This window comes from Budorcas taxicolor, chromosome 8, assembly GCF_023091745.1.
Source record: "Budorcas taxicolor isolate Tak-1 chromosome 8, Takin1.1, whole genome shotgun sequence".
Lineage (NCBI taxonomy): Eukaryota > Metazoa > Chordata > Mammalia > Artiodactyla > Bovidae > Budorcas > Budorcas taxicolor.
Window position 1 is genome coordinate 107,500,380 of NC_068917.1, and position 144,179 is coordinate 107,644,558.

The 144,179-nt window shown below is 45.6% G+C and overlaps 1 protein-coding gene across 5 annotated transcripts; it reads right to left on the minus strand.

Annotated features, from left to right (window-relative positions):
* Positions 1-11,973: 11,973 nt before the first annotated feature.
* Positions 11,974-113,166, minus strand: TNC (tenascin C). 5 transcript variants are annotated; one of them, XM_052644655.1, is made up of 28 exons: positions 112,987-113,166; positions 82,551-83,144; positions 77,864-79,273; positions 76,330-76,593; positions 75,085-75,200; positions 73,875-74,031; positions 70,204-70,473; positions 69,271-69,456; positions 68,940-69,029; positions 67,138-67,401; positions 58,488-58,760; positions 57,657-57,929; positions 56,820-57,092; positions 53,637-53,909; positions 51,107-51,379; positions 42,730-43,002; positions 40,925-41,197; positions 34,996-35,118; positions 33,759-33,902; positions 31,495-31,614; positions 29,268-29,411; positions 28,149-28,279; positions 24,559-24,691; positions 22,830-22,981; positions 21,755-21,851; positions 20,739-20,900; positions 16,786-16,949; positions 11,974-12,661 (listed from the first exon to the last, which is right to left on the minus strand). In XM_052644655.1, exons 2-28 carry the CDS (start codon positions 83,005-83,007, stop codon positions 12,551-12,553), a joined length of 6,606 nt encoding a protein of 2,201 aa, XP_052500615.1. In that variant the 5' UTR covers positions 83,008-83,144; positions 112,987-113,166; the 3' UTR covers positions 11,974-12,550. The 5 variants fall into 5 exon arrangements, with proteins under 5 accessions (XP_052500615.1, XP_052500616.1, XP_052500617.1 ...); XM_052644656.1 differs by lacking the exon at positions 56,820-57,092 and having other exon boundaries at positions 11,975-12,661; XM_052644657.1 differs by lacking the exon at positions 42,730-43,002 and having other exon boundaries at positions 11,975-12,661.
* Positions 113,167-144,179: the final 31,013 nt, after the last annotated feature.

Genomic DNA, 144,179 nt, shown 5'->3' on the forward strand with positions numbered 1-144,179 from the left:
ATGTAGATACAGAGGGCAGCCATCGTCATGATTCCTGGGTGATGAGGTTCTAAGTTAAAGTGTTCCATTTTAATCCTAATTGCTTTAAGGAAACCACCACCTCAAGAGTGTGGTTTTGAAGTTACCTAGTGTCTCTGTTTCCTCCTCTGGATAATGGACATACTAGCTTATTTACCTCCTAGGATTTGTGCGTGCGTGTGTGTGTGTGAAAGTTACGCATGTTTCTGCCCGAGAAACACTTACAGTAGTACTTGGCATATATCCAGAGCTGTTTCAAGTGTTTGATGATATTATTTTTGGCATCATCACTCATTTAAAGACGGTGAATTTGAGGGAGAGAAATCAGGTATTATTTTCAAACTAGAGAAGCCCACGTTGGGAGCTGGTGTGCACTTTTTCGTTTTAGTTATCTTCTGTCTTACTTTTCTGCAGAGAGATTTGTGGGGGTTTATACTTCCCCGGTGGCTCCATCGGTAAAGAATCTGCCTGCTGTGCAGGACCCCTAAGTTCAATCCCTAACTCGGGAAGATCCCTTGGAGAGGGAAATGGCAACCCACTCCAGTCTTCTTGCCTGGGAAACCCCATGGACGGGGGAGCCTGCCAGGTTACAGCCCATGGGGTCGCAAGAGTCGGACACAACTTAGCAACTAAGCCTGCCTACCTATGGGTTAAACAGAAGCAAGATTGAGTCACTGGGAAGCGAAAGGAAACAGGAAGGATCTAGAAGGATTAGATTATGGCTCAGACCTGAGCGGTGACGATTTGAATAGTGGCCAATGCACTTGCCTTTAATTTACTCGCAGTTTAGACAGTGAGGGAACACGCCAGATGACATGTGTTTCCCTTCCTGATCACAACCTCCGGTACACATTCATTTGCAGAAATGAACTCATTGGGGGCAGGGAGGGGGGTGGGGTCAGACAATACGAATCTATTCTGTGGTTCCTTTACATATAAATGACTCTGAGTGGAGTTTACTATGGCTGTGTATCCAATTTTAGTAACGAAAAGCTGTCAAATTTGTGAATCTTACGTGACTTCTCTGGAAGATCCAGGGACTTTGCTTTTTGGAGCTGAAATACTAAATTAAAAATCATCCTGTAAATGAAAAACACATTACGAGTGTTAGCTGCCTCTCACCTAGCAGACATATACTTAAATTTTAGGTTTCCTTCTCCCCCTCTGCCCCAAACTCTTCCATGGAGCAGCTGCCTGAACCTAGGGCCCGTGAATGTGCCTGTCTGCTATTCCGGAGTTAACTGCAAGAATCCACATCAGTCCCATCTGTACACCAGCCAGGCAGATGCTCAGTAGCCAGTCACCATGTATGTACAGTGTGGTCCTAGGGAGCAGAAGGACCGAGTCTATGCCAGACACTTTCTGGGACACTTTATACATATTGTTACATTAGTCATAGTCATTTGAGGTAGCTATTATTATTTCTGATTTATGGATAAAAGCGTTCGAGGCTTAGAGAAGTTATGTAGCTTAACCAAGATCACATACCTGGTTCTGTAGCAGAACTAGAGCTTGAAACCATCCATCAATCATTCATCAGTTTAGCGTATCTCTGTCTTCCGTGCCTGATTCTGCTAAGAAGTGATTCCTGCCCTCACCACATCTGCAGTCTGGTTGGGGAGGCAGTTTTTTTAATTCCTTGCCTAGTGGTCTTGTTATAATCAATCTCAAGCCTTAGTATTAAAAACATGTATTATATTCTGTCCATGAAGCCATTTACATTCCATTTGAATGCTCTTGGTGTTTAGGTTAAGTGGAGAAGAAAGAATGAAGTGTAACTGCAAAAGGGAGCTGAATGATAATATTAAATACTTTTTACATTGACGATCTCCTTTATGGAGACTGTGTCTCTGAACAAGCCTCCAGTAATTTCCCAAGAGAAGTTTAGAAAGTGAAATCTGGCCTGGAGCAATCCCTTGTAGCAAAGTCCTGGCCCGGGGAGGCAGTGAGCTTCTCTGGTGACAAGTCGGAGTTGGGGCTGCAGGTTTCTCTTCCTATAAGGAGCTGGCTTCGGAGAAACTAATTAAACCCAGAATTCTTAGGAGGTTTGTAGTGTTGCCAGCTTGCAAATATAGCTTCCCCACCATGGTGTTCCCTGGAGGAAGGGCCAGTCAACCCTATTTTTCTTTTCTTTTACCCCTCTGTCTCCCCAAGGGGCCACCTTCTTCATAAGACCAACATCTGTGTTTCGTGGTATCCTCACTCTTTCTTGATAGCCCTTCCTTTTGTTGTATTAGAGCCTCAGGATGGAGCCTGAAAGCCTGAAGTAGAAATATTCTAGATGACTTGTCTCTGAACCAGAGGTGCAAAGTCCATTTGGGGGCTAAAAGGACCTTACACTAACTACTCTGTTTAATGTCTGGCCACTACCAAGACCTAGGATGCCTCCACTATCAGGGGCTCACTGCTTCTGTGACTGCCTGTTCTTTGGGTGGCTTTGATCACTAGAATCTGTTTCCTGACGTGAGGGCTACTTGTCCCCATGCAGATTTCACTGCTGGACTCTCATCCTTCTTCTGTCACCTAGCAGAGTAGGTCTGCTCTGTCCTTTCCTTGACAGACCTTTAGAGAGCTGGAAACAGAGGGTCTCTCCCCTGTTGCAGTGAGCAGGGGCTATTCCAATTTTCTTTGTCTAAAGAGCTGGGGATTCTAGAATTCTCAGGATCCCGATTGTCTCAATATGCAGCATTCAAAAACTGAAAGATTGATTGGGGTTTCCCTGGTGGTTCGGTGGTTCAGAGTTTTGCAATCCACCTTGCAATACAGGGGACGCACGTTCCGATCCCTGGTCCTGGAAGATCCCACAGGCCGAGGGGCACGAAAGCCCAGGCACCATGACGGCTGAGCCCACGCCCTGGAACCTGTGCTCCACAAGATGCAGTGAGAAGCCTGGCCACTGCAACTAGAGAGTAGCCTGAGCAGCAGTGAAGACCCAGAACAGCCGAAAGTAAATTAAAAAAAAAAAAAAAGACAAATATATTAATGGAACATCTATTAATTGAGTGCAACCTTTTCGAATGGGCCTGTTTGTGACCTCACAGTTCTTGCCAATAACGTCCAGGCAGCTATTATAAATTTGCTGTTGTTCACTCATTTGTGCCTGACTCTTTACAACCCATGGACTGTAGCCCACCAGGCTCCTCTGTCCATGGAGGTTTCCAGGCAGGAGTACTGGAGTGGGTTGCCGTTTCCTTCTCTAAGGAATCTTCCCAACACAGGGATTGAACCCGCATCCCCTGCAAGTCTCCTGCATTGCAGGCAGATTCTTTACCCCTGAACCACTGGGGAAGCCCTTATTATAAATTGATTCCTTAATAAACAAACCTTAATTGTGCAGCTGCTGTGTTGAAGCTCTGTTTCCTACAGATGTGAACACAGAAGAACAGTCCATGCCCTCACAGAATTCTCAGCTTGCTCTGAAGCCAACCCTGTGAGCTAAGTGAGTTTGAAGCCCTTTGCTGCCTTGCACTGGGATTTGGGGTGGAGGTAGATGCCTTTGCAAAGCTGATTCTAATGCTCATCTGAAGGGCGTCCAGGTGGAGTGGAGTCTTTTGCCTCCACTGAGCTGGGTCTGCTGTGTCCTTGTCTCTCAAATTCTGTTTCCACACCATTCTGCCTTCTGCCAACGGCTTAGAAGTCCTTGCTTGTGGGAAAGTACAGCTATGGAGACGCTCAGTGCCCTGGGGGCATTGCGGTAATTGGGGTAATCCAGGCCTCATTTTGCTCTGGAAAGCAGAGGCACTTTTGGATGAGCTTTTGTACTCACACCTAGGTCAATTCAATTCAGTGACGTTCCAGCCGTACCTGGAAATTTCCCTGTCTTTCTTTCTTTCTTTCTATTTCAGTAACCCTTCAAAGTTAATGCTTGTAAATAAAAAAAACTTGAGAGATCAGCTGCTTTTGCTCACTTCCCATCAGCCCTTGAGAAAGGAAGGTTCTCAGTGTGGTGCGGTGGTGGGGCCTCTGTCTAAAACTGGAGGATGCTCTCCAGGAGGCCCGTGTGGGGAAAGTCCCTGGAGAAGTCATTTTCACGGGGCATGTGTAGTACTCTGACTTTGAAATGACTGATATTTATGGTGGTTTTTTCCTCTGAATGTCCTGATGGATTTCTCCCTCCCTGGCTGTGAGTCAGTCTCATCCCATAATCACACGAGAGGCTGCTGTCTGGGGCTCCTGATAGAGCAGTTCCTTTCCTGTTTCTTAAAATCCCACCATTAGATTCTGACCCAGTGAGATAAAGAGGTGGGTGAATGGGAACTGAGTTCAAATCCATGTTGACTATCTGGCCACTTGGGAGAAATTACTTCTTTTCTGAGTTTGTTTCCACTTATAATGATGATCTGGAAACAAAGTCAGTGAACTGAATAGCAAAATAAGATGAGGCTTAAAGACCTCTCCTCCTAGGTCTGATCAAATGTATTCCATTAACATGTAATGATTGAGAAAGAACGGAACAGGCTCCATTCTAGGTGCTGAAATACAGTAGAGGGGAAATGCATCTGAAGTCCCTGTTGTCATGAGGCTTGATTTCTGGAAACATGCATACAAGTAAGTAGACCAGTAGCATGTTCAGTGGAAATATACGCTATGGAGAAAAATAGAGTCCTGGGGATGGGAGAGCACATGTGTGTTTATGTAGGAGACGAGGGAAAGACTCATCGAGATGACATTGGGAGGACACTTGAAGGATGTGCGCCAGTGGGCCATGCCTGGGTGGGTGGGGAACATTCCAGGCCAAGGGTCTACAGTGAGAGCGATCGCTGATTGCTGGATTCACAGAGCAGCAGGAGGCCAGTGTGTCAGAACATCTTGTGACCAGGATAAAAGAGTTGAGGCTGGGGAAGCATCAGGACACAGATCACTCAGGCTTCGAAGGCCACTGTGACACCTTGGCTCTGCTCTAGGCCAGAAGGTGAGCTCTGGAGGGTTTTAAGCAGAGGAACGCAACCCAGCATTTCAGGAAGATGGCCCTGGGGAGCCAGGCCTTGGGACAGAGGGTCCTTGGCTTCCTTTTCAACACTGCCCAAGCTGCTCAGGATTATTTGGAGGGATTGCTGTCTAAACCAGGCTTTAGAGGCGAAGAGAAAGTAAAGCAATAGCGACTAAGGGCAGCAGGTGTTAGGCTGCAGTCTAGATGAGCCTCCCTCTGTCTGCAGGGAGAAGTGGTCAGGAAGGAGGAGAGGTGTTGTAGCTGCAAGGCCTGGGACAAACCAAAGGCATGCTGCTGCTGCTGCTGCTGCTGCTAAGTCGCTTCAGTTGTGTCCGTCTTTGTGCGACCCCATAGACGGCAGCCCACCAGGCACAGGGAAGTAGAAAACACGAGCCTGGCCTTCACAAGCAGCAATCGGGGATTAGCACGCCAAAGGTAATTAGTGATGGGACATCCACACATATGGATGCATGCTGGGAAAGTGGGGTCCTCGCCAGGGGTCCTGGCAGAATCTGAGTGGGGACTGGACACATGGGACATAACCTTCCCTCCCTGTCCCCACCCTGTTCTGCCCATCTCCCCACACAGTGTACTTTGCAAGAGGTGATGAGCAAGAGGGTTTGTAGTTGTTGATGGGAGGCTCTGTGTAGCAGAGGGGGAGGCGAGGGCAGAAGGGGTGCCTGCCGTGCCTTGCTGCTTTGGACTGGGTGTGAACCCCTCCTGGAAAGAGGGACTAGAGTAATAGTAGAGAAGGAGCTTTCCTGAGGGTGTCCTGTGAGTCTGGAGGCCCCTAGCCCCATCAACACATCTACAAGGAAGCGCTCTCCTAAAGCCGGGGGAGGCTGCCATCTGCTGGTTGACTGCAGTATTTCACCCACGTGCTCGGCTTTGGACAAAAATCTTTCAATGTTAAAGAATCATCTGCGTGGGCATTTTCTCCAGGTCAGGCGCTGGCCATAAAACATTGTAGGCAGATTCTTTACCATCTGAGCCATCAGGGAAGCCCTTTAAATAGTCACCAATTCTTATCAGCATATGTCCTCTTTATTTTCGTTTTTAGGGATGCTCAAAAAAATGAAGTACCTAGATCCAGGTCATTCAGGAACTGGAAAACTTGGAATTCAAGCTCAGCCCTGACTACAAACATGACTACTTGAAGAAGCTGTTATGTTCACATCAGCTCTGCAAGCTGTGAGTGTTGTGAGGGGCCTGGCAAATGGCAGGTGTTCTGTGTGTGCTGAGCAGAAAAGTGGAGACAGGATAGATCTGCGGATGGATGGATGGATAGATGGATGGATGTGCCTCAAGGTGCTGCATCCCAGGGGCCCACGGACTCAGGTTTCAGTCCCAGCTCTGGCCTTTCAGGTCTGGTGACTTTGGAGAGGTCATCTCAGAGCTCTGACACACAACTTTATCTGTAACTGCAAATGTACGGGGCTAATTGTGGGAGCTACTTGTTTTGACTGTGTGTATGTGTCTCTGTGTGTGTTTTCTTTCTGTAACATCTTGCAATCTATTTTCCATTCTTGGTGAGGCTGGAGCGATTCTCAAGAGGACAGCTTCTCCCTGTTCCCCTTCCCAGCTCTATCTACATTCTTCTGCTCAGACGGTAAAGAATCTGCCTATAATTCAGGAGACCCAGGTTGATCCCTGGGTTGGGAAGATCCCCTGGAGAAGGGAATGGCTACCCACTCCAGTATTCTTGCCTGAAGAATCTGATGGACAGAGGACCCTGGCGGGCTGCTCTGGGGTCGCAAAGAGCTGGACACAACTGAGCGACTGACGCTTTCTGGGCAGGGAGGAGGACGAGGGAGTGAGCCCTCTGCTGGCTCCTGATGTACCGCAGCACCCAAATCCTGGCCAGGTGCAGGCGGCAGCAGTCCAGGGCCCCAGTGGACAAAAGCGGACAGACAGATGCCTTTCTAGTGCAGGAGTGAGCTTTCTCAAGGGTGACGCTGGCTATGTATCTCTTGGCCTAAACACCTTCGGCACTCTCAGCTCTGCCCAGAAGATGCAAACCCTTCAAGGTGAGGCCCTGTACGCTTTCACCCGTGGTGTCTAGCCTCAGCTTGCCCTGGCATCACCACAGTCCCCATGCTAGCCACAGCAACCTCGAGGGGCCTCCCTGATTCTTCTACCTAAATGCTGAAGAGCAATGCCCTAGCGCTCCCAGGCCCTGCAGCCCTCCCTGTACCAGGAGCTAATGGAACCTTGACCCCAGCTCGCCACATCCTTAATTAGTCTGGCTTCACTGAGACCACAGGGAAAATCCCCTGTAGGAATTGAAGGCACCTCAAAATCAGGGGTGTAGACATGAATAACACGCCTGTTTTTGAGCTGCCCTCAATTCCTACAGGGGATTTCCCTTGTTGTCTCAGTGAAGCAGAGTTTCTCTGGTGGCTCAGTGGTAAAGAATCTACCTCCCAAGCAGGAGACACAAGTTGCCTGGGTTGGGAAGATTCCCCTGAAGAAGGAAATGGCAACCCACTCCACTCTTCTTGCCTGGGAAATTCTATTTACAGAGGAGCCTGGCAGGCTACAGTCCATGGGGGCTGCAAAGAGTCAGACAGGACTTAGTGACTAAACAGCAGCAGCAGCAGACATGGATAAACTTGCTGAGACGTCAAGCCCTATGGATTTTCCCTTCTAAACATCTCTCAGGACCATATGCTTCGTGTCTATTAATAGGAACACACTTAGGCAAACTCCATCACCTTTAACCTGGCCTCCTGCAGTGACCTTCTTACAGCTCTCTCCCATCTGTACTTCCAGCCCAAATACAAACTGCAGCAAAAAGATTTTTTTCTTTAATTGAAGAATAATTGATTTACAGCATTGTGTTAATTTTAGGTGCACAGCATGGCGATTCACACATTTACTCATTCATTTACACATGTGTGTTCTCTTTCATATTCTTTTCCCTTATAGGTCATCACAGAATATTGAGGAGAGTTCCCTGTGCTATACAGTAGGCCCTGTTGTTTATCTGTTTTGTACAGAGCTGTGTGCTTGTGTTAATCCCAACCTCTTAATTTATCCCTCCCTCCACTCCTGTTGCCCCTTTGATAACCATACATGTGTTTTCTATGTCTGTGAGTCTCTTTCTGTTTTGGAAAAAAGTTCTTTCTTTTCTTTGCTTCCACATATAAGTGACATCATGTGATCTTTGTCGTTGTCTAATTTACTTCCTGCAGTATGATAATCTCTAAGTCCATCCAGGTTGCTGCACCTGGCACTATTTTATTCTTGAAAAGATATTTTTTAAAAAAAGGCATGAAGATTATACTCCCCTGCTTAAAATTCCTTGTTGGCTTCCCATTGCATTCAGGGAAAAGAGCGAAATCCTTCTTCTGGACCCAAAGAACCTGTGGAATTGGGTTCTTGTCGCTGCCGCAGCCTCCCTTGCTCCCGGGCCTCTGGCTTCCTTTCTGAGCAGCCTGGCAACCTCGGGGCCTCTAGAAATCCGCTGCCCTCTGCCTCCGCCCCCTCTCTCACTGGTCAACTCCTGCTCATCCTGTAGGTTGTGATTCACGGGCCCTTCCTCAGGGAAGCCATCCTAGTCCCTTCCCGGTTAGATGTTCTGCTAGTCTCTTGTATTTGCTTCCAAAGCGTGCCTTCCGTCTGCAGTAACACATTTGCTTGTCTGATGTGAATGTATAACCCATAACGCCAGCCTCTTCCTGGCATGAATGTTGCATGCAGACTGCATGAGGGCGGGACGCGTGCGGGTTTGTTCATTTAGCGCCGGGCACATGTGGGTTACTCAGCATGGACTTTTAAATAAAAAGGGAAACAAGAATCTCTGGAGACGAGAGCCCATCAGCCCCTGGATACTCTGGGGCCAGCCGGGTGTGCTGGGAAGGAGAGTGGCAGGGGCGGGGCAAGCCGAGAAGGGGAGAAGGTGGGCTGGATCGTCGTCCCAAAGGATGGGGCTCTGTGGGCAGATGCTGAAGGTGGTTGTGGGGAAGCAGCTCAGAGGCTCCTGGCCTGCATTCCTTGCTGAAGGGCAGGTGTCCCTCCGCAGGTGTCCGGGGGGCCGTGCTCAGGTTGCGTGCCCAAACCCTGCTCCCACGGGGAGGAGGGCAGAGTATTTCCCCCTGTGGTTTCCATGGTGGGAGGTAGGGTTCGCATCCAGTGGGAGATTCTCCAAAACTAGAAAGGAGCTGAGATTCTGGGAAGTCATTAAATGATCGGCGTCCACTACAGGGAGAGAGACATGAGTAGAAATGGCCGGGCGACTGTAGTGGTGGTGCAGGGTGTCCATGTGACCCCAGAGTGGGCGTGCCTGTCACGGCACCCCAGAAAGGTTGAAGCAGGGGGACTATTTCCAATGGCCGGCTGGAGGAGAACCACAGGGGCCAGCACGACTCCCCAGGTCTAGTAGCAGCTGATAGGCAGAGACCATCGCTGCCGGAAGGGACAAGAAGGGGGAGCAGTTATCTGAAACTCGTAGAGGGATTTGTGTGGAGATAGTTGACGCGGGGCTGAGACTCCTCTAGGGGAAACTCGCATCCATCTTGATGGCCAGCCCTCCACGATGGCCTAGAGATGGCTCTGGAAAAGGAATTCCCTGACTCATCCCCCACCCCATCTCCACCAGTCTCCTTCCGTGTCCCTGTGCTGCCTGCCGGAAGCCTGGGGGCATGGGAGTCCACTGGTCTCCTTCTTGAAGGGTGGTCTTTAGGATGCAGAGCAGGAAGCAGGGAGCAGAGCAGATGGGGAAGGGCAAAGAGAAGACCAAACACCCTGGAAATGCGTTTTTGATGGAGAGCTACAGAGTGCATCATGGGAGTGGAAGCAGGCTTGCTCTTTGAGAGGGGAATAGGATTTCACAGGACCTTTCAAGATGGAGGTGGGTGCTTGAACAAAGCCACCGAGCCAGTCATTGAAAGATGTGTTTAAGAAATACTGAACTCACACTTTGGACCAGTACTTGTGAAGTGCACAGACCCACTGCAGAGGTTTTGAATGCCATGGCCTCAGGCCTTCTGCCCACCTAGTCCCCGTGTGGACACGACTGCAATCTTCAGAAGGCCATGAATAAGGACTCGTTTGATGTGGCCTCTTCACCAAGAGACTTTGACTCTTGTGTAGCTTCTGGGGAACACCTTATCAACTTACTGTATCTATCTTTCTTGGGAGGGGTAGGCTGAGGCTCAGGGACTTCCGAGTCGGCAGTCAGTAGAGGGTTAAACCCCCCACGTAAGGCTTGGTTGTTCCAGGGAGCCGGTTTATTTGGGTTTACACAGCAAGGCTAGTGTTGCTATGGCTGGCTTGCAGGCAACAAGTCTTATGATCTGGAAGAGCAAACTGTGTATATAACATGACAGCATTTATTAAAGCAAGATAAACTCAGCAGCAAAGGATCTGGCTGGAGCCATAAATTCCTCTGATTCTCCTTTCTGAGCCATCACATTCCATTTGAGTGAGGCCTATCAGCCCAAACATTTCCATTAAATAAAGTCGATTTGTTGAAAATCCCTAAGAGAATGAACGGAGAATCGCCCCCTCCCTCCACCCCCAATCCCTGTTTGAAAAGAGAAATGTGTAATGTGTGGTTCTGACTCACACTGTCTGAGTACAAACAGGTCTGCTGTTCTGGGCAGTGAGTCCCCTCCATCACTAGAAGTATTCAGACCAAACTGGGTGACGCAGGGCTCTCTTCCTTTTAGGGGGCGTCGAGCGGGGGAGAAGGGGGCATTCCTAGGAGACATTGTCCCTAAGACTTCTGGTCACATGAGCCTAATGACGGATCCTGGTGACTCCCCGACACCCCTCATTCTGTACCGCGGCATGTGTATCCCAGGGAAGGAGGGAGTGTCATCAGGGACTTGGGGGAGAGAGAGGACATGGGGACCAGAAAACCTGAGTTTAAATCCTAGTTCTACTATTAACTGGGCTGGTAGCCACTGAAATCAACACTGAATCTTTACAGGAAGGATTGATGCTGAAGCTGAAGCTCCAATACTTTGGCTGCCTGATGCAAAGAACTCACCTGACCCAAAGACTCATTGGAAAAGACCCTGATGCACAAAAGACCCTGATGCTGGAAAAGACTGAAGGCAGGAAGAGAAGGGGACGACAGAGGGTGAGATGGTTGGATGGCATCACCGACTCAATGAACATGAGTTCGAGCAAACTGGGAGATGGTGAGGGATAGGGAAGCCTGGCGTGCTGCTGTCCATGGGGTCACAAAGAGTTGGACACAACTGAAAGCCGAACAGTAACAATAGAGTCGCCACAGGTCATTCCATCCTACGACCCCTGAAGTCCACCATACATCGAGTGATAGGAGCCATCACCCACGCTTCTGCTGGGCACCTTGCAAAGGGCCTCATGGGATGATGTCTTTTATTTTCCACAGAAATGCTGTGAAATTAAGAAGTCTGTGTATACCCACTTTATTGATCAGAAAACTGAGGCCTGGAGAGGTTAAGGAACTAAGGAATGGTGGAGCCAAGGTTAGAACTTAAGCCTCCGGGGACTTTCACCCTTGCTCGATCACAGTTGCTACCTCATCTGTGGCATGTCGGAGATTACTTTAGAAAACGGGTATAAAGGTATCTTTTACAATAATAAACTGCTAGGAGGTTTGGAAGTGTTGAGCAGGAAGCTGAATCTTTTATTTTTTGATATTAATTTATTTGGCTGCTCCAGGTCTTAGTTGCAGCTCATAGGATTTTTAATTGAGGCATGGGGGTTCTGGTTCCCTGGGCAGGAACTGAACCCAGGTTCCCTGCACTGGAAGTGTGCCGTCCCAGCCACGGGACCACCAGGGAAGTCCCTGAATCTTAAGTTACAAGCATTTTCCAAACTTGTTCAAATTCAAAAATATTTTCCTCTCTCCCAGCCCGCAGGCTCCCTTTCCTTCTTCCGCTCCTTCTTGGCCACCACCCGTCCTTTCTTCTCCCTTCCCTCCTCTCCCACTTTGTTCAGATATGTTGTCTTTGGTGGAATTCAGGCTTGACAATCAGTGAAAGGAAAACCAACAGTCAAGTTTAAAAGTACTTGTGCTTTTATTAAAAAAAAAAAAAATACAATCAGGTACTGTCCAGATGTGTTTTGGAAAGGAAGATCTCTTTAAAAATCCTTAGTTTACATCATCATCATCATATTATTATATTAATAATATTAATCGTATCCTTAAAATTGAAACAGCATTGCTTTTCTGAACGTAAAAAAAAAGGGACGGCTTCAAGACACACATTGAATCACTGCTAACAAAAATAATGACAATTAATTATACAGCTTTGTGTAAAATCCAACTGGTTCTAAGACAAACTACCACTGTACAGCCTACCCCGCTCCCATCCCCAGAGCCGCCCGAGAGAAGGAAAATCACTGTGATGCTGTCACTGCAAGACTTTTGCTGAATCAAACAACAGAATGGAAACCTGCTGGACGCTGTGGTCTTTGGTGTGAAGGAAGTCATAGTGGAGTGGCGGAGGCCAGCTGCTGCAGGCCCCGATGATCTGTGGTCAACTTTAGCTCCCGCCAGACGCCCAGGTGTGGCTTAACGGTAGGACTGCTCGCATTGATGCTTTGGTAAAATTATCTTCGATCTCTGGGCCCTTCTCCTCTCCCCCAGTTGTCCCCGGAAACTTATGCCCTTTTGCGCCTGCCTTCGAGGTTTCGGAAGTTGCTGGGTCTCAGCTTCATCTCAGCAAACTGGATTGAATGCTCGTGGCCCTTCCAGTGGAACCAGTTAACACCCTGAGAAGGAGAGAAGACCTTCAGATTGGTTTCCATCAAATAAGGTATCCACTGACCATTGCTATTTAGCTAGGGGGACAAAATGAGCCCCATTTCAAACATATGGATCCCAAGGGGAAAGGGGAGGATGAATTGGGAGACTGGGATTGTCATATATACACTATTGACAACTATGTATAAAATAGGTAACTGTTTATCTAGTTAATAGTAGGTTCTATTAACTAGAACCTACTGTAGAGCACAGGGAACTCTTCTCAATGCTCTGTGATGATGTAAATGGGGAGGAAATCCAAAAATGAGTGGAGATATATATACGTGGGGCTTCCCTGGTGGCTCAGCAGTGAAGAATCCACCTGCCAATGCAGGAGATGTGGGTTTGATCCCTGGGTCAGGAAGATCCCCTGGAGAAGGAGATGGCAACCCACTCCAGAATTCTTGCCTGGGAAATCCCATGGACAGAGGAGCCTGGCTGGCTACAGTTCGTGGGGTGGCAAAGAGTCAGATATGACTTAGCAACTAAATAACAACAGCAGCATATATGTGTGTGTGTGTGTGTGTGTGCACACGTGCGCGTGTGCGTGTGCCTGTGGGCGCATGTGCACATGTAGCTGATTCACTTTGTTGTACAGTAGAAACACAACGTTCTAAAACAACTATACGCCAATAAAAATTAATTTAAAGGAAGAAGATCAGCTCTGTTTCAGCTTGACCATTTGGAAGCTCACGGCTATATCCTGCTGATCTGATTATTGATTTGTATAATGAAAACTTTCAAAAGACCTGGCTGAATCAGTTGTTTTTTTTTTTTTTTAACTTTAGGCAGAAGTCACCTGAGTTTGCACTGAACTTTAATCTGCCACCTTGAGATAAAGTGGTGGCTGATGCAACCGGCCATCAATAGGATTACGTGCTGCAGGAATTTGGGTCATGATCTGATCAGAGATTAGGGAATGGGTGGCTATATGGAGGGTGGTGGGGGTGTCTATACTTCACAGGATTCCTACGACGTGTTTTATTAATAACAGGTTGGTATGGTACAGCACAAAGAACACAGGTGGACACAAGTTTTGCAGCCTGACACATACAGTTGAATCTTTGTGTTCTTACTCGAGAGATAAACGTCTTGAACAAGTTATCAAAAGGTTCTGGGCCTCGGTTTTACTATTTTTCTTCTTTAGGGCTATTAATGCTAACCTTGGAAGGATACTGTGAAGATTAAATGAGTCTGCAGAGGAGCTGCCATGGTGCTGGGCCCATCATAGGCGCTCAGTAAATATTACTCCCCTATCTCAAGTATGGAGGCATAGCCTCAGAACTCTGGCCAAAGATTTTCCTCAAGAAAAGACTGTACTTGGCTCAGGGCCTCCTGATTCTGGGTTTGGCTCTTCAGCAAAGTTAGCAGGTGGTCGGCTCTGCTTGCTGAGTCCCACAGACCCCTTGTCCTAGGGTGGGGGTCAGCTTCAGAAAGTCCTATGTGGTCTCCCCTACCCCATCCCACCCCACTCCGTGCACTGAGCCCTCTTCTCTTCAGGGTTCGTGGGGCTGGGATGGAACATGTCCATAGAGAAGATAGTGGCTGGTGAAATGGGGGAAAATATAGCTGCTTTGTTTAATGCTATTTTTTGGCATTGATTGATACTGGACAGCCTCTGAAACTGACAGGGGGTTGGGGTCTGAGAATACCCGACTCAGTTTAGGGGCAGATGTGTTTGTAATGAACTCAGCTTGGTCCTGTGCTCCCTTCCTCTGCCCTCGTCCTCTCCTCCAGCTGAGGTTCAGAGCTGGAAGTGAGTCCTCCTCATGCTACAGTGGAGACTGAAGCCAGAGACGGCAAGTGACTTCACGGAGGCCACACGGCTGCCAGAGCAGAGCCAGCGCTGGGACTGAGCTCCTGTGACTGTTCTGCGGCCTTTTACGTCAGCTCCTTCTTCTAAAGCTGGATGGAAGGGTGGAAGAAGAAGTTTCCTTCCGGCATGTAGCTATTTTTTCCCTCCCAAAGGACCTTGTCTTACACTGATGTGGGCGCATTATTGAGGCCACATATAGGGTGGGGAAAATACAAGACTGGTGTTCAGATGTGTCCTTCAAGCCTTGCCTCCTCCATAAAATAGGCACAAAAAGCCACGTTCTGGTCCCCTCACAGAGCCAAGGTGATGCACACGGGAGAGAGAAGGCGATAATGCTTTGAAAAGTGTCAGAAATTGTCAAGATAAGGTGTGCATTTAAGGTCACAGCAATCACTTGCAGGCAGTTAACTCAACATAAACACATCTATCGAAACCATTAATAACAGAGCTGTTGTTCTTGTTTAGTCACTAAGTCGTGTCTGACTCTTGAAACCCTGTGGACTCTAGCCCGCCAGGCTCCTTTGTCCATGCAGCTGGTAAAAACAAAACAAAAAAACTCCCCAAAAAACAACCCAACAGCTGCCAAAAAAAAGCCCAAGAACAAAAGTATAAGTAAGCAAGATGATGAGATGCTGCATCCTGCCTAGGACACCCGATCGGAATCCCTGGGGCCATTTGGTGTGATTCGGACCTTTGCCTTCTTACAAAGGGATCCCAGATTTCTGGGAGAAATACCAGCAACCTCAGATATGCAGATGATTTGACTCTACTGGCAGAAAGTGAAGAGGAACTAGAGTCTCTTGATGAGAGTGAAAGAGGAGAGTGAAAAAGCTGGCTTAAAACTTCACATTAAAAGCTAAGATCATGGCATCAGGTCCCATCACTTCATGGCAAATAGAAGGGGGAATAGTGGAAACAATGGCAGATTTTATCTTTTGGGTCTCTAAAATCACTGCTGATGGTGACTGCAGCCATGAAATTAAGACACTTGTTCCTTGGAAGGAAAGTTATGACAAATCAAGACAGTGGATTAAAAAGCAGAGACATCACTTTGCCGACAAAGGCCAAAGCTGTGGTTTTGCAGTAGTCAGGTACGGATGTGAGAGTTGGACCATAAGAAGACTGAGTGCTGAGGATTGAAACTTTCAAACTGTGGTGTTGGAGAAGATTCTTGAGAGTCCCTTGGACTGCATGGAGATCAAACCAGTCCATCCTAAAGGAAATCAACCCTGCATCTACATTGGAAGGATTATTGCTAAAGTTGAATCTCCTATACTTTGGCTACCTGGTGCAAAGAGCTGACTTATTGGAAAAGACCCTAATTCTGGGAAAGACTGAAGATGAAAGGAGAAGGGGATAGCAGGGGATGACATGGTTAGTTAGCATCAGCAGCTCAGTGGACATGAACTTGAGCAAACTCCAGGAGAGAGTGGAGGACAGAGGACCCTGGCATGCTGCAGTCCAGGGGGTCACACAGAGTCAGACATGACCTAGTGACTGAACACCCACCAGCTCCCAGGTTGCAGGCTGGGTGAGGCTCCCTGAGACCCAGCCCAGGGATCAGTCTGGAAGGCTCTGTGTGAATACTGTTCCCTCCTGTGTGGTGCAGGGACAGCTGTGAGAAGGGGCCATCATGGTTAAGTAGCTGGGCCCACTTGACTCTGTCCACTTTTCAAACGCCTGCTCACGTAGGCAGGGCTCAGTGTGGAAAAATGGTTGCATTTGGTTTTGTTTACCCATTTCCATAGAAACTGTAAAAAAAAAAAAAATCTGTCTCTATGATTGCAGGAATTCTGTCACCGCATCCCGTATGGTGCAAGGAAATCCGGGGGCGGGATGTGGCCTGGAGGATTTCTGTCTGTCCCCGGCTTTGGTCCATGACCTCAGCAAAGTCACCTTTTTCTGGACCTCAGTCTTATGATTCATAAGAGGAAGGAACTTAAAATCTGGGATCTTCATTCTAAGATGTTCTTGGGGCTCTGGAGGTGCCTCCAGGCCAGGGCCTGCCTCACCCCTGCTTTACCCAAACAGCCTCCACTGCCGTCTGTTTCCCTGTGGGGTTCAGACACAGATAATCCGGTGAAAGCTCTGTATGCCTGGCATCCCCTTGGCCAGTGGCTCTCCTTGGGGTCTTCGTGGGCTGATACACACTGTCTCTGTGGTTTACCTGGCCCAGGCTGCCATGGACTTCTCCCTGATGTGAAGACACCTGAGGTCTTGCCCCTGAGGTCCCTGCCTCCCCGTCTCAGCCCTGCTCGGGCCCTTGCAGGTGCTCACCTGACTGTGGCTGTTGTCCCCGTATCTCCCCATCAGATTGACGCGGTGGCAGTTCTTGTACCAGAAAGCCCCCTTGTAGGACAGGGCACAGTTGGTGATGGCCGAGTCTGTGTCCTTGTCGAAGGTGGAGAAGGATCTGCCATTGTGGTAAGCCATGGAGTCACCTGGGAGAGAGAACATGCTGACTGAGAGCTGGAGCTGCTGGCGGGCTGTGGAAGCACCAGGGCGACAACCCAAGGGCCTTGGGGTGGGCCGGTCTCGAACGATAGGCTCAGAATTAGGATCCAGCAGGGGTCTGGATAGAACATGAGTGCCACCGGGAGCCTCATTTCTGATAGAAGCAGCACAAGGTGGTAGAAAGAGGGCTGCAGGTATGTTTGGAGGGTCTCACTCCAATCCCACCTCTTTCATACCCTAGTTGTGTCCTTGTACAAGTCAAGCCACTTGTGGAACCTCAGTTTTCCCATCTGTAGAATGGAACTAGCATAGCACATTGATTTGATTCACCTCAGGGGGCTGTTGGAACAACTGATACGAAAGTGTACGCTGAACAGGTGGTGTGGTGTGCAAACAGCTATGATTGTTGTTACTTTCATGACTCTTTCTGCATTCACTTGATGTAAAGGAACTCAGAGAGTAAGGTGGGAAATCTGTATTTAATAATGATGTGCTTTTCCCCCAACTGCAAGTATTTAGACTTCACTTTTTTTTTTCATGTATTTATTTATGCTTAGTTGCTCAGTCGTGTCCGACTCTTGGAGACCCATGGACTGCAGCCCACCAGGCTCCTCTGTCCATGGGATTCTCCAGGCAAGAGTACGGGAGTGGGTTGCCATGCCCTCCTCCAGGGATGTATTCATTTATTACCTATTTGTTCCTAGGTAGCACTAGGGGGTAAAGGACTTGACTGCCAATGCAGGAGACATCGGAGATACAGGTTCAGTCCCTGGGTGAGGAAGATCCGCTGAAGGAGGAAATGGCAAGCCACTCCAGTATTCTTGCCTGGAGAATCCCATGGACAGAGGAGCCTGGTGGGCTACAGCTGGACATGGTGAAGTGACTTAGCACACACACACTTATTCATTAACTCACACTCACTCACTCATTCATTTACACATCTAATATTTAGCAAGTTCTAATGAGTTTAGTTTACCACTCTCTCATGCTGTTTTTCCAGAGCTAGCCAGTCTCCCTTAAGTCTCAGCCTACAGAGCCATACTTACAAACAAACCTTTCAGGTTTTAGATATTACTAAATAGCTTATATATTGTACATTTATTTTTCAAAGCGTTGATGGGACCAATTTCCCCTGATTCTTAGACAAAAAGCCTGTTTACATGTAGTGCTACATGGGAATCTAGCTTGTAATTTAATATATTGAATTTTAGGAGTATTTAAGTGCCATTTCTGTGTTCTCTCACTTCCAACCCTGGCCAATGCTGGGCAGAAAAGTTTCAAGACACTGAGGCATTCTATCCTGATATATGGGAGCAAGTTATCATAGGGACTTGATAGGGATCTTCCCAACCTAGGGATTGGACCTGGGTCTCCTGCATTGCAGGCAGGTTCTTTATCCATAGGGACTTGAGTGCCTTGTTAACTGAAGAAGCCCCCAAGAGCAAGAGGCTGGAAGCTAGATATGATGAAACAAGATGCTCTCCTGGGGAGGGGCTGGCTGCCCTCAGTACACACAGGAGGAGGCGGTTCCAAGGGTGAGCTTCTGAAATGAAGGGGCAGATTATGGCTCAACTTCTGTTGGAAATACAGAGAGATGGGTGGAGGCCGCATTCCTGCGGCCTTCTTGCCCAAGGTGCCTTTGTTTGCCCTGTAACAAGATCTTCCTTGCCTGAGGTCATCTCAACAAAAGAGGTATTTGTTGCTAGGTAAGAAAAAGTCAGAATTCCCTGATGGATGCAAGAATGAAAACAATGCTCCAGGTCTCTCTCTTCATTACCACCAGCCTGATCGCTAAAGAGCTCTGACTCTCCTTAGGTTGAGACCTGCTTCTGACAAATCATACCTGGAGACTTTTCCCATTATGGGTGTGTTCTTTCAGGGCCCAGAGGTTGGGAATGTGCATAGCATCTGTCTCCTCTGTTCTCATAAATGTAATGGGGAGCCACCCCAAAGCAGGCAGGGCTTGGCATGGGGTGGTCACGCTCTTACACTTGATCTCCCTTGTTACCAAAACCACCTGTGAGCAGCCAGGCTTGTCCCCTGGGCCCACCTTCCTCAAGCTGTTACATCTTGGGCAAATCGCCAAACTTCTCTGAGCCTCAGTTTCCTCACCTGTATATTAGCAATATCTCCCTGGATATATATATATGTATGTATATATATATATATATATATATATATATATATGATATGTATCATATATGTATCATTTATAATATAATATATAAGGCAAATGAAATGAGGTTTCCTGGTGGCTCAAATGGTAAAGAATCTGCTTGCAATGCAGGAGACCCAGGTTTGATCCCTGGGTCGGGAAGATCCCCTGGAGAAGGAAATAGCACCCCACTCCAGTGTTCTTGCCTGGAGAATTCCATGGACGGAGGAGCCTGGTGGGCTACAGTCCATGGTGTCACGAAGAGTTGGACACGACTGAGCGAGGAACACTTTCACTTTCACAATGCATATGAAACATCAGCAAAAAGAGGCTGCCACCTCATTTGCCTGAATGCCTATGGTTTCCTCGTTTGTTTCTCTTGTAACGTGGTGCCAGAAAACCACACAAAGATCATTTCAAGTCAAAGACATCTTCGAAACCTGAGCTAGGTTCTGTACTGGTCAAAGAGTGAAGGAGAGAGGTAGGGAGCGTCTCTGGTCACGGGGATGTGCCAGCTGAGGCTGGAGGGCCGTCTGGCAGGAAGGCCTTAGAAAAGATTCAGCCGGGTGGGTAATGGAGTGGACTGTTTGCCACTCAAGGTGCAGGCCGAGGACCAGCAGTGCCACCAACACTGGTATCATGAGGGCCCTTATCAGAAATGGGGCGTCTCCGTTTCACCCCAGACACACTGTGTCAGCTCACCAGCAGGATCCCCCAGGGGTCATATGTGTATAATAAACAGAGAGGCACGGGAGTGCATGAGTATTAAGGCTCCCAAGACACTGCTTGCCTCTCTGTCTAAAACTGGTATCTAAACACGGAGTAGGGCTTCCCTGGTGGTTCAGAGGGTAAAGCGTCTCCCTGCAATGCAGGAGACCTGGGTTCGATCCCTGGGTCGGGAAGATCCCCTGGAGAAGGGAATGGCAACCCACTCCAGTACTCTTGCCTGGAGAATCCCATGGACGGAGGAGCCTGGTGGGCTTCAGTCCACGGGGTCGCAAAGAGTCAGACAGGACTGAGCGACTTCACTTTCACTTTTAGGTAGCTATAAATACATCTTCAATGTCCTATTTCCCAACTTACCCTAGGTTTTGGTGACCAAGTATCTACCTGCTGCTGCTGTTAAGTTGCTTCAGTCGTGTCCCACCCAGCGCGACCCCATAGATGGCAGCCCACCAGGCCCCCTGTCCCTGGGATTCTCTAGGCAAGAACACTGGAGTGGGGTGCCATTTCCTTCGCCAACGCATGAGTGAAAAGTGAAAGTGAAGTCACTCAGTCATATCCGACTCTTTCTGACCGCATGGACTGTTGCCTTACCAGGCTTCTCCATCCATGGGAGTTTCCAGGCAAAAGTACTGGAGTGGGTTGCCATTCCCTTCTCCCAAGTACGTAGCCTTCTTTACCATTGAGTTAAATTGTAGTTCTGCCAGATTAGCACCTATCAAATGTTTGTGGTAAGTGGATGGGCCGATGCAGGAAGGACTGCTGAGTGGGGGAACTAGCTGAAAGCCTGAGATGTGTTCGACGCCCTGTGGGCTCCGCGAGTGGCTGTGCGTACCCGCCACGCCGCTGTACCCACCTGCCGCGCCGCTGTACCCACCTGCCGTGCCGCTGTACCCACCTGCCGTGCCGCTGTACCCCTCCACCTTCAGCCGGTAGCGCGTCCGGGCGTCTCCCACGCTGAACTTGTCGTAGACGGCGTAGGCCGACTGCCCGTGGTCCCGCAGGTCCACCCGGAGCTCGTACAGCCCCTGGGCTGTGATTTTGCTCAAAGTGTCCAGCCCTGTGGATGACAGGCGAGGGTTATCGAAGAAGCACAGTGACCGAGGCGTTCATTCCTCCTCACCGCGTGAGAGCGGCGGCTCCGTGTGTACTAAAGAGCTTTGCATGATGCACCTGCTCGGCTCCTTGCTGTTGCAACACCAGGTGATACATATGCAGTGTCTGAGCCTCAGCTAAGATTGGGTTGAGCTCTTCGCCCTGCCCGTCTCCTAGTGTGTTGTGAATATCAAAGGAAATAAGGTGGAGAGGGTACCTTTTCCACTCTAAGGCTCGTTACCTGGGAAAGGCAATGTGGCAGATATTCCCAGGCTCAGATGCTGCAATGTATGATGGTGCGCTGTGCCAGGGGCAGGTTATGGCAAAGTGTGAGTCACAGCAGGGGATGGGTGATGCCACTGTAGTGGTGGCTGAGAGGATTCAAGAGCCGCTCACGTCTTTATTGGCTAGATCCCTACGGCCAGCAGCTTAATCTCTTTGGGGCTATTTTCCCAGGTGCAAGATGGGAACTTTGTACACTGTGGGGCTGCTGGGAGGCTTGGAGGGTGTGGCTCTGAGGGACCCAGTCAGCACAGGTGGAGGACATCAGTGAGGATAATGCTCTGAGTGGCTCAGGGGTTGACTTAAGGCTAGGCTTGTTCTTAGGGTCAGGCTGTTGGCTCTCCTCTGATCAGATTTGAATTTTTAATGACCCAGAGAATCTCAAGTTTTTTCCATTGAGAATCTGGTATTCTGTGTTGACCACCAGAGCTATCGTTTCCTCCTAATCCGTTTCTCTCCCACGTTTCGCTGTGGGTTAGGACAGACGACAGGGGGTCCGAATGGGCATTTGGGGCATGAACACGCAGGCTGTATTACCAAGCCAGAACTCTTCTTTTAAGTCCCCAAATCCAGCAGCGTAGGCCTTCCAGTTGCGATAGAAGTCCTCACGTCCATTTTTGCGTCTCAGGAACACCTATAAACACAAGCAGTGAATCCGGGTGAGCTGAAGCAACTGAGGGAATGAGAAGGCAACTTTCTGAGAGGAGGCAATGCTCACTGTGGGAAAGACACCTGACCCCATCTCTGTCCTCACTGATCTGGCATGCAATTCAGTGCACACACGCCGCCTCCCCTCTTGGAGTCTCAGCGTTCTCCCCCGAGAAACAGGGATGAATAAGACCACCACCCAGCTTTGGGTGATTGTGATGTGTCTGGGTAGGCCATACATGTGGGGACTCAGTGAACCTCCTGCTCAATTCTGCTGCCAATCTAAAACTTCTCTAAAAAATAAAGTTTAATAATTAAATATTCATTGGAAGGACTGATGCTGAAACTGAAGCTCCAATACTTTGGGCACATGATGTGAAGAGCCGACTCACTGGAAAAGACCCTGCTGCTGGGAAAGACTAAAGGCAGGAGGAGAAGTGGGCAGCAGAGGATGAGATGGTTGGATGGCTTCACCGACTCCATGGACATGAGTTTATGCACACTCTGGAAGACGGTGAAGGACAGGGAAGCCTGGCGTGCTGCAGTCCATGGGGTCGCAGAGAACGACTGAATGACAGCAATAATTTTAAAAAGTACTACTTAGCTTACATGGCAATGGCACTGAAATCACTCTTGGAAAACTCCTAGCACGGCAGTGCCTGGCAGATAGCCAGTGTCAATCAGTAAACTTAGTGGGCGCAAGGACCACTGCCATTTATATATCACAGAGCTGTTTGAGGCTTTAACTAAGATAAATGATGAGAAAATGAGGAAGAGCTTTTTATCCTCAGCTTCTTTCCCATTACTTTAAGAGAGAATTCCTGAGTGTTTCCATGTGACAGGCACTGTCTTGCAAACCCTCAGGCACATTAGGGTCAGAGGGCATGGAGGGGACCTCCCCGCCTCTCCTCTGCCCCCACCCCTCCTGTCTGAGAGGCCTGGAGCCTGTCTCCATGATACTCACGATCCATCCACCCCCGTCAGAGGTCATGTCGCAGAAGACTTCCTGCTTCTGGGTCTTGTCGTTGTTCAGATAAATGGTGTAGACGCCAGAGGTCGTGTCTCCATTCAGCATTGCCTGGGAGCAGTCCCTGGGGAATCGGTACAGGACTCCAGCTGCAGGATGAGAAGGAGGAGTGATTCTCGGAGCAGCAGCTTTGAAGTCACAGGCTAAGTGCTTGTTGGCTAGACGCCTAAGGACAAGCAGCTTCACCTCTCGTGTGCAAGGGGGAGGATAAAAACTATTTTGTGGGAGTGCAGCGAGGCGCAGAGGTTATGGATAAAAGGGACCCATTTCAGCCTTTTATACTGATGGAAGCCACATGATATCACTGGCAGGAGCCCTGCCCTGCTTGAGGGCTCTGTGTCAGGTTGATTGTGATCAGTCAGGAGCATGCAGGTAGCACCTGATGGACACCTGATGGACACCCCGGTGTTGGCCAGGATGACTGGGTCTCTAGCACCCAGGGCGTGGCTCACTGTGGGTCAGGACACTCTGGCAGGCTGCATGCATCTCAGACTCTTCAGAGGATTCTGAGGCCAAAGACGAGGGAGGGTTCTAGTCCTGAACTTGCTGCTTCCTTGCCTTCGGACACTGGAGAAGTCATATAACTACTCTGAGCCTGGGAATCTTAGAAGGCTAACATAGGAATGTCTAGGGAATTTCCATTTGTGGTAACGTGGTGCAAAAAATTCAACACTGGATAGAAATGGATGATCTTGGGACTGTGCTTATTAGCAGGTAGGCTGGAGAAGTGATGGTCATAGCAGCTCTTTTTTGTTGTTGTTCTGACCTCCTCAATGTATGTTACCTTCCCCTGAGGTTGTCTCATTAGGTATTTTCTTGTCTGTTTCACAACCTGGTCTGAGAGCATCTTTAGGGCACATTTGCACCTGGCATGAGATCTGGAAGACAGGTGCTTAAGCATCGCCCCTCCTTCAGCAGGTGTGTGCGGAGTGACCAGAGTGAGGTGTGAAGGGCAGGAGGCAGTGCTGGGATACAGTCCGTATACCCAGTTCAAGGCTCTCCAAAGCCCCCCTCCTCCCTTCCTCTTCTCCATTGGCTGGGTTTGGGTGTGGTTCCCTGCTCCTGGAACACCGGAGCCCAGACCAGACTCTAACTCATGGTATAACCCTGAGCAGGTCATTTAGTCTCTGGGGGCCTCTGTTCCCCACCAGAAAACTGGGCAGGATAATCCTGGCCCACATGGGAGGCCTGTTTGTGATTTTAGAGGATGAGCAGGCTTTATAAATGCCCACATGCTGAAGGAGAACACTGAGCTTATAAGGAGCCCCAACAATGGCTACCCACTGGGCTAGGAGTTCAATGCAGAGATTCTCCCAAGGTCCTTATGAAGAAGGGCTCATTACTAATCCCATTATATGGATAAAGAAACGGAGACTTGCAGAATGGCAGTAACTCTCCTCCGCCACACAGAGCAGGTGGAGATGGGGTGTGAATCCAGCTGTTCCCCCTGCTGGCCCTCCTTCCCTCCCACCACGAGTCCAGTAGCCTGCTACATCCACATTCTTCTAGCTTTTCAGGTAATTGCAGGTAATGGATTTTTATCAAAATGTGATAGAAGCATTTAAAGTAGCAGTCAGAGGAGAAGTGGAGGGTTGGTTCAGTCTCACAGAGTGTGATCTCAAGGCCTGGCTGCCCCCCGCTCCCCCAGCCCCCCAGAGCCCCTTACTCGTGGTGAAGGTGGTCTTGACTGTCTTGCTCCTTAGGGTCCCATTCAGTGCCTGAATCCTGGCTGTGTAGTAGGTGGATGGGCTCAGATCCGTCAGGCTGTAAGAGGTGGTGTCTGGATCCACAACGACTTCCTAAGGGCAGAAGAAGGATAAAATAGCCTTTGGCCACATAAATCCACAGGGTATGGATGATGTATTCCTTTATTCACCCATCCATTCATTTGTTCATTCAGCAAGAATCCACTGAGCCCCACTCTGTGCCAGGCTCCATGCTCATGTCAGGGACTTAGACACGAGGAGAGTGCCCTGTGAGCAAAGCTCCTGGGGCCGGAAGGGGCAGAGCAAATTCAAGTCATAGGAGGAGGCAATGAGCTGCCTCAACCATACTTTACTGAGGGGAGAAGCACAAGAGGTGGGCAGACACCAGATTATAAAAGACCTTCAGTGTCAACCTACGGACTTTGAAGTTTATCATGATAAGGAATGGAGGTTCCTAGAAAGTTCTTTGAAAAAGTGAATGTCGTGCTCTCAGCTTAATCTGGTAGGAATAATCACACAAAGGGCAAAGGTTTAGACTTTGAGACCAGCTAAGTCAGTCATTGCTAACATGGCTCTTTTTCACAGCCCTCTGGGAAGCTTTAAAATCACGCAGTGCCTGGGCCCCATCCTAGCGTGACTGAATCATCAGAGCCTGATGCGGGCGTGGCGATGGCGTGAGCTGACCCAGCAGGCCTCTTGTCTGGAATGGACGTATCCAGGAGAGGCCTCAGGCCCGCTGCAACTCCACGTGCAGTCTGTGACGCGCCACCGTGCTGCTGTCCAGAGGAGGGGATCACTTTCAGCTCTGCAGGAGACCCTCGTTCTTTTCAGGTCCCCCTTTTCAAAACATCTAGTGCCTGGGAAATCACCTTTTAGGAGATGACCCTGGTGTCAGGCATTGGAATTCCACCTGCAATCCTAGCAAACCAAATACAACAATGCTCTCTACAACCTGCAAACACAGCTGCTCGGATTTAGGCAGTAAGGAGTCAGTGTGGAGGCCGCTGGAAGGTAATACGATATTATTTTGATTTTTCCAATATGGGAGTGGGTGGTGGGTGTGGAGGGCTGAGCAGTTTCAGAGAAGCTAAGAGACCTGCACTCACTCCCTAATGTGTCAGTGGCGGGGTGGGCTTGCATCTGTCTCCTAACTCCCTGTCCAGGACTCTTTCCTCCTCTACCAGGCTGATTTTCTTGAGTGAAATAGATAAAGCTGGGGATAGGACATGCAGGGAAATAGACCCAGGTGAGAGCCCATTTGATGTCAGTGACCCGGTGTAGCTCCCAGGTCTGGTCCTTACGGAAGGATAAGGTACAAAGCTGGCTTCCTTCAATTACCTGGGGATACAATTACCTATCAGCTTTCTAAGCTGCTGCACAAAGTCTGTTGCTAAGCAATTAGGGTAGATTGAAATGAGACTCATGGCTTCAGGCAAACAGGATGCCTGACCAGGAAGGGCCCTCACAGACTGGGGAGCACAACGCACTCATTTTACAGATGTGAACACTGACAGCCAGAGAAGGCAAGGGACTTGTCTCTGCTCACGCAGTGAACTGGTTTACTGTTACACCGACTCCTAGAAGGGCCATGACGATAACCAGAGATGTGTGTCCACTTCTGGTTAACCATATTGAATTCACCAGTTTATTTCTACTTGCTTCTGATACCCACTGAAATGAGAGGGAGAGATATAAAGTATAAACCCACAGGATGAGGGGAATGGCAGAGGAGACAGCAACAAGCATGTGACGTCACCAGAATCTTGATCGGCGAGAAGTGTGGGGTGGTGGACAGAACAGAGGAAGCCTCAGTGGATGGAGTCGTTCAGAGGCTGCTTGATGAACGCTGCAGAGCCCAGCAAAAGCTCAGGAATGGAATGCACGCAAAAGCAAAGATGCCTTTGAAGGCCAATGTGGGGTGTGGTTGAACAAAGGTTTGTTTAAAACTTTGTACAATAAACAGATTCCCAGTTCCCTCCATTCCCCAGCAGTCTGGACGACTGTCCTTCCCAGCCCAGGTGAAAGGCTGAGGTTTCCTCTCTGGACAGGCTGAGCTAGAGAGGAGACTCTGGATTCAAATCCATCATGCCCAGCTGCAGGGGAGCCTCAGGTGCCACACTGGCTAGAGGAGAACTGAAGGTGTACACACAGTGGAGCCCAGGCCTCTTTTCCAGCGAGGCTTCTGGCAGCCTGGTGTGAAGTTTTGTGGAGGATCCTCCAAGGAGAGTGATGAGCTTGAGAAATAGAGCTTACAGTCCTGATGCTTGGGAATCCTCCCATGAAAATTTCTGGGTATGAGCTGAAGAACTGATGTTTTTGCACTGTGGTGTTGGAGTAGACTCTTGAGAGTCCCTTGGCCTGCTAGGAGATCCAACCAGTCCATCCTAAAGGAAATCAGTCCTGAATATTCTTTGGAAGGACTGATGCTGAAGCTGAAACTCTAATACTTTGGCCACCTGATGCAAAGAACTGACTCATTTGAAAAGACCCTGATGCTGGGAGAGATTGAGGGCAGGAGGAGAAGGGGACGACAGAGGATGAGATGGCTGGATGGCATCACTGACTCGATAGACGTGAGTCTGAGTGAACTCCAGGAGATGGTGATGGACAGGGAAGCCTGGCGTGCTGCAGTCCATGGGGTCGCAAAGAGTCAGACACGAGTGAACTGAACTGACTGTGCCCAATTGCTCTATAGCGAGCTCCAAAGTTGACAAGCCCTTTCTGTGCTCTTAGACCTCCCAATCAGCTGTTTCATTCTTGGCTCCAGTACAAAAAAGGTCAACTGACATTAGGGGCAAGTCTCCAACATGAAACATGGTGACCCAAATCAAACCAAACAGCAGCAAACCAGAAAAGAGACCTTGGAGGAAACACTCTGTAGGTGGAGGAAGAAAATCCCAAGAACATATATTCTTAGAAGCAAAGAGAAGATACAGGATATAGAAACAATGTGCTAGAAAAAGGTCAACGTGCAGAAAATAAGGAAAAGATCTTGGAAATTTAACGGATGGTGACCAACATTAAGACATCAATAACATGTTTAGAAGGTAAAGGTCAGAAAACTTTTTTCACTTTTTAAAGTTATTTCAAGTTAAAAAGTAGAAGGACAAAAATTCATGGGTAGAGAATATAAATAAAAACTGCTGTAAACAGTTGATGTCATAATGCACATGGTGATATATATATCATTATATAACGGAACGATGCCATCTGTGAGATACATGGCAAAGATGCAGAAGAAGCTTTTGGCCTTTGCTCAATAAAACACTAAAGGACAAAGAGTCCAGCTCCTAAAATGCCCTCAAGTCTTGTGAGCTGTAGTTCTTGACCTTGGCTGGCTATCAAAACTGGAGTCTGGTTAAAATGAGACCGGAGGCTACAACTTACAATTCAGAAAGTCTGGCATGGTGTCCAGTTCCTACTAATTTCTTTCCAGCTCCCCAGTCACACTAGCATAGGAGGGACAGACTTCAGATAATTCTTCCTGACTTTGAGACTCATGTAACTGTTTCATTCAGTCACAGGGATTTGTTTATATACATCAAGATACCTTGATTGTACCATCCACGGATTCATACACCAATAGGTAACCAGTGACAGACGCCCGGGGAGGTCTCCAGGTGAGGAGGGCAGATTCCGACTGAACCTCCGTAGCAGTGAAGTCTCTTGGAGAATCAAGGTCTGGAGAAGAGAAGACATTTAATATCAAATAAGTCAGCAGGTGTGGGCTTCCCTGTGGCTCAGACAGTAAATAATCCGCCTGCAATGTGGGAGACCTGGGTTTGATTCCTGGGTTGGGAAGATCCCCTCGAGGAGGGCATGGCAACTCACTTCAGTATTCTTGCCTGGAGAATCCCCATGGGCAGAGGAGCCTGGCGGGCTAGTCCATGGGGTCACAAAGAGTTGGACATGACTGAGTGACTGAGAACAGGTCATCAGGTGTGGGATAAAGTCCCTGGCTGGGTACCAGGAGGCCTGAGTTCAAGTCCTTTCCCTAGCATTGACCCATATGACCTCAGGTGAAGCCTTCCCCATCTGTAAATGAAGAGCTTGAGCCACGTGACCTCTAAAGACACATGTTCTCTGTGTTTCAGCTCGTCCGAAGGGCCATGTTTTCCTGAGCCCAAGAGGATCGTAACTGGCTTTAGCTGAATTGGGAGAGAAAGACACAGCCATGAACGTAATTAGAATGCCTCCCTTTGTTTCTAAAGAGGACAGATGAATGCTGGTATTGCCCTCCCCCCCTACTCAGTGGACACCGCTTCCATTCCTTTGCCTGTTGCAGTCTGAAAAAAAGATCTCAATGTATATAAAAAACCCAGCGGACATCTAGGAAAATTTGCCTTTAAAATCTTTCTCTTAAAAATATTTCCCTGCCTAGAACATGGATCATTAACTACTGGGTTTAGGGCCAGTGGGGACTGGTTTTCCACTTAAAAAGCCCTCCTCTTAAAATCATTTCCTAGTCTGTGGGGAGAGCAAGGTCATTTCAGTTCAAAAGGAAATGGTGTGTTTCTTAAGGTCTTGATTGAGGGGGCACTGGTGGATTGAGTTGCTGCTGATGTCATCACATTGCAGGGAGCTGACTTGAGAAATAAGAGATGGAGAGGGATACTGTTAAAGATAGAGGCAGTGGGTAGGCTTTTTCCAGCCCCTGGTGTCTTTGTACCTGTGGTGAACTTGGTGGTGATGGTTGAGCTCTTCTGGGGCCCTTTCTCAGCAAAGATCCTCAGCGTGTATTCCGTGGCAGGCTCGAGATTGGTCAGTGCATACTCCACCGTGTTCCCGGACACCATGCGGGTAATTTCTGGCACTATACAGGAAATAGACACACCATGGCAGTTACCTCTCCCCGTCTGGGCCATCAGTGGGCATGGCCAACTGTGCACATACCTCCTAACACAAGCTTTCAGCGGTCCTACCAAAAAACAGGTTTGATTTCTGAGATGACTCACACTCCTTTCTCTCTCTTGAGCACTCGGTATACAAAGGATTTATCCTATGGTGACTGGATTTTTCCAGGCACCAAATCAGAAGGAAGAGGAACTAGGGGTCAGAAGACTTTGAACATGGTACCCTCGGGACAGTGTTGCACAGAATCCAGCTAGAGGAGCGTTGCAGGCAACATCCCCATGCCTCAGGCTACCCAGATTTAATTTGTCCCATTGCTTGCTCTCCCATTTTTTCCCACTTACTCTCACGTCCTTCCATAACTTGCCAAATGTCATATCTTTAGGCTGGGGAACCAGAAAAATCAGGTGCCATAGACAGACCAAAACCTGATTACTGGCTCTCAATCCCACTGGGACAGGACCAAGGGTGGACCCCACGCCATGGTGTCTAGGTGTCACCTTCCTCGTCACAGGTGACCAGCTGGCCTGGCTGGCCAAGGCCTAAGAGGTTTGCCAGGGTATGGGATTCAAAAGGCTAAAACTGGGAAAGTTCGGGGCAAACTGGGATGAGATGCTCACCCTCCTTGTCATTCATGATCCCCCTCCACACACACACTCTTCTGGATGAGGACATGTCTATGCCTGCATCCACAGTTTCCATGATTCCCGTGAACTATACTCTGGTTTATTTTAGGTGAGACAACATCATCTTCCCTGACTTGCAAGAGTTTGCTCATGGGGAATATTTAAAAATAAAAAAAGTAGAAAAAAAGAAACCCAAGAATTCCTCTAGCCCCACTCCACCTTTCCTCCAAACCTCACAAGGAACTCTCTCTCATAAGAGGTCGCCAGGGCTGAGTTAAGATGTTCAGAGACCCCCACACAGCTTATGCTGTGCTCTCATGTTGTTACTGAAAGTAAAACAATACTGAACCATCAGATATGAAACTCACATATACTGTGAAATTAAAATAACATATTTTTTCCTAATCTAGTTCCTGAAAAATAGGGATTTGTTCATTGAAAAGGAATCTTTCTTTTCTCTCTTATTTGTATTTAATTTTATGGGCTAGTGGCCATAATTCACTGGTGCCCCAAACAAGTTATCAATATTGAATCTGCCAGCTGAGTAAATGAGCACAGATGGTTGAAAAGGCAAGGAGAGATCATTTCTGATTTCTTAATCAGATCAGCTCTAACTGGCCCCGTCTGCGGCATGCAGGAAATTCAGTCTCCCCAAAGCTGCCTGAAGTAGTCCATTTAAGATTTCAGATTGTGGACTCCTTTGTAAGAGGTGAGAGCTGTGCCTGTAGAGGGCACAGATGGTGACGGCAGAGACCAGCAGGAGGGGAGGAACAGGCTGGAGATGCACCCTCTGCTTTTCTTTAAGTGGCCTGTTGGCCTCCTTGATACGATCGTGGTGTTGACGCTCTTCCATTTGACCACAGCAGGAAGATACAGGTTGGGCCCCTCTCGCCACCACTTGCACCGGCCCCTTCACACCCATCCATTCACCAATCCCTGTCCCAGCCCACGAGTCTGTTCTCAGGTGGCAACCGAGAACCATAAGGACGTTGCTAGACTCACCAACCTACCCTCGCATCTCTGTACATCAGTCCTAAAGGAAATCAACACTGAATATTCACTGAAAGAACTGACGCTGAAGCTGAAGCTCCCGTACTGTGGCCACCTGATGCAAAGAGATGACTCCCTGGAAAAGGCCCTGAGGCTAGGAAAGGTTGAAGGCTGGAGGAGAAGGGGATGACAGAGGATGAGATGGTTAGCTGGCATCACTGACTCAATGGACATGAGTTTGAGCAAACTCTGGGAGATGATGAAGGAAGGGAAGCCTGGCACATGCAGTCCATGGAGTCGCAAAGAGTCGGCCATGAATAAGTGACTAAATAACAAAAGCAACAAGAGAGGCAGAAAGAAAGAAGAACAGGAAGTTTCGAGCTGCACAGACACTCCTCAGAGAGGGGAGCGTCTTGGACATGACCTTACCTCTCTCCCCTGTGTAGGAGATGACATAATTATCCACAGGGGCGATGGCTGGCTGCCACATGGCCAAGGCTTCTGAGTCAGTGATGTTGGCTGTCACCAAGCTAGATGGGCCATCCAGAGCTGCAAGGAAAGATAGTGGTGTGTTGGAGAGATAGTCAGCTATGGGGTAGGACATCAGACCACAGCTACTCTGCTGTCTATCCAGCTCCTGGACTCCTGGTGTGGGACACAGTGTCAGAAGCATGGAAGAGTTCTGACCTTGGAGCCAGGATGACCTGACTTTGAGAAATGACTCCTTCCCTTGCTGTCTGGGTCATCTTGGGCCTCTGTTTCTCATCTGTAAAATGGGTATAGAAGCTCTGCTTGGCTTTGTCTTCAGTGATACTTTGGTTTTCACATGATATTATAGGTGGAAAGGTGCTCTGTGAACTGCAAAAAGCTGAACATATGACAAGGATTTATATTTATAGTTCACGTTACTTTCTCCAGGGAAAGGCTTTACAAAATCAGGATAGGTACAGAGTGGAGGCTGCCAGTGACGTCTTTGGTTTTGAGTAATAGCTCTGGTTCGGTGGGCTATGGAGAACACGGAGATAGGCTCCAGGGGCCGGTGGTCCCGGGCTCTACCTTGGATCCCCCGTTGTGGGTCTGTGTGCCTTTGGGTCATTTTCCTTCTCCACACCTCACTCTCCTCAGTTGTCACAGAGTGGCTGCTATAAGGACGAACTAGATGATGTGTGTGAAATGTGCTCGGGGCAGCACTCAATAACTGCAGTTGGTCTTAACATGACTATTAAAGTTATTTGGAGTCTTCAGAATGATTCCTAATTGACTTGTGCTGAGAAGGGCTGGAGAGTCACAGTTCTTGGCCCTTTGAACTGACCACTGCTACAACCCAACACCCCCTTCTTAGAAACCAACCTACATGTGACTAGTTTCCGATGTTGTTCACATCTGTGATTCAGTTACTCCGGGACCACAGCCCTGGGAAGATGCAGGCAGGCAGCCATCATCAGCTGACTGCACAGCTGAGGTGCCTGAGCCCCGGGAGATGGAACAACTGGCCTGAGGGTCTCAGGAAGTGGTGGAGTACTTTGGGGGCACCCACCCTGTCCACCCGGAGGTCCTTCCTGTCTCATCTTACATGGACAGAATCTCCTTTAACAATGAGGACAATGGGGCCTCCAGAGGAAAAAAATCCAGGCTTTGCAATCAGTTGCCATGGAGAAGCCACAAATGAAAGATTTCTAGGCGGGGGATGAGGATCTGTGTGGCAGGGTGGGCAGGACTCTGGGTTGAGACGGGAAGTTTTAATTGCATATTAGCAACCCTTTTAGACTATTAGGATATTTTTTAAATTTCCTGTGAGGCCCATTCTTCAGATCCCTTAATGGATTAGGCTGGATAATTGCTCATATATCAAAGGATAAATTGTTTAGAGGCATGGGAGCCTGAAGAGAAATTTTCCACTTCATTCTCCTTCAGTGCAATTCATTATTTTTTCCCTCTGTACACTGTGCTGTACAAATCAGGTTATAATAGGAAAATAATCCTTTATCTAAGAGAAACGCACAGTTTGGAGGCAGGCTGACCTAAGATCAGGTTTGCTTCCAGCATTTACTAGCTATGTGGACTTGGCCAAGGCATGTAATTGCCCTGACTTCAGTTTTTTCCTCTGTAAAATGGGAAGGATATTAGCTATGAGAAGGACGTTAGCTATATTAGTTTACATGGGAATGGTTGAGTAACAGCCCAAATGCAAGTTGTTACTGTATAGCTATAGCCATTCACGTGTCTGTGTGAAGCATCTACTTGGAAGGGTCCTTGTGGTGGTCTCTGCACCACGGAGGAAGGGAAGGAGGTGGATCAATGTGTGCAATGATCTATATTTACAGATGCTTTACATACAGTTTCCTAAGTTCTTATAGCATCCTGCAAGGGAAGAAGAACTGCACCCATTTTTCAGAGAAGGAAACTAGATCCTCAGGACATTAACTGATAGCTCTGTATCTAGAAGTGGCAGAGCCTGGGATTCACACCAGGTCACTATGATTCCCCAGCTTGTGCCCTTTTCCCCACAGTTCCCTTGGACATGGCGGCCCAGGGAGGCTGAGGATGAAGCTCAGAAGAGGCTACAACTGCGTCAGAAATGAGACCTCTGGTGCTCCCAAGCCAGCCCACTTTCCACTAGAATTTCCTAAACAAAAACATTTTTCTTCTAACTGCTGAATCATGAGCAATGATGCTGAAGGTGAGAAAAACACCTGTGGTGAGCGTCCCTGAGACAGGCTCGCTTTCCTCAAAGCCCTTCAGGGCGATGACGCTGACCAGGAAATCCGCTCCAGGTAAGAGTCTCAGCAGCCTGGTCTGGGTCTTGGTCCCATCCACAGTCACCGCTGAGGGCGTACCTGGAACACAGGAAAAGCAGGCGGGAACAGTGAACCTCACTGGCATTTAAGCACACCTGCCCCAAGGATGGGTGTAACCAGTTTATCCAGCACCATTTTCTTCACTTCTTCTCATTTGCTCCTACCCTCTGGCATAAGAGAAGAGGTTTTACTCTTTGTATAATGTTTTTTTCCATCCATGCAGAGGCCAAAATCTAAGCCAGGGGAGGAAAAATTATGAGGTCACAATGTGCTAAAAATGGCAAGTTTCCATTCAGTAGAGAGCTGGCATGTTGTATAAATTTTGTTCATCTATTTCTTCCCACAAAGCATACGGGAAGCTCACTGTGTAATGTATATCTGATATATTTAATCCATTGTGTTTGCTTAACTATATATAAACTTATCTCTTACCAGCAGATATACTACTATTGAAGAAGATGATCATGGTCTAATTTGTACTCTTATATCTATTAAAAAGTCCAAAATTTATGTTTTTTAGACTCTAGGGGCTGGTGAGGAGCTTGTGTGTCAGTTGACCAAACTCCCTACAGAGATGCTACAGCATGTCTCTGAAGAGAGTCACCTTTGTATATACTTCGTATATACTTATCAACTAGCATCTTTGTATACACTTGCACTAACAGGGAGCTCACTGCCTCCCAGAATGTCTTTAGATAGATTTGAATGTGCTTCCTCCCCCCACCCCCGCTCCGTGGTCTTGTGGTCTCTGTTATGGCCCATGTGCCTGAACCAGAACTTTCAACTCTCGAAGTCACAGCTTCCCATCATTTGCTGAGACAGACAGATTTGGGGGCCAAGAGGCAAAGATCAGTTTTGCCAAACAAAAACGGTCAATGGGTTTAGAGTCTTTTGTCCTTGTGTGAAAACATTAGTGGGGATCTACTGCTCATAGAATTTTAGAATTATGAGGCTGGAAATGATCTTTATAACATGATCCCTCACAGTATAGTTTCTTTCAAGGATCTCATACACTTTACAAATGAAGTCGATTCAGATGGTCTCAAAGATGAAGAAGGAGGATGGAATTGTCTGAGTCACAATTCCACCCAAACACTCCAGATCCCTTCCCTCTCCCCACCAGGTGCCCTACCTCCTGCAATGGGCACATAGGTAATCCGGAAGCTCTCCACTTGGGTAGTGGGTGCCGTCCAGCTGACAGTGGCTGAGTTTTCGGTGATGTCTGAGAAAATGATTTCCTTCGGGGAGCCCATGGCTGTTGAGGAGAAAGCACAGGAGAAACCCAGAAACAGTTAACTCTAGTTCATCAGTGATTCTTCCTGAATTCCTTATCCATGAAAACTCAGTTTACGTCTGAGCCAAGCCTTTAGGATGGAGGATGTGGTGATCTGTGGTCAAGTTATGACTTGATGGAAACAATTGCTCTTTCATTCAGGTACAGGGCCCAGAGCTGCAGAGCTGCCATTTGGTTTCATCCAAAAAGAATGTTTAGCACCATAGCTGACAGAAGTGAGGGTAAGTGGGTAGTTTCACAGTTTGAAATAACCCTCCTTTTATTTTTGATGTTTATCATTTTTTTTTTCAAATCTTTGCCTTTTAATTCCTTTTATGATTAAAGAAAATTTTATATTAAATGATACCAAGTCTTGATGGGTCTTCCCTGGTGGCTCAGATGGTGGACAATCTGCCTGCAATATGAGAGGCTCGAGTTTGATCCCTGGGTCTGGAATATCCTCCGAAGAAGGGAATACTACCCACTCCAGTGTTCTTGCCTGGAGGATTCCATGGTCAGAGGAGCCTGGTGGGCTACAGTCCATGGGGTCACAAATGAGTTGGACATGACTGAGCGACTAACACTTTCACTTTCAAGACTTGATAAGCGCTAAGTTCTTTCACTTTATAAGGATTAACCCTCACTTAGAAACCACTGAGAAGAAGGTATGGTTGCAGCCAATTTACAGGAGACTAAACTGAGGCTCCACTTTCACTTTTCACTTTCACGCACTGGAGAAGGAAATGGCAACCCACTCCAGTGTTCTTGCCTGGAGAATCCCAGGGACGGGGGAGCCTGGTGGGCTGCTGTCTATGGGGTCGCACAGAGTCGGACACGACTGACGCGACTTAGCAGCAGCAGCAGCAGCAAACTGAGGCTCAGTTCTCCAATGAATATCCTTGTGATGTGATCTCAGTCCCAGGACTGGGCAGCAGAGCTGGGCATAGCCCTGGGATTCTGGAAATAATGTTTACGTAGAAACTGACCTCAACAAACTCATTCCCAGAATTGGTTGGAGATTCAGAGCCAGAGGAGCCAGCTCACAACCATCCCCAAGGCAAGCCCCCCTTGGATACTGGGTCTACCTGCGGGGAAAGCCATGCCCTGGGGGACAGTTTTTGCTTCCTAAATACCTCCCCCGCAAACCCAGTTTCCTTTGGCTTTTCTCTGTGTATTTTTTGGCTTAGCTTTTTGCCCTCTTCAGCTGACCAGGCTTAACCATACAATCCAGGAAACAATTTTTGGGTCTCCAGGGAGCTCATTTCCTCATCTTTTTCCCTCTGTAGCCCACGTTGATCATGAAGTTCTGAAACCCACAGCCCACTTTGGGGAGCTTTTTCTTCCCTCTCCGTTTCTGCTCTTTCTCCCTCCTCTGACGGCGTTCTCTTGTGATCTGCTAGCCACCCCCAGATTCTGTGGCTGCCTGGGGCTTTGCCTTCTCCTTGGAGGGCTTTGGAAGCCACATGGCTCTGGACTGGGATGATCTTGATTGTCCAAACACCATGGAGAGGCTGGGCAACTAGGGGCAGCTCCTGTGACTTATAGGAGCCTCCCTTGCTCCAGCTCAGTGGGAAAAGTGGTGCCCACTTTCAGGAATGTTTTGAGGATTAGTAGAGATGATTGATGTAAAACCCTAGCACAGAACTTGGCACACAGCGAGAATTCAGTGAACATGCTCACTTTTTCTTTCCTTTCCCATGTGACTCTCCCACACGCCGCCCCCGCCCCTGCCACCATGGGCAACCTGAATTTTGAAGCTGTCACCCAGGAAAGATCTAGATGAGGCAGAATGAGAAAACAAAGCAAAACAACACAATCCAGGGAGGTGTGTGAGCTCAGGCACAGGGGCTTTCTTGCTGCAAGCCTGGTCCACTCTGACCTTCACTCTGTGAAACTCATCGGGCCTGGTCCTGGCACATTTTAGAAGGTGCATCTTGCCACAGCTCCCCTATCTAGATCCCAGTTTTCTCAATTGCAAAATGGCAATATTATCTGCCCTGTCTTAAAAAAAAAAAACCCCATGAGAATTAGTACCCTCATCTGTCATGCACTCCCGAGGGATGTGCTTGATCAAAGCACCAGCAGGTGGAGAGCCGCGTGTCATCTGAAGAATGGCACAACAGTGGTGAAAGTCCAGGGTCAGTGGTATTTTTAGACAACAGACCTTCCTAGGTGTGGAAGACACTTTGTTATTTTAGCATGCGCCCTGCTGCCCAGCCCACTAGTCTCCAGCACCAAAGTGGAAGAGACGGCCAATGGGGACCTGAAGGCTGAGCCTTATAGAATAACTAAATTTTGCCTATTGAAAAGCTAGGGAGACTCAGGAACCCTCTGAGTAGACTCTTGGTTTTCAACAAAAGCTCCATTAGGGAAACATTGGAAAGTGCTAGAAATTCTCAGGGAGGTTGAAGAGGACTTCTGTTTGTTCTCTGCATAAAATGTTGCCTCCCCAAATCTGGAGCAAATGTCTTTAATAATGTCTCCATTCACAATCATTTAAAAACCTTTTACCTTCAACATATTTTTATAAATACTTAATATACGTGAATCCTGTGAGAAGCCAAGGAGACGGTTATTGTAGCCAGTATGATTTAAGGGCAAGGACTTGGGGGTACACTGCCCTGTTTGGAATTCCATTCTGGCTTTACTAGGTAACAACCCCTTAGCCCCTTAGGCCTCTGTGAAATGGGGCTGAATGTGGCGCTCAGCTGGGCTGTCCGTGTCCTGTGAGTCAGTGGGGTAAAGTGTGTCAGTTGCACTGCCGTGGGTGGCGTGAAGTGCAATCTGTAATAGGTGGCTATCATCTTTACACTTAATGGGAGTCAGAGCCAAAGGCACTCGGCACAGAGAACCTGGCTCCTGCAGAAGGAAGGACTGCTGAGCACATGGCTCTGTAGACCCGCCGACCCAGGGCCCTAGACAGGATGCTGCTGCAGCTCTGTGGTTTGTGGTTTCAAGTGCATCCAAACTGGAACTGAGTGGAGGGGCTGGGAGGCTGCCTGGCTGGGAAGAGTGAGATGGGGTACATTCTGGCCCTTGGAGAGGGGCTGCCCCCTTGGCTTCAGGGTGTGGAAAGGGTGTACAATTAGGGTGGTGATGGGGCAGGTTAAAAGAAACATTTGAAGGTCCTCACTTTCCCCAAGGTAGGCAGTAGGAACCTCCAGAAGAGAATGACAGAGTCATCTTACTCTGGTTTCGGATTTTGAAGTATTTTCTTTTCTATTCTAGGGACCATCCAGATGGTCCCCAGAGGCTTGTTGGCATTTAACTTCCCAGAGACAAGAGAAGCTCCTCTGGGCTTCCCAAAGGGGGACCAAGGCCACTGTCAAGAAGTGGCTCAATCCAGGAAGTGGAAGAGCAGCCACTGGAGATGCAGAGATTGGCAGAGGAGAGAACAACCCATAACCTAAGGTCTGGCAGTAGGGGAATAGTTAAATAAACAAGACATGTGGGAGTAAATCTGAGATCTATTAATAAGCAAGGAACACACACACACACACACACACACACACCAATGTGTGGAAGAGTGGGTGTGTTAATCACTGTGCCAGAAAAAAAAAAAGCTGGAAAAAAGAGAGAACACAGACTTTGGTCTAATCTTGTCTGTTTGTAAGAGTACTTCTGCAGAGATTCAGAAGACAGTAGTCATGCTGACTGCTTCTAGATAGAACAACTTAGTAGTGAGGACAGCAGAAGAGAGACCTCATTGTATGTTCTCCTTTTTAACCTTTAAATTGTCAACCAAGTGGACCATTAAAAAATGTACAGTAAATCACCCAAACATAGTATCAGCTAAAATTGTTACAATGAACAAGGAAAAATACTCAACGTTCCTGATCTGACGGGAACCTCATAGCTGACTTTTGAGTTAGAGCCTATCGGCCAAGTGAGGGGACAGACACTCAGAGGGGGAAGGAGACTTGCTCAGGAGCAGGGATCAGATGCTACGAGATCTGCTCAGAGGCTATAGGCTTAACCACTTGGCTACACTGCCTCAAGCCACCTTCTCCGCTATGGGGGCAATCGGGGCTGCCAGCCTGTGCTCAGGGAGTGAGAGGCGATGCTGTAGCAGCTTTTATAAAGAAAAAGAGGAGCAGAAAGAAGGATTTACAAGGAGGAAGACTGAAAAAACAAAAGGGAAACTTTCTGAAGCTGATGAGGTGACTGAGATGTCATCTGTGCTCCAGAGCCACCTCTCCGCTCTGTCCAAGTACCAGAGCACACGTGTGCACACGTACACACACAGACACAGACGCATCTCTTCAGCTGTGAAATACAATGCCCCAGAGAAAGAAATCAAAGAAAGGGCTATCTTACAGAGCCTTTTCTTCTGTTCTTAAAAAAAAGAGCTCATGATTATTCGTTCTCTTTTCTGCTTTAAAACTGCAGAGCCTCTGGGGGAAAAAAAAAGATCAGCAAAACAAAATCGGCGATCAGAAGTAAACTTTGAAAGGCAGTGTTTATAAACCAGGGTCAAACCAGCCTCTGCCTCTGATCTAGAGTTGTTTTGTGGGAAGCCACAGGCAGGAGGAGATAGGCACTCATGTCCTGGAGATGGGGCATCTGTGTTAATAAGAAACAGGGCATTTCCTCTGGCTGAGTTACTGCCTGGATCTCAGCATTTTCTCCACGTCTACAAATACCAATTTTTATTTCTACAGGTGGCTTCTTAGCTCACTTGGTCCTGAAAGTTGGCATCGTAAGATACTCTGGACAAAGGGAAGGTGTTGTCTAGTGTTGTGCTCTTTGGGTGTCAGAGGTGGCAAGCGTGTATAGTAATTGGTTATGTTATGTAGCCTGCCTCTATTTAATAGTAGTAAAATAGCTTGGTATTTAGGTTCTACTCCAAATCTGGCTGTGTGACCTTTGGCCAATCACTTCACCCTCTGAGTCACAGATTCTTCATGTACAAACAGAAGGGTCTGGGATACATCACTCCTCAGGTCCCTTTACTTCTGCTTGTGATTTTATGATTGTTTCCCCTGGTTCCTCTGAAGCAGCTGTCTCTAGCAAATGCTCCAGTTCTGTACCTCCCTTGGTTTCCTGAAGGAATTCACCCTACCTTACCATTGAAGGTCTGTCCTTTTCTCTTTAAAGAATCATGTTAATCTTAATATTATCATTTTAAACCACCTTGTAATGGCCATCTTTCTTTATTCTTCTGGAAAGAACTCATATTGAATAGAATTTTCATTTCTGCCTCTAGTGCTTTTTAGAGTTGCTATGAGTATAAAATAAAATGCGTGAGCCTGCCAAACCTGCTAACCTCTTCTTTTTTCCTTCTTGATCAAGGTACTGACTATTTACATGTAGAATTTTAAAAGTATTAATCTTTAGAGGTAGAGGTACCACTTCTCCATTATACCCTGCATAGCTTGAACATTTGACCAAAGAACATGGAAGTATGTCTCTGGATAAAACATGATAACAGGCAGAAAGAAGGGTCTTTGGAATTGGAAGAAAAAGCAATGATTATAATGATTATCTTAATGACAATAATGAAAATGTACTCGCTCTCACTAGCTCAGCCCTAGCTATGTGCCAGGCCCTCCCTATGGGCTTTCCATGAATCATCTCATTCAATCCTCACAACACTATTAGGTAAGTGGCATCACGCTCTTTTTGCATAAACACTTAGCCACAATCACACTCAAAATCATCCGGTCTATAATCAAGAGTCATGATTCAAACCCAAGCTTGTCTGCATGCAAATCTCTAATAATTTCCCAGCACTGTGAGAAGAGGAACAGAGAGCTTTTCGCTAGTCTCTCCCATTTATATATGGTACCTGTTGTTGCTATGGCAGTGACTGGCTGGGATCGCCTTCCACTGCTTATTCCATAGAGTTCAATTTCATATTTAGTGGCCTCTCTGAGACCTGTTATGTCCCTGGTTCGTTCGGGGGCAAGGAGGGTTATCTCCAGTGGCTCGGACTGCTTTTTGGTATCTCTGATTTTGAGAACAAAACTGTCGAAGACTCCTTCATCAGCTGTCCAGGACAGGCGGAAACCATCTGGGGTGGCGTCTGAAACCAGAAGGTTGTCAACTTCCGGCTCGGCTTCTAGAAGGGAAGAGAATGGTGGAAGGAGGAGAAGATCACTGAGCAGCCCGTGCCATAGTCGCTCCAGTGGGGGTATTGATATGCAGTCGTGTCCCGGCTCTCAGAGCGAGAAGTGTCCTGAGATACCGAAAATGAAATGGTTCAACGTGGACATGTCTAGTAGGTCGAGGAGAGGAAAGAGAGAGTTGATACATTCAGTACAAGTCAAGTGGGTGCTTACGTGTGTGAGTTTTGTCTAAAAGCAATTCTATAAATCCACATCTGGACCCAGCAAAGACCCCTTCCCTGCATTATTAGACAAGTTCAAAGCCAGTAACTTGTTTACATTTTCTCTCTGTCTGCCAGTGGCTGAACGCCCATGTCTGTGAGACCTTCTTCTTTTCTTTTTGCAAAGACAAATAAACCAGCATTAACGATCTGTAGAGCTGCCCATGATGATATGGCTGATTATATTTCCCTTGATCTTGAGCATTTGGCTTTTAAAACGTTATAAATGTAATGCTCTTTTTCTTGGAGCTGCTATACTAAGGGAGGCTCCTACTCTTGACTGGCTTGCTTTTTGTTAACCATTCAGTAAGTGTTCAGATGGTGGAACCAAGCCTTGGAACCTCTTGTACTACATACTTTAAACCCAAAGTTGCTATCTTGGATTGCCTTAACTAGACAAAACTCAATGTTGAGGTAGATTTAGAGCTGAGTTTCCCAAAGTACACTCAGAGCAAACTATATCTGTTTGATCATCATCCATTGTCAAATAAATGTGGGAAATATTTCCTGGGTAAGCCCCTCTTGGAGAGAAGCATGTACTTTACAATGTTCTCTAGAGCCTTGTGGTTAAGGATCTTGTTAGACTTACGTTTAACTCAGTGTTTCAGAAATTTATTTGAACATGGAACTTCTTTGTTAAGTAGGACCTCTGAATATGGAGTTAGTCCCTTCTAGAAAGACTCTGGGAAACACAGATTTTTGACTGTTAAAGTTGTTCGTGCTATATTTCTCTAGGAATTATGAGTGTGCAGAAAATTACGGGTTTAGTCTGTGTTGAAGAATCTCAGTGATATTAGTGTTTACCAGTATAAGTTCACAGTTGGTTTTCCAATGACAAGCACACCTGGCACGTTTGGCAAGACCACAGTTGAGGCTTTGAGATGACAAATGCAGTAAATAAGTTTCTGAAATATACTCCTTGGTATATTTCTTTTGAGAAGGCTGAAACGTAGCTGGGGACCAGCCGGATGAACACAGAGGAGGGTAACACACAAGAGCTACAGACAAGATGCGGTCAGAGGATTTGGGACACCTAGTGGAGACATTTCGACCTTCTCGTTTCTGGAGTGGGAGGAAAGGAGCACTCGTTAGAGACATGAGACGAGAGAGTGCTGGGGGTGGGGTGGGGGGACACAAAGACTAGGCCACATCTATGGATTAAGTAGGAAGCATGGACAAGAGTGTTAAAACCATGGCGGTCTCATAGATGGTTTACATGGAGGGAACCGGGAAGAGGAGAAAATGGCTCACTTGAGCCAAAATACCTGTAATAATCTCAGCCCTCAAGGGCTTGGTTTGGTGCCCTTGGGTGAAGCCAGAGACCATGACCTCATAGCCAATGCCAGTTATAAGGCCTCTGAGCTCCAGCTTCCTCTGGGTTCCTGAAAGGGTGAATTCCTGGGGGTCCAGCAGCTTCCCAGAATCCACCACCGTGACTAGGAAGCTGTCAAAGGCATTCTCCGATGCCATCCAGGAAACTGTGAACCCGTAAGGATTAATGTCGGAAATGGTTAGGTTTTCCAGAAGGGGCAGGGCCTCTGAAAGAAGGGAGGGGTGAAAAGAACTCAGGTTAGCGGCGCTGACTCTGCTGGGACAGCACAAGTCTCCACAAAAACTGATGAGATGCACAATCAATCATCAAACATGTTAATGTGCTCAGAAAATGCATTTTTGGTAAGAGCTTATCAGATGCCAGGTGACGTTGTCTTGTGTAGATCTCTTAACAAGTCTCTGAGATGGACATTATTCCCAAGATACAGGTAAGAAAACCGAGCTTCAAAAGAAGTTGACTGACTTGGCCAAAGTCGCAGGTCTAGTATGTGATAGCACAAGGTTCTAGCTAGGTCTGACTCCAAAGGCCATGAATTTTTCCCAAGAAAACTGAATATCTTGTAATGGGTTTGGACTCCTTTGTCTATTTCCCACTAACTTGTGGTCTTGAAGAAAATCGGCTTATTTATTTTTAAAGCATACTCCCTTTTCAGTGTATTTTATATGTTTCTATTCCACTTCTAGATCTTATTTAGAATTAAGTTGACCAGGCCAGTTAGTGATGTACATCCTCACCAGCTGAGATAAAGGGATGAGGTAAGATTTTTTTGTGTGTGTCCAAATTTAACCAATTATGATTATGGCCTAGTAAGGAATACTAAGATTTGCTAATTTTGTTTTCCTGGATAAAGGTAGGATCTTCAGTAAATTCTGTCATTATTTGTTCATTCATTCACCAAACATCTTTGTCTCAGGTACTCTTATTCAATAGGTACCAAAGGGTCTTTTTCCACATTGGGATTCCCCACAGGAGTGAGCTTGTATCAGCTGGACTTCTGTTAATTCTCAACTGACAAGGCTTCACATCCGTTATCCTATTGAACCCTCAAAATGACACTCTGGGGCTTCCCTTGCAGCTCAGTCAGTAAGGAATCTGCCTGCAGTGCAAGAGACCCAGGTTCGATCCCTGGGTTGGGAAGATCCCCTGGAGAAGGAAATGGCAACCCACTCCAGTATCCTTCCTTGGAAAATCTCATGGACAGAAGAGCCTGGTGGGCTGCAGTCCATTGGGTCGCAAAGAGTCGGGCACGACTGAGCGGCTAACACTTACATGCTAATGACACTGTAAGTAGATATTACTATCCTCTCTTTACACGCATGACAACAAAGGAAGCAGAGAGGTCAGGGATTTCTCCATGACTCAGTAGTGAAGGGACTTCCCAGGTGGTGCAGTGGTGAAGAACCCGCCTGCCAGTGCAGGAGACGTAAAAGACATGAGTTCAATCCCTGGGTCAGGAAGATCCCCTGGAGGAGGGCATGGCAACCCACTCCAGTATTCTTGCCTGGAGAATCCCATGGACGAAAGAGCCTGGAAGGGTATGGTTCATAGGGTCACAAAGAGCTGGACACGACTAGACGACTAAGTGATCGACATATCCACTAGGTGGCTGAGCTGAGATCCAACCTGGGTCATCTGACTCCAGGTTCAATGCTTTTTCCATACCCTAAGCCAAAGTCTAATTAGTCAACCCCATTGGTGCTGGCAAGACCTGAGGCATAAGCATGAGCACTGGAGAAGGTCCAGGGCCGTCCCTCTAGTAATACAAAACACAGTAAGAGCGTGTGTTTATTTTTGTCAGAGTGGGTACGGGGGTGGGAATTCCATGGCCAAGGCTGCTTTAGCCACATCTAGTTTAGAGCCTGCTATTTCACTGAAGCTAAATGGAAATATTCAAAGAGATAAATGACCTTATACTAATGCCCAGAGTCTAATACATGGAATGTAAAGGAAAACGTTTTAAAAAGACATGTTTGGTGACTGAATGAACAAGTGAATGAATGCCCTCACCCCGTAAGCAGAGATTAAATTTTGTCACAGCTTGGATTTCCTGTACTTATTTTGAACTGAGTAGTGTTTGTCTTGAGGTTTTTTTTTTTTAAAAAAAAAACAAATGAAGGTCTACTCTAAATCATAACTCTATCAAAGGCAAAGATGAAATCACATATACTGTGCTGACAGGCTCCTTTGTCTGCAAGACAAGGATCTCAAATTCTGCTGCAGAACTTTGTTTGGATATGTGGCGCCTTTCTCTGATAACTGGCCTCCGCGAACTTCCAGGCCATCAAAGCAGAGAATTCCAATGAACAGGAGGGCGTTCAGGCTAATTAGTCCATCAGGGGCTTGCTATTTATAGTCCCTCGTGTTCAGGGTTTCTTTTTTTTTTTTTTAATCTCTTTTAAAAATATGCTTCTTTTAAACAGCAGAGTCTTTTCACATCCAGGATTAGCCGAGACAATACTGTAACTGGATCCAGGATTGCCTAAACCAGCTCTCCCAGCCCCCTTTTCTTCTCTCTGTTCTGTGGGAGACCCTGCAAGAAGCTACAAGTAAGGGCCTGAGGATCTGCACTCAGCCATGCTTTCCCTCCTGGGCAGTGAGATTCTCAACCATGTTCTGCATTTGAAGACAGGACAGTTGAATTCACATTAGACAACTGTACAGAAAACATTACCTCTTCTCTTAAAAAATAATAGGAAAAGTCATGACTGCCAGATCTACTGTTTCTATCTAGGCTGTTGCTTTTATTTATTTATTGTACTGTTGTTGAGGCTCATCTTTAAGAACCCTACTTTTCTCAGACTGTTGGGAGACAGAGGAAGGACTCAGCATCTGTAAAATGCCTCCTGGACGCCAGGCAGTTGCATTTCACCATATCCATTAAATCCTGAAACTGCCAGAGGTGCCTGTTAGTATTCTCTTTTCATACGTACGAGAGTGGGGTTTCGGAGAAGTTAAGAGCTGGTCAAGGTTATATAGTTAAAAAGATGTGGGAGAGAATTAGAAATCACACAGTCCTGATCTCAAGATCCTCACTCTTCTAGGAAACCTATGCTGCCTCCCATTAATTACTTAGCTGATCTTATTGATATATCTTATTTATAATAAACAGCAATTTATAGCAATTTAGACCTCAAGAGATGCCTGGTTTCATGTGAAAATCAGCCAGCAAAGTTGGTCTCATAAAAATGATCATTAGTGGAAAGCAAGAAACTTCTAAATATTTTCCGAGGCTTTGCAGGTTAGAGATTTGGTAAACTGATTCCACTTTCAGCCTTTGCCATTGACTTAGGATAATTTCAGGGAAGGGAACAGAAAACCATTTCTTTATGTAATTCAAAGAGAAGAAGTCGAGTTCAATAAATAGATCAGGTTTAATTAAAATTGGGATTTATCTGCTCTAAGGTTGAACCTTCCTTAATCTGTTGTAGATGTCAATTTTAAAAAGTAACCCCTTTATGGAAGAAAAAGTAAATCATTTTATTTCTGGGGCAGGTAGTTTATGGGCTGCTTTACCTAGCATGATTTATGGGCAAAATTCCTACCTTGGGCCATTACCAACTGAAAACTCACTCTCCAGCCAGAATCTCTAAACTGTGAATCAGACAGCCTATAAAACTGGGCACAGAATTCCTCGGCAGCTTTATACGACTGTTGAGTCTACCGTCTTCATTTCCTAAGAGTGGCTGTGAAGGGTCTCTCTTGGAAATAGCACTTGCTCTCTTTTCATGTAGAAGTTCACATATGGAATGAAGACTATACTGGGGGTTGAATTTCCCTTTAGAATGCCTATCCCCTTTCCTCCCTTCCCAAGTTTAGAATTCCAAACAAAACCAGAGCCTTTGAAAGAGTACCTGTCATGACAAAGGCAGTGAGGGGCTTGGTGGAGCCCCCAGCCCAGGTGGTCCCTGCCACACTAACGTCATAGCCAGTGCTTTCCACCAAGCCCGTGACGTGAGCGTGCTGTGTGTTTCCTGAGACTGTGAACTGCTGGGGCTCATGCAGCGAGTGAGAATCACTGACATTGATAACAATCTTTGCAAAAGGCCCAGCTTGAGTGGTCCATGACACGTTGAAGCTGTCAGGAGTGATATCACTAAGGACTAGCATGCCCAACTGTGGCTCTGGCTCTAGGGGGAAAGGAACAGGGGCAGAGAGAAAGAGAGACACGTTATTACAGGGAGCAGACGATTTGTCCAGCATGTAGCCATGGAACCTGAAAGTATCAATCCCTCCAAATATTTGCTGAAAGGTAGTGTATCGAGCTTTGTCCACACCTGCATCGGTTATAATGCTAGAAAATATACCACTTTCTCTGCAGGTGTGGATTTGCTTTTTTTTTTTTTTTTTTTAAGTAGAGACGTGACCATTTGCTGGTCATGTATAAAGAAAAGCGAAGTAGCCCTTATACCAGTAGAGAATTATTGTAAGATGTATTAAGAGTGCATCTTCTAAGGTTTGTGATGGGACACTAGCTCTGTGAGATGTTCCAAGACAAGATAGCTTCACATTATATTGAATAATATATCTCACCCTAGGGATTCTTGAAGCATACTAGCATTTAAAGGAATGCCGGTTCTGTAGAGAAACCTACTTAATTTCATTTAGCCCAGCATTTCAAAGGGCTTCCCTGGTGGCTCAGATGGTAAAGAATCCACCTGAAATGGGGGAGACCTGAGTTTGATCCCTGGATGGGGAAGATCCTCTGGAGGAGGGAGTGGCAGTCCACTCCAGTATTCTTGCCTGGAGAATCGTCATGGACAGAGCCTTGCAGGCTACAGTCTATGGGGTCGCAAAGAGTCAGACACGACTGAGTGACTAAGCATAGCACTTATGAACTTATTGATGAATGGATACCCTATCTGAGGAATAGTCTCTGAACATCTCAAGTTGCTGGTGTGCCACTGAGCATGCCTTAGAAAATGCTATTTTGGAATTTCCTGATTTCGTCTTTGATCTGTTTGGATTGTAGAAATTAAAGGTTAATATCCACACAAGAGAAATCCTTTGTAGTATTCAGAAACCCAAATGTGTGCACCACATAGAAAATCTGCGTCTCACTCTGAATACTATAAAGGTGAAGCTGTCTTCCACTCAAAAATCCCTGGTATATTTAAAAGTTAAAGGAAGACTTGAAGTTAGACTTTGCATTTTCTGATATGAAATTCACTTATTGGTTAATTTGGAAGGGTGGATGGTTCCACTGAGGTTAAGTTTCTCTTGTCACTTAAAATCTAGATGGTCTGTGATGAGAGCAACTCATTTTTAATGTAGGGGAACCACACTACTAGTTTCAGCTGAGACATATGTGGTCTGGCCACCTCAATGTGCATTTATTAAATAATACTAACATTAAAATAATTTCAACCCAGACGTATTTTAGAGAGAAGCGACAGTCCAGGATAATTGAGGTACTAGGATTAGGATTTAGTGTTGGGAAGAAGCAAACTTCTTCTTCCAAGGACTCAGACATTGTTTTGCTGCAGCTCCAGGATTTGGAGGAAAGAAGGGGCTCATCTGGATAAACTTTAAGTGGACAACTGCAGAGCATAACTTGAAGCCATGAAGTCTCAAAGGACAAATGGATATGGCTCAGAGGCAGAGTGTAGCCAGAAGTAATGTCATGGGATTTCCTACTTAGCAATTAGATTGGGAATTAATGATGCTATAGCCTTTACTCAGCTATTGGCAAATTACAGCATTGGCAAATTACCTCAACCACAGAAAAAGTGAAATCCTCCGATGAATCTCTGTCTGCTTTTTCCTTATATGTTGCTGTGGAAGGAATCTCCCGAATTAAGGATGAATGTTAGGACTCTTCCTATGCTACCGGACGGAAACTGGCTATGCCAACAGGCACGAACAATCATGCAGAATAAGACTTGGGTTTTCAGGGTCAGCTGAACCTCTAAATGTCTCCCAAAGGATGCAACCAGGTTGAAGAGTGAGGTGCAAGAAGAAACTCAGAGAATGGTAGCAAGGGTCCAGTCAGTGTTCCATGCAAGCTAGGGATGTTTTCCTGTTACCACTTCAAACCCTTTGAAACAACTTCTTGGCATGCTGTCCCCTTCTGGGAAAAACAAACATTTCCAAAAGCCTCATACTCAGAATGTTTACTGCATGCATCAAGATTTGGATAAGATGACAGATGAAAGGAAGACTCTGACACTCTGTTACAGATATCAGTGGATGACAAAACATGCTTGACAGAGTCAGTGTCAAAAAAAGAGCAGTCTCTAGGGAACACAAGCAAATAAAAGTTCTTAAGAACAAGATGAGACCACTGGGTCCTCTCATGTGAGTCTTGGGGGGTGCTTCGGGGTGTTTTTCTCCGCATGCTGGTAACACCACTTTTAAAAGCTTGGTGGAGAGAAAGAGAATAGGGATCTCTGTGACCAAGGAATCAACAATGGCATGCACACGCTCCTTTAAACAAGACATGGGAAAACTGATTAGAAAGACCACAAGCAGATGATCATGTTCAAGGCCAGATCAAAGGATGGCTTAGAAATTCAACCAAAGCGCGTCAGGTTAACTCTACACAGACAGCGCCAGATGTGAGCAGACTTTTAGGAAAAAGAGGTTGACACCAAAGTTCCTTAATTTGGGGTGAGAGATTGTCTTTTAAAGCTCTAGTTGGGGTGGTTCTCTCAAATTTGAGAAGGATCTGGAGGAACAGAAGGGTGAAAAGTGGGTGGAAGGTGGTTTTGGGCGGAATCCTCTTCAGAGGAAGTTCAGCGGACAGTGAAGAACCCAGCATGGGAAATACCTGTGGTTGCTTGGACCATCAGAGTCTGAGCATGCTGCCTGCCAATCAGCCCGTGGAGGTGGGCAGTGTAATCAGAAGAAGCTTTGAGGTTGGTGATGACAAAGCTGCGAGACGCCGCAGGCAGAGAATGGACCACCGTCTCCTGGAGGGGGTCAGAATTCCTAACTTCTACAAGGAAGCTATCAAAGGCAGACTCCTGAGCTTTCCATGAGATGGCCACACTGCCTGAAGTCACATTTGAGACAGTGAGGTGGCTAAGGAGAGGCTCAGCTACTAAAGTGAGAAGAAAAACAGAAAATACAAACAGCATGTCAATGTAAAACTCTGTTAGGTCAAAATCAAAACATGTAAGACTAAATCCATCAAGTTTTAACCTTTACCCTTACCCTCTGATAAAGGAGCTTGCCCTCTTTTGAAAACCAACTTGAGCCATGAGAAAGAAATACATGTGTTTGATTTCTGTAGGTTTCGATGAACTTTCATCTGGTTGCGGTGAGAATGAGATACTGCTGGCTAGCTCACTGTTTTTCCTGGGGTCCACGTTGATAACAATTTGCAGTCTCATGCAGAATGAGGACAGACCCTCCCTCAGCCTTGGGCAACTTAAAATGAGGGAGTTTGGATACTGCAATGTTAATCCTTCTCTTGAATTCTCCCAGAATATGGAAACCATTTTTGTGAGAAGAAGAGAATCTCCTGTTTACTCCACAAATGACTTTTAATTTCAGTCTGTGATGTCTAATTTTATCTGTCAGGAAAAGGCATTGTCCAAAAGTGTGCTAAGAATGCTATTTGGAAATGGACAAGGCTCTCCTTGTTGAATTCACGTAGAACTGTCTTTTGCTACATTCCAGAGAGCATCTCTGATAGTGTGCATGTCACAGATAACATGGACTTGCTGAGGGCGGTTCACTCTTCAGCTAACCAAGTTCCTGGTATAAACATGCCTGCTCTGATTCTGCCATCTGCCATTCACTGTTCTGGGAGCAAGCCAGCATGTTCTGGTCTTTTTTCCTAGAGGTGGCCTTGGAATTGGGGTGGTCTGAATAGCGTGACTTCCTCCTACACTCATCTGATGACTAACCTTTGCTGACTGTCATCACTTTCCTAACTCATTGTCATTCAATCATTGGAATATTGGGGTTTGGGGAACTCAAAGGCACTCGGAAGACAAAAACCATCATATAACACACAATATAATTTTTAAGACCTCTTTGACCAATGTAGACATCTTCCCAAGTCAAGAACTGCTCTCATCAGAGTTTTTTAGTTACTGAGGAAGAGAATTTTTTTTTCCAGATTCAGCTTGGCAATCTGAACCACACTATATATTATGCTGTAAATGGCTTTTTCAGTGATAAAGTAGGAAAGTCACCATATGGGCTGCTGCTGGAAGAGAGGCATGGTCAACAGCGCTCCAGGCTAGCGTCAGGGAACAGTTGCTGCCCTGTGACCTGGGCTTCCGTGGGAGTGAAGGAGTGGCTTCATCCTGCAGAAAAGACTCTGGAGAGAGGGCGTCAGGAATGGGCAAATGTGCGTGTACCTGTGGTGGCCGTGGCGCTGATGGTTTTGGTCTGCATGCTGGGAGCGAGTCCAGAGAGGTAGACAAAAAAGTCATTACTAGGGCGGAGCCCTGAGATGTGGGCTGTTCGTTCAGCGCCAGAGACGTTATATTCCACGGTCTCCAAGAACCTATTGGAATCGATAATTTCAACGGTAAAGGTCTCGAAGGCACCATCAGTAGCGGTCCAGGAGAGATTGAAACTCTCCGAAGTGATGTCGGAAACACTTAAGTTTCCAAGTTCAGGTTCTCCGGCTGAAAAAGGAGGGGTAGCAGAGAAGAAAACAAATAAATCCGAATTAATCACGGGGCTTGGGTTTTAAGACTGTAGTTGTTAATAGCTGAATAGAAAGATCTGACAGTGCAGGGTCAGGGCAAAACGAAGCAATGTTACCAATCCGTGCCAGTAGGAGCGGAAAGGGGGGTTTGTTAACAGGAGAAATACAGAAAGGAAGGTATAGTAAGCAGATTTGCCTGCTCTGGAGCTGCCACACCTGGTCAGGGCCTGCCTGAGATCTGGCCTGAGCAAGGAGGCAGGCTGAGTGTCGGCAGCAGGAGCTGCTCTGCTGAAGCCCCGGTGCTCCTGGGAGCCGCACCTCAGGGATGCTGGCCGTCAGTCAAAAGATAAGAGTGCTGGCAGCTTTCAGTATCTTAAATTGCACTCAGGAGACCATCTGTGCTTGCTTCCCGCTGGCAGGCAGATATCCTCTGCTTTGAGGGAGTTCCCATCTATTCAGATGATGACTAAATAATTCTGATGCCATCCCCCTCCCACGGTGGTACCTTGAGGCTTCTGATTTTGTGACTTAAAGGGAATTGGCAATTTGTCAGTGTGATTCTTCGTACTTCTGACAAGGGCCAGCTGTTCTCAGATTCTGTTAAAATAGCTTGTCCTTTCTTAACTGCTTCTCTGGGGACCAGGAAGGCTAGTATTGCCTTGCCAACCGAGAGAGCTGAGCCAGGATGAGGCCATCAGGCAGCCCTGTCTGGCCAGGAAGTAACATTTTGTCTCAGTGCTTTTCTGAGCAACAGGAATAAAACATGCAGACGGCAGGCAGGAGCAGGGTTTGCAAAGCTAGTATTGTCTCTCTAGCAGGGCAGGAGAAAGCTCTCCCTTCCCAAGAGATCTGATGGAATGCAGACCAGATGGAATTATGGCTCTTCCTCCCCACAGACCAACTCATCAGGAGCAAGCATGTTGTATCATTATAAAGAAATAAAAAAACAAAAAACACAAAAACACTAAGAACACCCAAACCACAAGGTCTACAGGAAAGATGAAAAGTGGTGGGTGATTCTCTGCCTTCTGCGAGGGAATGGTTCATGGATGTTAGATAAAAGGGCCCCGGGTCCATCCAGGGCAGCCTCAGCTGCAATTCTTAGGCATTTCAGGGTCACCAGTCACGCATCAGTTGTCTGTGCTGAATGTCTGTATCAGCAAGAGTTACTGAAATGATGCGGGCTGAAAAGGAGAGCTATGTTTTTAGTAGAATCAACTAGGACATAAAAGTTCACACAAAATTTAAGTTGCAATAATTATTGGAAAATGGGAAAGGCATATTCAAAACCAAACCAACCAGCCTCTGCTCAACTTCAGACCAATGGAGGCACAAACCAGGGCCAGGGAGGGCTGTGCTCTTGAGCAAGGTCCAGGGAAACACTGAATGCTCTGTCATTGGCACAGACTGATGAGTACACTAAAATGCACCCTCCTGGGTCTGGGCTGAGAGTGCGCCATCCAAAGGCCAATAGTCCAGGGAGCAACTCTTCATTAAAAGAACAAAAAGGGCATCGGATCTTTGACATTCATAGCCTGGGACATTCATCGCTTCTAACGCTGCTGGGTGTGCTTCTGCTAATGAATGGCTTTTTCTTTGGTACAGTCTCCAGTCATAATTATGTGATTTTTTTTTTTTTTTCTGGTCTAGCTATTTGGTAATTTGATGTTCTAACAATGACTCAGTATCTGAGAGAACTGCTCGGAGGAGGGTAATTCAGTTCTCTTATTATACTCAGTTCATTTTAGAGAAACATTTAAATTAAAACATTTCTTTTTAAATGCAAGAACCATGGTGCCCATATCCTTGAGGGACTTGGGATAGTAAAGCACCATTTTCAACTTCCAACAAAAAGACTCTAAAGTAAATAACATGTGCTCCATCAGAACTCACATGTGGGGAGGTTGGCTTCTGGTTTCATTCAACCACGAGGGACGAGAATGGAGACCATCAAGCTGGCTCATGAAATGGAAAGCTGTCATTCAAAAGAGATGCAGTTACAGGACTAGACAGGTAAGATCTGGGAGAGGTTAGAGGTCAGAAAAGGCCACATCTGCACGTACATTCCTGAGATGTCAAAGGCATCTGGACCAAGGCACAACCCACGAGCAGGTCTCTGAGCATGCAAGGTCAGCAGCTAATGGGCACATGGGAAGGATTTAGGTATGGATGCAAGCTGACCGCTCGCATGATCTCTTGGAGAGAAATCCCCATGGACAGGGAGAACAAGGTACCTGTGGAGGCCTCAGCAGAGAGCATTGGGGTTCTATAGCCCCGGATCACCCCGTGGATGGTGACTCTGTAAGGGGTGGCAGCCTTCAGGCCCGGGACATCCACAGTCCGCAGGTTCCCGGGCACCGTGAGGTTCTGAGCTGCCTCCACCCTGTTGGCCTCCTGCACCTGAATAACAAAGTGCTCAAAGGCCTTGTCAGCTGCGGTCCAGTTGAGTCTGAGGCCATCCCAGCCAGCCTCGGTCACGACTAAGTCTCCCAGCTGGGGGAGTTCCGCTGAAGAAGGACAGAGAGGAATTTGTCAGTCCTGCCAAAAAAACATGAGGAAGGAACGTCCCACAGCCCAGCTCTAGGGAAGACAGAAAGGGGCAAAAGGTTTTCTTGTGTTTGTGTGTGTGTGGTCATTTTTGATCTCAGGAAATTTTCAGTTTGAACTGCGGCAACTGGCCTCAGCTTTCTTAGGGAGATGAAGACGGTCACAAAGGGGATCATCTCTGTTGCTTATCCTTGACTTGGTGATGCCAAGATTTCCCCAAATATTTTCAACCATTGACAACCCACTGGGAGGTCTCTGAGGATCATGCATGACTAGCACCTAAAAGGCCATGGAAAAGGTGGCACTGTGGGTCAGGGTAAGGGAAGTAAGAATTGGTTAAAAGCACAGGGACTTCTCTCGTGGCTCAGATGGTAAAGAATCCGCTTGCAATGCAGGAGACCTGGGCACCATCCCTGGGTCAGAAAGATCCCCTGGAAGAGGAAATGGCAACCCACTCCAGTGTTCTTGCCTGGAGAATCCCAGGGACGGGGGAGCCTTGTGGGCTGCCGTCTATGGAGTTGCACAGAGTCGGACATGACTGAAGCGACTTAGCAGGAGCAGCAGCACCTGCATCCTCCTGTATACTTTAAAAATCGTCTCTAGATTACTTATAATACCTAATGCAATGTAAATGCTATGCATGCAGTTACCAGCACATGGCAAATTCAAGTTTTGCTTTTTGCTCCCCGGAATTCTTTCCCCTAATATTTTTGATATTGGTTAGTTGAATTTGAGAATGTGGAACCCACGGATACACAGATGTTTTGATGTTTCTCCTTGAAACTTCTTGGTCACGTGGGAGAGAATTCCCTGCTTCATTCTCATTACTGAACTCTGGAGAGATCCTCTCTTTGCTGGCCACAGGCTAGCTGACTGGGTGCACAAAGCATGTGCTGAATCAGGTTTGGACAAGTCTGATGTTTTATCTCCAGACTTTTCTCATCTGTCAGGGATTAAAGTTTCTGTACTGGGTTCTTGGCTTGGCACATTCCCTCCCGGCTTCTCCTGACAGCACTCTGTGTCTGAATGAAGAATGCTTGCTTCACAAAGCGAGGCCCTGTGTGTGAAATGAGTGTCTACTCTTAATTAAAAGTGATTATGTTTTGCTCTGCAGATGGTGCAGAGCAGCACCCACCATTCTTTTTTCTACAGTGTAGGACAGGGAGGCCTGGCGTGCTGTGGTTCAAGGGGTCACAAAGAGTCGGACATGACTGAGTGACTGAACTGAATAATGCGGGAAGGAAATTTAATGTAGTCATTACTGATATAGAAAGTTTGGGTTCCAGATAAGGAAAAACTCACTGCTGCTCAGGGTTCAATGTAATCTCCCAGCTCCCCCCCCCCCCTTTTTTTTTTCTGAGGCTGATGTGACCATGAATTCAAAGTTAAAAAAGAAAATATCTGCAAGATTTCCGTCAGAAAAAGTATGACGTACTGGTTCTCAGGTATTCCTGGCTTCGGTGCTCATGGGGCATCTGTCCAAACCGGACCTTTTGGAGGGGCTGCATTTAGGCAGTAGAACTGGTCTTTTTATGGAAGAACTGGGTTGGAGACATGGGTGCAGATGGCCCTCTCCTCCTTCCCAGCTCACCAAGAAGGGCTGTTCATTTACTGGTCATATAGCGGGTCTCCTTGTAAGACTGCCCATGCAAAAGGAATTCCTTTTGCTAATTCTACTGCTAAAAACACAAAGTTTATAAACTACAACTGTAGATCACTATATTCTGCTCTGAGATCTCATGTGTCCCAAAGGCCCCTTTTGCTCCTGTTTGGTTCGATAATATTTCAGGAAACACAGGCCATTGATAATCTGGCCAGGTAAGGTATACTGCCACATAATTTTTCTTATACAGTTTCTAGCAAGGACCAGGTTTATTCAATATATCTCAGCAAGAAAGATAACTCATTTGATTAGGTTATTTGGCTGGGATTAAAACACAGGGTGTGTAGAGAAGGGCATGGGCTTAGAGCCCAGCATAAAAACACTCCAGGCCAGAATACTGGAGTTGGTAGCCTTTCTCTTCTCCAGGGGATCTTCCCAACCCAGGGATCAAACCCAGGTATCCCTCATTGCAGGCAGATCCTTTACCAGCTGAGCCACAAGGGAAGCCCTTAAAAACCCTAATCCCCCAAATCAGACCCATTTCTCCATGATCCTTTTAAAGCTGTTTCTAGCAACCTCATGACCAGCACAGTTTTCTGCAACAGATAGAGTTACATATTTTCAGGGGACAAATTGAGATGAATTGTTTTTCCTCTCCAAACTGAATCTAAAACATTGAAGTCCAACATGACTGTCCTTTCTTGGAAATAGCCTTGCTTCAAGGATCTGCTAAGGAGAGAGAGACAGACTTGGCTAACTTCTGCAGATGAGGATAGGTCATTCCAGAGGTTATTCTGCAGTGGTGTGACTACCAGATGGATGGCCATCAGTGACTCGGAGGCCACTGATGCTAAGATTTCTCTAGAATCTTCTGACCGTATTCTGTCACAACCCTGCTGTGTATGTTAATTAGACTATGATATGTTGCTATTGGATAAATTTAGCTATTTGCCATTCAAAATTTACTACAGAATGAGTGCCTTGCCAAGTACTTTCATCCATTACCTCATTTACTGCTCATGGCAGTGTTCTGAGGTCAGAGTATTATCTCTGATTCAAAGGTGAGAAAAGAAGGCTCAGAGATATAAAATGAGATACCCAAGAATATTCAGCCAGTAAGGTGGAATCCCAACTCAGACCCTCTGGAGTTAGAGCCTGCGTTCATGCTGACTGCCAACAGCTTTGAGAGCAGTCCCTGACTCCTGGGGAATTTTCTTTATTCCAATGACAAGCTGGGGTCCCTGGCGTGGGGAAGAGGGTTGTATACCTGTGATGACCTCCACAGCAAGGGGTTGAGTGCTGTGGTCCCTGACCTCGCCACGCAGGGTGATTGTGTAAGAGGTACCAGCCTTGAGGCCTGGAATCTCCACGGAGTGCTGGCTGCCAGGAACCGTGAGACTGTGAACTTCTTGGGGCTGATCAGTCTCCCGGATCTTAACGACAAACTGCTCATAGATCCCATCGGGGCTGGTCCAGTGCAGTCTGAGGGCATCCCAGCTAACCTCGGTCACTGTGAGGTTCCCCAGACCTGGAACCTCCTCTGCACAAGGAGACAGAGTTGCCAGGTTACTAAAAAAAGGCAATGGCATTCTGGGATTCAGGTGAGACGGCATTGTGGCTGAGGTCAGGAGAGTTGTCTGGTTGGTGTTGATCACACTCTAGCTGTTGGCGCTGAAGCCAGGGCATTTCTAGTCAGCCTTTGTTTTTCATAGACAGTCCTCAGAATTGTTCACAACTTCCATTCTGACATACAGATGGGGCTTCAGGGAGGGAGTCCTTTGGTGCGTTCTTAAAATGAGCTCAGATCAATTTTTTATCTTTTTTCCCACTTGCCAAGTGTGCTTTCCAACTTCTTAGATAATACGGCTGAAACTTGCTTTGAAAGAAAAGTCATCGCTTAATTTATGCAAGAGAAGAGAACATGGAGCTTTCCACGGAATTGGCTCCCATGCTAGGACTAGGACCTGGCCAAACAAGGGATAGGACCTCTGGGTGAATCATGGCACTCCTCGTTGGGGTAGGAGTGGAGCCCAGTTTAGATGAGGGAAGAGCGTGGATCCCTCCTAAGCGGGAGGAAGCAAGTTAGTGAAGCAGTCTAGAGTACCTGTTAAGACTTCAACAGAGTGAGGGGCTGTGCTGAAGTCCCGAGTGACCCCGCGGATGGTGATGCTATAGTGAGTGGCTGCCTTGAGCCCAGGCAGGTCCACGGACCTCAGCCCTCCCGGGACAGTGAGGTTCTGGGCTGCCTCCTCCATGCCAGGCTCCTGCACCTGAATGAGAAACTGCTCGTAGACTCCTTCCGGAGCCGTCCAGTTGAGTTTGAGGGCCTCCCAGCCCACCTTGGACACCGTGACCTCTCCCAAGTGGGGAGTGTCTCCTGGAGAAGGACAAAGAACTCGTTTAATGATCAAATCACACACGCTGATCCAGGGACTCTGTAATGGAAAAGCAGGCCTGACATTACTTTTTTAAAGGAATGTGACTTTTACAGAGCCATGCATCACGCAGCTTCCTAAATTTGAGAAATAGAGCCGACGGGGTGAGGTGTAGGAAAACATTCCTGATCTTATTTTATTAAGGAATTGCCCTCTTCTCCAGAAGACAAGAAGATTATTATGATTGTTTTTCCTTTTACATATAATGCCTTAGCCTCCCTCCCCAGGAGGAAGCCTGTGAAGCCAAAGGGCCCTGCCATAGGGGCTCAGCGCATAGTCCCCAGGCTGGGCGTTGCAGAGCCCCAGAGGCTGTGGCTCACATGACGGGTACTGTGAAAGCCGCCCCGGGAGTCGTGCAGCCTTATTTCTTCCATTATTAAGCATCACCGTGCTATAACTTGCGGAATTCAAGTCTGTTCAAAAACGAGTTGCGTCTGATTATCCTTGGGCAGTTTCCTGTTGGGAAAAACAGAAGCTAGAGACAGAAAGGTTAGAGGTACCTGTGGAGGCCTCAGCAGAGAGCACTGGAGTCCTGTAGCCCCGGATCACCCCGTGGATGGTGACTCTGTAAGGGGTGGCGGCCTTCAGGCCCGGGATGTCCACAGCCCGCAGGTTCCCGGGCACCGTGAGGTTCTGAGCCGCCTCCACCCTGTTGGCCTCCTGCACCTGAATGACAAAGTGCTCGTAGGCCTGGTCAGCTGCGGTCCAGTTGAGTCTGAGGCCATCCCAGCCAGCCTCGGTCACGGTGAGGTTTCCCAGTTCAGGGCTGTAGTCTGAATAATGACAGAGACGGGGTCCATTAAACTGTGCCAAAACGCTTTCCATTTGGGAACTCAGAAATGCAAGCCCGCTTCGGGTGCTGAGGGGCCGTGGGGCCCGGCCTCATGCTTCACTCCCCGCACCCCTGAGCCGTGCTGTTGCCATCAAAACACAAGCAGGAAAGTCAGTATAATACTATTTTGCCCTGTTGCATATTGGGGTTTGTCTTTTGAAAATGTTTTTCCATTGACCAGCGTCCTGTGGATTTAGAAAATGTTACATGTCTGTGTTAGCACTGCTCTAGGCTGCAGTTTCCATTTTGAAAAGTGTCTCTCATCCTAAGGATGAGATCATAAAGAAGAGCCTTCAGCTGCTCCTCTTGGGATCCTTAGTCTGAGCTGGCCAGCCTGCTGTATTTTGAGAAAATTGGCTCCTCTTAGATTCCCTTCCTTTCTGTGCTTCCTCCATCTCCCTGGGAAGGCATGTTTCACAGTCTCTAGGTGCTGGGATTTTTGTCAGTTTTGTGGGGCTCAAATCAGTTTACATAAACCACTGTGGACAGATCAGAGATAAATTAACACGGGACAAGTAAGGCTGTCCTGAACAAACAGCTGAGTCTCTGCAAAGCTCTCCCTCATTGGACAGAAAGAAATGCCCTGGGAGAACAGTTATTAAGTTCAATTAAAGCTGAATTTGCTGTCTTTATTCATCTCTGGAATGAGCACAGCACAGAACACTCACATGTCTCACTTCAAGGTGATAATTTTCCCAGGACTGAGCCTAAGTGGTTTTTACATCACCTGGGAAGAAAGGATTTTATCTGGAAACATCCTCTAAACAACAGAGTAAGAACTGACTTGAGCTTATATAAGTGAATACATTGTTTCTCTCCATATATACTTCATATTGTTGCTTATTTCAAATCACCCTCGTGTGTCCATTAAAGCTGACTTCTCATTTGAAAATCTTAGCCTGCTGTTAGATTGAAGATATCTGTTCAGAAGGGAAAACGTTTCTTCTCCAGAATCTATTTGATTCAGACTTCTCTACGTTCTGGGGAATGTTCTTCCTGATTGTTCTAGTTTGACAAAATCTGACATACTTCAAATCCTGTTTGATCTACAACAGGGGACTGCTAACTAGGATCTGAGGGTCGGATCTAGCCTGCTGCCTATTTGGGTAATCAGTGAGCTAACAACACTTTTAATTTTTTTAAATGGTTAGAAAAATCTAAAGAAGAACACTTCATGAAGATGAAATGTCTGAGATTCAAATTTTGATGTCATAAGTAAACTGTCACTGGGACTCAGCCATGCCCTTGCATCCACGTTCTGCTGATGGCTGCTTATGGGCTGCCGTGGTGCAACAGAGGAGCTGAGCCCGTATGGCCTGAAAAGTCTAAAATACTGACTGTCCTTGCAGAAAGCATACAGCATGCCTGACCTTCACTGTCATTCTTACGGACACTTCCTTTAACCCAAATCTGTGTCCTGGAGCCCTTGTCCGAGACCACATAGCAGTTCTTAACCACACAAACATGGTCCAGGTGAGGAAGAGAAGGCTCCAAGCTCAAAGGGATGTATCTATCCATACTTGTGGGGAAAGAAAGGAAAAACGGTCAGCCATCTTTCAGCCCAGTGGCCTCTGTGCAGCCGGGCACAGAGCTCCAGGAGCAGCAATTATTCCCTTGAACTTGGCCTTTCAGCACAACTAGACTCAGGAGTGTGACCTTTTCAAATATGCCAAGAGCCCTCATCCATAAAGAGACATGGGACAAAAACCAGTCTACATCAGACTGCAAAGTTTAGGGAATCAGTGCTGTGGCTCATGGATTCTCCTTTTTCATCCCACTTTCTTCCTCCTTTTTTCCTCCTGCTGCTGTCAAAACTGCTTGTCAGGGACTTAGCTGACATTGACAGTTGATCCCCTTCATGTGAATTAAGTCTGTGTTTCCTCTCAGGTAACTGCTTTTTAGGCTCTCTCTCTAAATTATGACATAAAATATTTTTTTTTTCCCCATGGAAGAAATTTAAGATACCAGGTTGCAAGAGATGTTGGGCGACTTACCTAATTGGGGAAGGGATTAGGATTGTCCCTTCAGTTGCTACAGATGTCTATTAAGCTGTTGCAGTAAAGATGATTGGAAAGAGGAGATCCACCTTAGAAAATGTCTCTTTCTCATGAGAACCATCTTTTCTCTCTGCATCAGCTTTTGTACATGCCTCAGACACTACTACACAATGTCCCTCACAGTCTGCTTCATCGCTTGGTACAGCTGATAGAGTAATCTTCATATAATGTCATGTCGCTCAGTAAATGACAATAGTCATTTACTATTATAATAGTCCACCAAAATTTTTGGCTATTGGTGCCCTACCCAAAACACTTCACTAAACAAATGTCTGACAGATCAGTAAAAGTGTAATTCCAATGAATAAAATCAGTAGTTAAAGGAGGTGGGTAAGAATTATGAAAAGAGAGGGAATGATATGAATAAAAACACAGCAAACAACACTCGAGATGGAGACCAAGAGGCTTCATGTAAATGCAGACTCTGCATTTCAGCAGCAAATGACATACTTGTGGGCTGACTGCCCCAGAGGCCCAGTGTTTCCGTGGTATATCCCACACTGAATTTCTTGGCCTTTCTTTATGAAAAGGCTGTTGTCTTTTTTTCTTACAGCTGTGCACTGGCATCTATCCTCTGAACAATGTCAGTGGGCCTGGGAAATCAGAATTTCAAAATCCCATTTCTGGGCTCACGGTGAGTTGACCAGCTGGCCTGGAGGAATTTCTGGCTGTGCCAACTTTAAATCTTTAGATTTCCACCATCATGTAGATGGTCATTACCAAGTGCTGACTGACAAGGCATCCAGTTTTCATGCTCACTGCTGGGAAACATTCTCCTGCAGCAGCGGAATGGCCAAATTCAAGCCAGAGGACCACCCAAGGGAAGATTAAATTGTTTTGATCTCCTCTTGTAAAGTAAATGGAAATTCAAAGCTTTGCCTGCTCTCACGGTTTTGGGGGACTTAACACTGTCAAGAATGAACCCCAAGCCCCTTAGCATGATCTTCACTGCCCTTTGTAGAAGATATTGATGATGTCCGTGACCTTGAGCCCTGTTCTCTCCAGCTCCATCCTAGAGCAGGCTGTACGGCTGGCGTTGCACTAACATGCGTTTTACATCTCTCTGACCTTCCCACATGCTGTTCTTCTAGCTGGAAATGTCATCACTCCCTTCTCCACTTGCCCAATTCTTGTTTCTTTCTGAGGACTCGGTAAAGTACCACCTCTCCCAAGAAGCCTTCTCTGATACCCTGCCTTCACTTTGCTCAAGTCTGGGATGGGCATTTGCCTCTGTGCTCCTGTAGCTTCCCACACTTGCCTCTAAACAAACTAGTCACAATCTTATAATGTTGGTTTCCATTCTCTCATTCTCATTGCAGGATGCTTCATTTCCTGGGGGGAGGGGTTGTGTCTTTCTGTTCTCTATGCCAGTGCTGCCTGACCCATGGCAGGTAAGAAATAAATATTTATTGGATGGATAAATATTTGACTAAATTTCAGTTTGCTCCATGAGAAAAATCAAAGAGGCCAATTAGAGCAGAGTGTTCTCTATTACTTGCAGCTGTTGCTAAAAATAAAATTCCACCTCTCTGCTTCCCCAGACCCTTGAGAATTATGGGGGTATCGCTGTTGAGTCTTACATGGCGTGGAAAGATGCTTTGCCGGTCTTGCGTATCTGCACATTCTCCCTGCTTTATGTCCCTTACTGCTCACAGCAAATCATGGCCTCCACTTCAAGCAGGGTTTTGTTGAGTTTATTAGAATACAGATGCTGGGTGTGGGACAGACACTTGGCACACACTAATTTTGTTTAGTGCTAACAGGGATGTGTGCATGCTAAGGTGCTCCAGTCATGTCTGACTCTGCGACCCAATGAACTGTAGCCCGCCAGGCTCCTCTGTCCGTGGGATTCTCCAGGCAAGAATCCTGGAGTGGGTTGCCACGCCCTCCTCCAGGGGATCCTCCCGACCCAGGGACTGGATCTGCTTCTCTTAGGTCTCCTGCATTGGCAGGAAGGCTCTTTACCACTAGTGCCTTTTTAAATTTCTTTCCTTCCTTTATTCCCTCTTTCTTTCTCCCTCCCTCCTATCTTTCCTTCTTTCTTTCCTCTCAGTTTCATCCAGAGTAAGATTAATTATGGAGAAGGAAATGGTAGCTCACTCCAGCGTTCTTGCCTGGAAAATCCTGTAAACAGAGGAGCCTGGTGGGCTGCAGGTCATGGGGCTGCAAAGAGCCGGACACGACTGGGCACAAGCTTAATTAAAGACCCCAGGAGAACGGCTTCCCTTCCCTTCACTCTTAAGGGAGAGAATTTGGGCTGTTGCTGCAGGGGTGAAAGCAGAAGACCAGGAGATCCCATGGAAATGCTGCCTCTGGAGGAGCTGGGGTCCGCAGAGGCTCCTGAAGCCTGTGCCACATATTCAAGGCGCTGGGGTTGCAGCACGGAGTAAAAGAGACAGAGTCCTTACATTCCTGTTGGAAGCAGGAGGCAGGCCATGGAGCAGGGTGTGGCAACCCACTCCAAGATTCTTGCCTGGAGAATTCCATGGACAGAGGAGCCTGGCAGGCTACAGTTCATCGGGTTGCAAAGAGCTTGAGATGACTGAAGTGACTTAGCATGCATGCACGCAGGAGGCAGGCCATAGATAAGTAAACCAAGTAGTGAGCGCTATCAGGCCAGGCAAGTGCCCTAAGGAACTCTGGAGCAGTCTGGGTGAATGAGGACAGGGCACCCTTTTAGACTGGCAGACAGAGAGGTCTTTTGAGATGACACTTGAGCTGAATGAAATGAGGGAGGTGCAGGGTGGAGACCTGGGAGAGGAGGGGTATATGGGCAGCAGGAGAAACATGTGCAAAGGCCCTCAGGTAGGAGCCAGCTTGGCGCATGTAAGGAGCGGCAAGAGGGCCAGGATGACCACAGTGAGATGAGCAAGCGGACCAGTGGTGGGAGCGAGCCAAGTCAGAGCGATGGGAGGGACCAGATTCTTTTGGGCTGTGTAGCCTGGGGTAGGGTCCCTGCATTATATCTCAGCTATGATGGGCAGTCAGGTAATGCACACTTTTAACCTGATGCTGCCTCCAGGAAAAGGCTGGTGCTTTGGCTCAGTGCTATGACTAGAGTCCTGGAATTCTCTGGGGAAGATGCTTTGGAGCAGCCGATTTGTCATTTTCTCTGTAAAGCTCACAGACAGTGAGCAGCGTTTTTCAGACTTCTGCTATTAAGAATCTAGGATGCAGAGCTGGGAACCCCTTTCTTCTGAGTTTGAACCTACAGCCCTTTGACATTTCAATCTCATAGCCACATGGTATATTCCCCTGAGGACCTTGACTTTCCCTGTTTCATTTTTCTCCCCATGTATTTAGCAAGGCCAGGTGCCTGGACTTCTACTTCCTTACGTATTCCACAACACAGTCCTGCCTTCCTCCTCTGTGTCTGTCCAAAGGCTTTGTCCCATATTAAGCCTTTCTTGATACTTAGAAGGTATCCTTTGCTCCCACTGCACCCCCACACCCCCAGTTACAGCAATGAAAGTGTCTGTTTACTAGTGAGCTCCCTGGAAACCCAGACCTGTCTTCATTGCCCTAGTATCCCCAGAACTTAGCATGGAACATGGCTATAGTACATTACCGACTGAGTAAATGTGGGAGATATTTACTGGGAAGATATTGTATGAGATGCTTATTGGGAAGATAGACTTCAGGAGACAGAGAGAAATGTCCACCTCACTCTTAAAGAAATAAAATAGTTCTATGGAGAGAGCTATAGAGAGAAATATTCCAGAGACAGTAGGGGAAGAACCCATACAAGGAACTTTGCACATTTTTTCTGTAATGAGTGAGGAATGTCTTTAAATATACAACACGATTTCTTTGAAACGGTGTTAAAAAGGCATGGCTGGGAAAATGAAACCACTGAGCCTCTGGGATGCCAAACTGGGCTCTTAGTCAGAGGCAAAGTAATTCCAGCCTGCGATTCACTTGAAAGCTTTCATCTCCCTGAGCTGCTGAAGCCTGGGGATTCCCTGCTGGAGATAAGAGATAAAGTGGTCGTGACCAGAGGGTAAGATGACTGAGAGGAGCCAGGAAATCCTCTATAATCCAGCATTTGTGAAACTGAGGGGGAAGGAAAGAGAGAGGGAGACAGAGAGGGAGGAAGGAAGGAGGAAGGAGGAAGAGGAAGAATAGGAAGGGGAACAAGAGGAGGAGGAAAGAAGAAGAAATTATTCTCTTGTTTCTCTGATTCATTTGTTGCCCTTTCACATCTTAATGGCAACCCACTCCAGTATTCTTGCCTAGAAAATTCCATGGATGGAGGAGCCTGGTGGGCTACAGTCCATGGGGTCACAAAGAGTCGGACACGACTGAGGGACTTCACATCTTTACAACAAGCTCATGTTCTACAAGCTGAACCATTCAAATCTCTACCATTGATTTATTTCTTTCCAATTTATTCTCCCCACCTCATCTGTGATTCAGCTACCCTTGCCCCATCCAAGGATCCTTGATGCTCATCTCATAACTGGCTGGAAGCAGTCCATGCATGGAGTGAATAGCAGTGACCACCTAAATTCACTTTAGCAAATGGATCTATAGCTCAGCTGGTGAAACAAAGAAACAAAAGCAACTCTCCTGCCAGTGCAGCAGACACTGAAGACACAGGTTCAGTCCCTGGGGCAGGGAGATCTGCTGGAGGAAGAAAGGGCGACCCACTCCAATATCCTTGCCTGGGAAACTCATGAGCAGAGGAGCCTGGCAGGCTGACGTCCTTTCTGAAGAGGCTATTCTTTGTCTACCAAATACCCACCCCCTCTTCCTTACAAACTCCCACAATTTTATGTGGGCAGCAATGCACACAGCTCAAAAACTACCTTTCCTAGACTTACGTATAGCTACAAGTGGCCAGTAAAATGTAAGAAGTCACCGGTGAGGATTCCAGAAAGACTCGTCTGGGAGGCACCACCTTTTGTTCTTGTTTCTTTCTCCTTCATGCCGCCTGTAACACAGACGTGAAGGCTGCACTGAAGCAGCCATATTGTGACATGGAGGTGGCTTTGAGAATGCAGGCCAAGGACTAAGACTCGTGGAACAGAAGGACAGAAGGAGCCCAGATCCCTGATAATCGGGGATTGCTGGGCCAGCACTGAACTACCTAACCTCCGATTTGCTTTATGAGAGAGGAAACCGCCCTGTGCCTTGCTAGAGTTCTGTAACTTGAGATTTCCGTTATGTGTAGGTGAAAGTATTTATAAATGACTAAGACTTTTCAAGGCATTTCCAAATATGCCCATCACTGCAACCCGTTTTCTGCTTATGGAGATTCAGCTGGAATAGTGTCTCTGTCAAGACACTTTCTCTGGCTTATCCTGATTACCCCAATTACTTCCTTTCCTTGGGTGAGTTTCATCTAACACTCTGACTACCTGGTCTTCCCCACAGACTAAGACCAGGAGCACATGAGCCAAAATAACAGTGCTCAGTCCATGATCAATTTTTCTTCAAATATCGGCATAATACCATGTATTCAATGGGTTCTCAATAAATACTAATTAAATTGAAACTAAGCCTTTATCACATTCTGAAGAATTAACATTTTCCACCTATACCTCTTGACTATTTGGGAGCCAAAATTAAATATGCATATTCATAAAAGAAGAACTGATTTTTTTTTTCCAGTTTAGCCATTGAAGAAACATGGGGGCAGGTACAAAGAACAGGATACTTGGGCTGGAAGGATACTGGAGGTCAGGATTAAGCTGTCATGGATAAACAAAGTTCATCACTTAATGAGTAAGAGCAAAAGGAGAAGGGCTCTGTGACAGGCTCACAGGACTGTGTACAGCATTTCAGGTAACCTGAGAGGAGGGCAAAAGACCTGGAATAAAAATATTTAATGGGTCATAACCAAAGAATTGCTCTGAACCTCTTGGTCAACTTGAAAAGAAATAAAATGAAAAGTTAATGGATTGTGCTAAAGAGGGGGAAAACAAGGACAAAAATATAACATTCATTTCTATGAATACATGAAATTAAAATAAAAAGAACCAAAGACAAGCACAAACTCTCATGCTTTAAATTCTCCTAGGAAGAAATATTTAAAAGCCATTATTGATTGTCCAGCTAGGGAACTTTGCTAGGGACACGTCAGTGGACAAGAGGAAAAGATGTGTAAGTGACTCAAACGGCATTTAGAGGACTCATGAGTGGAGAAAGTCCCTCGTCTTCCCATCTGATCTTCTCATTTGAAGACAACCTGGCTGATGGGTCTGCCAGCCTCAGGGTCATCAGAGGGTCTGGAGAGAGCTCAGAGCTCATCCACCTCACCTGTGGACGCCTGCAGCCGTGCCGGCTTGCTCTTGTGTCTGCCTTTCTCTGCTGTGAGCAGGACGGTGTATTCCTGCCCAGGTTCCAGGCCTCTCAGGACGTAGGAGGTGGTGTCTCTGGGGAGCTGCACCTCCACCGGCTGGCCGGAGGGAAGACTGTAGTTGAGGCGGTAACGGTCAAACTTGGCCACCGGCGTCCTCCAGAGGAGGGTCAGGCTGGTCTCCATAGGTTCAGAAACCCGAAGGTCCTTCGGCGTGTCCAACTCTGGGAGGAAAACAGAGAGTTGGACACACTTCAGGCTTCCGGGCAGGGCTGCTTCTGGGACTGACAGGTGGCTGTGGGCCACAGTCTGCTGTAGAGCTGTGTGGCTTCAGGCATCTCACCTGAGTCCCAGTTTTTACCTGTGTGAAATGCCATTGTACAGTACCTCATTGTGTTTGGGGAAGATTAAAAATATTATAGTGATACGTGCATACCATGAGATGATACGCAAAAGCATTTAGAAGGAGCTGATTGCTGATACAAGGCACAACTTGGATGGATCTCAAGAGAATTAGTGGGGCTTCCCTGGTGGCTCAGATGATAAAGCATCTGCCTACAAAGCGGGAAACTCAGGCTCAGTTCCTGGGTTGGGAAGATCTCCTGGAGAAGGAAATGGAAACCCATTCCAGTACTCTTGCCTGGAAAATCCCAAGGACCAACGAGCCTGGTAGGCTACAGTCCATGGGGTTGCAGAGAGTCGGACACGACTGAGTGACTTCACTTTCCTTTCTTTTCTTTCCCTGGTTGCTCAGATGGTAAAGAATCTGCCTCTAATGCAGGAGATCCAGGTTCAATCACTGGGTCAGAAAGATCCCCTAGAGAAGGAAATGGCAACCCACCCCAGTATTCTTGCCTGGAAAATTCCATGGACAGAGGAGTCTAGTCAGTTACAGTTCATGGGATCACAAAGAATCAGACACAATTGAGGGACCTTCATACTCTCTCACACTCTTGCTGAGAATTATGGGGCTTCCTTGGTGGCTAAAGAGAATTATTCTGAGTGAATAAGCCAGTCTCTAAAGTTTGTGTGCCACAAGGTTCCTTTTATGTAGCATTCCTGAAACTGGACAAAGACCAGATCAGTGACTGCCAAGGATTAAGGTGAAGTGGAGGGAGGGTGGTGATCATGGTGATAGGAAAGTATAGCAAGAAGGACTCAGTGTGATGCAATTATTGGTTGTTGACTGACGTGGTGGATTCAGAATCTACAGGTGATAAATTATATAGAACTAAAGGTTGTCGTTCAGTCACTAAGTCATATCCGACCCTTTGAGACCCCATGGACTGCAGCACGCCAGGCCTCCCTGTCCCTTACCATCTCCTGGAGTTCGCCCAAGTTCATGTTCCAAGTTCACAGAACTAAATATACACACACATAGTCATAGTCGAGTGAAATCTGAATAAACTTGATAGATTATATCAGTGTCAATTTCCTGGTTGTGATAGTGTTCTTAAGTTACACAAATGTTACATTGGGAGGAACCAGACAAAGGGCACAGATCTCTCTGTATTCTTCCTTAGAGTGCATGTGAATGTACCATCACCTCCAAATAAAAAAGATTAAAAAACGGATATGTATAAGTGGTCAGCATTGGACCCCGGTCCTTATGCTCCTCTTGAATGTGAACATCTGGGCTGGGTGATCCTAGAAGCCTTGTTTCCCACTGGGCATCTACACTTTAGGCGGGCTTCCTGCCTCCTGGCCCCGGTTGTGTCTGTTAGTGCCTGTCCCGTGGTGGTGGGAAGCCAAGGCAGCTCACCTGTGGCCGCATTGATGGTGGCTGGGTCACTCTCCTTGTCCCCCTTCACAGCAGACACTCCAATCCCGTATTCAGTTCCTGGCCTCAGCCCTAGGAGAGAATGAGCAGGTTGAGATTCAGTCCAAAACTGGACAAACTTTCAGAGAACCATAAAAAGGCCCCTGAGCTGGGCCCCGAAGGCTACCATTTCTCCATGGCTGGACTGTTCCGCAGCCTGTCTCACTGATGCCTGGGAGAGAGGGACAATGGGGAGCTGGCTACTTTTCTCTCTGGAGGGTTGCCAGGTGGGGATATGCCCCAGGGCCAGTCGGGTCGGGGATGTGGAGCTCACCTGTGAGCGTGGTTCTGGTTGTAGTCTGTCGGCTCCTGGGGACTTCTACCTCCGCGTGGTCACCTCCAGAGATGGGTGCATACTTAATTCTGTAACTGTCGGCGGCCGCCTTGACGTTCCTCCACTCCAGGGTGATGCTGTTGTCTGTCTGGGAGATGCGGCGGAGATTCCTGGGAGCATCCAGGCCTGTTTGGGAAAGGAAAGGACACTGGTACTGAGAGCGCCAGGCACAGGAGACTGGAGTCCTTGATAGTTCATGGTGAGACGCGAAAAGTGTCTGCCATTGGAGAGAAATGACCCACTCACCCCTCTGGCTCAATAGCTGAAGCACACATCTGGACAAATACTACACATTGGACACCTTCTTCATTATTAAATTGCCGTGATACCTCAATCGTTTATGTTTGCCAATGATTTTGTACTTAATAAAAACTATACAAAAGCTTGCAAATTGGCTCTCTGACTAGAAGAACGGGTTTGCTGTCTTCATCACTGGATTTTTAATGATTTACAGAGAGCTTCCCGAGCTTTAAAAAATATTTAGTGAACGAATGATTGACACTCTGGTACCTTGAAAATAGCACCCTAGTATAAGACGTTAGAAGGCATCTCTGTCATTCATGCTTTCCGTATACTACATTTTACTATTACAGTATTTATTTGAATTTTATTTTAGCCAAAATGTCTGAGAATCTCAGACTAGCATCTTCTATGCAGGCAAAAAATTTTCTTTATCCTTAGAAGGTTATTGGGGGGTAATTATTTTTCTTTGAAAAATCAATCAATCGCTATAGTATTCTGAAATAAAAATCTTCTTTCCATTTTTTTCTATAGTAAAAGAAGCTTGGGAGACACACTGCCATGGAATGGGGGAGGAGTTTGGCGATCCTTCCTTTTCTGGGGCTGTTAGCAGCTGGGAGTGGGGCGCATTACCTGTTGTGAAGGTCTCTTTGGCGGGGTTGCTGGACATGTCGACCCTGCGGGAGATGAGGGCCACCTCATACTCGGTGTCCGGCTTCAAGTTCCCAATGGAGTACTGGTTCTCCTCGTGTGTGAGATCGATGCTGGTGCGATCTCCTGGCACATCTTTGACCCCATACGTGAGCTCGATGCTATCGATCTCGGCCAGGGGCTTGGACCAAGTGATCAGCGCGGTGGTGTCTGTGACATCTTTCACTTCGATCTGGCTGGGGGCGTCCAAGCCTGTGACAGGCAGAGGAGACAGCAGTTTCAGAGACTGGGGCCAGTGCCAAGGGCTGAGCAGAGAGGGGGCTTGCCGTCTTCCAAGTGCATGAGCGTACATTTAGGTGTATACTGGCCAGTTGACTTATTTTGTCTTTTGGAATCTCAGTTTCCTATCTGAGAAGCTGTAGGTAGGGAGGATGACTGCTGCCTTGCAGATTTTGTTTTGTCTGTTTGTTTGGTTTTTCAAATGTTGATGGAAATAATGCATGCAAAGCATCCAGCACAGAGCCTGCTACATAGTAGTTATGTGACAGAGAGCCATGATTACTATCATCAGGATGACTAGCATCATTACCGTAAGCTGAAGAAACACACGGCGGGAGTTTCACCGGAGAAACACTGACTCAGTCTCTCCCTAAATTAGGGAGATAAAACTCCCTACTTGGTGACTTCTCCATCAGAATGATGGAGCAGAAAACTGATAATGTATGGAAAGTTGGCTTTGATGGAAATAACTCAAGCAAGAAGGTCATGGCTATCTCAAGCCTTGTCAGTCTCTGAGTCCTCATCTCGGTCTTCCTCCTGCCCCACCGGCCTTGTGCTTCCTGCTCCGACAGCGTACCTCTCCTCCAAGAGTGTATTGCTGCCTCTGAACTTTCGGTTCCCCTGTTTCTTCTTCCTGAGATTGCTCCTCTCCCTAGAAATCTCCTCGTCATCCTTCAAAATCCCTCTTATATGTCACTTTCTAACACAAACCCTTCTCTGACCCTGTTGCAAACAGATAAACACACACTCCCTCCCCTATGGGTAAAAAGTCTCAGTTTGCGGGATGACTGACTTCTAGAGATGTGTTGCACACCATTGTACCTCTAGTCGACAATACTGTATTACACCCTTGAAAGCGTGTTTCCATTGAGTCGGTGATGCCATCCAACCATCTCATCCTCTGTCATCCCCTTCTCCTCTTGCCCTCAATTTTTCCCAGCATCAGGATTAAGAGGATAGAGCTCAGCATAAGTGTTCTTATCAAAAAAAAAAAGAAGAGTTTCTGCATATTGTACTTTTCTAACTATTCCAAAACAGATTTCTCTTCTGTTTATTCAAACTGCATCATACCATCTATATAGTCATTCATTCATTCAGAGAGTGGGTCTTTGACCTTTCTGAATCCACAGCATAGCATCAGGCTTTGTCATCTGTGTTTTAACTTTTTTCTAATTATATGAAAATTTTAATGCATTAAAACATACCAAGCCTAAAATTAAGACATTAAGGCATCCAGTCAATGTTTCTTTCTTCATTTTTAAGCCTAGTTAGGTTTAAACATAGGTTTGTGTTTTCAGCATTCATGAGAAAACAATATTGAATGAAAGGAACTTGGTTTTATAAAGGGAATGAGAAGGAGGAAAAATTCAGAGTTGATTGTGAGAAACCTGCAGTGTCTATTTTTGAACCCTAGGTGTTGATCCTCAAGTCTCAGCTCACAGACGATGAAACTATAAAATGCATAATGAAAACAATGTGCAATTCAACAGTGAAGCTCATGTTCTATGTTCTTCGAGGTGCTGGGAAACACCCAAGCCATACCCACTATCTTGCTTAACAGCCCTTTCATTAAAGAGATAGAGATTCAATTAAGGACACAGATCTTCTCCTAGATTGGGATCCCTTCAATCCAGGAGATTAACACGGTCTCGAGTTCCTGTGTGCCAAAAACAGCGCTTTGCAACTCTCATGACTATGCCATGGGAACATACTACGAACCCAGTTTCCAGATGGTAAGTCTGAGGCTTAAAGAAGTGAATCTGCCTAAAGTGGTGGTGAGTGGTGAAGCTAGAATTCAAACTCAGGACTGTTTGGATCCAAAACCCATGTTCCTTCTCCTTAAATGTCAGTACCTCTCAAAAACATTTACACATCAAAAATGATTGTTTACAATCTCTGTATAGAGCTGAGAGGGAAGGAGCTGAAAATGAAAACATTAAGATACTTTCTTTAAATTTGGAAAAAGATCAGGTATCAGCAAAATAAACAGGTAAGAATCCGCCTCTCAGTGTTAGTATTTATGTGATTATGAAACTTCAGATGTTGGGGTGTTGGTCCTGCAAGAAGAAGAAAATAAAGCAACCAGTCCCCAAATTCAGATTAAAAAGAAAAGGGCAGATGAAAGAAATGCCTTTTGTATTTTCAGTGTACTGTCTGTGTGTTTGATCTTTTCTATGCCTTTCTGGTGATCTAATGATTTTTTTTCTTGTTGGTACCCGTCTTCTACCTACCACAGTGGGATGTTGTCAAGATGATGGAAAACACTTGCTTATAAAAAAAGACAGTCTTATGAATTGAATTGTTGGATCTGAGTTAAGCAAAATGTGCAAATATTTAAATGCAAGATGTTCTTTCTTGTCATTAAACAGATGTAAATTTTCCAATCACTCCCTGCCAAGAAGAGTCAATTCCTTAAGCAGTTGGCATACATGCTATCTTGAAAAAGATAAAGAGATTTTCCCAAATGTCAGCACAAAATAATTTTATTTATTTACTTTTAAAAATTTGCTTCTCTGTAGAACAATTCCAAATTCAGGATTTTTATTCTGCCCACCAAATGATCTAACAGTGCCACATCGACCCCCAAGAAGTTCTGACATCTTTAGCCCTGAATTACATTTTATTTAGGCTCCTGTTGAAGACATGGAATTAACACTACATAATCCAGAGCCTAGTCAATGTTATTGGTAATGGGGTTAAAGTCATAAAACTAAACCTGGGCTTAAAAATTCTTGCCCTGATAGGATTAACCACATGGTGTTAGTTAAATTGATTCCGTTTCTCTAAGCCTCAGTTTCTACTCTTGAAAAAGAACAGCATTAATATTTGCCTTACCTCTTTCATTAAGACTGGTTACTAATATTAAATCGGATGGTTGTGGTAGCTCATTTGCTAGAACCTCAGGTATTTTCCTGTATCAGTGCCCCCTTTGAAATGTCACACTGAAGCGTCTCTCATAAAGAGATGGGTCTGTTTCCCAACCCTTTCTATCTGGACTGGCCCTGAGATTTGCTTTGGTGGAAGTGACCCAGTGCTGGTTGTGAACTTGCTCAGCTGCTGTGAGGCCAGGTCCAGGCTAGCCTGTGGGAGGCTGGGGGACTGTGTGGGGCAGAAGGACACCATCCTGGCTGAGGCCATCCCAGGTCAACCGTCCCCCAGCCCACACAGATGCTTTAAGTGAGTCCAGTGGAGAACAGGAAGATTGTCCAACCCCCGATCACAAACGTGCAATCGTTTTAAGCTACTAAGTTTGGAGCTTGTGTTTTAGGGAGCAAAGGTGAATTGACACTGCTGGTCTGTAGGGGAGCATGCTATCAACTAGAGGTGCTTTGCAGTACGACAAACTTTACAGTGGTGTTAAAGCTAATACTCACGGGTAGTTGTCACTCTCTTCAGGCCAGGGCCCCGGGTATTGTTTTTCACGATGTGCAAGGATATCTCATACTCCTGCCCGGGAGCCAGGCCAGTTTGCCGGTACGTGGTCTCCGGCCTCCGCAGGCTCTTGGTGATCTCTCCCTCATCGTCTTTATTCTGAAATACAGAGGCACCTTCGTAAGACCTAAGGCAATGCCAGACCCTTCATTTATGTGATTCATTCATTTTGTGTTGCCTCTTCCCTCTTTCCTTCTTCCATCTGTCCACTAGGCACTTACTAAGCATCTGATCAGTGTGGTGGGTGCTGAGGATAGAGAGATGATAAAGACGCCCTCCCATAGACCTCTCTACTCACCCCTTTGACACTCAAGAAAACAGAGGTGTGAGAAGCACAGGCACCCTGGAACCACGAAATCAACCCTTCCTTTCATAGATGAAGGAACTGGCATCCTAAAAGTCAGGTGATTGTCCCATCGTCACATAGTTGTACGTGGCAGGGCCTGGCTTTGAACTCAGGGACCCACTTTCCTATCTCATATGTGCTTTTAGGCACAGAGAGAAAGGATGCTCAATCTCAGATATGCCTGGAGGCATTTGAGACAGGGACCATTTAATTTTCTTTGTTTAAAACATTATTGGAGTATAGTTGATTTACAGTGTTGCGTTAGTTTCTGCTCTATAGAATCAGTTACTACATATACCATTATTATATACACATTATTGCCTCTGAGTGGAGATTTGCAAGACTGTAACAGGCAATCAGAACCTAGAGATAACTTGCCATCTATTTGTCTAGGCACTCAGTCCTAAATGCCATGCTTTTTGATTTCTTAAAATCAAGTGAAATATATGCAAATATGCAGGGTCTAATTAGAGCCTTGAGTGTCTGTGTGCTTAGTCATGTCTAACTCTTTGCAACCCCATGGACAGTTGCCCACCTGGCTCCTCTATCTACAGTATATCCCAGGCAAGAACACTGGAATGGGTTGCCTTTCCTTCTCCAGGGAACCTTCTGGACCCAGAGATAGAACCCACATCTCTTGTGTCTCCTGCATTCGCAGGAAGATTCTTTACCACTGTGCCACCTGAGAAGCCCTTTTAATTAGAGCCTTGTCCCCCACCCAAAGCCAAGGAAGCGGAGTTGACGGAAAACTCTGCAAAGCCCCGTGAGCACCTTTCTGGTTCCCACTCCTCTTCTGTGCTCCTTACCATATTCCGGAAGATGACCTCCCATGTTTCAAAAGCGATGTCCAGAGGATCCCACTCCACTTCCACAGATGTCTCCTTGATGGACTTGAATTTTAGACCTTCAGGTGTAGGCAGGTCTGTCAGGAAGAGCACAGAGAGGAAGTAAGAATGAGTCCATGTGTGATGGCGAAGGACAGACATCATTCCACCAAACCCCACGGGGCTGATAGTCAGAGCTGGAGTCTTTTTAAGGGTTCTTCTGGGATGCTGTTGACTTTGAGGCATCATGAAAATTAATATAAGGGTCAGCCATATGATTGAATATTTATAATTTCATATGCTTAAACTTAATATGAGCATAGACTTTAGAATCAGACATATTGGCTGATCATATGTAATGATCATAAGCTCGATCATTACAACTTTTGTGTGGTTGGTTGAGTTGAGCACAATGCCCTGAACCTTAGTTTCTTCACCCAAAAGAAGGAGGGTAAGTATGCCTGCCCCTGGGGAATGTTTTGAGACTAAATGATGTATTCCACAATGACTGCTGGCCATGGTTCCTGGCCTGAAGCACAAGTTTAATAAAAAGCAGCCAAGGTTATTCTTAAGAAGCAAAAAAGGACCAATTTCTAACCACAACTTGCTTTTTAAGAGTGGAGGTAATTTTTCTGATGCTGAACTCTTAAAGGAAGAATAACTTGAAACTTAATGTTTCCACTTTTGAATATTTTAAATATTTCTACAGTGAGTTCCACAGAAAAGTAATAGTAGAACAGAGCACTTAAGACTGCCAGGGTTCAAATTCCATCTCGACCACTTATTAACTGTTTGGTTTGGAACAAGAGGCTTAACCATTTGGGGGTCTCAGTTTCCTCATCTGTAAAATGGGTTGACAATAGCTCCTGTCTCACAGGGTTATTGTGAGTTATATGAGTTAGCATGTGAGGAGTGTCTTTAAAAATATTCAGTAAGCTGTAGGAAAATGTATATATATATATGTGTCTCTGTGTGTGTGTGTGTGTGTGTATAGCTGAATCACTTTGCCATATGGCAGAAATTAACTTTGTAAATCAACTGTATTTTAACTTCTTTTTTAATTCAGTGGACGTCACTGGATTCCAGTTTTAGCTGGCGTAACTACATGAAGTCAGCCATTGGCCTGTGGGGCGAAGGTGAGGCAGTGAGACATGCCGGTGGGGGTGGCCTATGCACTGGACAGGCAGGAGGCAGTTGAGACTTCCAAGAGGGGTTCTGTGCACTCACACGTGGCCACCCTGGCGCTGACTGGAATGCTCTTCTTGTTCTCCAGGATGGCGAACACGCGGATAAAGTACTCCACGCCTGGCTCCAGCTCCCGGATGGTGGCGGACGTCTGGTCTCCAGGGACCCGGAACTGCATTTCCAGGCCATCCTCGTGGGTGGGGGTGTACACGATGAGGTACTCCGTGACCCGCATCTCATTGTCCCAGGCCAGGTTTACGGTCTCTTCCGTCACTTCTGTCACGATGAGGTCTTTGGGAGGGGACACTGTCAGGGATAAGGAAGGACAGCTTGGGTCAGATGGTGTCAGTAACACAAGGACAGCTTGGGTCAGATGGTGTCAGTAACACACTCTATGGGTCACAGCAGGGGTGTACTTGATGAGTCTGCATTTTAGAAGATTTGAGGCCTCTGTGATTGGCAGTGGAAGAGACAGGTCCAGCCTACTGTGTCTGATCTTCAAAACTTTTGGGGGCCACCCCTTGCCTTCAGGGTCAAGTTCCAGGTCTGCAGTGTGGCTTTCAACTTGTTTCTGTTCCTTGGACCTTAGTTCAGATTCAGGCCACCTGCCGGAGAAAGTGCAGCCTGAGCTTGGCTTTCTGCTCTGAACTTCAAGCCATATATCCTTAGCCCCTGAAGGGTGTTTTAGGCTCATCTAGTCCAACTCTTTCCTTTTCTTAGAGGTGAGTGGGACTTGCTCGACTTCACTTACTCACCAGATTTGGAACTCCCTTCTCCTCCCTGCCAGACTGGTGTTCCTTCCATACAGGCATCCCTGGCTTGGCCATGTCAAACACAGAGCCCCATGATTATTCTTATGCGCGGATGGCTTTAATCAAGCTGAAATTCTCCATTACAAGTATATATGGTAGATAAGGGAAGTACAAAGACCCTCATTAAACATGAACATTATTGGTCTTTGTGTGTTTCTCTTCACTTGAATAAATGCCCTGTGCTAACTGCTGGGCTAATGCTCCTCTAAGGCACTCAGAGTCCTTGGGATCAAGGACAGCAACAAAAAGATGATTTAAGAGTCAAGTCTGCTTCCTAGGTGATCAACACCGATCTTTAGCTGAGCATGCATTTAAACCAGTTTGTTTATGTAATCTCACTGTCCATTCAATTGAGTTGAATTTAAACTCCATCCAAATAGAGGGATTTAGTTTATGGTGGTGTGTCAGTTTTACATGTCAGTGGGTAGAGTAGGAAAGAAGGTTGATGTTTAGCAAAAGGGAGGTAATCGTTTCATCTACCTTATCTTGGGCACCAGTTGTGAAACTCAGCATGGAGGAATTACCCAGATTCAGGTACCAGCTGTGTGATCTATAAGCTGTGTGTCCTTGGGACACTTCCAGAACCTCTCTGAGCCTCTGACCCCCAAATAGGAAGCTCTGAAACAGGTGAGAGACCAGGGCTCCTTCAGAGAGCATGTGCTTGTGCTTGTGCTTGCGTGTGTGTGTGTGTGTGTTTAGTGTAACACAGAGATCTCCAGCACATGCCAACCCCTGACGCCAGTTCGCTGGAGGCTGCTACTCACCCTGGGAGCAGTCTTCCCCGGTGTATCCCTCATTGCAAATGCAGCGGCCAGAGACGCACTGCCCCCAGTTGCTGCAGTCGTTGGGGCAGGAGCGCTGTGCACAGTCGGGTCCGGTGAAGCCCTCGTGGCACACGCACTGGCCGTCCACGCAGCGGCCCTGGCCATGACAGTCGCCGGGACACCTGCGCTGTGCGCAGTCAGGCCCGGTGAAGCCCTCGAGGCACACGCACTGGCCGTCCACACAGCGCCCGCGGCCGTGGCAGTCGCCGGGACAGGCGAGGTCTGCGCAGTCGGGGCCGGTGAAGCCATCCTCGCACACGCAGCGCCCGTCCACACAGCGGCCGCGCTGGCTGCAGTCCCGGGGGCAGCGGAGCTCGCGACAGTCCTCGCCCGTGTAGGCGTCGTCACATACACACATGCCGTTCACGCAGCGCCCGTGCTGGTGGCAGTCGTGCGGGCAGCTCATTTCGCCGCAGTCGTCACCCTGGAAGCCGGGCTGGCACTCACAGCGCCCGTCCACGCAGCGCCCACGGCCGTGGCAGTCAGAAGGGCACCGCCGCTGTGCGCAGTCCTCGCCGGTGTGGCCCTCGTCGCACACGCACTGCCCGTTCACGCAGCGCCCGTGGCCGCTGCAGTCGCGGGGACACCGCAGCTCTCCGCAGTCTGCGCCTGTGAAGCCGTCGTTGCACTCGCAATGCCCGTCCACGCAGCGGCCGCGCTCATGGCAGTCAGAGGGGCAGCGCCGCTCGCTGCAGTCCGGGCCCGCAAAGCCCTCGTCGCACACGCACTGGCCCTCGTCACAGCGGCCGTGGCCGTGGCAGGCGTGGGGACAGGCCAGCTGGCCGCAGTCCTCACCCGTGAAGCCCTCGTCGCAGGAGCAGGTGCCGTTGAGGCAGCGGCCACGGTCGAAGCAGTCGTTGGGGCAGACGAGTTCCCCGCAGTCCTCGCCCGTGAAGCCCTCGTCGCACACGCACTCATTCTCCACACAGCGCCCGCGGCCGTGGCAGTTGTGTAGACACAGGGGCTCCCTGCAGTCCTCTCCCGCGAAGCCCTCCTGGCACACGCAGCGGCCGTCCACGCAGCGGCCGTGCTCCTCGCTGCAGGGCACCGGGCATGCCTCCTGGCTGCAGTCGAGCCCAGAGTAGCCTTCGAAGCAGACGCAGGCCCCGTCCACGCACTTGCCCTGGTCGTTGCAGTCGCTGGGACAGGCCAGCAGGCTGCAGTCCTCGCCGGTGAAGCCCTCATCACACACGCACTGGCCGTCCAGACACTGGCCACGCAGGTGACAGTTCCCCGGGCACTCGGGCTCAGAGCAGTTGGGGCCTTTCCAGCCGGGTTCGCACACACAACCGCAGCCTTCCGTGCTGAAGTTGCCTCGGCCGCTGCAGAAGGGCCTGGTGTCCACGCGGCCTGCAGGGAAGAGAATAGAGTCTCTCTCTGAGCAGGGGCAGCTTGCTTTCTTGGCTTCTACCCACAAAACCCAGATTTAAATTCCGTTAGAGCAAGGTGGCCTCTCAGGCCCCGTCTGGCTTGAAAATCAATTGCTTATTGTGTGAAATCTGGTGAGGCTGCCTGGCTAGCTCAGTCTGTTAGAGCATGCGACTCTTAATCTCAGGGTCATAGGTTGGAGCCCCACATTGGGCTGCTCTTCCACTTTGGGCTTCCCTGGTGGCTCAGCTGGTAAAGGAGCTGCCTGCAATGCAGGAGACCTGGGTTCGATCCCTGGGTCAGGAAGATCCCCTGGAGAAAGGGAATGGCAAGCCTCTCCAGTATTCTGGCCTGGAGAATTCCATGGACAGAGGAGCCTGGTAGGCTACAGTCCATAGGCTTGCAAAGAGTTGGACATGACTGAGTGACTAACACTTTCACAACCAATGACACTAGGTAGGCATTCTTACGCTATACTCCCTGAGACTGTGTGTATACGTGTGTGTGTGTGTGTGTGTGTGTGTGTGTGTGTGTTTCCATCCCTGGGGAGGAGACTCATTTTCATCAAATTTTCAGGTATTCCTGGGACTCCAAGGGTTACAAACCATTGCCTGTGGAACGCATCTTGCTGGGCTGTGTTTTTACTTCTCCCATAGTTAGCCGAGGTTAGCCATGTAAGAAAATAAGTGTTTCACCAAGAAATAACTGTTGAACTGAGCTCAGTTCTGATGCCTTGACTCAATAACTGTGCTGCATTTGCAAAATGACTTAGGCACTCTGGAGCTCAGCTTCTCCGTCGGTCAGGTGGGACCCATGGCCCACTCACCTGGGGTCGATTGGGTTAAATGAGGACATTAAGGACCCACCGTTGTGCTGATTCTGATTTCCTCTTGCAGAGGGTCTTGGTTGACTTAAGTCGGTATAGGTGCTTATGCGACCACAGTTTTCTAAATTTTCAGTAACTGAGATGAGGCAGCTAAGGAGTGGCTTTCTAACTCTGCTAGGACGACTTTCCATTAGACTCAGAATCCCAGGGACGGGGGAGCCTGGTGGGCTGCCGTCTGTGGGGTCGCACAGAGCCGGACACCACCTGATGTGACTTAGCAGCAGCAGCAGCAGCAGCAGCAGCAGCAGCCCCCACAAAGCTCATGTGCAGCCATCTTTTTCCATAATGTCTTGGCTTAAGTTGCAGCGGTGGCAGGTGTGGCCTCCATGCAATCAAGGGAAAGAAACAAACAAAACTTGCTCCATTTTATCTGCATCTAAATACAGTTGCCTTAATACATTGTATCTCCTTCCTGACAGCAGGAAGGAAGTCAATTCTAAGAAAAACGTTGGCTTGAAAAGTGAGACTCTAAAACTATGTCATCTAGTGTGGTAGCTGTTAGACACGTTTGGCCTCTAAACCATTAAACTGTGGCTAGCCTGAATTTTGATGTGCTCTAAATGTGAACTACAAACACTCTGGATTTCAAAGAGAGCATACAAGAAAAGAATGTAAAATATCCATTAATAATTTTTGTATAGTTTCCAAGCTGAAAGATTATTTTCTTATATTGGATGAATGATTAAAAGCATTTTACCTGTTCCTTTTTCATTTAATTAGTATGACTACTGGAAAAGTTATGATTAATTACATAAGTGGCTCATAGTTCTAACGGATAGCACTGCATTAATGAGTTTTTTAAGCCATTCCTTTGGGTTCTATTAGGCCTATTCTGTAAATCCCCTCTGCATTTTACTAGGGGTTGAAAGAAGTGGAAGATGAACTAATTTGTACATAAACTTTTTTTTTGCCTTGGAAACCTAAAGGATGTCCTACAGTACTCTCAATTTATGATGATTAGGGTTTATTTTTATGATGATTAGCCTTTCCCGCTGGGTTCCCACATGTAGCCACAGCCTTCAGTGCTGAAGTTGCCCCGGCAGCTGCAGAAGGGCCTGGTGTCCACGCAGTTACAGTAGCCTCAATTTATGATGATTCAGGTTGCTCTTGATTGGAGCTGCTCTTGGAATAATCTGTAAAATACTTTCTAGTATTTTTTGTTTGTTTGTTTTATGAGTGGCAGAAATAGATATTTTCACCTCTGATTTAGCCTTGTTGAAACCCGTGTATTTCTATCAACTTTAGGGAATGGAAATGAAGACAAACTTCCCAAGTGGCAAAATTCCTTAAAAAAAAGATGTACCTAGAGACAGGCAGAGTTCTGGAGAAACACAGGCACCTCCAAAGCTCCTGTTTCTTATCACTCTTTGTGTTTTCTTGTGCCAGTTGCTTAACTTTTTTGAGTCTCGTTTCTTAGATCTATAGAATGGGGGTATTAAACTTTATCTCAAAGGGTTGTTGGGAGGATTAAATGAGACAGTGAATTATAGTGCATGGTGTTGGATTGGCCAAAAAGTTCATTTGGGTTTTCTGTAGGCTACAAGCCAGCCCAATACATAAAGGACTTAGTTCACATGTGATCATCATCATTGTTGCCTTTAAACTGGAACGTGTTTTTCCTATTTCCCCCAAATTTTATATCACTGTAGGCTGTAACTTTGTGAGAACACCAGGGTATGGAATACTATCATTTAAGTCCTAACTTGGCCACTTATGTCAGGACCTTGGGGAATCCCAACTTCTTTTTTGGCCTTAGTTTCCTTATTTATACAACAGGGTGATGGGGGTACATTACTACCTTTCAGAGAATGATCTTTGGGTGAGGGATTTCAAAATACATTATTAGGGTTTCAGAGTATGGAATGAGCAGATGTCATTGTCAAAGAAGTTTTAGAAGTGAAGTGAAAGTCACTCAGTCATGTCTGACTCTTTGCGACCCCATGGACTATACAGTCCATGGAATTCTCCAGGCCAGGATACTGGAGTGGATAGCCTTTCCCTTCCAGGGGATCTTCCCAACCCAGGGATCAAATCCAGGTCTCCAGCCTTGCAGGCAGATTTTTTACCAGCTGAGACACCAGGGAAGCCCTCGTTTTAGAAACTAGTACTTAAAAGTAAGATAGGGTTTTTCAAAGCAAGATCTCTCAGAGGCCTGAAAATTCCTCTGAAACATTTGTCACCATGACTCTCCAAGAGCCTACTAGATATGGATACATTCTCCATAGTCGTTTGTCCATTAAATCTCTTTTGAATGAACACCTTCTGAGGCTGGGTCCCCAGGGAACCCACTCTAGAAACAACTGATGGATCCTGCCTGGCTCACCGTTCCTCCCATCCATACAGTGAGGGGCTGGACCCATCACCAGCTCCTACCTTCGGCAGACTGGAGGCAGCAGCCCGCTCCCGAGGTGCACTGTTCCCGCAGGGAAGACACCAGGTTCTCCAGCTCCTCCAGTCTGCTCAGAAGCTCCTTGACATCAGGAGCAGCTGCACAGCCACAGGCCCGGCGGGGGATGTTGATGCGGTGAGTGAAGACGATCTGGTTTTCCCCATCCACTGTATGCTCCTGGAAGCTTTCCTGGGGCTCTGATGGTGGGGCCAAGTCTTTCTCCCCGCTGGCAGATTCCAGATCCACTGAACACTGGGACCCCACGGGCAGCTTGATATTGTAGACGTGATTAAACACCACTGGCTGGTTTTCCTCTGGCAGGGTGACATTCACTCCACTCTGTCGCTTGTGCCGGATGACTTTCTTGAGGACGCCACCTTCGGCCGGAAGGGCAAGCAGAGCTAGGAAAAGGCCTGCCCATAGCTGAGTCATGACCCCCATGGTGGAGGTGAGTTTGGCTGAATGTCTCAGGGTGCTTGTGGTCCTAGGGTATCTCACTCTTAGGTAGAATTGGGGATTCGGAAGCAGAGAGCAGAATCCAAATCAGTTGTTCCTGACCTTCTTGAAGGAGTTCTCTCCTACGAGTAAACAAAGGAAAGCCAAAGCTTGTTAGTGTCTATTGCTATTTGAATCTGTTGAATATCTGCAGTTCTTAGTTAATTTTGATGTTCTGTTTCCTGTATTTGAAGATCTCCTTTTATTCCTTCAGTATGTGCTGAAGTGTGGTCATAAAATGGTCACTAAAAGAATTTTGCAATCATGAAGGAATGATTTCACTCACAATTCAGTATTTGGAAATATAAGGAGGCAGGAGAAAGGACAAAACTTTGGAATAAGACAGATCAGATGTGGTTTGGATCTAAGCCCTAACTCTGGGCCTTTGGGTAAGTTATATAACTTTCATTTGTCTTATTTTACTTCTGTACAGTGAAGATCATAATATCAGATCAAAGTAACGATGTAAGTGAAAACATTAAGGAATTCATTCACATATTCCTGAATCCCTTCAATATTTGCTGAGTGAGCACACTGAGTGATATGAAGGTCACAGTCCCATGGATGTTGAAGAATTTCTCTCTTCATTATTAACTCTCCAATCTGAAATTAACTCCATCTGCTGCTTTGCCCCTGCTGTGGGAAGCAAAGGTTAAAATGCAAGACTTTAGAAGGCAAATTGAGTTTTTATTCCAGCTTAACATCTTACTTGTAATGTGACGGTTGAAGCAATATTCTATATCTTTGAACTTTAGTTTCTCTTCCTTTTATTTCTAAAACTTTAAAATATCAGGTTTTTAGAAGAACCTGACAGAACGTTCCAGGACCAGTTATCCAAGCTATGACCAAGGGCAAGAGATGACTCAGAAAAGGTATCCATGAGCCCTTGCTGTCTTCTGTAATCAACAAGTACTTAAACTATTCTTACTTAGTGTTTTTTCTTCCCCTCCCCTCAAACTCATGATTGAAGCCTCAACCCTCAGTGTGAGTATATTTGGAGATAAGGCTCTTAGGGAGGTAATCAAGGTGAACCGAAGGTCATGAGGGCTGCATCCTAATCTGATGACAGTATTGGTGTCCTTATAGAAGAGGCTCCACATTTCTCTCTGACTTGGCTTTTCTGTCTTGTGCACAGAGGAAAGGCCATATGAGGACACAGAGAGAAGGTGGCCGTCAGTATGCTTTATTATTCAAATTAGGTTCCTAAGAAGGATTTGTGGATCTTTGATGTAGGCAAGCCCACTGGATGAAAATTATTATGAAGAGGAGAACTTGGCAAGTTGTCTTCTTTCAAGCTACCATAGCCCATCTTAGTTGTTTACTGGACAAATATTTATTGATTGGGTATTCTATTACAATTGTTTGGACTCTCTTAGCCTTCCAGAGTCCTTCTTTCTCACCCTCTTCCCATCAATTCTTCGCTTTTTTTTTTTTTTTTTTTTGAGGAAGGGCCACGGGCCAAGTTTGAAATGCTTTTGGACTTTTACCCAAGACTTTTGTGTGTGTTGCTAAACGACTTAAATTTCCATCTAAAAGGCTGTTAGAATCACTGGTTGAGACTTAAAGGCAACGGGTCTCGGGAAACACTGACCGGAGCATGAGTTGAGTGAGGATTTCTCACTCTGTATGTAAGAGACACGCACTGGCACAGCCAAAGGCTCTACTGTTTGGAGGAAGGAAATGTGATTCTTGAGGGTTGTGGATTTCCCATATTGGCTCTTGGTGGTCTGAGGGCAGGGGGATATTTTTGCACTTCAAAGACTCATTATACCTTCAACATGGTGGAAAATGTCTAGCCTTTGGAACTAGACATACCAGAGTACAAATGCCACTCACTAACTCTATGACTTGGGCAAACTACCTGTCCGTCCATCCTAAGTCGCTCCAGTCGTGTCCTACTGTTTGAGACCCTATGGATCATAGCCCACCAGGCTCCTCTGTCCATGGAATTCTCCAGGCAAGAGTATTGGAGTGGGTTGTCATTTCCTTCTCCAGGGGATCTTCCCGACTCAGGGACTGAACCTGCGTCTCTTAGTTCTCGTGCACTGGAGGGCGGGTTCTTTACCACTAGCGCCACCTAGGAAGCTGGGCAAGCTATTAATCCTCTCTAAACTATGACCTCACTTGTACAATGAGGGATCAAAATCCTTCCAGAGGGAATTATGAATTAAAGATCGGCACAGAAAACACCCAAAAAGGTATCGAGGCACACATTAAAAAGTAGCTGCTATTTTTTTTTTGTACTCTGAGAAACAAAACCTAGCATGAGTCCAAGCTAATAGCCTGCTTTTGCTTCAGTTCAACCTCCTCACTGAATCCAGTCCTAAGCCCAGCAGCAACTTGGATCTAGATCAAAGAGGAGCTGCAGAAATCACTGATGTGTAAGGGGGTAAACCGTATGAAGATAAATTTACTAGAACTGGAAATATTTACACCAGAGAAGCAAACATTCAAAGCAAATAACAACCTTTAAAAATGTAAAATATTCTCATACAGATAGCTGACTGATTCATGTCTTCTCTGGGGAAAATTACTTTAGGCTGCAGTTTGTTACATATAAGTTAGACATGAAGGATCATGTTCTGATAGTAGGGCTTTTAAAATCAGAGAATGAATCTTTAGAAAGCACAAGCAGAAGCACTTCTTATCTTCCTAGGAAGTGATCAGGTGATGGAAGGTCTGGAAGAGATCTCGCAGGAGGAAAGAATGCAGACCTGTGCATATTTATTCTGTAGTTGAGAAAGCCAAGGTGGAGAGGAACAGGATTACTCTGTATAAACCCTGGAGAACCAGGAGCTGGCTTGTCCCCTGTGGCCTCAAAGGACAGAACAAGCACCAATATATGTGTACGCTGCAGGTGGAGAGGAGGATTGGTTATAAGAAGGCAAATTTCAGCACAATAGGAGAAATACATTTCTTTTTCTAAATTTTTTTTAAATTGGAGGATAACTGTTTTACAATGTTGCATTAGTTTCCGCATACAACAACACAAATCAGTAATAATCGTAACTATATATGTGTGTGTCTGTGTGTGTGTGTCCACTCCCTCTTGAGACTGACTCCCACCACGCGAGGTCATCATAGAGCACCAGGCTGGGATCCCTGTGTTATACAGCAGCTTCCCATTAGCTCTCTGTTTTATACATGATCGTGTATATATGGCAATGCTACTTTCTCAGTTCATCCCATCCTTTCCTTCTCCCGCTGTGTCCATAAGTGCAGCAGGAATAGAGATGCATTTGTAGAGAAAGGACTTGAAATACATTTCTAATTGGAATTACCCGATAGAAAGGGCTTTGGATAATATAGCAAACTCCAAGTCACTGGTATATAAAATGAAGAGTGTTGAAGAGCACAGATATACAGACAAATTGTCTTGAGTTCGAGTCATTGTTCAACCGCTTCCTTGGACAAACTATTAGCCATAATGCAAGCCAGAATCATGTCATCAATAACATTGCTATGGGTGTTCTTGTGGGGCTGCTGCGGAGCCTGTGTGAGATGCTGTGAGATGCTGTGTGTAGAAGGGACAGGATAGGCTTTGGCAGGAGTGAGAGCTTTTGTAGTGAAAAATATGGACTTCAGTGACCATTTTTTCCAGGATTTTCTTTTCCCCAACTCTTGAAAATCCTATCATCTTGGCATATGTAAATCTGTTTTTGTTTTGTTTTTGTTTTTCAAGCAAGGATGGGTTCTGCAGTGAAGTGAAGCGCTTTCTCAGAACTCCCAGGAGAATGTCTTGGGAGATCGTCTCTCTATCTTTATATCCACACATCCACACCTTCACCTTTATGTCTGCATCTATACCCACGCCTACCCCTACACCCAAGTCTGTATCTCTGCCTGTACCTAAAACTCTTGTCTATCTCCCATCTATCAAGTCGTCTATGTTCTGTCTTCTACAGCCTAAAGACTAAAGGAGCTGTTTGCCAAGGAGGGCTGCAGGAAGACACACAGCCTTTGTACTGGCTCAATACACAGATTCTTGGGGTCCATATCCAGGACAAAGTGCTCTATCCAAGACATGCATGTTGCCATGCTCTGTAACCTGTCTTGGCACATATGCTAAATGCAGAAAAATGTACATGTGGATCATACTCTGCTTTCTATTTTTATTAAAAGAAAATGTTAGAGCCAGATTAACTGTTGTGATTGTGCTGATGATTCTTTAGATGCCTCCTTTCTTGTTAACTTCTTAAGCATGATTCATCTGGAGAATAATGACAACAACAACAACAACAACAACAAAAGCACCTTAAAGATTTATTCATGAGAGAAAAGGGTTAAGAGGAAGAAAATTCTTTTAATTCATTGGTCTGGAGCTGCACTGTTCAGTATGGAGGTCACTAGCCACAAGTGGTTATTAAAATCAAATACAACTGAAAATGCCATCCTCAGTGGCTCTACTCACATTTCAAGTGCTTAATAGCAGTGTGATGAGTGGCCATGATATCAGACAATGTGGCTAAGGACCAATTCCATCACTGTAGGAAGTTCTATTCACCAGTTCTAGTTAGAAGTCTGCTTGGTAATATTAAGCCCATAGTACAAATGAGGAAACTGAAGCTTAGAGAGGTCAAAGAAAGTCTAAGAAAGAAAGTTAGGATAGTTGTTAAGTCTCCTATATTATTATAATACAATTGTGTGTACCTCACATATGGTGCCAGGAGACTAGAGAAGATGACTCCTTTTCAGTAACATAAACAAGTATGTATGTGCACCAATTTCACACCTTCTATATTCAAACATATCCAGGTACAAGTATATGTATCTGGATACATATGTGATCTTTATGGCTATTGTCCTTGAATCTGAAAAGACATAGATCTTGCCTCAGGTTATCATCCTGTCCGCCTCCTACACTTGCAATACAGGGTGTTTTTTCTTTTTCTTTCTGCATACGTTACAGCACCAAGTGCTCCATGAGATTCTTCTCAAATCAAACCAGAGATAACTTGCCCAGGAACCACTCTGACTGTCTAACATCCTGCCCTGCCCAGCCTCCCCTTTCTCTTGGGAGCTGGTAGAGCTGGTCAAGATCAACTGGCTCTCCTGCTTCTGTTGACTCTGCAATGCCTTGCTCCAGACTTTTTGAGGGGAATCAGTCCATTTCCTTCAGCTGTCTGGAGAGTTCTATCAATGAAGGAGCTAGTATGAGAGAAAGAGTCTGGTATTTGCAGAGAAATAGACCTATGTTAGAATCCAAGTCTTCCGCTTAGTAGCTGATACCTGTGGCCATTCACTTCCCCCCCTCTAAGTATCACTTGCCTCATCTCCTACAAGGCTATGGATTTTCCAGGCAGGGGTACTGGAGTGGGTTGCCATTTCCTTCTCCAGGGGATCTTCCTGACCCAGGAATCGAACCCGGGTCTCCTGCACTGCAGGCAGATGCTTTCGCCTCTGAGCCACCAGGGAAGCCCCCATATATGTGCCTATTTCATAGAGTTATGAGAAGATGGGATAAAATGAGAAGGTGTACTTAAAGCTACTAGCATGTGCCTGGCTCATAGTAGGTACTTAATATGGTACCTAATGATAACAGAAACAACAGTAATGACACTGGCCAAGTAGATAGTAGATTAGAAAATTTGCATTCAGAAGGCACGGGAGGGTTGGGGAGTTATAGCATGGCTATGATTGTGACATAATGATAATAAAGGAGATTTGTTAACCTAAGTCTGTTAAGTTTCAAATTGGAGGGTGACTACGTTTTTTTGAGGGGCTGAAAAAAGACACCTTAAAAGAGGTAGCACCTGAGATAAGCCTGAAGAGTTGGGTGGGATTCTAAAAAGTGGTTAGATGCAATTGAGTAGGTGGGTTGAATTTGCTCCTCACTCAGCCACCTTTCTTGATTAGGTGTCTAGAAAGCGGGAGCAGCATGAGAAAAGGCAAAGGAATGTGTGAGTGAGGAGGAGATGAAGGAAGATAACAGCAGCAGCAGCAGCTTCCCTTCGTGACTCCCTGATGTGGGCCAAAGCGCGATCACACGTATGGAATACTGACACCCTGGTTCCACGGGGCTGTGTACGATGCGTGCAGGAGCGGAAAGAAGACGGCACGTGGAGTTGACAGAACCAGTAAGGAGAGCAGTAATGGTCAACATGGAGGGCTGGTACTGAGCTGGATGAGCACTGCTGTATCTTTTTGAGGCCAGATGCCTAACTGCTCAGTGTCATCTATGCGGATTAGGCAAGACATAGGCTGCTGTATTTGGTCCCTTGGTCTGCAAATTCCTGGCACACTTATAGTGCCTGCTATTAAAGAAATTTAAAAAAAAAATAGAAAAAAAGAAAAGAAAAGAAAAAAAAGATGAAAACAATGGTCTTGAAGGCTTTTTTTTTTTGAGGGGGTGAGTGTTAATATGTCAGGATTTTATCACTGATGGAAGATTAAAAATTAGTTCTTGTTTCAGCCTCTTCATTATTAGATGTTGCTAGTATAGGGTGTATTTCCAAGTTTTGGCATTATAGGTTTTTATTTGGAGCATTGCTCTGAGGTACCACTGCATCCAGTGGGTGGGGAAACCACGGTGTGGTCATGGCAGCCACGTCCCAGGAGATTTTGGTTTATAATCATATATTCTGAGGTGCCTCAGCAGAGCTGTTTGAAAGCTAACCTTTTGGAAGCAGCAAGTAATAAACCAATGGTTATTTTTAGGCACTTCATCACAGGACAAAGACCACTGCTTAGATGAAGGAGTCAACAATCTTTGAATTTTTTCCGGGTCACAGCTAGAGAATAAACAGTTTCATTTCTAGATAACGATAAAACTTTCAACTGGCTAGAATCATATTTCAGAATACTTATGACTTCACTCTTAGTAACTCACAGAATATATTTATCTTGTTGACTTAGGCATTTACGTCAAATAGCCTGGGCTTGAGAGAACAAGGAAGATTCCTGATGGTTTAAAAATCCAGATGAATTTCTTTCCACATCATTTTGGCAACACCTGAGGCAGATCACATTTTTCTTCCTGCTTACAGGAAAGAGAATTTTATTGTGCACAGCCAGTTAAGCATGGAGCTGCTTACATGGGCGTTCTTAAAGGTTCTAGAAATTCCTCATCCCTTGTCCTTCCCAACATCCATAAATTCCTTCTTGGACTGTGTCAGGAAGGGAGAGGAGCCAAGAAACAGCCTGAAGTGTGGATTTTTTTCCGAGGATATCTGATCCTTCCACTTGAGGGAGTCCAGTACAACCTGTGTCTTAAAGGAATTGAGCAGACACTGCCTGCCAAACCAAAAGCCCTCCAAGCCCTAGGTGTAGGAGTTCCAGCACTGAGAAGCACTTATCCATTTGGGTAGTACGGTGGCGTGTAGCTGGCACCCAGTTAGGATGCTTGTGGGGCTAGCAATCATTTCACAGCCCTGGGAATTAAATTGCTTTTAAAATCATTCATTCTTGCATTCAACAGAGAGGAGTTGAATGATGATTAAGACCAGGCTATGGGACAGCTCAAGAGGTAGTCAGGTGTTTCAGAGGCCAGTGATGGATAGTTCTTGTTCTCAGAGAGCTCACAGCTCAGGAAAGGAAACAGACAGGTAAACAGATGCTTACAGGGAAGAATGATAGGTGCTAAAACTGACGAATCTCCAAGGAGAGTCTGTGCAGTTTTCGAGAGTATCTGCTCTAGAATCAGCCAAATACCATGGATTCTGGTCCTGCCACTGGCTATTAATTTGAATCTAATGGAATTGTCAGTTTCAAGGTCAAATATGGTTGGATGGGGTGACCGCATATGACTCCATCTAGTGGCTTTGACCTTAGATGTGTAATACTGCCTCTGTGAGCCTCAACCTGGGGCTTCCCAAGTGGCGCGGTGGTAGAGAATGCCACTGGAAGAGAGGCAAGAGACACAGTTCCATCCCTGGGTCAGGAAGTAGGAAACGGCAAACCACTCCAGTATTCTTGGCTGGAGGATTCCATAGACAGAGGAGCCTGGTGGGATGCCAGTCCATGGGATGGCAAAGAGTTGGATATGACGGAACACACAGACACACACACACACACAAGCCTCAACTTTCTTGTCTATAAGATGGCAATACTCATAGGAACCCCACAATAAAGTTCTTTCAACTGAAAGTGAGAAAAAAGTGAGACCAAATGGGATAACACATGGAAATATTTAGGACAGTGGGTGAGAGGAAGAAGGTCTTAGTTGCTGGTGTGTTGTTATTGTGTGGTGACTTGCGTCTTTTGGTTGGAGAAGGCAGTTTGTGGAAGGCTAGTCTCTGAAGGATGAGGGATTCCTGAGAGAATTTTGGGGAGCCACCTCATGCCCACTGTTTGCTTTTTCCATGGAAATGCATAATTTGTAATATTTCAGGTTGCCAAATGACAGAGACATGCTGAAATCCTTAGGAGAAGAGGAGGCTGGCTCTATCGTCCTGGTTTTCCTCCTCACCTACGTATTCTCATTCAGTAGCAAGAAAAGCAAGCCCACGACCCCAGGGTGGGGCTCTTTTCTGGCAGGTCTTGGCCAAGAGGCAGTGCTGCTACTGGGATGGCTGTCCATGCTGCTCAGCCAGGGCTTTCTCCACAACAGGCTGCCTGTGGTTTAGTTTTTCAAGACACTGCTTCTGACGGGAAACGTTTGGCTCAGATTTTCAGTACTTTCCATAGACACAAACAGACATTGGATTAGAGAATCTAAAACAGACTTCAGAAGGCTTAGAGGCAACTGAGAAAATCACTGCGTCCTTGGTGGCAAATCTGAGGCACCTACGCACATCCTTAGTATGTACGTGGCAGACATTGCTAACCAATGCCTGCACAATTCCTTGGCGCTCCACTTCACGGTTATGACTAGACACTTCAGGCAGCCAAAAGGAGTTGAGTAAAAGTAACACATGTCATGAAAGAGAATGCCTGGGCCTAAACACCCAAAGAGGATCACTGGCTATTCAGTTCAGTTCAGTTCAGTTCAGTTCAGTTCAGTTCAGTTCAGTTCAGTGGTGCAGTGGTTAAAGCATCTGCCTGCAATGTGGGAGACCTGGGTTCGATCCCTGGGTCGGGAAGATCCCCTGGAGAAGGACATGGCAACCCACTCCAGTATTCTTGCCTGGAGAATCCCATGGACAGAGGAGCTTGGAGGGCTACAGTCCAGGGGCCGCAAAGAGTCGGACACGACTGAGCGACTTCGCTTTCACTTTCAGTTGCTCAGTCGTGTCCGACTCTTTGCGACCCCATGAATCGCAGCACGCCAGGCCTCCCTGTCCATCACCAACTCCCGGAGTTCACTCAGACTCACGTCCATCGAGTCGGTATGCCATACAGACATCTCATCCTCTGTCATCCCCTTCTCCTCCTGCCCGCAATCCCTCCCAGCATCAGAGTCTTTTCCAGTGAGTCAACTCTTTGCATGAGGTGGCTAAAGTACTGGATTTTCACTGGCTATTAGTGTAAGGCAAACATTAAATCCCAGATATCCTACCTATTTTGTCAATGAATTTGATTAAGGTTTACCTATTTGCTGAGACCCTTGGGAGGGGGTCAACAAAGACTTCTAGTAATTCTTAGTCTGAGGTCACTGTAATGGTCCCCAGAAAGAAAGATCTGCAATGGGATCTTAGAGCGCATCTGTGTTGAGATGTTTAGATTTCTTGGTCCTATAGGATTTCTTCAGTTGCCATCCATCCATTCATCCATCCAATTATATATCTTTTTAGTATGCCTTTATTAAGTACCTACCATATGCCAAGCCCTGAGTTAAGCACAAGGAATACAAAAGTGAAGAAGATAAGCATGTTCTCTATTGTCAAAAAGCTTATAGTTTCCTCTGGAAAGGTCATGAAATAGAATCAACTTTATTTTTTATGCATTTACAATGATTATTTATTGATAGCCACATTTCATTGGAAGACTTGACTTTAAATCCTTGTGCTGTGGATTGAATATATGTGATATTCTTAAGTGTCCCAGCACACTCTAAGCCAGTAGCAGGGGAAGAAATGTTAAGCCTCTTTCAGGAGCTACCTGCGGTTTACTTACAATGTGCCTCCTGATGTGTTGTTGGGTCTTCTTCTATGTTTCCAGAAATCTCAGAAATTAGAACATACACAAGGTTCAGTAGCAGTGATAGTATGAATGAAGGCATTGGGAGAAGAGGTGTCACTCTGAGCTTGGAAGTTCAGAGGACTTCCTGGAGGAGGAAGTGCTTAGGATCCCCAAATACCAATTGAAGAGGCCTTGTAAGATCAAGACAAGGTTGAAATGATGACAATGATAATAAAATGTAATAAACTATCATTCACTGAGTGCTTAATTGCCAGAGCTTGTGCCAAGCATTTTAAATCTCCAGTTTAAATTCCTACAAAGTGATATGAGGTGGTATCTTTATTCTCACTTTGCAGATGAGGAAACTGAGTCAGAGGACAATTAAGTGGCTATGCCAGTTCAGATATTCATTAAGTAGTGGAGTCAGGACTTGAACATGGATCCATCCAAGTCCAAAGTAAGTGCTCTGAGCCACCGTCTTATAAAGTCTTTTGTGCTGGGCCAAGGAAAGGAGTTATAATTCAAGACCAAACCCAAGCTCTGTCTATATAACTTCCAAACACCTGGCTTAAGGGGGGAATACTATCAGTATCCTGGGATTGGGGCCTTAAGATGCCACATAACCTGCCAGTTCTGTAGAAACGAAGCATGCTGACAGACACGTTGGAGACGCTGTCAAGCTCAGTTATCACCAAGGAAGGATTTCAGATGCCTTGAAGTCTCCTCAGTAGCCCTGTTCCCATCTGAGCAGGTACATTTCTCTATCCTTCAACATCCAGCTCCCAAAAAATCATCTATTATTAGAAGCTTTCTCAGGTAACATTTTTTTTCCCTCTTCTGAATTCTCTGAGTATTGATCTGATATTATTTCCATCACATGTCATTCCAGAAATGATTTGGGTAGCTTTATCATATATGTGTATCTTCCTCTTTTAGAGCAATAAGCAAATTCTGTCTTGTACTTACATTCAACTAAGCAGTTCATCTCCATACAGCTAGACTGTATGTATCCTGCAAGCCCCATGAGGGGGGGAACCATATCTGTGTCATTCATCTCTTAATACCCAACACCAAGTATTGTGTTCTGAATATCATAAATGCACAGTATAATTATATTTGAATAACATGTAGCTAAATATATCTCTTGATTTGAGCTTACATACAGTTAGCTGATGCTTATTTTCGTGGAATTAATGAACAAATAATCTTTGTTTCGTAATGGCCTTAATGTAATTGGCTCTCCTGTGACCTCTTTTAAGGCACGACGTATCGAGGAATTCATCATAGCTCCACTCCTGGATAGTTTATTTTGCTCATCCGGCTATTCACTGAGTTTGCATCAGTTCTATGTGCCCGATGCCATAAGCACAAGTGTTACAGAAAACACCCGAGACAGGCCTCTTTCCACGAGATTCTAGTCAATAGGGTTCTGGAGGCCCCAGTATTGCCTGCTTTCTGACGGAAGTATACTCGGCTGGACCTTTGGCAGGAGGCGGACTTCACCAGGCCTGTAAGACAGTGTAAAGCTCTGACTCCAAGGCAAAGGCAGCATCCTGGGTTACTAGGAATCCTTCCCGTTTCATTGTAGTGTTATTTGTTAAATTTAGGTCACACTCTCTCTCCTTTCGTAGTTTGAATTTTCATTATTTATTTTTAAGGTCCTGGAGATCGGAGGCTCTCCTGGGGCCACAGAGTAGCACATGCCGTCGACTGAAAAGCTACACAATGAACTGCGGGCCACGCTTCTGCCAATCGCTGTGGGCAAGTCACAGCCCCTTTCGGGGCTGCAGACTCTCCTGGGAAACAAGGAGTCATGTCTGGTTTCAATTCTAGAGTCTCTTTTGTTCTAGCGCCCTGTGGTCCGCTGCTGATTCGGCAATATTTCTGCTGAACCTAATTTTGGATTTCATGGCTTTAGACCCAAGTCACACGGCCAATATTAAGAATACCTCCCACCCCCCACCCCTGCCCAATCCTGAGTGTTTCTTTCTTTAGAATTTGGCCTAAGCACTGGAAGTGCTTCGTGGCTTCCTCCCTCCCATCCCTTGAACATACGTTTCATTACCAACCAAGTTAAGCCCACAAATCTTAATCCATAAAGTAGTTCCACCCAGACACAATAATGAGATTCATACTTGTGGTTTAGTATACCTAAGAAAAGCTCAGATGAAATATGACTAGATCCATTGATACATTCAGACCACAAACTGCCCTGGTATGGTCTGGTTTCAATTTTTGAAATAAAAATTCTGCAGAGCACTTGCTTTCTCTGTCCTATTTCTTTGCCTAGACAGAAAAAAAAAAAAAAAAAAAAAGTGGGTCTGACCACGTGGCAACAATATAGGTTCCTATAAAATTCTGGAAAACTGTTTCAAAAATAAATTTGAATTCATTTCCCAGTGGAACAATGACCTCCTCTGTTTCGGCTTTCATCCAGAATTTTAAGAAATCTCGTTTACTCTTGCACAAGTATTGGAAAGTGGGTTCCTGAACTCTTGATCAGGGTACAAAAATAAAGAGATTTATCTAGGAAGGGCAGGTTATAGATGGACTCATAACTCAACCCTAAAAAAAGAGACTTTTCTAAAAAGAGCTGCATAACACGATGGCCTTTGTCAACTTGTTATCAGCCACCCAAGGCCAGAGATGGAGCCTTGAGAGGGGATATGGAAACTCTTAAGGGGAATTATGTTGGGAGAGAGAAGGAAATTGTCTTCTCAGTTAGGAAGACCTGAAATCAAACTGTTTACCTGCTGGGAGCCCTTGACAAAGTCCTATAACTTTTATGAATTGTGGCTTCTTCAGTGTAACATATAGATTTTTCCAGGGTTTTTGGAGACAGAGTGTGATAAGGGGTTATAAATGCCTGGTGTATTAATAATGTATTAATAATAAGTGCTACCCAGAGGTTAGTATTTATTCTCCTTGTCTCTTCTTTTCCTTCTTGTCCTCCCCTATTAGGAAGCTCTACAACCCTGAACATATTTTTTAAAAAAATAAATAATAATATTGTAGAGGTCACTCAAGCATTGGTTAAGAGGCTGAATCCAGTTTGAGATGACAAGTTTCAGTTTATGTGTCAATTTCAATCAGCTGATAATGGATGCCTGGAGCCTCTTTGCAGAGAAGGCGATGGCACCTCACTCCAGTACTCTTGCCTGGAAAATCCCATGGACAGAGGAGCCTGGTAGGCTGCGGTCCATGGGGTCGCAAAGAGTCGGACACGACTGAGCGACTTTGCTTTCACTTTTCACTTTCCTGCATTGGAGAAGGAAATGGCAACCCACTCCAGTGTTCTTGCCTGGAGAATCCCAGGGATGGCGGAGCCTGGTGGGCTGCCATCTATGGGGTCACACAGAGTTGGACACTACTGAAGTGACTTAGCAGCAGCAGGAGCCTCTTTGAGAAAAATTCTATGGCCGTGTTTGAGCTCAAGGGAAAAAGGCATTGTGATGGATTAGCAATGTCTGCCATGGGTCTACAAGTGGGGGCTGGTGTTAGGATGTGTGCAAATATTTGGCATAGCAAGACTACCTAGCTTTGGCAATCTTTTCCAACTCTATGTGCTGGTATTTATAACCAAGTTTAACCTAATATGCTTAGGTTGCTTAGGTGAAGTCGCTCAGTCGTGTTCGACTCTTTGCGACCCCGTGGACTGTAACCTACTAGGCTTCTCCGTCCATGGGATTCTGGAGTGGATTGCCATTTCCTTCTCCAGGGGATCTTCCCGACCCAGGGATCGAACCTGGGTCTCCCGCATTGGAGGCAGATGCTTTCACCTCTGAGCCACCAGGGATGCAGCTTGATTGATGCCTGTGTCAGAGGGAGCCAGATGGAGTCACTGACCACTGATGATTACAAAAGCCTATATGAATCAACTTCAATAATGTTTGATACATTTTGATGAAAGTTGACTCCTGAAATGGAAATATGCGTCTAAGACTAGAAGCAGGAAACTAGACTCTCAGAGAAAAACTCAAACTACTGTAGTAATTAATGAATATGAGCCCAGGCAAGGCAGACATACCTTCATTGTCTACTTTTTCTTTCTCTAAAAAGGGGTGATTTAAATGCTGCAATAATAACTAAGACTGATTGAACACATTTGAGCCAGGAATTGCATAAGGTGTCTTATGTGGATTATCTTATTGAATCTTCTCCAAGACCTTTGAGGTGACTGACTTTATTTTCCTCAGTTTATAGATGAGGAAACAGGCTCGCACAGCTCAAGGTCACAAAGCAAAAAAGGGGAAACAGGAGTTTAATTCGGGTAGACTGCCATCAAGTCAGAGACTCCATTCCTAACCATTGGCTCTGCAGCTTTCCTTTAATGATGTCCAGGAGTGGTTTGCATGACTGAATTAAAAGGACTAATTGCAAAAGGACTCAGTGATAAAGGTCCAGAATAATTACTGGCAATGAAAGACCTTTATGACTTACACAGAGAACAGGAGAAGCTTCACATAGCCTGAAAAATAGAGATTATTTCCAACCCTTGCCTTGAGTTTAATCTAGCTGGGTAACTTTAAGCAGCCCTTTCTAGAGTGTTATTTACAACATGTTGACAGTTATTAACACAAAGAGAAGAGATTCCTAATTCAACCTACTTGGAAAATGTTATTTTAAACCAAACAATTTAGCCCTGGCTTCTATAATTCAGGATCTTCTAGGGTCTTTCATATGTTTGTGTTTATCTGAAATCTCTAAGAAAGGGAACGTCCATAGTGTTTCCCAAACTTACTTGATTATTCTGTTTGAATTATTATTATGTTTGATGGCACAGAGTGGGGAAAGTGCAGATTTGGAAGCAATCCTAAACCTTCTCCTCTTTCATTTCCTTGCATGTTAGGTGAGAGTAATGACATACCCAATGATGGCTGGTCCATGATAAGTGTGTAGCTCCAGGATGGAGCCTCTCTAGCAACTGAACATTTGTCCTGTGCCAGGAACATTAGTGAGGCCATTTAACTTTGACACCAACCTTATGACTTAGGAAGCACTGTTTGTATTTTACTGTTAAGAGAATTGAAGGCTTAAGGACTTCCCTGGTGACCCAGTGGTTAAGGAACTGGCTTTCCAATGCAGGGTATGCACGTTTGATCCCTGGTCAGAGAACTAAGATCCCACACGCTGTAGAGCACCTAAGCCCGTGCCCCACATAATGAGCCCACATGCTCTGGAGCCTGCATACCACAACTAGAGAGAAGCCCGCATGTGACAGTGAAGCCATGAATGAATAATAAATCAACTTTAAAAAACAAGAGAGAGAACTAAAGATTTGAGAAGGTTAAATAAGTTGCCCGGTCAGTAATCAGTTGACTCGGAATAAAGAGCTGAGCCTTACAATTCCAAAGCCTAGGCTTTTTCTGCCATTGCTAAGTTATCTTTCTCAACAAGATCCATTGTTCAGTTTAATGATTTAGTATTCATGCAATAAATATCAGCAGGGTCTCCACCATCGTTGATATAAGGAGAGTCACTGAAATTCTAAAACGGGACCCTTTGGGAAGGTGATACTGGGGGTGTGGGACCCACATCACTCTTACACAGTTTTGAACTGGAAGGGGAGGCACAAAGCCAAATGCGCTATAGTATCTATATCTCAGGCCAGTCTCTAAAGTCCCTGGAAACAGCCAATTCTCCATGTGTCTGGCCTGGAGAGAAAGTGAGTAATTGCGAGGGAGATAAAGTGAGAAGTAGCAGACAGGGGAGCTTAAAAATCTCTCCTGGATGGAAGCTTGGGCCTCATGCTATGCGCTTTCCAAAAAAAAAGTATGACTTCTAAGATATTAGTTAAGACACGAGAGCATTTTAGAGGGTCTAGAAATTACAGCTCTCATTTTTGAAAGAATGCACTTATATGAACAAATGACCGATAGATAAATAAGGAAACAGAGGGGGTAGGGGAGGCAACCTTTCCATACAGGATCATTTAGTTCAGCATATACTTTGGCCACTTGATATGAAGAGCCAGCTCATTGGAAAAAGATCCTGATGCTGGGAGAGACTGAGGGAAGAAGGAGAAGGGGGCGACAGAGGATGAGATGGTGGGATGGCATCACCAACTCAATGGACATGAGTTTGAACAAACTCCAGGCAATAGTGAAGGACAGGGAAGCCTGGTGTGCTGCAGTCCATGGGGTCGCAAAGAGTCGGAGACAACTTAGCAGCTAAGCAACAGTAGCCAAAAGGTTAAGAAATTTAGCCTGAGAGACATAAAAGTCAGAGGTAGTCAGGAGCAAATCAAGGCTGGATCATACAAATGAATAACTTTTCTACCATTTTTCTAAGCGTCCTTTAGGTCTAGAATTTGGCTTCAAGTTCTTGGAGGAAGACTTACTAGATGAACCTTTATTTCTGCTTCAATTTCTTCATTTGTATAAATATAATATATCCAATTTTCAGCATTGTAGATTGGAAATTACATGTATTAATTTAACACACTGACTAGTCAATAAGCTTTTTCTTAAGTAAATATGTTTGAGTAGACAGTAAATGTGTTTGGCTTTGCAGCCAGATGGTCTGGCACAACTATTCAACTCTACAATAGTAAAGTAGCCCTAATCATGACATAAACGAGTGAGCATGGATGTGTTCGAGTAAAACTTTATTTACAAAGTAGGCTGTCACCCCAGTTTCCTGGTGCTGTCGAAGCTCCCCTAGACAGCATCTAGTTTCCTGATGCTTACTGGAATATAGCAATTAGTTAATAAATTATAAACCTTATTATAAAAGCAAATACAGATTGAAATGGGCAAGAAGGAAACTAACATTTTGTTGAAAGCCTGTATGTTCAATAACTTCAGCTGTGTCCCATTCTCTGTGACCCGATGGACTGTAACCTAACCTGCCAGGCTCCTCTGTCCATGGGATTTTCTCAGCAAGAATACTGGAGTGGTTGCCATGCCCGCTACAGGGATCTTCCCAACCTAGGGATCGAACCTGCATCTCCTGCATTAGCAGGTGGATTCTTTACCACTGAGCCACTGGGGAAGCCTGCTGCAGCTGCTGCTTAGTAGCCAGTCGTGTCTGACTCTGTGCGACCCCATGGACTGCAGCCCTCCAGGCTCCTCCGTCCATGGGACTCTCCAGGCAAGAGTACTTGAGTGGGTTGCCATTTCCTTGGCAGATTCTTTACCATTGAGCCACTGGGGAAGACAACTATATACTTATTTTGCTCCAAGCCTTATCCTAACTGCTTTTTAAAAACATATAATCATTTATCTTGTCATTTGTCATGACAACCTGGTGAGACAGGTATTCATAGACCTATTTAGAAATTAAATTTAGACTCAGGGAGGTTCCGCGGCTGACGGAAGAGGCAAAGGCACTTTTGGACCCTGATTTGCAACTCTAAAATATGTGTTTCCAACCATTTCTGGGTAACGCACCGAGAAATGTCCTGCAGTTCATATAAGGTGAAAATGAAATTAGCACTTCTAGATAAGGGGAGCAGACACTGTCAGCTTCCATTTCCCAGAGCTTCGACAGCAAGCTGGTGGCTGTCCATGTGTAAGCGCAGAAATATTTGACCTGTCTTTCTTTCAGAGCGTCTGGCTGGACCTCAAGTTTCATAACCCCCCTCCCCACCCGCCTTGGAGAATGCTTAAGCCAAGGTGTATTGTTTGCAAATGCTTATTAGATGCTAGACAGATGTTGGCAAGTTTTATTTGGCCTGAGATGGAGTTCCAGAGTCTGCTGAAGCCTGTCTGTGCTCACTGACCATCTTAGCCAAAAAGAGCTGCTAATGAGAGTGACGCTCTGCTTGTCTCTACCTCTGGAGCTCGGTTTTCCCACTCCGAACTTGCCTGTTTCAGCCTGAGTTTGGTTTTTAACTATAGATCTAGAGAGCAAATTTACAGTCCTTTTAAAATCTATGAAGCCTGGTACGCCAGTGCAGTGTTTACCAGACTATGCTCCAAGACATTCTTAGGTAGCTGGGCTAACGTTTAAGGGCTCGGTAAGGGTTAAGAGTATGGCTTTGGCATCAGAAAGCTCCAGGTCTGAGAGTGGGAAAGGGTGTTTGTGTTCATATAAGTCTGAAGGTACTGGGTTAAATGAAGCTGAACATTAACTGCTACAAAATGCCTCACCTCATGCACTCTTCTACCTCAAATCTCCCGCTGGCTTCCTATCACAATGAATAAAATCCTAACTCTTCACCACTGCTGACAGAGCTCATTTCCTCATTGCATTCAGATCTCTGCTCAAAGATCATCTTCATGTCTTATGCTAGTTAAAAGAACAAGCCCCCTCACCACCAGCTGTTGTCTGATCCCTTGCCTTGTTTTAGATTTCTTAGCAAGTATCTTGGAGAAGGCAATGGCAACCCACTCCAGTACTCTTGCCTGGAAAATCCCATGGACAGAGGAGCCTGGAGGGCTCCAAGAGTCAGCCTCTAGGAGTCAGACACGACTGAATGTCTTCACTTTCACTTTTCACTTTCATGCATTGGAGAAGGAAATGGCAACCCACTCCAGTGTTCTTGCCTGGAGAATCCCAGGGATGGGGGAGCCTGGTGGGCTGCCGTCTATGGCGTCGCACAGAGTCGGACACGACTGAAGCAACTTAGCAGCAGCATCAAGTATCTACTGGAGACCATCCCATAAGTTTGATTTCCTTTTTTCCGCCTACTTCTTTCACCATAAGTTCCATGAATAAAAGCATCTCAAGTGTCTTGTCTTCTGTTGTATTTCTAGCCCTTGGAATTACATATTGAATGAACACATGAGCCATGAATTTCCAAGAACAGGACAGTGTCAAGTGTTCTCCACTCTTTTGGCCAGAGACACTTTTTAAACTTATTTTTTTTAAATTTTTTTTAAATCCTGGAGTGTAGATTATTAACAGTGTTGTGATAGTTTCAGTTGGAGAGCAAAGGGACTCAGCCATACCTATACGTGTATCCATTCTCCCCCAAATTCCCCTTCCATCCAGACTACTGCGTAATATTGAGCAGAGTTCCCTGTGAGTAGGTCCTTGTTGGTAATCCATCTTAAATGTAGCAGTGTGTACACATCCACCCCAAACTCCCTAACTACCCCTTCCCCGCACCCCCTCCCCCTCCCCCCGGCATAAGTTTGTTCTCTCAGCCTGAGTGAGTCTGTACGGAGCACTTTTTTGAGGTGCACCTCATGGGGAGACTGTCCCACAAGACACGCTTTGGGGAACTGCTTCTCTAGTGCACTCTTATTGCCAAGAACTACTTCGGTGATAGATAACAAGGGCAGCAATAACAATAGGATGTCGATACCGAGTGCATTTCTGAGCTAAGCAATGCAGTCGCACTATATCATTTAATCATTACAATAACTTTATGGAGTAGGTGTTACTAATGTTTTGCCTTTAATAAAGATGAGAAAAATGAGGCTTAGAGAAAATAGCAAACTCTCAGACCTGGAGCTTTCTGATGCCAGAACCATACTCTTAACCCTAACCCAGCCCTTTCCCTGGGCTGTGAATTTCTTCATGCCCTAAGACAGAGAAACTCCTTATCTTCATCCCTTCTCTGCCCTCTCCCCGCTCCCACTAGTTGTAGACAGGTCCTTGCTATAGCTGCCAGATTTTCTGCTGTCTCTAGTGACTCAGCCTCAGATCCCTAGACGGGCCTCCTCTGTCCTTGGTACTGGTTTTTCAAAATCCCAGGCAATGCAAACTTTGATCCTGGGGGCAACCTCTGAAAGCAAGGATATTTCCTGAAGTCTGCATCCTGAGACGGTTTCCTGACTCAGGGCTGGGCTGGCTTCCCCCTGTCATGTATTAGGACATCACTTTGCGCAGTTGAGAGCCTAGAGGGCTAAGCATGAAAACAAGTTCCAGTTGTAGGCTTTCTGAACACGCTCTGATGAGGAAGGAAAATCCAAATCTGGAACACAATAGATTTTATTCCAGTTGTATTTGATTTTAGAAAAACTAGATAGACAGATCCTTATTCTTAAATCTTTAAAGGAAGAGTTGACCTATGAGCCAACGAGAATTCCATAATGATAAAGTGTTGACAGAAACATGCCATAGAATGGGATGACAGCAAAGGGACATTCACTCTGTCTAGAGGAGGTGGGTCTTGAACTGAATTTTGACAAAAGAATATGAGTAGGTAACAAACAGAGGGAAGGACATTATGGGAAAGAAGGAATGGCATTTGGAAAAACATAAAAAGCACAAAATGCTTGGTGTGGAAAGCACGGATTACAGCTGAAGTTACAAGGTTCATTTGGAGACCTGGGCCAGATCATGGGGAAAACTGATGCCTTCCTAGGGATTCTTTTGTGGCCAAAAGAGAATCATTTGGCAAAAGCTTTATGCCTGGGAATCTTGATTTCTATAATCCAATGTTGAGGGACAGATTGAAAGGGAAGGCTGGGAAGTAATAGGGAAACTCTGCAGTCATCCATCTGTGAGACATCACAGTCTGAGCTAGCATGATGATGGGGAGGGTGGGAGGCAGTGAACTGATTTACAGGTCAAGGCGGTAGAGTCCACAGAATTAGTATATGATGGGATAGTAACAAAAATGTGGAAAAGAGAAGGAGTTAATCCTAGAGTTAAGTTTTCATTATAATATCTGCTAAGAGAGAAACAGGTCAGGGAAGGGGGACGATGGCTGAGTTTCAATTTGGGTCACTTTGAATTGTCTTGGCCTTTAGTAAAATGCATTTTGAAGTCATTCCTTGGAAGATCCTACCCTGGGTTTATATTCAAGAAGACTCATGGCTCTCCTATGACATCTAATGCAACATATCAGGCTCCACCTGGTACTGAATGGATAAGGAGTTTAAATAAGACAAAGTCCACGCTAGTGTTTACCATAAGTACTGACTGCTCATCCATATGACAGCAAGTGGGTTGGATGAACTTACTGATAAGAAGTTGTTAGACACTGGTGACATTGGAGTGATGGAGGCCGTAGCAGGTGAATAGGAGGTAAGGGATTGGCTCCGATTTCTATCTCCTGCTGTTTACATTCTTGTGTAATTCCTTGCTGCGTGTGGGGTGGCTAGAGGCTTCCTTTGAACCAATAGAACATGGCTAAGATAAAGTGATGTTACATCCACCATTAGGCTACTCATAATTGTGATATCTATCTTGTTTGCAAGTTCTCTCTCTCTCTCTCTTGCTGGCTTTGATGAAGCAGCTATGCTGGAGGCTATGCTGGAGAGGCCCACGTGGCAATAAAGTGAGGGTGGCCTCAGACCAACAGCTAGGAAGGAACTGAATGTAGCCAACAACCACAAAAGCGAGCTTCAATCATTCCCCAGTTGACCCTTCAGACGAGACCCCAATCCTGGCCAACCCTGTGACCACAGCCTCATGAGAGACCATGATGCAGGATGTCCATCTAAGCTGTGCTTGAAATCCTGACCTACAGCAACTTGCAGGATAATTAATGTGTGTTGTTCTAAACGATCAAATTTTGTGGGAATTTGTTATGTAACGATAGACCGCTAATACAGAGAACTCCTTGGCTCAGCCCATGTGCGCTAACGCTGTTCAGGGAATAAAACCCTGCTGATTTTTCCTTTCTAAAGAATGTATTAGCTCTGACACTTTTTATATTGCCCCCCATCTTCCAAGAGCATGAGTTAGAAGACCTCAGATTCAGTGCTGACCCTGTTGCCAACTGGCATGAGGTCTTAGAAGGACTTTTTACTTTTCCATGTCTCTGTTTCACCATCTTTAAAATTGGGGAAGATAAATTATGTCAGCAATTTCCAAAACCTTTTGCTTTCCCTTGGCCATGGAACTATTTCATCAAATGACATTTCATGAGGAAGCTAGTGCCCCAAAGAGATGAGTGGAAGGGTTTTAGAATGAAATAATGCCATCTGCAGCAATATGGATGGGCCTAGAGATTGTCTTACTGAGGGAAGGTAAGTCAGACAGAGAAGGAGAAATATCGTATGACATCCTTATATGCAGAATATAAAAAGAAATGATACAAATAAACTTATTTACAAGACAGAAACAGACTCACAGACTTAGGGAAAAACTTATGGTTGGCCTTTCCACCTCTACCCGGCAGCCCCCAGAACACCTCGGAGGAGCCTCTCAAGTCTGTTGTCTGGGACCCTGGCTTGGAGGCTACCAACAAGCCCTTTTAGTTTCAACACTCTATGGGCTGAAGGGAAATTCTTTTTACCCCTACTCCCCGCCCCCACCTATCAACTGGAACATCCTTCTGCGACATCTCTGCATAGAGCTACCCCTGTGCATCCACCCCAGGACCCAGGGCATAAGGACCTCAGAGAGCAGGCCACTTCCTTGGGGGTGGCACTGCAGGCATCCCTGCCCACTGCGAGCCACCTCCCCCACAGGTGCATTTCTCCTGCTCCATCAGAGCTCGTCAGGTATGTGCTCCCCGCAGCTGGCTCTTCCCTGGGTGGACAGTCATGGCGTCCCTGGCCGGAGGTCCTCACAAGCTTTATTGCTATTGTTGTTGCTGTTGTTGGTTGGTTGGTTTCTTGGCGCCAGCCTACCCTGGACGCAGTATTCCTGAGGGTCTCTGGCCCTCTTCCTGAGGGTCTCTGCTGAGGGTCTCTGGCTGGCAGGGAGTCCAGTGTTGCTCTAAGGTCTCTTGTGCTGGCTGTGGTGTGTCGCTTTCTGCAGGAAGGTTATGCATATGCTTATCGCACGGCATGCTTAGCAGAGCTCCCCAGGGCACTGCTATTAGCCAGGCTTTCCCTATGCGGCATCCGTAGGCATAGAGCTAATCCAGAGTATACTTGCACTTGCACTTGCACTCAGTATTCAATCTACTTTGAACCAAAATATACTGACTTGCACTCAATGTTCCATCTCTTTTTTTCTTGTGTGTGTCCATGCTCAGTCATGACCGACTCTTTGCAACCCCATGGACTGTAGCCTGCCATGCTTCTCCATCCATGGGATTTCCCGGGCAAGAATAATGGAGAGGGTTGCCATTTCCTCCTCCAGGGGATCTTCCCAATCCAGGGATCAAACCCACATCTCCTGCACTGGCCAGCATGAGAAGCCTCATTTTTTCCTGCCTACCACCAAGTGCGGTTTTATCCTGAACACATCCCTGGGAGATTAAATTTAAGTTGTCTGATATATCTCTTTATCTAAAGCCTACCATTGGAAAGTCTTGCATTCATATTAAGCATTACTCTCTATATTGAATACTCTTTAAAAATGTGACTGTTCCTCTAGCAGCTATCCTGTTACCTCTAACCTCTTTTCTCATCTGGAAAATGGAAATAATACCTGAATGTCCAATGACACAGTGAGAGAAGCGCAGTCTTGGGAGTTCCTGGAGAAGAATCCCAATGCCACCACTTTCTACTTTGTGCAGGTGATAACCTTTTGTGGCCTCAGTTTGCTTAACTGTGAAATAATGTTTGGTTGCTGGGAAGATCTGAGAGTGACACACAGGAAACTTATTTTATACCTTTGTAAATGTATGAGAATTCTGCTTTATTGAAACTGTGTCTGGCATGTGAAAACGCTTCTGTCACCGTAGGACCCAGTTTGGAAGCCAAGCGGTGTTGTGCTCTTTGTTCATTTCCATTAGGACAGCACAGTTTCTTCAGCAATACTTTACTGAGGGCCTGCCACTTGCCAGCAGGTGGCTAAGCTCTGGGGAGAATGAGCTTCCAGCAGACAGGGTTCCCGCCTCTCTGATGACTTTGTCCTCAAAGCTGTGCAGTCAGGTGGTGGGGGGAGGAGATCTTCAGGGCAGTTATGATGCACAGAGGTGTGTGGGGAAAGTGCAGAGCTCTGTGGGAACTGTCAGAGGGGTGTGAGCCCGCCAGCAGGGTGAGCATTTGCTCCCCTGCGCATGTCCCTGCGTCATGTCTTAGACTGGCATCAGGGGTGAGGCCTGGATCAGGCTTCACCCTCCTGCATTTTCCAGCCTGGTAGGGGCAACATGCGTGTGCACGCTTACTAAGTCACTCCAGTTGTGTCTGACTCTTTCAGACCTGGTGGACTGTAGCCCGCCAGGCTCCTCTATCCATGGGATTCTCCAGGCCAGAAATACTGGAGTGGGTTGCCATGTCCTCCTCCAGGGGATCTTTCCAACCCATGGATCAAACCCGTGTCTCCTGAGGCTCCTGCATTGACAGGTGTATTCTTTACCACTGAGCCACCAGGAAAGCCCCACACCACTAGTAATAGGCCCTAATAAATGACTGTAGACTACAGGGAAGGTGGTGGTGGTGTAGTTGTTCCGTTGTATCTGACTCTTGTGATCCCATGCACTGTAGCTCACCAGGCTCCCCTGTCCATGGGATTCTCCAGGCAAGAATACTGGAGTGGGTTGCCATTTCCTTCTCCAGGGGATCTTCCTGACTCAGGGATCAAGCCCAAGTCTCTTGTTTCCTGCATTGGTAGGCTGGTTCTTTACCACTAGCGCCACCTGGGAAGCCCCTAGGGGAAACATATTATGCTAGAAATCACACAATACTTATTTCATTAGTTTCTGCAGGGAGTGGGCCCTGAAGGAATGAGCTGAAGACAGCAGCCGCAGCCACCTGCTGAAGAGAACACTAAGGTCTGAAAGACACATTTCTGACTCTTTCTGGGCCCTGCTCTCTGTCCAGCCTTGTCTGCTGTCAGAGATGAATAGAATTTCAGTGTGGAGTGTGAAGGTTATAACCATGTGCTCAGGACTTGGAACTGCCTTTGAGTTCTGACTCCGGCAATCACTATCTGCGTGGCCTTGGGGAAGCCACTTAAACTTTTCCAGCCTCGGGTCCCTTAGGTTTGAACTGAGAGGCATTTCTACTTGCTGGAAGCAACTGTTGTGGATTAAATGGCACAATGCCTGTAGGGTCCTCAGTAAATATTAGTTATTACCATTGTCAGTGCCTCCTAGAAGAATTTTTTGGACACGTTCGTGTAGAAGTTAGTAGCTGCCAACTCACCTTTTCCAGGGTAACAGTTGGTCAACGGTTAATTCTGAAACAAGCCGTCTACTTTCAGAGCTTATGAAATATTTCTGGCTCTTGACAGAGGGGAGGTTAAAGGACCATCCAGAGCTATTTGAGTTACCATGGCTGCATAATTAAGGGCCTGTGAATTTCAGGATATCTAAAAAATCTGAAACAACTTGGCATGAAATGATTTTTTTTTTCATTTTCACTCACAAATAGACTAAAAATACACATGAAAGGGATTTTCCATTCCCGATCTGCTTTCAGTGTGGGCATCTGACTTTTTTTCCATGATGGAGGGTCAAAGGGAGTGATGAGGTGTTGAACTTACGTTGCTGCTAAAGTTAAGGAGATAGCAGATAAATGAGACAACAGACCAGGGAACACAAAAAGGATTTCTAGGCTTCAGGGCATAACTAAAACAAGCAGTCTGGTCACCAGGGTGAGAATCAGGCAGGCATGTAGGTGTGTACAGTCCCTTTTGATAGTAAGGCCACCGCTCTTTGTTTTGGATGGAATTACTGCCTAGAGTTTACAAGAGTTTAGAGGGGCTTTCCTTCTTGGAAAGGAACCTTCACCTAATGCTTCCCACATGTCAAAGGTGTGTATACTAGCCTGGGATTAGATTCAAGGGGATTCCCTGTGATCTTCTCAAAGTGAGATGTGATTGAACCACGCTGTTTCTTAGTCACTAAGTTGCATTCCACTCTTTTTTTGACCCCATGGACTACAGCCTGCCAGGCTCCTCTGTCCATGGGATTTCTTAGACAAGAAAACTGAAGTGGGTTGCCATTTCCTTTTCCAGGGGATCTTCCCGACCCGGGGATCAAACCTGCGTCTCCTGCATTGCAGGTGGATGCCTTACCACTGAGCCACCAGGGAAGCCTGGAGGGCTTTCAGAGGGGTTCTAAAAGTCAGGAAGAAATAGAGGAGGCTTGGTGCACTGAGGACATAGACCAACATAGGTAGCGATGGAAACACCCAGGGAAGAGGGGTCGGGGAGGGGCACACCTGAGGGGTTATGGTCCAGGACAGCATCACACACACTGATCTTCAAGATGAAGGCTTGATCCAGGACAGCATCACACACACCGATCTTCAGGATGAAGGCTTGGAGCAGCTGCTCGACGTGAGACAGCAGGGAGTCTGAGCTGACCATAACCCAGGGGAATGTGCGGCTCAGAGCTTACAACTATTTCCTGATCTCCTGGGATTCACTGCCCTGAGGCTGGCCATACTGACTTCACTTCATCTTACAATAAGCCCTTTTGAAAACAGATGCTCTCAAATACCTGGCTCTCGGAGAGGATGCAGGCACAGGTACAGCCCTGCTTCCCCAGTCAGAGCTCCCACCTGTCCAACAAGGCAAAGGGCGTGCCTACTTCTCTAGGATGAAACTCAGCAATAATGACCTGACCTCTGCCTCTAGGGTCATCCTTCTCTCTCCCAGGCATGAAATTTGAACGTTTCTGTCTCCAGGCAGAGCATTTCAACACCGGAAGCTGACCTTTTCTGAGCACCATGAAAAATGATATACGCAGGGCTATTCTGCAAAATCAATAGACACCAGAGCCAGCTGAGGGCTTCTCTGCCACCTTGGCCAACCACTAAAAGACATCCTTCAGGGTTTCATGGAAGTCTGCCCAGCCTGACTGCTGGAGGTGATACTGCCTAGTGGAAAGAATAGTAGCGTTGTTGGTCCAAAAGTTTGGGTTCAAAGCCAGCTCTGCCCTCACTTATGGAAACCCTCAGATGCATCATTTCAACCTCCTTGGGTCTCAGTTTCTCCGGCCATGAAATGGGGCCAGTAATTCACAGCGTGCAGTGTTGGAGTGAGAGATCGATGAGGAACCAAAGGCAAACCCTCCTATTACATATGTGATATGTAGTTCCGCATTAACTCTTTTGAGTGTGTGTGTGTGTTATCATCACAGAGGGCTTGTATACGGAGTTAACTTAAATGTCTGTTCCCTACTCTGCATTCCAAACCACCGTGACTTCAGCGTGACTCGTGTACTAAGCCAGCTGGATACTTTTTCCTCTAAGAAAGCACGGCTGTTTGTAGAAATCCAGGGGGAGGTGAGAATAGGTGTTCGCAGTCCATTGTGAGCATTAGAAAGGGTAGGATTAAGGGGGATATGTTTTTCATTCTGTCAGCTTGAATTCCCTTTCCAAATTCCATTCTGGTTATATGATCAGGCTACCGCTGTATTTATGGGTGGCCACAGTCTGGCTAGAGGGGCAGATTTAGTCAGAAAGAAATATTTTTTTTTCCTTCTAAAGGCAGTTCAAGAAGCAGCAGCATTCAGCAGGAATGTGGCAGAACGGGTCCTGATTTGAGGGTCGCGGGGACCTGGGTCTGAAACAAGGCTCCATCCCTCTGAGCTCTGTTACTCATCCTCTCTGCTTTTCAAGCTTTGTCCAGTAGGTATAGTCCCTTTCTGACACATGCGGATATTCAGTGAGATGAGGTATACAAAGATTTAGAGAGTGGGCTTTCCTTGTGTTTTGGCTATTGCTGTCACGTCTGTTAATTAAAAACTCGTACTTTACTAAACATTTAACATGCTCCCCCTGCCCCCACCCCCCGACCCCGCCCCGGCATATATGTCTATCTACAGTGTGACCTCGGAAACTTCTTTGGAATTCCACTGGATCTCGAGGGGCACAAATCCTTGTCAAAGTGCAAACCTGCAGCCTGAACACACAGTACCCAGCTTCCTAATTTTAAACTGTACTCTGTGTGTTCAAGATTTTGTGGAAATGTCCCAGAGGCCAAGGGCCCTGGGGTGAGTTTTGGAACCGCCAGCCCTGCTGCAATTAAATCGGCCCACATTTACCTGCCGTATAGCAGGATTTTGCCTGATTCATTTCCATTTCAGTTGATGAATATTTCCACTGCCTTTTGAAAACCACTGTCTCAGAACATTAATCTTGGCCAAGTCCTTGCAAACTGATAAACAGGAAAACCTCCATTTATTGAGCTCTTACTACATGTCAGGTGCTGTGCCAAGTTTGATATATATTATCTCACCGGGGGTCAGAAGAGCCCTGTGAGATACAGATGGTCCTCCTCTCAATGGATGATAAAGCCAGTGTTTGGAAGGCTGGTGTTCCTTTGGGTGAGGGAGGGAGTTGGTGAAAGGAGAAGGGGAGCTAGGTTTTTTAAAGCATAGAAAAAAGAAATGTTAACACCTGAAGAGCTTGGCAACATACTTCTCAATCCTTATCCAGTTCACACTGCTTGTGCAAATCAGAGAATAGGCATATTCATTTTCTTCCCCCAAACGCCATCACCTCCCAGCGACACATAGTTTCAACGCAACACTCACTTCTGTCTGCTGCAAAGGGCTGGATGCCCACAATGCCAGCAGACTTCCCACAGGTTTCAACAGCACCCAGCAAAGCTTTCCCCCACTCCTGAGTTAGCCTCGCCACATCTCAGGACAAGGCAGGAAGCCGGCTGGGGCAGGCAGCAGGTTTTATTTCTAAAGCACAGATGGGAAAACACCATCAAAAGGGGGAAAGTTCACAAAAACATGAAAAAGAGGCATTCATTCTTCAAGGGAGGCTCCCTGTCCTGCTCTCCCTCTGGACGGAACACATTCCAAGGACTCCCTCGTGGCAGCATGGCACTTTATAACCGACAGCTTCAGAATCCGCAAAGGCCCAGACTTGAAACCTGTGCCTTCTGGCATCAATGCTCAACATTTCACATCCAACCCAGGCTGCTCCCTTTTTTCCCAAGCTGTGCCAACATAACCTCCAGCTTGTAAAATACAGCCAAGAGTCTGACCTGCCAGCTAGAGAGGTGCCTTCAGACCTGGTGGGACAGAAAGTCAGGGAGTAGGAGTCGGGATAGGGTGAAGAACGCACGAGAAACAATCCAAGACGGACTTAGTGCCTCTCTCTACCCCCAATGTGGTAGCAGTCTGGGGCAATGACAGTGATTACCCAGACTTCCAGTTCTGGCGCCCTTGCTCCTCCAATCTCTTTATATTTCATTTCCTCACAATGACAACAGAAGGTATTGTCCCCATTTTAAAGAAGTGAAAACTGAGGCTCGGAGAGGTTACATATTTTTACCAGGGTCCTGTGTGTGGTGTGGTGGTTATCGTGATACTAAAGGGATCCTTGGCTTCAAAATCCAAGTTCCTAATCCCCTTACAACACTGCTGGGACCAAGAAATCCCCCTGTGTTCTTTCCAGGCTGCCAGGGGAGCTGTGCTTCCCATGCCCAGGGGCAGCTGTTTCTCAGGGCTTTCTGCAATGAGAGGTGAGAAGGGAGAGGTGATTTTAGAAAGATATGGGATGCTGCTGACTCTGAGCCCCTCAACTATACCCAGGTGCCCAGCCCAGGGATCAAAGAGTCAGGAGGCATCCTTGGGGAGTCCCCCTGCCCCCGCCCTTCAGAACAGAAGCCGTGTCTACCACTCCCGTCGTGCAGTCTGCCCTTGTCCACCAGACCCTAGGAGTTACCTTCTCTGTTCACCCAGCCTGCATCCCTTGCCAAGTCTGACCACAGAGTGGATGGCGTAGGGACAAACGGACGGTACACAACTCTGTAAACTGTAAAGTAAGGGTTGCTGAGATGTAAAATCTTATTGTTCTTCTACCATCCTCTATGAATTTCCTCCTAACCTACCCCATGGAAACGCCACGAGGAAACTCCACTGTAAAACTCTGCTACCTTAACCCTTAAACAGAAATATTCACAGGTGAGTCAGCCAGGTGGCAAGTTGAGAGTGAATTCTTACTCTCCCTGCGAAGAATGGCAGCGATAACAACTTCCTAAAAAGTTCCCTGCACGTGGAACTCTTCATAGAACTGAAACAAGCAGACAGAAATCTCCAAGACTGGAAGGGGGCAAGCAGAAAACACGTCAAGGTGCTTCCGATCATAGCAAATACTTTCTGCCAGCAACCAAAAGAAAGCCAAAGTTTTATCATTTAGGAAACCACAACCCATTTGGTACCGGAAACGCAAGCAGTCTATCATAGTGATCTTTGGCAATGGGGTGAAACAGACTTACCTTTCTGGAGTTGGGAAAGCCCTAGATTCTTGAGTGAACCAGCTCCATGGAACAAGTACCTGGATGTGAGCAGCGGGGCTCCCTGTGCGCGGCCCCCCAGTGTCAGCGCGAGCCCCGCTGTCTTTGTGCAGAGGACCGGCGGCGCGGAGTGTATGCCTGCGCTCGGGAGAGCTTGTGACAGTAGGCAGACTGTGGCCGGTGTAGCCAGCTTTGGCTGGCTTATATAGCGAGCTCCTTCCTCTGAAATGGGACGCCTCGCCTCCAGACATCCTTTCCCACTTTTTCAGTTGGTGAGTTAAAGGAACAGCCCTCCCAGCGGAACAGCGTTAGCTCATGAAAGACGCACTCACTCCCTGCTCTCGGTCAGGGAAAGAACCTATTTGCATACAATTTATTGCAAAAGTAGGAATTCCCTCTTCCCTTTTCTCCTGCCCCCGACCCGGAGCAGCTGTTAGTAAAGTGTGACTTTTGCTTTGCTCCCCAAAAGGATTTTCTAATTGTGAGACAGCAGCGCAGGGAGCGAGGGGGAACTCTGGCTCTCTCCCCAGGCAGGCTGGAAACGTGAAAACGAGACCGAGACCAGGGCTCGCCAGCCCCGTGTGCTCACTGGGCAGCAGCTGCTCAGTGGCACCTTGGAGAGAGCGGAGGGCCTGTGCTGAATTCCTGGAAAGAGGAGATAAAGCCTTTCAAAAGCCTGGGGTGTTCGGGGTTTCTGGGGGCCAGCAGAGAGATAAGGGATTAGTTGTCAGCAGGTGGGAACAGCGCTGGGCCACGGATCAGTTCCCAGTGTCTTTTGGCGGGGGAAGCAGCCTTGCCCAGCTGCTTACAAGCAGTATTGTCCCAGCCCTGGTATCCTACAGGGGAGTAGCTTTTTGATACCATTCATGCTCTGTGCAGTGATCCTGTCTTCTAAGCTGGGTCTTCTAAGAGAGTTCCCTGAGGTTTCTTCTCAATTGCTGAAAGGTATCCATCATAAGGGAAAAAAAAGTAGCTAGTTAATCTTTGAAACATAAGCTGTGCCTTTGCTCTCCAGCCGGCCATGGATTCTTTCCAAGCTCTGAGTCATTGGTGAGTTTGGTGGTTAGCATGCAGTGGGAATCCTCAGGGCACACACAGGCATGGGAGGGAGTGGGGAAGCGGCCAGTGCAGGGCACCCAGGCTTGAGCTTGTCACAACTCTTAGTACATTGGGGGATCCTGGAGGGAAATGAGGCATCACTTAACCTGCAGCTACTGCCAGACCTTCCTTTATGAAGTCTGTATTAGGTGTCACGCAAAGTGCTTTATGGACGTTGTTTCATTACATCCTCTAACCAGAAAGTGTAATAGGCACACCTGGTGTCCCCTTTTTACAAAGAAGCTGAGGTTCAGAGAAGTACTGGAATACACCCTGGGAGCATTTTAATGACAGCCCTGGGATCCACAGTTCTATTGCAGTTACAGCCCAGGAACACTGTTCAGATGATATGTAGACAACGTTTTATGCCCTGTTAGACTGTAACACTGCTTATATAAAAATCATGCTGTATTTGTATATGGAAGCTATATGTCTTTGTTCCGCAGGGCTAATTCAGAGATCCTTAATGTTTTTAGAATTAAGCACTAATAACAGAGATTTCAATAATTCAGCTGTTTTCAGTACTGAAGATATCACCCCACACCTATCATTGTTGCTGTGGGCCTCAGTTTCCCCATCTGAACAAAGTGGGACCAGATTAAGGTCATTCCTATGGTTTCTCTGGCCCTGGTATTCTTTGCTTTAGTGACCTTCCCGGATGGCAAGAAAGCCCATAAATAGTCATGTCATTAAACAGTTCATTTGAACTTTTGAACCATTTTGGCTGATTCAAATGCTGGTTGTTTTGGAAGTTTTTAATTCTGCGTTTTAGCCAAAGCATATTGTTATAGCATGAGGCCATGTCTTCTTACCATTAGTGAGTGCTTCCATTTCTCTTAGCTTTCCAATGTCTGCTCACTTTATCTCCTGGGGTAGGGAATACAATATTAGAATAGTATATTATACATGTTATTTGGCATAAGACTATATTTACATGTGATACATAATCAATACATATTTGTCACCATGTGTATATTTAAATGGGATAAGAGTGTGTGCTGTAAAGCTGGGTGATACCTATGGCTTCTTCTGGGAAACTCCCCAGCCTGGTCCCCATCCTTGTAGTGACTTTCCCGGTGGGTGGCTCAGCAGTAAAGAATCCCACCTGCCAATACAGGAGGTGTGCATTTGATCCCTGGGGAAGGAAGAGCCCCTGGAGAAGGAAGTGTCAACCCAATTCAGTATTCTTGCCTGGAGAATTCCATGGACAGAGGAGCCTGGCAGACTCCATGGGGTCGCAAACAGTCTGACTCACTGAAGCGACTTGGCATGCATTACAAGTGGCTCCTGCAATTGCAAGGAAAAAAAAATAAAAAGCCAAATGTAATCAGCCTGGTCCTCAAGGCAGGAAACAGGCCGGTGGAAAAACAAATAAGAACATTATAAACCAAAGCTTTATAATATAATATAATACAATAGTTAGCTGTCATAGAAGTATATTCCAGTAACATAAAAATGAGATGTTTAGCTTTATTTGTATATTTTTAGAAGAGGCTACTTATAAAAGGAGTTTTCTCCAAAACCTTTGTGGTATCTTAAGCCATACCTTGGCTTTTAAGTAAGAGGAACCCAGATAAGACACTTGTTTTCATCTTTCTCTGGGGCTTTTGCAGCCTCCTTTCCAGGGAAATGGGTCTGCATACACCATATGCTCTCCGATACCAGAGATGGCACACTAATGGTACCACTGCTAATGGTACATTCTGCCTGGAGTCTTCACCTCTACCTTCGCACATCCACTTGGCATCCAGTTTGGATCTAATTTCACCATGAAAGTGTTAGAAAGTGTTTATTGCTAGGTCATGTCTGACTTCGTGACCCCTTGGACTCTAGCCCTCCAGGCTGCTCTGTCCATGGAATTCTCCAGGCAAGAATACTGGAGTGGGTTGCCATTTCCTTCTCCAGGGGATCTTCCTGACCCAGGGATGAAACCCAGGTCTTTCACATTCCAGGCAGATTCTTTACCATCTGAGCCACCGGAGAAGCCCAACTTCACCATGGAGCTCTCTAGATGTCTCCCACAAGAAATGCTTCCATGCACCATAGCCTGTTACAACTCTTCAGGGCAGTCATTGCCTGTACATGGTGTAACTGTATGTGTACACGTCTAGTTTCTTCTCCTACTCACCAGGCTCCCAGAGGACGGTAGTGACACCTGCTCTTCCTTGCCTAGCAGAGAACCTTGGGGATTGTGGGAGCTCAGTAAATGTTCATTGAATGAAAGAAGCAATGGAGGGACAAGTGAACGCTTGACATGCTGTGTCTTATGATTGAATTCTTCTTGTTTCACTCTTAGAACAGAAGAGGGAAACTAGGTTGCCCAACATGTCCATTTCACAGATGAGGAGAGGGGACCTGGGGAGGCTAAATGACTTACCCAAGGCCATCTTGGCTGTGCTCCATGTAGATGGTCATCAAGGTCAGAACTGAGCAACCAAACCGTGTTAGACATTACAGCAGAAGATGTCAATGGAATTCATAACCATTCAGCCTCCTGTTAGGCAGAGGCAGCGCCTCTTGGCGTCCCACCTCTTATAGCTGCATTCTTCTCCCTACAGTAAGCACTTTTTCCCACGTGAGAGGGTAGAGGGAATATGTGTACACATCACCTCTGCACGGAGTCCTCAGCCTAAGCCTGGTTTTGTTGTTGCTTGTTTGCTATGTTCACAGGTTGCCAGTGGAGGATGTGGTTTGGAGTCTGAGGGTTATAGGGGTTCACCTCAGGTGAAATCATTCTCACTTACTTGAAGGTCTGTTAGATGCAATACATTTTTTTTCCCCGAGATAAAACATCCAGTGAGTGGAATATTGGCCAGGACCAGTACTGTCTGAGGAAGCTGAGTGTCCATTTCTTTAAGTCTAGCATTCACTTCCCATAGGACCCCTTGACTCCTCTACTGCTCCCAACCTCCTCCTCCCCTTCTGGGGATTCATCTAATGTTTTAACTCCTTCCAAAAGTCCCACGTGAGTCTGTATCTGCCAGAAATCTCTCCCAAAGCAGTGGAGGAGCTCGGGTCCCACACAGTGGGCTAGTCATTCAGTTAGATGCACTTGCTTAGGGTCAGGGTTCCCTGCCTTGCTGTCTGCAAAGCTTTCTTCAGTGCTCTTCCTCTCCATCTCTTCTCACTCAGAAAACTAAAGACAGAAAAGCTCAGAGACATCATTGATCAGTGAGTGAGTGCAGGGACAGAGGAGAGCTTCCCTGCCTGCTGGAATACGGTGAGTCAACCAAAAGTAGGTTGTCTGGTCAGCAGAGCAAAGTGGAAAGAGCTTTGGTGTAGAGTAAGTTTGAGTCCTGAAGCTGCAGACCTTAGTGTGTGACTCTGAGCAAATCTCCTCTCTTTATGGCTATCAGGGTATGGGTTACCAAATGAGAGATCCCTGAGGATATTAGCAACTTGAAAATGTTAAGTAAAAAATTAAAAATATAATTTAGAGGCCTTTAAGCTTTTGTACGTCAAATATACGTCAAGACTATATATTGTCACCCTGCTTATTTAACTTATATGCAGAGTACATCATGAGAAACGCTGGGCTGGAAGCAGCACAAGCTGGAATCAAGATTACTGGAAGAAATATCAATAACCTCAGATATGCAGATGACACCACCCTTATGGCAGAAAGTGAAGAGGAACTAAAAGGCCTCTAAATGAAAGTGAAAGAGGAGAGTGAAAAAGTTGGCTTAAAGCTCAACATGCAGAAAACGAAGATCATGGCGTCTGGTCCATGGGAAATAGAAGGGGAAACAGTGTCGGACTTTATCTTTTTGGGCTCCAAAATCGCTGCAGATGGTGACTGCAGCCATGAAATTAAAAGACGCTTACTCCTTAAAAGAAAAGTTATGACCAACCTAGATAGCGTATTCAAAAGCAGAGATATTACTTTGCCAATAAAGGTCCGTCTAGTCAAGGCTATGGTTTTTCCTGTGGTCATGTATGGATGTGAGAGTTGGACTGTGAAGAAAGCTGAGTGCCAAGAATTGATGCTTTTGAACTGTGGTGTTGGAGAAGACTCTTGAGTGTCCCTTGGACTGCAAGGAGATCCACCCAGTCCATTCTGAAGGAGGTCAGCCCTGGGTGTTCTTTGGAAGGAATGATGCTAAAGCTGAAACTCCAGTACTTTGGCCACCTCATGCGAAGAGTTGACTCATTGGAAAAGACTCTGATGCTGGGAGGGATTGAGGGCAGGAGGAGAAGGGGACGACAGAGGATGAGATGGCTGGATGGCATCACCTACTTGATGGACGTGAGTTTGAGTGAACTCCGGGAGATGGTGATGGACAGGGAGGCCTGGCATGCTGCAGTTCATGGGGTTGCAGTGAGTCGGACACGACTGAGCAACTGAACTGACTGACTGAATCCTTTGTACATTCCCATTCCCTTAAATAACCTGCCCTGGACTTTAGCCTCATGGCAAGTTCTTATATTATGTTTCAAGATTTACTTCTAAGACAGCTTCCATGACCTTACCTTCAGAGAGAAGGATGTCTCATCTGTGCTCATTTAGGCTTATATTTTTTTATTTTAAGCACACTGTATACTGGCCTTTTTTAGCTCTTTAGGTCATAAATACTTTGAGGGTAGGCACCATACCTTTTCACATGCTTACTAATGGATCTGTCTGTAGCCAGCATCTGTTTATTGTTGCCACCTATGCCATATCCCTAGTTAATTATTTTGAATATTGCTCCTGCATATCATGGTTTTCAAAATGGCTTCTGATCTGTGGCAGAATTTTTAGGTAAACCATAAAGCTTTCTTGAAACGATTTCTTAGGTGGTGAGAGCCTTTGCTGTTATTGTTATCACTGACTTACTTGTCCATTTCCTCAAAGGCACTGTGAGAGTTCCCCGTGGTCAAGAATTGTGCCTTCCATCTTGAAGCACTGAGAAGTCAATTAATGTTCCCGTGAAAAGACTGAATGACGAGTTGAATGATGGAAAAGGTGGAAAAGGCATAAGACTGGCACGAGCAGTTTTGGATTCCAGCCATCTGAACCATTTTCAAGGTGAATTATCTTGAGAAAATCATGTCTCTTCTCCGAAACTCAGAATCCTCAGTGAGACCAAGTGCTGTCTTGTCTGCTAATTCTTCCTTCCTTCCTTTCCTTCTTGTATTTTTTTTAAACTGAATTTTCTTTTATTTATTTTAAAAATTTTTATTGGAGTTGATTTACTCCAATAGTTGATTTACAATGTTGTGTTAGCTTCAAGTGTGCAACAAAGTGAATCAGTTGTACATATGCATATATCCACTCTGGTTTAGATTCTTTTCCTGTATAGGCTGTTGCAGAGTATTGGGTGGAGTTCCTTGTGCTATGCAGTAGGTCTTTATTAGTTATCTGTTTTGTACATGGTTGTATGTATGTGTCAATCCAGACCTTCCATTTTATCCCTCCCCCTCTCCCTCCCCTGGTAACCATACATTTGTGTTCTACATCTGTGACTCTGCTTCTTACAGATAAGCTCACTTGTAGCCTTTTATAAGGTTCTACATATAAGCCATATCATGTAATATTTGTCTTTCTCCGTCTGACCTGCTTCACTTAGAATAACTGTTAATACTTTCTGAGGATGACCTCTTGGCTGGAACTGAAGAAGAGGGGAGAGGGAAGGAGTCAAAGACCAGCACTGACCGGTGCTCAGTCGGAGGGTCTGGCTTTGTGGAAGGGCTGCGGGCTGGTTTTGGTCATGTTTACTGGTGTGTGTGCAGGCAACTGTGATGAATACAAGTGAGTCAAACCATCTCAAGACTTAATGCAAATGGAAGAGGGAATGCACAGCTCTGAATCGATGAAGATTGATTTTTTTTTTTTTTTGGACTGATTTGTCACAACTGAGTTAGATATTAGCAGGGATGTTTAATTTGTCCCTTTTCCTTTTTCTCTTCTTGGTTTCTCTTAGATTTCTTTTGTGGATAACGATGGATAGCAGTGGCTTGTGTTGACTGAGTGGTTCCCACTAGGCACATAAGAAGTACAGTGAGCTTTACAGTGAGCACACTGAGTAGATGTTATCATTATTCCTGTTTCACAGATGGAGGGAGGGGTGAGGAATAGAGAGCTTAAGTAAATTGTCCAAGACACATGGGTAATAAATGGCAGCAGGAAGATCTAAATCCAAGCAGTGGACTTGATCCCCAACCTCCTGTGATTGGGGGTGCTTCCTTACATATATAACAGTTACCTAAAGGCAAAGATGTCATTCTTGGACTCAGGTGGACCACCCTGAATGATTACAGAGTTTGTGCATAACAGTCTAATGAGGAAAGAAGAGCTTTGCTTATATTTCTTCTGGCCCTGTGGCCAGAGGAAACAGTGAGAAGTCCACATCTTCAGTGCTAATGCAGGAATTGTGAAAGTTTCTGGCATGCATCTGGTTCCATTGCAATTAACCACTAACTAGTTAGGAAAAGGCTTGGAGTCTTAGACAAATTATTTAACTTCTTTGTTATCATTCCCTCTTTTGTAAGATGGGTACATTAATAACCAATACTTCTGAAAGTTATTCTCAAGTTTAAATAAAACACACTTAATCAAATATTTATGCTTGCCTCACTCTTAAGTAATCTCAAAATGATGGCTATTGGTTATTGGCTATTCTAGGCCTTTATTTTCTCATTTTTTAAATGATGGAAAGGTTAGCCTCAAGCTATATTCCAGAAATGTGCTCACTAAAATAAAAAGGGTTAAGGAAAAAAATATGTAAGCATATAAAAAATACTAGCACCTTTTGTTACAGGCCTTGGGATTCTAGGCTGACCAAACTGAGGGTACTTGTTACTCTGTTTAATCAAATATCTTTCATTGATTCCCCCTCCATCTTGCTGTGCACCTGTAATCAATAGCAGGCTTTATGGGTCCCGTTCTTCCATTTTCCCAGTCATCATGCATTATATGTCTTCTGGTGATGCTGGAAAATTCTCACTATTCAGAGTCAGATGGATGGTATTGCTTGCCTCAGAGCTAGAGGCTTTCCCAGCAGGGCCTCGAGGTTGATGTACAGCTATTATAGAGGTGTGGGAATCACTTTCCTCCCTGGGGAGTTCCCCTGGGCTGGCCTTGGTCCTGAGAAGCAGTCTCACCTATAGTCCTTTCCTACTCCACAAAGGAGCTCCAGTTTTCCAGGCACCAATCATTGACAAGATTGCCTTTTCTCCGTTGTCTATTCTTGCCTCCTTTGTTATAGATTAATTGAACATAGGTGCATGGGTTTAGCTCTGGATTTTGTATCCTGTTCCATTGACCTATATTTCCATTTGTGTGCCAGTGCCAGTATTATACTGTCTTGCTTACTGTAGATTTGTAGTATCCTTTGAAGTCAAGCAGCCTGATTCATTCAGCTCTGTTTTTCTTTCTCAGAATAGTTTTGACTATTCAGAGTCTGTTGTATTTCTATATAAATCAAAAAAAATTTTTTTTTGTTACAGTTCTTGAAAAATGCCATTGGTAACTTCAAAGGGATTGTGTTGAAACTGAGGGATTCCCCAGGTGATACAGTGGTGAAGAATCCACCTGCCAATGCAGGAGAGTTGCAAGGCACAGGATACGTGGGTTCGATCCCTGGGTATGGAAGACCCCTTGGAGTAGGAAATGGCAACCCACTCCAGTATTCTTGCCTGGAAAAATTCCATAGAGTCCCTGGGGTCACAAAGGGCCAAATACGACTGAGCACATACACATTGAATCTATAGATTGCTTTGAGGATCACAGTCGTTTTGACAGTATTGATGCTTCTAGTCCAAGAGCATGGCATATCTTTCCATCTGTCTCTGTCATCTTTGGTGCTTTTCATCAGCAGCTTATAGTTTTCAGAGCACAGGTCTTTTGCCTCCTTCAGTAAGTTTATTCCTAGGTATTTCATTCTTTTTGATGCAATGATAAATGGGATTATTTCCTTAATTTCTCTTTCTAATCTTGTGTTGTTAGTGTATAGAAATGCAAGAGATTTCTGTATATTAATTTTGTATTGTGGAACTTTACCAAATTCATTGAAAAGCTCTAGTAGCTTTTGGTAGCATCTTTAAGAATGTCTATGTATAGTATCATGTTATCTGCAAATAGTCACAGTTTTACTTCTTTTCCAATTTGGATTTCTTTTATTTCTTTTTCTTCTCTGAATGCCATGGCTAGACTTCCAAAACTATGTTGAATAAACGTGGTGAGAGAAGACATCCTTGTCTTGCTCCTGATCTTAGAGGAAGTGCTTTCAGCTTCTCACCGTTGAGCATGTTAGCTACCGGTTTGTCATGTATGGTCTATATTATGTTGAGGTAGGTTCCCTCTATGCCCACTTTCTGAAAAGTTTTTATCAAAAATGGGTGTTGAATTTTGTCAAAAACTTTTTCAGCATCTATTATCATATGGTTTTTATTCTTCAGTTTGTTAATATGGTATGTTTAATTTGCAGATATTAAAAAAATATTTGCATCCCTGTGATAAATCCCACTTGATTGTGATGTATCATTTTAAATGTATTGTTGGATTCAGCTAGCTAGCATTTTGTTGAGGATTTGTGCACCCATGTTAACCAGAGCTATTGATCTGTAATTTCTTAAAAGTACAAGAAACAAAAAAGCTGTAAAAAACACAAACTCTTGGAGGCTAAACAATATGCCACTAAACAACCAATGGACCACTGAAAAAATTGAAGAGGAAATTTAAAAAATGGAAATGAAAGTACAATGATCCAAAACCTATGGGATGCAGTAAAAGCAGTGCTAAGAGGGGGCATATTAGTGATCAGTGCAAAGAAATAGAGGAAAACAATAGATTGGGAAAGACTAGAGAGCTCTTCAAGAAAATTGGAGATACCAAGGGAACATTTCATGCAAATATGGGCTCAATAAAGGACAGAAATGGTATGAACTTAACAAAGCAAATATTAAGAAGAGGTGGTAAGAATACACAGAACTATACAGAAAAGATCTTCATGACCTGATAACCACCATGGTGTGTTCACTAGAGCCAGACATCCTGGAATGAGAAGTCAAATGGGCCTTAGGAAGCATCACTACAAACAAAGCTAGTGGAGGTGATAGAATTCCAGTTGAGGTCTTTCAAATCCTAAAAGATGATGCTGTGAAAGTGCTGTACTCAATATGCCAGCAAATTTGGAAAACTCAGTGGTGGCCACAGGACTGGAAAAGGTCAGTTTTCATTCCAGTCCCAAAGAAAGGCAATGCCAAAGGATGATCATACTACTGCACAATTACACTCATCTCACACGCTAGCGAAGTAATGCTCAAAATTCTCCAAGCCAGGCTTCAACAGTATGTGAACTGTGGACTTCCAGATGTTCAAGCTGGTTTTAGAAAAGGCAGAGGAACCAGAGATCAAATTGCCAACGTCTGTTGGATCAATGAAAAAGCGAGAGAGTTCCAGAAAAACATCTATTTCTGCTTTATTGACTATGCCAAAGCCTTTGACTGTGTGGATCACAACAAACTGTGGAAAATTCTTCAAGAGATTGGAATACCAGACCACCTGACCTGCCTCCTGAGAAATCTGTAAGGAGGTCAAGAAGTAACAGTTAGAATTGGACATGGAATAACAGACTGGTTCCAAATTGGGAAAAGAGTACATCAAGGCTGTATATTGTCACTCTGCTTATTTAACTTATATGCAGAGTACATCATGTGAAATGCTGGACTGGATGAAACACAAGGTGGAATCACGATTGCTGGGAGAAATATCAATAACCTCAGATACGCAGATGACACCACCCTTATGGCAAAAAGTGAAGAGGAACTAAAGAGACTCTTGATGAAAGTGAAAGAAGAGGGTGAAAAAGTTGGCTTAAAGCTCAACACTCAGAAAACAAAGATCATGGCATCTGGTCCCATCACTTCATGGCATAGATGGAGAAGCAATGGAAACAGTGAGAGACTTTATTTTTTTGAGCTCCAAAATCACTGCAGATGGTGACTGCAGCCCTGAAATTAAAAGATGCTTGCTCCTTGAAAGAAAAGTTGTGACCAAACTAGACAGAGTATTAAAAAGCAGACACATTACTTTGCCAACAAATGTCCATCTAGTCAAAGCTATGGTTTTTCCAATAGTCATCTATAGATGTGAGAGTTGGAATATAAAAAAAGCTGAGTGCTGAAGAATTGATGCTTTTGAACTGTGATGTTGGAGAAGACTCTTGATAAACCTTTAGCCAGATACACCAGAAAAAAATGGAGAGGGCTCAAATCAATAAAATCAGAAATGAAAAAGGGGAAGTTACAACTGATAGCACAAAAATACAAAGAATCATAAGAAACTATTACAAGCAATTCTGTGCCGATGAAATGGAGAACCTAGAAGAAGTGGATTAGTTCTTAGAAAGGTACAGTCTTCTAAGACTAAACAAAGAAGAAATAGAAAATATCAACAGACTAATCACTTAAGTAATGAAATTGAAACTGTTATTAATAAACTAAAAGTCCAGGACCTGATGGCTTCACAGGCGAATCCTATCAAACATTTAGAGTGGGGGTAGCACCTATCCTTCTGAAACTGTTCCAAAAAATTGCAGAGGAAGGAACACTCCTAGTCTCATTCCATGAGGCCACCATCACCTGATACCAAAGCCAGACAAAGATATCAAAAATACCTTCTGGTTTTATCTCCTTTAATATGACTTTTAGATGTTTGCTGGAAGATAGGCAGGGAAAGGGAAGTCAGAGGGAGCTGCAACCCCCACCATCAGCCTGACAGTTTTGAAGTGGCCTCTTGATGTGGAAACTCTGCAGTGCTGAGTGATTCAGCCCAGCAAGAAGAGTGAAACTGGACTTAAGACACTACATCCTTATCCTCCCACAGTCAGCCTGACCCTAATAAATGTCAAGCTTATCTGAGTAGCTGCTCGTCCATAACTCAGGATTCATCCACAGCACACTTTGTCAAGTTGAAAAGAGCTAAGAGATCATCCTGCTCAAATCTGAGATAAGAAACAGAGGCCCAGAGTGTTGCCTTCTCTGCCCACACACTATGAATCGTAGTTAGCTGAGGCTAAACTCCAGGTCTGCTCATTCTATACTGTTTCTTATAGTGGCAGCAGCTTGTTGAGATTTCTGTAAGACCCACAAACATCAAAGAAGTTTATAGCCTCAAAAATTCTTCACATAGATTGAGAGTTTTCTCCTTAGGAAAGACTCAGAAAGGTGCTTGGGAGGGGCACGCAGACACTGGATCTAAAAATTCTGTATCTCTTTCTCTCTCCTGTTTCCCTCTGGTTTTCATTTGCCTCAGTGATCTCACCCAAGGGCGTTTTGGTGTGTCGGGACCAGAGGCTCCCTGTAGTGAGATGTCAAGCAACTCTTTCCGACACCGTCTCAAAGAGTAGCCTCCGTAAGGGAAGTTCAAAGGCTTTCTAAAGGCCTTGGAACACCTGCCCAGGCTAGGATTGACTTGGCTTGCAGATGAGTGGTATACAGGAGTGTTCTTCTGAGAGTATAGATACATGATTCACAGCTAGAGGCAGATGATAGATGATTTCCTCCATGAAAATACTTTATAAGGAAATTACGGTGAAGACTTGATAATCCCCACGGACAGGAGGGAGCGGGGGCTGGGATGAGTCAGCGAGACAGCTGCATTGTAGCAGACCAGCTGAGGGGGGCTTGCCCTGAAGTCTGTTCTGCCAGTAGCTCCTCTAAGCTAGTACAGTATTGCCAGTGCAGATTCTTCCGGGAGCCTGGTGTAGTGAGCAGAAATTAGCAGTACACGATTGTTTTCCAAAGAAGAAGTGCTTTGGCTCTCTGGCAAGTTGCAATCTTGTCTGCACACTTAATCAGTAGGTGATTCATATAAAGTTACTGGTATTTGATGATGTTTTACCTACAAAAATGGCACTTACCTATTAGTGCAACTAATGAGCTCAGACCTTGCTAAGATCTCTGTACCATGATGGGGTATGGAAGGAGCAGAGCCACTCACTTCCAGGGCTGTGGGCTTGCACAGTAAGAATACCTGTCATGGCCAGAGAGGAACGAGGCATGTAACTGGTTCCCAGATGGTCTGGGCTATGTAAGAGCCCCTTAACTCCTAAAGAAGCCAGCAGATAAGAGAAACAATGTCCAACATAGCTGAAATTAAGTTTTGCCAGTTATTTGGGTTTTATATTTTGTCAGTTACTTTGGTGAAAACTTAGCACAGAAAGGCATGCTTGAGAGACATGAAGAGAAACAGAGAAATGTTTCTTATGCTCCAGTACTATGTTGCACCTCCTACTGGGTTATATACGTAAACCTATCAACTTATGGCCAGCCACAGAAATGCTAGTTTTCTGGTTTCTTCCCGTGGAGAATAATTACAGATGACATAATAGACTCTTCCTGTTTTCAGGGAAGTCGCATGATAATTAGAGAGAGAAAACCTACAGGTATGTCATCCTTTCCAGTGCCTGAACATTCTGCTTTGAAGGATCTTTCTCTTTAGCTAGGAAGTATTTGTTGCTTAATTAACTATTTCCTTTAAGCACCAGTTCCCTTCTTCACAGGTGCTGAGACCAGAGGATGAAGAGTTTATCTCCAAGATTTCTGAGCCCCTCTTTTTAGTCTCTCTAACCCAAAGAATCCAATAGGAACATCTGGCTTCCTTTGGGAAACTGAGAAGAATGCCCGGTGTCAAAATCATTCTCTCAGTCTTAAATGGCCCAGCAGGATTTAACTATCATGTTTAACCAGAAAGGAAATCAGTCCTGAATATTCATCGGAAGGACTGATGTTGAAGCTGAAACTCCAGTACTTTGGCCACCTGATGTGAAGAGCTGACTCATTTGAAAAGACCCTGATGCTGGGAAAGATTGAGGGCAGGAGGAGAAGGGGATGACAGAGGATGAGATGGTTGGATGGCATCACCGACTCAATGGACATGAGTTTGAGTGAACTCTGGAAGCTGGTGATGGACAGAGAGGCCTAGCGTGCTGTAGTCCATGGGGTCACAAAGAGTTGGACACGACTGAGCAACTGAACTGAACTGAACTTAAACAGTGGTTGGCACTCCATAGATATTTATTTTATGAGAGGTTGAATTTAATTATCTTTGAAGTGCAAAGTTAAAAATGGAAAATCTGGCTCACAATTTTTCTTTGTAAATGCGGCCAATTTAATTTAATACTGTTATTGATTGCCTGCGTTTGTCTGAAACAGCAGAAGTAACAACTTGAATCTTCTGTTTCTGATGGTTGGATGTTGTGTGAGCAGAGTTGACAACCACTAGGGTTTCTGAGGCTTAGAACTTGTGACATGGAAGATAACTGAGTGGCGACTTTGTCTGAGTTCTAATTTGGCCGATGGATGCCCTCTAGGGCCTTGATATCTTTATTTTACACATTTTATTGATCAGACTTGGGCATGTATCCCACCTTGGGACCATTCATGGGGATTAAAAGGTGATCCATTCAGCTCTGAAGTAGTTTATAGACTCACAGGGAAGACAGGCACAGAAATGGGTAATTGCAAAACAGTGTGATGTATGCTTAGGGTGAAAGGCCCCCTAAGAGACGATGATAGGGACACAGAAGAATAGAGAATCTAATCGCTCCATTGCTTGAATATCTCCAGTGTCAGGAAACTCATTATCTTAGAAGAAAATAGAAAGAATGCATTGATGTCTATGATTCACTCAACATTTTTAAAATGAGTGCCTACTATGTGCTGGGCTTCCTGGGTAGTGCTAGTGGTAAAGAACCTGCTTGCCAGTACAAGAGATGTAAGACACATGGGTTCAATCCTTGAGGCAGGAAGATCCCGGGAGGAGGGCATGGCAACCGGCATCAGTATTCTTGCCTGGAGAATCGCTTGGACAGAGGAGCATGGTGGACTACAGTCCATGGGGTCACTAAGAGCGGGGCATGACTGAAGTGACTTAGCACACAGGTACTACTATGTGCCAAGTACTATGTCAAGTGCTGGAGAGGCAGTGAATAAAAGAGATACAGCTCCCACTCTTAAAGGGCTTTCAAAATCATGGGTAAGAGCTCCATTAAACATGTAAATATGCAAATAAGCACAAACTTACAAACAGTCGTGACTGTGATGAGAGAAAAGGCAGGTAGCTGTAGGACACTCTAAGTTGGTTCCCATGACCTGATCTCAGTTCACTGTTGAGAGGTGAGTGTCTTAACCTCTATCCTGCTGAGGAGCTAGCTGAGGATCCCAGCTGTAAATTGCCTTGCCCCAAACCACACAACTGGTAAGTGTCAGAGCAGGGATTAGAACCCAGGACTGTCCAATGTCAAGTACATGCTTTCAACTCCAAGTCTTCACTGAGGAGCCTCACGGTATATGGGCCACCTCACTCGGGGACAGATAATTGGAAACAGAGTCATTAAAGCTTATTCTTTTTCTTCAGCATGCTGTTATATGCCTTTAACATGTGCCACCAATTAAGGGGTTAATTATGTACTTTTCTGGTGGTGATTTATAAGTGGGATTTGTTTAAGTAAAGCATGGAAAGTCTGATTCTTTCACTCAAATCCACCTACCTTCTGTCTAGGCTGATGCTGAATGTAGACAGTCTCATTAAATACTCATTGGTTTAAATCACAGGCTTTGGAATTTTTATAATGTTGCATACAGACTTCACAATAATGGACTGAGATAACACAATGGCTCTGAATTTGGGCTTTAAATCATGCAAACCTGGGTTCAAATCCCAGCTCAGTTACTTGTAAGCTGTATGCTCCTGGGAAAGACTTTTCACCTCCCCAGGTCCCAGTGTCTTCATGTGTAAAGCAGAGATAAGAACACCTATGCTCAGGTCTGTCATTAGGAGTCCATGAGATGCCCTGCTTAGACACATGTTAGGATATAGAACTGCTGAATAGTTGGCGATGATTGTTACATTTTGGCGATGATTGTTACGTTTGTATTTGCCTATTTATTGAACACGTATCATCTGAATGAACAAATGAAGCTAACTCCCAGCTTTTTATTTCACTTCTAAAACTAGATAAGGAGTTGGAGACTTACTGTATTTTACTTTTTCCCTGACTTCTTACCCCTGCCTTTAATAGGAAGAGGTCCGGTTTGTTTCATTCTTCAGTTTATGCCCATGGTTTTCTGTAGGGGGGTGATCTTGCACCCAGCGGGCATTTGGAAATGACTGGAGACACGTTTGGCTGTCACACCTTGGGGAGAAAGTGTTACTGGAAACTAATGGGTAGAAACTGGAGATGCTAGTGAATATCTTGCAAGGTACAAGACAGCCCCCTACTAATAGCAAAGAATTATCCAAACCAAATATGTCAGTACTGGCGAGACTGAGAAATCCTGGTTTATGCTCTCCAGCAGCATACACACACACACACACACGCCCCACCATATGCACACTTACACACACCCACGTCCCTGCTTGGGAGCTCCAGGATGATGTCATGCCGGGGAGACCCACACGAGCCTGTGGTGAGACACAGTGCACATGGGGAACCTCACCATTTCCGTGCAGACCCCTCACCTCCCCGTCGCCGCCGTCTCATATCCTGCTCTGGTCCCCCGTGGGACCAGAGGGAAACCTCACAGCAGATGGGGTTTCGCTTAGTCACATTCTCTGTGGCCAGATCCGATTACATCAACAGCAGCTCTGGCTCAGACACCCACAGTTGCCTGATGCTCCCCAGGCTGGCCTTTCACCTTCCAAGGTCCGAACTCATCCCAAGACAGCTAGGAGATGAGTTCCTTTGCAACTCTATCTATTGAAAGGAAGAAAGCTGAGAAATAGAAGCAAGTCAAAACATATCGTTATCCTCTTCTGAAGGGCAAGACATTTCTGTCTGTGTATTTTTTTGTGTTTGTCGTGACAGGGACGTATTCAGCAACTTTTAAAAAATAAGTATATGAAAGATAGAAATCTTGAAGGTATTTGTATTTCATAGGAAAGAGTATGAATGGGTACTAGTTATGAGCATTCATAATATTCCAAGAGCTGTGTTATGTGTTTAACAAATGTTGTCTCCCGTAATTATAAGACAGTGATGTGCAGATTAGCATCTCAACTTGAGAGCTGAAAAAATAGGTAGAAATTCAGGAGCTACCAAGAGGCAAAGCCTGGATTCCAGCCTCACTTCCTTTGAGGGCTGAGTCTTGACAACTTAGCCAGATGCTGCTCTTTAATGAGGAGAGAGCTGATTTCTGGCAGAAAACATGGCTAGTCCAGGGCTTCCCAAGTGGCGCCAGTGGTAAGGAACCTGCCGACTAACGCAGGAGATGCATGAGACGTGGGTTCGATCCCTGGGTTGGGGAGATCCCCTAAAGAAGGGAATGGCAACCTGCTCCAGTATCCTTGCCTGAAAAACTCCATGGACAGAAGAGCCTGGCCCTGGATAGAGGAGCCTGGTGGGCTAAAGTCAGTGGGGTCGCCAAAGAGTCGGACAGGACTCAGCAACTAAACAACAGTGACGATTGTGTGCTCACCTACGGAGTGTGCATTTATTCAGACCTTCTGACCTTCCAAAAATGACACTGTCCACTTGGGAGCAGGGGGTTTCATGGCACGTCATGTCACCGCCCGTGACTGGCCGTGGTGAGAACACGCTGTTTGTCCATGGTGACTGGAGCACCACCGGTACCCCCTGTGCGTGTCACTAAGCACTTCCCCTAATCACCTGCCCTCCTGGCTGCAGTCCACATACGATCTCTGCCACCTGTTCTCACAGAAAAATGGGAGCCACAGACGGCTCTGAGCTCTACCCTCGTGAGGACCACTCTCTGATTCCCACAGGCTCTCTGATACAAGGGTGTCCTTGCCTCTCTCTCTCCAAGGAGAACCTATCGATGGGCTGTTTCCACTCTTCACAGAAGGAGGCTGAGTCCCCGTAGTGGCCCCTCCCGTCTTACCTCCCTCTAGCTTTCAGCATTCTCGGGAGAGACTGAAGATGAAGATGCGCTGGGAACTAGAATCTCAGGCTCTCGTTTGTACTCTATTTTTGGATAGGAAGCAGAGCCACATGGAAAAGATTTGATAATGTTAACAAATGACACAATAGCAACTTGATGAGCCAGTAAGTGTTTCTTTCCAGGCTCAAATGATGTGCCTCAGTTACACAGACTTCAGGGAAAATGGCTTTCTCACCGTATCTAAAATGTCACTTCATCTTCTGATGCTCAGGGCAAATGCCACCTGCTCTGTAAATTATTCCTCAGTATTCAGTTCAGAACGTTTCTCCCTATTTAACTTGTCTCTATTCCTTGATGAGGATTCTCCAGGCAAGAACAGTGGAGTGAGCTGCCATGCCCTCCTCCAGGAGATCTTTCCAATCCAGGGATTGAACCCAGCTCTCCCGCATTGCAGGTGGATTCTTTACTGTCTGAGCCACCAGAGAAGCCCAAGAATACACCTGGATCCTCAGTGATGATTTCCAGATGTGTCTCTCTCATGAGATTATAAAATAAGGTAACACTTCTTACAAGCCCACAGGTGTCAGGCACTGAGATAATTCTACACATTCTGTTTCATGGAATCTTCTCAAATTGACTGTGGATAAACAGTAGAAGCTTCCATGGTGGCTTAGTGGTAAAGAATCTGCCTATAACACCGGACACTTGGGTTCGATCCCTGGTTGGGGAAGATCCCTGGCAGAAGGAAATGGCAACCCACTCTGGTATTTTTGCCCAGGAAATCCCATGGGCAGAGGAGCCTGGTGGTCTACAGTCCATGGGATTGCAAGAATCAGACACAACTTAGTGACTAAACCACCACCATAGACATTACTAGATCCATATAAATGGAAGTTCCTAGGTGTTAAACTCCATGAAGACTTTAAAAAGTATGTCTTCATCTAGATCTGCGTACTCCACCAGTATGGCATAACGGGTCCTCAAAATGGTAGGAACAAAATATGTTTTCCTGAAATCCTTGGAATTCTTCCTTTCCTTACTCCCTAGTCTTACAACATCCATCAAAGCCCATTTTATATTTAGAAAATGGTGCTAGGAAAGCTCAACAGTGGGGTAATCAAGGAGTCAGAACACTCAGCATCTTGGACCTCTGCCAGGGCATTTCCCACAGGAGGTACATTGTTCTGTGCTTCATCATGATAGAAAGAACGTTCAGTGACATCATGATATATTTTAGAATCAGATTTGCAAAACTTCTTCCAAACAGCTGTGTGTCACAGTGTAGGAAGGGCCTGGACATCTGGACCACCTTGTGTTCAACCTCTGTTCATCTTCTTTCCTGACCTTTAGCGAGCCCAGTGTCTTTCTCTTGATGAAATGGCTCATGAAACACAAGCCCTCCCCAGTTTCAGAAAATCCTCAAACATCTGCTCCTAAGTGTGTGAGTGTCTGCGTGCGTACGTGTGTTTTTGGGAAAGGGAGGGAAGAGTGAGGAAATGATTTCCACTCAGTAGTCTGGGGCCCAATGTATTGGAAAACGGCCCCCCCCGCACCCCCCGCCCAAGAAATATTACGAGAACTCTTCCTTTGCAGAGTTTGGAGTAGATTCCTTTCTGGATTTGGAGAAGCGGGTGTGAAAAATCCATCATGTTCTCATCCATAGTCAGAAGGCCTGTTCAGACCTTTAAAACTGCAGAGGGAGTGTTTGTTAGCCCCTGTTTTCAATTAGATGAGCTAGTTCCCCTGCTAAGGGAATGTGTTCCCATAGAGGAGATGAAGCTGCTTTGACCGTCCCTGGGAGAAGGAGGCTGGGGTGGTCCTGATGAGTTGAAAGTGAAAGTGAAATTCACTCGATCATGTCCATCTCTTTGCAACTCCATGGACTATACAGTCCATGCAATTCTCTAGGCCAGAATATGGGAGTGGGTAGCCATTCCCTTCTCCAGGGGATCTTCTCAACACAGGAATTGAAGCCAGGTCTCCCGCATTGCCGGCAGATTCTTTACCAGCTGAGCCACCAAGGAAGCCCAATGCAAGTTTATCAATGCAAGTACACAGCATCCATTGTGAGAACACAGAGCATCCATTGGGCTACCCAAGTGGCTCAGCAGTAAAGAATCTGCCTGCCACTGCAAGAGACACAGGAGATGAGGGTTTAATCTCTGGATCAGGAAGATCCCCTGCAGGAGGAAAAGGCAACCCACTCCAGTATTCTTGCCTGGAAAGTTCCATGGACAGAGGAGCCTGGCGGGCTACAGTGCATGGGGTCACAAAGAATTGGACGTGACTGGGTGACAAAGGACATGTAGCATCCATTATGAGGTGAACTTGACAATGAAGGTATTTATCCATTTATTTAATTCATATTTACTGATCACAGGCGGTGTGTTTAGCATTGTTCTACGCAGTAGAGAATTTAGATGAATGAAGGGGCTTGTCCTTAACAGGCATCTAGCCCAGAAGAGGAGACAAATAAGTAACAATTGTAATTCATGGGACAGGGCACCATGAGAGGGCAAGCAGAGGTTGTAGATGCAAGGGGGAGAAGTCTTACTAGAGAGGGTGACACCTGAACAGAATCTTGACTATGCTTTAGAGTATGGAGGATAGGGGAAGAAGGCAGAGGGATGGGCCCTAACAGGTATGAAGCTGAGAAACAGCAACACCTTCTAGGAATCTTAGACGAGTGAGGGTAGGAGGAAGACTGGTGGGGAGGCTAGTTGGCAGGCTCTCATGCAGGGCCCTTGAGAGCCAAGTGAAGGATTTCCAACTCTTCTCCTACAAGTGAAATTCACTCAGTCATGTCCATCTCTTTGCAACTCCATGGACTATACAGTCCATGCAATTCTCTAGGCCAGAATGCTGGAGTGGGTAGCTGTTCCCTTCTCCAGGGTTGATGATGGGCCATTCCAGGGTGTCAACAGGAAAAGGACAAGGGGAGAGTCAGGCTGTAGAAACATCATCCTGGCTGCAGAGTGAAGGGAGATCAGTGAGGGGCAGTCATAGTCAAGTAAGAAGAGGTGATGGCTGTCTGGACCAGAGTGGGAGATGGAAGACATTGGGAAGATTTTATTTATGCTCTCTCTCTTAAGTTCCTCAGTCATGTCCGACTCTTGCGACCGCATGGACTGTAGCCTGCCAGGCTCCTCTGTCCATGGGATTCTTCAGGCAAGAATACTAGAGTGGGTTGCCATTTCCTTCTCCAGGGGATCTTCCTTACCCAGGGATCGAACCCAAGTCTCCTGCACTGCAGGCAGATTCTTTACCAAGTGAACTATTATTCACACTAAAGACACGCTTATCAGGACTTGGTGACTGAACGGATGTGGGGGATGAAGTAGAGAGAAGCAGCATCCTGAACTGGGGGCCCAGTGGATGGTGATGCCATTCACCAAAATGGGATCAGGAGAAGAGCAACAGTGACCTCTGTGTGGGTCTGGTCATTTCAGGTCAGTGTGGCAAAGGGCTTCTCAGTGAGCCTGGCCTGAGCCAGACTCATGCCCACGCTCCATTCTTCTCCAGAAGAGGCCTGTGAGAACATACACAGAACTGCTTCACTTGACTTGAAGCCAAGGATAAACCACATTGATCTCTAGAGACACTCACTCTCCCCACTGGTTTGGTGTGTTTTTCTTCTCATGGTGTGTAATAGGCATCCTGATAGTCACAGAGACACTTTGGTGGTTACGTGCATGTAAGCCAGACTGCTTGGGTTTGTAAATAGTCTAATTCTTATCTAGTTCTTATTGCTATGTGACTTCAGGCAAGTTACTCAACCCATCTGTAACTCAGGGACCACATCATTAATGTGGGGATCTAGTTTCTACTTGGCAGATTAGTTATATAGAAAAAAAAATATTTAGAAACACTTGTAAGGGAGTAGGTACCTGATAAACATTGATGAAACAGATAAATAGTTCTAACCTATTCCTGGCTCATTTTCTTTTCTTCGCAGTATAAAACATGAATATTTTATTTTATACTGGATGCATGCATTTCATGTATTCAGAGTTCTGCTTTTTTTTTTAAGAGAGGGAAAGGAGTTGAGAGGTCAACTAAGGGATTTTTTTCGGAGAATCTGCTTGTATGCAGTGCTGGGTTAGGCCATCGTTCACATCTTCCAACCCATGGCCACCTAGAATTATCACGCACAAATTCTGAGCTAGCCATGCTTTTTCCCCCGGCTCGAAAGATCAAATCCAAACTCCAGATGCCTGAGCAGGGCTTTCAACGCCATTTGCGACCTATTGTCAGTGTGTTCCTCGTTCTTCATCTCCTGTTCTTGCCTCCTATATGCATGTTCTACTCTCTACTTTAGCCATGATAGGATCTCCATTCTTCAAATGACACAACCCTACAGGCTTTCATGTCAAAATGTGTTCTGTGTCATTATGCCAGGACCACCCTTACTTCTCACTTCTTCATTAAGATCCTGCTCAGATATCAACGACCTCTTGTTGAATTAATCACCCCACCTCCTCTGATTCCCAGCATTTTGATGATTCTTCTAATATAATGCTTCCTAAGAATATCTTGGGGCTTCCCTGGTGGCTCAGATGGTAAAGATTCTGCCTGCAATGAAGACCTGGGTGCAATTCCTAGGTCATGAAGATCCCCTGGAGGAGGGCATGACTACCCACTCCAGTATTCTTGCCTGGACAATCCCATAGACAGAGGAGCCTGGCAGGCTACAGTCCACCGGGTCGCAAAGAGTAAGACATGACTAAGTGACTAAGCATGCACATACAGAGTATCCTAATTTGTTCATGGGTTTGTCTTCCCCTAAGTAAACCATTAGCACTTCAAGGGCAGAACCTAAGTCTGCTTGGCCTTGAAGTAACATATCCTAACCTAAAACTTGGTACAAAGTGAGTGTTGGGGTACGCTTACTGAATATGAGCAATGGATAAATAAACTCCATTTTAAAATAGAAACAATTTACTTTGCCTTCACCCCAGCTCTACAATCTGCCAAGAAAAGGAGAGTATCTGGAATTGACCTAAGAAGGAAAGGAGATCCTAAGATATAGTACAGATATTTACTGCTTTACTTGTGTTTCCAGATAAGGCATTGAATCTAAGGCACCGACATTATTTACTGTATCTAAGGAAATATTTTTTAACCTCTCAACAAAGACCCAGGGCTTAAAAATCTAATTTTCTAATGCAAGTTGTTGTTGTTATTCAGTTGCTCGGTTATGTATGACCCTGCGACCCCATGGACTACAGCACGCTGGGCTTCCTTGTCCATCACCAACTCCTGGAGCTTACTCAAATTCGTGTCCATCGAGTCAGTGATGCCATCCAACCATCTCATTCTCTGTCATCCCCTTCTCCTCCTGCCTTCAATCTTTCCCAGCATCAGGGTCTTTTCTAATGAGTCAGTTCTTCGCATCAGGTGGCCAAAGTATTGGAGCTTCAGTTTCAGCATCAGTTATTCTAATGACTATTCAGGACTGATTTCCTTTAGAATGGACTGGCTGGATCTCCTTGCAGTCCAAAGGACTCTCAAGAGTCTTCTCCAACACCACAGTTCAAAAGCATCAATTCTTCAGTGTTCAGCCTTCTTCACAGTCCAACTCTCACATCCATACACGACTACTGGGAAAACCATAGTTTTGACTATACAGACCTTTGTTGGCAAAGTAATGTCTCTGCTTTTTAATACACTGTCTGAGTTTGTCATAACTTTTCTTCCAAGGAGCAAGCATCTTTTAATTTCAGGGCTGCAATCACTAACTGCAGTGATTTTGGAGCCCAAGAAAATAGTCTCTCACTGTTTCTATTGTTTCCCCATCTATGTGCCATGAAGTGATGGGACCAGATGCCATGATCTTAGTTTTCTGAATGTTGAGTTTTAAGCCAGCTTTTTCATGCTCCTCTTTCACTTTCATCAAGAGGCTCTTTAGTTTTTCTTAGCTTTCTGCCATAAGGGTGGTGTCATCTGCATATCTGAGCTTATCAATATTTCTCCCAGCAATCTTGATTCCAACTTGTGCTTCATCCAGCCTGGCATTTTGCATGATATACTCTAAGTTAAATAAGCAGGGTGGCAATATACAGCCTTGACATACTCCTTTCCCAATTTGGAAAAGTGAAAGTGAAGTCGCTCAGTTGTGTCCAACTCTTTGCGACCCGTGGACTGTAGTCCACCAAGCTCCTCTGTCCATGAGATTCTCCAGGCAAGAATATTGGAGTGGGTTGCCATTAATTGGAACCACTCCATTGTCCCATGTCCAGTTCTAACTGTTGCTTCTTGACCTTCATGTAGGTTTTTCAGGAAGCAGGTAAGGTGGTCTGGTATTCCCATCTCTTAAAGAATTTTCCAGTTTGTTTTGATCCACACAGTCAAAGGCTTTCACTTAGTCAATGAAGCAGAAGTAGATGTGTTTCTGGAATTCTCTTGCTTTTTCTGTGATCCAACGGATGTTGGCAATTTGATCACTGATTCGTCTGCCTTTTCTAAATTCATCTTGAGCATCTGGAATTTCTCAGTTCATGTACTGTTGAATCCTGGCTTGGAGAATTTTGAGCGTTAGTTTGCTAGCATGTAAACTGAATGCAATTGTGCAGTAGTTTGAACATTCTTTGGCATTGCCCTTCTTTGGGGTTGGAATGAAAACTGACCTTTTCCAATGCAAGTTAGGGCACCCAATTACAAAGGGTGACATGCGTCCAGAGTTAGAAACACTGGACTGGGATAGACAAATAGGCTCAGATTGAGTCCAATCTCAGCCCAACTTGACAAATAACATTTATACTTAGAAAATGTGACATCCTCACCCTCTTTACACAAGGCTAGTTCACTAGCAAATCATATCCCCTTGAACACCTAACATTTGATTTGACCCTATTATAATTAATGAAGGGTATTCACTCTAGTAAAATACAACGGTCTTTAGGAGTTTGTGAAAACTATGTACCTTTTAAAGTTGACAGATGTTTTTATTGTACATTTAAATAGTTGCAAAGGATAGAGCTTCAAATACATTAAAAATATGGTCATTTAAAAATAAAACTGTCATATCACTGTTTTAAATAGACTTAATGAAATCTAAATTCCATGGTGATTTGATACTAACATTTACCCATTATAAATATATGAATAAAATCTTCTTTAACAATTCAACATTTATGTATTTCCTTTTTCTCCTTAAATATGTATTTCAATTCTATTTCCTCCACAGGAATTGATCCTAATGTAGTATATTTTTATACTTGAAAGTCTTTCACTGACAATTTTATTATATCCTCTGAAATAAAATGCGTATAGATCAATATTAAAATTTTTTTAATGTTCTATAAGTGTAAGGTCCTAGCATAAAATTATTTCTTTGGGATTGAATTGTCTTAACAATTATTAGAAGTACTCAGTTGATCAATTTGCTATACTTATTGAAATTTTGATAAATGTTTATGACATGAAACAAAATTTTATTGGAAATGCTTTTCCAAGAGATAAATTTTTTCAATTAGATCATTTATCTGTTAAATATTTACTATTGCTAGCACGAGATGGTATTATACAAATTCTACTCCTAGTTTTCATTTTTTGGTGGTAACTATGAAGAAGGCTGAGTGCCGAAGAATTGATGCTTTTGAACTGTGGTGTTGGAGAAGACTCTTGAGAGTCCCTGGGACTGCAAGGAGATCCAACCAGTCCATTCTAAAGGAGATCAACCCTGGGTATTCTTTGGAAGGAATGATGCTAAAGCTGAAACTCCAGTACTTTGGCCACCTCATGTGAAGTGTTGACTCATTGGAAAGGACTCTCATGCTGGGGGCGATTGGAGGCAGGAGGAAAAGGGGATGACAGAGGATGAGATGGCTGGATGGCATCACCGACTCCATGGACATGAGTTTGAGTGAACTCCAGGAGATGGTGATGGACAGGGAGGCCTGGCGTGCTGCGATTCATGGGGTTGCAAAGAGTCGGTTACGACTGAGCGACTGAACTGAACTGACTGAACTAAGAAACCTATTCACCAAAATAAATAAAAGAGAAAGGAGGATTTTTGTTAGAGCAGAGTTATAACCACCAACCTGGTTATATGCCCAAACTGAATAAGGATAATCATCAAAAAAAGCATTTTTAAGTAATTTCTCAACTGATATTTTAATTAGATTTTCATTCAGTTTCGTTTTAACCAAAGCACTGGAAGTCATCTGATTTGCAAAATATTACTGGATCATGAATCATTCACTTTCAACAGTTACAACAGAATTTTGAATTGTACCTTTGTTTGGTCCCCTGGGTTTTTGATACCCCAAGGCAACTCAAGAGGAATGAAACTTATGACTTCCTTTTGTAAAGTGGGAAAAAGGCATTTATGAAAAGGAAAATCCTTATCCTCAGATTCTCGACAGGGAATGAAAATGGAAGTTGAGAATCTGAAAATGCCCTTAAACCCAACTAGAGCCCTTGGAAAATCCTTTGGGTACCTCTGACAGTATAGTACATAGCAGTTTGAAAATTGCTATATAAGATATGTTTCCTATAACTGTATTCAGTCTCCCCAGAGAAGCAGCATGGTTGTAGAGATATCAACAATAAGACAGGAGTGCAAAGCAGCCAGAGGTCAAGTTCACATTGATTAATATGAACCAGTTTCTTTAATTCAAAAGTGGGAAAAACTAAACTGTGTTTTAACAATCTAGGTTGATGTCATGAATGAGCTAGGACTCAAATAAATCTGTGAATTATGGAAACAGAAAATCAAATCTGGAATAAACTTCAGAGGTCATCTAGTCTGGAGAAGGTGATTAAACCTTATCTTTTATATCAACTTGTATTAACTGTGGGTGAACTGATCATATAACCATATCAGGAAGGATTCAGAGGATCTGTAGGAAAGAATGGCATGAGTGATTGGTTGTATCTGTTGGAGGAAGCAAGAAGATAAATGGTACTGATGCTCTGCATCTGCCATCCTTGAGTTGATCTGAGTACACATGGTCCCTATCATATAGACCCCAGGGAGAGCTGAAGCCGAGTAAGAGCAGGAAGATTGATCAAAATTCCACAGCTGGAAGATCTTCACGACCCAGATCATCATGATGGTGTAATCACGAACCTAGAGCCAGACATCCTGGAGTGCAAAGTCGAGTGGGCCTTAGGAAGCATCACTATGAACAAAGCTAGTGGAAGTGATGGAATTCCAGTTGAGCTCTTTCAAATCCTAAAAAATGATGCTGTGAAAGTGCTGCACTCAATATGCCAGCAAATTTGGAAAACTCAGCAGTGGCCACAGGGTTGGAAAAGGTCAGTTTTCATTCTAATCCCTAAGAAAGGCAGTGCCAAAGAATGCTCAAACTACCACACAATTGCACTCATCTCACATGCTAGCAAAGTAATACTCAAACTTCTCCAAGCCAGGCTTCAAAAGTATGTGAACCATGAACTCCCAGATGTTCAAGATGGATTTAGAAAAGGCAGAGGAACCACAGATCAAATTGCCAACATCTATTGGATCATCGAAAAAGCAAGAGAGTTCCAGAAAAACATCTACTTCTGCTTTATTGACTATGCCAAAGCCTTTAACTGTGTGGATCACAATAAACTGTGGACAATGCTGAAAGAGATGGGAATACCAGACCACCTGAGCTGCCTCCTGAGAAATCTGCATGCAGGTCAGGAAGCAACAGTTAGAACTGGACATGGAATAACTGACTGGCTCCAAACTGGGAAAGGAGTACATCAAAGCTTTATATTGTCACCCTGCTTATTTAACTTATATGCAGAGTACATCATGAGAAACATTGGCTGGATGAAGCACAAGCTGGAATCATGGTTTTCAGGAGAAATGTCAATAACCTCAGATATTCAGATGACTCCACACTTATGGCAAAAAGGAAGAAGAAATAAAGAGCCTCTTGATGAAAGTTAAAGATGAGAGTGAAAAAGTTGGCTTAAAGCTCAACATTCAGAAAATGAAGATCATGGCATCTGGTCCCATCACTTCATGGCAAATAGATGGGGAAACAATGGAAACAGTGATGGACTTATTTTGGGGGGCTCCAAAATTACAGCAGATGGTGACTGCAGCCATGAAATTAAAAGACACTTCCTCCTTGGAAGAAAAGCTATGACCAACCTAGACAGCATATTAAAAAGCAGAGACATTTCCTTACCAACAAAGGTCTGTCTAGTCAAAGCTATGATTTTTCTAGTAGTCATGTATGGATGTGAGAGTTGGACTATAAAGTGAGCTTTGTGTTGAAGAAATGATGCTTTTGAACTGTGGTGTTAGAGAAGACTCTTTGGAGTCCTTTGGATGGCAAGGAGATCCAATTAGTCCATCTTATAGAAAATCAGTCCTGAATATTCATTGGAAGGACTGATGTTGAAGCTGAAACTCCAACACTTTGGCCACCTCATGTGAAGAACTGACTCATTTGAAAAGACCCTGATGCTGGGAAAGATTGAAGGAGGGAGGAGAAGGGGATGACAGAGAATGAGATGGTTGGATGGCATCAGCGACTCAATGGACATGAGTTTGAGTAAACTCCAGCAGTTGGTGATGGACAGGAATGCCTGGTGTGCTGGAGTCCATGGGGTCACAAAGAGTCTGACATTACTGAGTGACTAAAATGAACTGATCTAGGGCAGGATGAACAGAATTACTTATTTTTTCTTTAATATTTGGTGCTCACCATGAACTTGGTAACATTGGTGACTAGAAAAATTCTGAACGTTTTAGGGCTCAAAGGGAGAAAATTCTGATTGTGCCAGTAGGAACTGGTGTTTTCATTTAGGGAGTTATTAAGCTCCTTTATGTTTGTTCCCTGTGCTGTTTGTTGAAAGAAGGAAATAGGTCGTCCATTATGAAGAGACTGAAAACCTGAAAATACTGAGAGTCGAGTTTTAGTTATCCATTCAAATGAAGCTCAGAAAAAGTCGTAAACTGTCTAAGCAAATTACCACCTATCTGGCTACTGAGTCTTAATCAGCCTGGTGCAGAAAGACAGATCTATAGGCAGAGTGGACTGAACTTTGCGGGACCTTTTATTCTGCTGTCTGCCTGTGATGCGGGTTAATCCCTAGCATTTTGCACACCTGTAGGACCCTACATGGGTCCTTTTGCCATTTGAGATGATCACATCTTGGGATCTAGAGAGAACTATAAACAAAAGTACAGCAGGATGTCTGCACTGGTAGAGGAGTTGACTTTATAACAGATTGACTTTCCCATACATAGAAAGCTACATTTTGCTTTACTCCTTTTTCTTTCGGATCTCCTTCCAGTTAAATCTACATGTGCGTGTGTGCGTGCTAAGTCACTTCAGTCGTGTCCGACTCTTTGTGACCCTATGGACTGTAGCCCGCCAGGCTCCTCTGTCCATAGGATTCTCCAGGTAAGAATACTGGAGTGGGTTGCCATACCCTCCCCCAGGGGATCTCCCCAACCCAAGGATCAAACCTATGTCTTTGAGGTCTTCCTGCATTGACAGGCGAGTTCTTTACCACTAGCACTACCTGGGAATCTCAAATCTACAAGCACCTCATTTTTTTTTTTTTTTTCTTAGCTACAACATAATATTCAGTTTATTTCAGATGTTGGCTAGTTCAAATGATGCTGCATTAAAGATGCCCCCTGCATTTATCTTGGTGCACTTCTGAGAATTTATCTAAAGGATAAATTCCTAGAAACAGACTGCTGTACCAAATTTTCAGTTTCCATGAATACTGTCACATGGGTCTGTGAAGAGGCTGCGTCAGTTTAGAGGTTACTCCTAATTATGGTATATGGGAGTGCTGGCTCTCCCACATCCAGCTAACACGTATTTTCTCATGAGAAGAAGAGGAGGATTTGAATAGCTACAGTTTTGAATCAGAAAGGAGACATCCCTCTTGGCTATACCAACCTGTGTCTCACCAATACAGCTGGCTGGTGGCTGATGCCACAGACTCTGTTCAGAAGGCTGAATGCTCCTGCTTCAGTGGGAACAGGGGGTGTTTCTTCAGTCTGTGCCCTACTTGGCGTCTGTCCCTGACAGAGCCAGCCTGTGTCGGGGAGCCAGCCTCTCTGATGGTAAGAGAAAGCGGATTGGAAACAAATTGAACTTCTCACAGCTGGCCGTTCCCTTCATTCCCTTCGACTTGGACCCAGCTCAGAACAAGGTCGCTGATGTTCTCCAGCAACAAAGATGGCATTATTGAAGACTGCCTTCTTTGCGGGGAAGTCTCATGCCCCAAGAATTGTCTCTGTCATGTCAGCTATGACAAGTCCGGAGACAGCATAGCTGCAAGTCTCCAAGGGTCTCCAAAGAGACACCCAGGCCATCCAGCCTGTTGACCATGTACTTGTCTATTGGTGTCTACCACTTTATTTCAAAGATGTCAGATGACTCAGTTCAGCAGACTCTAACTTTTTACTCATGCTTCCTGGAGGCCGAGATCAGAGGGTGGGAGAGTTTGGAATTCTAAAGGAGAAGAAATGTGTGAACAAAGGGGGAAAAAATCTTGTGTTTATTTCCGGCACCATCAGTCTTACCACTGTACATCCTGCTTCTGTTCCTTCTTTACGGCTGGGAGAAATCTATTTGTTTATCTTATAATTGCCCGTCTTCTCTACAGTTCGTGAGGGCAAAGGCAGGGCTTAGCTCACGACTGCATCACAGGTCCCTAGGGTACCTCTGGACACTCTGGAAGTGTTTGATGCCCATTTGTCCCATGAATGAGTGAACGACAGAAGGAAATTGAATGAGCAAATGAAAGATTGAAGTTGATGAGCACCTCCTGTGCAATTTCATATATTTGATAACTGCTAATGTTTAAACTTTAGGAGGTATAGATATTATCTTCATTTATGGCAAAGGAAATGGGGTTTCAGAGATTAACACTTTCAGAACTACACGTGGGTAATTGGTAGAACTGAGATTTTTGTCCTAGGCATGACTGACCTCAAAACTGTCATCTAGACCTAATTCTGAATTTTCAAAGTTTAAACTAAAAAGTATTGATGATTTTGCAAGCAGTGTGGGGCACAGCCATCAAGACACTTCCAGGTTGGCATGACGCCCTCACCATGAACAGATGTTCCCCCTTGCCCTCACCAACATGGGCCGTTCCTGAAGGCTGTGCTTATTAAATCCTTGTTCCCTTGAGGACAATAGCAGGGCTCATTTATGCTCATTTGCCCAAATTTTGGAACATCTGAACTGAGTAACAGTTCAGTTCAGTTGCTCAGTCATGTCCAACTCTTTGTGACCCCATGGACTGCAGCACGCCAGGCTTCCCTGTCCATCACCAAC

Bases quoted from the DNA above. Each gene is read 5' to 3' on its own strand.
- TNC (XM_052644655.1), bottom strand. From the start codon at position 83,007: ATGGGGGTCATGACTCAGCTATGGGCAGGCCTTTTCCTAGCTCTGCTT. The intron at 21,852-22,829 runs GTGAGTATCATG...TTGTGTTTATAG, and splicing joins CTGACGGGGGTGGATGGATC to GTGTTCCTGAGACGCAAAAA. The intron at 16,950-20,738 runs GTGGGTACAGCG...TCTCTCTCCCAG, and splicing joins GGGGTACAGCGGCACGGCAG to GTGACTCCATGGCTTACCAC.